This window comes from Cuculus canorus, chromosome 10 (genome assembly GCF_017976375.1).
Source record: "Cuculus canorus isolate bCucCan1 chromosome 10, bCucCan1.pri, whole genome shotgun sequence".
Classification (NCBI taxonomy): domain Eukaryota; kingdom Metazoa; phylum Chordata; class Aves; order Cuculiformes; family Cuculidae; genus Cuculus; species Cuculus canorus.
Genome location: NC_071410.1, coordinates 22,355,111 through 22,496,583, shown reverse-complemented (window position 1 = coordinate 22,496,583; position 141,473 = coordinate 22,355,111). Strand labels below are relative to the sequence as shown.

Here is a 141,473-nt window from a genome sequence, read left to right as displayed (position 1 = left end):
CAGGGACAGGATGAAGGGGAAGAACTTAGAGCTGCAAGAGGGGAGATTGAGATGAGATCTTAGGAAGAAACATTTTGCTGTGAGGGTGGAGAGGCCCTGGCCCAGGTTGCCCAGAACAGTGGTGGCTGCCCCATCCCTGGAGGGGTTGAAGGCCAGGTTGGATGGGGCTTTGATCCCCTTGAACTGGAACAAAGTCCCCATGGCAGGGACTTTGAGGTCCCTTCCAGCTGAAACCATTCCTTAATTCTGTGATTCTACAATGGGATCATTTGTATTGACCCCCCAAAATAGGCTGCTTGAAACCCAGGGTGGGGGGATGTGGCTGGGCCCTGAAACTGCTTAGTGAAGACTTGTGAGCTGTCAGCATGTGGCCCACATGTGTCCTTACTCCTCCCCTCTCTCTCGGTGCTGCAGTGGTGGCTAGGAGCTCTCCAGAGGAGACCGTGACTAGCAGCTTTGCCTCCTTCATCCACGCAGTTCGACCCGAACATTTGTCTAAGATAGTTCGTCACAGAAGCAAAAGGATGATCCTCGACAGCATCGGGGTTGGCCTCATGGGCAGCACAACGCATGTATTCGATCTCGCTCTGCAGTACTGCCGGGTAGGAACAGCCCCATCGTGCGGTGTAGTTATGTGGTCCTCACCTTGACACCACCATAACCAAGGCCTTGTCTGATGGCTGGTGTGGGACATCTGCCTCACACTAGTGTGTCTGGCATCACACTATCACTGTTTCACTCAGGGTCCTCATCTGAATGTCCCTCCCTCTCACAGGAGCTGTACTCTTCAGTCGCTGTGAGCTCTGTCTATGGCAAGCCAGGTATAAAGCTCTCACCAACACTGGCTGCTTTCACCAATGGAGTTGCGGTAAGCCAGGCTCTTCCAGGAGAAGCTCTGCTTTGCGATGCCTTCAAAGACACTATTTAGTATCGCAGGGTGCCTGGCAGGGGTCATGGGAGCCAAAAAGTCCTGGGGTCCTCTACAGTCTTGCACGTTGCTTTTAGAGGGACCAAACAGCTCCCATGGGGTGAGAGGGTGGATGTTATTATAGATGTAGCCTCAGCAATATCAGCAAGGACCCCTACAAACCACTCAGCATCCATCCCCCCACACCAGCACATCCTTATCTTCTTTTCCAGACCCACTCCATGGACTTTGATGACACTTGGCACCCTGCTACTCACCCGTCAGGGGCTGTTCTGCCAGCCCTCCTGGCAGCTTCCCAGATGATACCTCCAAGCACCAAACCCAATGGCATGGATTTCCTGCTGGCATTTAATGTGGGCCTAGAAGTGCAAGGAAGGCTCATGCATTTCTCCACTGAAGCTCACAACATTCCCAAAAGGTAAATCTACTTTTCTTCACTGAGTTGGAAGAGGGATGGTGAGTCTGTTAATGGGCCTACGAAGGGTTTCAAAATGTCAGTTTAAGTTCAGCTGAACTCAAGATCAGGGTAAAACCCTGTTGAGATACAAAGGCCAGTTGTGCTGGGGCTGATGAAGCACCACTTATTTTCATTTGGTGACCTTGCCTCAAAAATAATCTTCTAGAGGACTACCACTGAGTCAGTGGTGTCATCATCTAAACTAAACACGATAAGGGCATAAAAGCAGGCAGTGGCCTACAGCCATGCAGGCAGGTTAATTGTAGGTACAGCACCCAGCACAATCTCTGCATGTGCCAACTGCTGTTTGCCAAGCAGTGCCCTGATATGGTCCAAGAGACAGCATCAACCAGCTGTTCCCCATGGGCATGTTAGATGAGGCTGCCTTATTTGTCTGTGGCAAGAAAGGTTGGCTTTATGGACACTAGCCATGCCACTTACCCTAAGGGCAAACTAAAAATTCCTTTCTGGAGATGCTGAACTCACTGTTTTCACCAATGAAGTTTCAAATAAATGCATGTCACAGAATCATACAATCTTGGAATGGTTTGGGTTGGAAGGGATCTCAAAGCCCATCCAGTTCTACTCCCTGCCATGGGCAGGGACACCTCCCACTGCATCAGGTTGCTCCAAGCCCCATCCAACCTGGCCTTGAACACTTCCAGGGATGGGGCAGCCACCACTGCTCTGGACAAAACATTTCTCCCTAAGATCTCACATCAATGTCTCCTCTTGCAGCTCAAAACCATTCCCCCTCGTCCTGTGTCTGCCTTCTCTGATCAAGAGTCCCTCCCTACCTTTCCTGGAGCACCTTTCAGTCCTGGAAGGTGCTCTGAGGTCTCTCCAGAGCCTTCTCTTCTCTAGACTGAAAAATCCCAGTTCTCTGAGCCTGAAAATACTCAATTTTATATGGCTGACTATTGAGTTAGGTGAATCCCACCTGCACCAGAGCCATAAGGTGTTTCCACTGACTGGCTGGGCAGTTCATTTCCAGTCCCCTTGGGAGATCCGGTAGGTGAGGTGCTTGGGTGCTCCCTTTGCCAAGCAGGCAGGGATGTTCATATCTGCAATTTCCCCTTTAGGTTCCACCCTCCCTCAGTGGTTGGTACTATGGGCAGTGCTGCGGCCACTGCAAAACTCCTGTCTCTCAGCACAGCCCAGTGTGCACACGCTTTGGGCATCGCTGCATCGCTGGCAGGGGCGCCCATGGCAAACGCCGCCACCCAAGCCAAGCCATTGCATATTGGAAATGCCACTCGCCTGGGCTTTGAAGCAGCGCTGCTGGCTGCCCGAGGGATGGAGGCTAACCCCTTAATCCTGGATGATATCCCTGGTTGCTCTGGATTCAGTGCGTTCTACAGTGTCTATCAACCCAAACCACTGTCCACACCAAGTGACCATCATGAGTTCCTCTTGGAGAAGCAGGATATTGCTTTCAAGCGCTTCCCTGCCCATCTGGGGATGCACTGGGTGGTGGATGCTGCCTTGTCTGTCAGGAACCTCTTCATCAACTATGCAGGGTCTTTCTCCCCTTCTTTGATCCGCACCATTGTGCTGAAGATACCAGTGTCAAAGTATATCAATCGGCCTTTCCCGAGCTCTGAACACCAGGCAAGGCACTCCTTCCAATTCAATGCCTGTACAGCCTTGCTGGATGGTGAAGTGGGCCTCAGCTCCTTCACAGAGAGCAGCATCCACCGGCAGGAGCTGAGGGAGCTGCTGGACAAAGTGGTGGTGGAGCATCCTGAAGATAACATAGCCAACTTTGACAAGATGTATGGAGAAGTGGCACTGCTCCTGCACAGTGGGGATGTCCTGACAGGCAAGTGTGACACTTTCTATGGGCACTGGAGGAAGCCTCTGAGCAAAGAATCACTCTTGAAGAAGTTCTGCTCCAATGCCTCTCATGTGCTTCCAGAAGAGAAAATACAAACCATCATCACCATGGTGGACAACCTGGAGGACCTCTCAGACAGTTCCCAGCTGGCCTGCAACCTGTGAGGGAACAGCAAGTGGATTTTTTTTTAATAAGGGACTTGTCTGGGTGAAAATCTTATTCCTTTCTCCACTGGTGCTTTACTATTCATTTCCAATGACAGGAAAGTCTCCCACTCCTTGAAGTCAAAGTAGGCGCTTTAATACCAAAGAGGATCACAAGGCAGGAGGTGCATCTGTGTCAGTAATCAGTACACAGACTCAATTTCAGCCCACAATCAATGCTGTCTGAGTGGCTGAAAGGCCACTACTGGTATAAAACATCTCGCATGGAAATCTATGAGGATCCTGGGTGTCACTTGGAAGCTGGTTCCCCAGAAGGAAACATGTCTAGGTGCTTTTTAAAGCTGCAAAGTTTTTGGTGCAGAACACTGAGTCTGGGAAGAATTGGAAGCTCAGCTGCAAAATGTGTGCTTTTCTTAGTGCTCTACTGGACACTCGTCGGATCGTGGTTGGCCTGATGAAAAATCTCTCGGTTACTGTGACCGGCTCTGCCTGCAAAATTCCCAGTAAAAGCTTCACATTTCTCCAGTACTTGGGAAGCGCTTGTCACTTCTCCATGTACAAGAGGTGGTTCAAGGACCCTTAAAATGTCTGTTCTGAAGGAAAGGCAATTTGTAGGTGAGGAATCCAACATCTGGTCCTACATCTCCTTCAAGGTGATCCCTGTCGATCCTAGGGCTGTGCCACATCATCCCTCTTGGCTTTGCGTAGAATAAGGTACCTATTCTGAGCTGGCTCAAACAGAGGTAGTCTCTACAGTCCATGCAGGGATGGGCACCTCTGGATGGTGACTTGGGCATATACATGCTATGATTCACATTGGGAAACTCCTGCTCCTCTCCCCTGAGAGGAGGGAAAGCTTATTGAGATTCAGTTCTCGACTCATCATTGCAGCTGGGATGAAACCAGTACTTGTGCCCCTTAGTAGCCGTTTAGTGAAAGGCTTTGTTACCTTGCATTGTTTCTGAGAAGTGAGAAGGATAACTACGCAGTATCCCTTTGTCCATCAAACAAGCACTGTGCCTGCTGATCCAAAGGATTCCTTTCCAATATGATGATGATCTAGGTACAGAACCTGTTGTAGAAGTGAGGATTGCCTTCTGAAGGGGGACCAAGATGGGACTGGACGGTCAAAAGGAATGTGGGCCTGTTCCCTTTTAGCTTGCAGGCAGAGAACTGCCTGGCCAGAGGGAATCTCTTTGCCCACCTGTTAGCCCACTCTCTCAGTCTATCTAGCATATTCACGCTGAATCTTTATGAATAAAGAACTGAAGTAAATCCATTTTCTGCATAAACATTTAATGTTGTATTATGTAGACCATCAGGTTTTCAGTTTAACCTGAACATATGAAATACAGAGGCTTTTCCAATAACTGTGGAACACAGTAGAGGATAGGACAGGGACAGCTAGAAGCCTGGCCTGCGATGAATGATTTCTCCAGAGACATATATTTACTTTAAGTCCTGGAGGCTGGTTCTCCTGTTGAGAACAAGAGCTATTAGACATCAAAGCCTGGCTGTGGTTAAAAACAATCTCTCAACAAAGAGAAGTTACCTGGCGTCTCTCCATTAAGCAACAGATTTCAAATACTTGCTAATTTTCCATGACAAGCTTCTGGTTTCCTTTCATTCAAGGCAGGTGTGAGATGACCAAACCCATCATTCCAAGTTTCACAGCCCAATGAACCAGAAACCCACAGATCCAGTGACTTCCAAGTCAGCCATTAACTCAATATTTATCAAGGAAATCAATACGTGTGACAGAACTGAGATGGGCTCTAGTGGAGGGAACAATGCATCTCGGTGGATTATCGATGATTTCAGAGTCTTAGCATTTGTCCCAACATTCCTATTTCCGTGCCTTCTACACCATGACACGGTGATGCCATGTAGCAGTAAAACTGAGCAGAAGAGGAGGGAACCAGCACCTAATGGTACTGGAATAGAGGAAAAAGAGCTTTTCAGTTGGGTTTCAGGCTGTATTTTGTTCCTGAGATCCAGAACCCCTTCCAAACCTCATTCACATCTCAGTGTCCCATCAGATGCAACCCCGACACCTTTAGGCAGACAATGTGTAAAATCAGGAAGGGAAGGCACAGGAAGTCTGGTGGGTTCAGCTTTCTGTTTACTGAGCTCTTTATCAGCTGAATCAGTAAGTGGGTTTTCCAGAAAAATCTAGGAGCTAAAGGCATACCTGAGATTTATTTCATTTGTGTATTTCATGGAATCATAGAATGGTTTGGGTTGGAAGGGACCTTACAGGTCATAAAGTTCAATCTCCCTGCCATGGGCAGGGACACCTCCCACTGGATCAGGGGCTCCAAGACCCATCCAACCTGGCCTGGAACACCTCCAGGGATGGGGCAGCCACCACTGCTCTGGGCAACCCAGGCCAGGGCCTCCCCACCCTCACAGCAAAACATTTCTTCCTAACATCTCATTTCAGTCTCCCCTCTTGCAGCTCTAAGTTCTTCCCCTTCATCCTGTCCCCATTCTCCCTGATCCAGAGCCCCTCCCTGGCTTTCCTGGAGCCCCTTTCAGCTCTGGAAGCTGCTCCAAGGTCTCCCCACAGCCTTCTCTTCTCCAGGCTGAACAACCCCAACTCTCTCAGCCTGTCCTCATAGCAGAGGTGCTCCAGCCCTCAGATAATTTTTCTCCTCCAAAAGCCTCGGACCCTGAAAACACATCCAATATCCCAGCCCAGGAAAGTGTCTAGCTTACTATTTCTGGTTTCAAAAGTGTCGTGTCCTTAACTAATTAGGACGGCCAAGCCATTGACAAGGGAAAAAAGGTCTTTAAAGTGCCAAGTTAAAATATGACATTTGAAAATTATAGAGCAGCTTGTGTGAAATTGAGGGCATCCAGCAATTAAAGTGGTCCCACCGAAGTCCCTAACTTTCCCTCAGGCTTACTAAGAAAAGAACTATTGTCTTTTTTTTCTACTGATGTTCCAAGATAAATGACATTTAAAATTATGAAAAGGAAATGATCCTCCACAAACATATTTACAGTGGCAAGTTCAGTGAATGAAAGGACACTTGCAGTGCAGAGCCCAGCAGAATCCGTGCTAGCAATCAATCAATAACTATAAACTCACATCAGAAATGAATAGGGCTCTGCTGGCACAGCACTTGGCCAGAGAGAAGTCCTGGCTGGTAGAAAGTAAAGGAAAGCTGAGGCAGAGCTGGTGGGAGCAGGCGGCCACCAGCCCTCTCCCATGGGCAGGACCCACTCATGGGCAGAACTTACCCATGGGCACTGTCCCTCTCCTGTGTGCAGGACCTACCCTTGGGCAGGATCCACCCGTGGACACTGTCCCTCTCCAGTGGACAGGAACCACATGTCGGTAGGATCCACCTATGGTCACCATCCATCTCCCTTGGGCAGGACACATCTATAGCAGGATTCAGCTGTGGGCAGGGTCCCTCTCCCATGGGCTGCACCCGAGCTTAGCAGGACCCATGTGCAGGCAGAACCCACCTATGGGCACTGTCTCTCTCCATGGGAATTGTCTGTCTCCCATGGGCACCGTCCCTCTCCCAGTGGCAGGATCCACCCATGGGCAGTGTTCCTCTCCAGTGGGCACTGTCCCAATGATGTGGGCACCATCCCTCTCTTGTGTCAGCACCCTCCCCCGTGTCAGGAACCATCCGTGGTCACTGTCCCTGTCCCATGGTCACCTTCCCTCTCCCGTGGCCACCATCTCTCTCCGTGGGCACCATCCCTCTCCTGTGGGCAGCATTCTTCTCCCATCGTCACTGCCCATTCCAAGGTCACTGCCCCTCTCCATGGTCACTGCCCCTATTCCACGGTCTCTGCCCCTCTCCCACGGTTCCTGCCCCTCTCCCATGGTCCCTGTCCCTCTCCCACAGTTCCTGTCCCCCTCCCATGTTTCTTGCCCCTCTTCCACGGTCCCTGCCCCTCTCCCATGGTTCCTGTCCCTCTCCCACTGTCCCTGCCCCTCTCCCATGTTCCCTGCCCCTCTCCCACGGTCCCTGCCCCTCTCCCATGGTCCCTGTCCCTCTCCCACAGTTCCTGTCCCCCTCCCATGTTTCTTGCCCCTCTCCCACGGTCCCTGCCCCTCTCCCATGGTTCCTGTCCCTCTCCCACGGTCCCTGCCCCTCTCCCATGGTTCCTGTCCCTCTCCCACTGTCCCTGCCCCTCTCCCATGTTCCCTGCCCCTCTCCCACGGTCCCTGCCCCTCTCCCATGGTTCCTGTCCCTCTCCATGGTCACTGCCCCTCTCCCATGGTTCCTGTCCCTCTCCCACTGTCCCTGCCCCTCTCCCATGTTCCCTGCCCCTCTCCCACGGTCCCTGCCCCTCTCCCATGGTTCCTGTCCCTCTCCATGGTCACTGCCCCTCTCCCATGGTTCCTGTCCCTCTCCCACGGTCCCTGCCCCTCTCCCATGGTTCCTGTCCCTCTCCCACGGTATCTGCCCCTCTCCCATGGTTCCTGTCCCTCTACCATGTCAGGACCCCCTCGCGGGTTCCGGGCCGGACTGGCCGCGGCCGCTCAGCACCCTGGACAGCAGCCCGCAGGGGCTCCGGCCTCCTCTCCCGGGGCTCCTCCCTGGTCCCTCCCTGAAGTTCCTCCTTAGGGTTCCTCCTCGGGGTCCTTCCTTAGTGTCTCTCCCTGGGGTCCGTCCTGGAGTCCTCCCTGCGGTGTCTCCTTGAGGTTCCTCCTGGGGTCCCTCCCTGGGATCCTTCCTTGAGATCCCTCCTTGGGGTCCTTCCCTGGTGTCTCTCCCTGGCTTCTCTCCATGGAGTCCCTCCTTAGGGTCCCTCCTTAGTGTTTCTCCCTGGGTACCCTCCCTGGTGTCTCTCCCTGGGATTTGCCCCTGGGGTCACTCCTTGGGGACCCCTCCCTTGGGCCCTGTCCCAGGGTCCCTTCACAAAGTTGAAGGTTCTGAGCTGCCTGTTCCTTTGTCTCATGACAACCTTTGCCTTTAGTTACCACAAATGGTTCAACTTGGGCTGAAAGGAGCTTTCATCCCTTACAAGAACCACCCGCTCAACCATCTGGAGCACTGGAGTTTTTAGGGCTTTCTGCAACATGGAGAATTTTGGACTTCTCAGGAAACGCCAGCAGGAAAAAAAAAATAGTACAACTCAGCGATTATTTCAGTTTTAAAGAAGATATTGACTGGAGAGGTCAGAAGAGTCCTCACTCCCTTTCCGTGTCTGTAACATTGCTACCTCAGTGTGGCCCACTGGGGAACTGCTCTCCCTGAAAACCCCCAAGTCCTTCCTTATTGTTTTATGCTTTTTATATAATTGAAGAAATGGTTGTTTTATATATATATATATATATATATATATATATGGAATTAAGGTAATAACAAAACTTAGGACAGTCCTAAAAGTAACTGAATGCCATCAGTCACGGTCACAGTGGATTCTGCTGCAGTAGACCCCACTCCAACTCTGCTGACACACTTTTCTCCTTAAAGGGATGAGCCCAGCCCCTCCTCACTCCATGCAGGCAGCTCCTTACTAGTGCTCCTGGACTGATTTTGGACACCTTTTCTGAGCAGAGGAAGGCAAGAGTGGTGGTCTTCCTCTCTCTGGTCCAGAGAGTCTCCCAAGCTCTGGACCTCTGGACACACTGAAGTGGAAGAAGGTGATTCTGTCCCAGTTCTGGAGTCCTCAGCACAGGAAGGACATGGAGCTGTTGGAGCAAGCTCAGAGGAGCCCATGGAGATGATGCGAGGGCTGGAGCACCTTCTATATGAGGACAGGCTGAGAGAGTTGGGGTTATTTAGCCTGGAGAAGAGAAGGCTGTGGGGAGATCTTAGAGCAGCTTCCAGGACTGAAAGAGGCTCGGGGAAAGCTGGGGAGGGGCTCTGGATGAGGGAGTGCAGGGTGAGGATGAGGGGGAATGGTTTTCTACTGCAAGAGGGGAGACTGAGATGAGATCTTAGGAAGAACTGTTTTACTGTGAGGGTGGGGAGGCCCTGGCCCAGGATGCCCAGAGCAGTGGTGGCTGCCCCAACCATCTGAGGTGTTCCAGGCCAGGTTGGATGGGGCTTGGAGCCCCTGATCCAGTGGGAGGTGTCCCTGCCCACAGCAGGGGTTTGGACTGGATGGGTTTGAGATGCCTTCCTAGCCGAACTATTTGATGATTCTATATTGCCATGGGAGGGCCAAGTCTGCACAGAGGCTTCTGTTCCAAAAAGGAATGACTGAGATTACCAGTCCACAGGAATGTGTCACAAATAGGGATGGAAAGGAGAAGCAACTCCAAAGTTGCATCCTTCCTCAGCAGTTGGGCTGTGCAGGCCAGGCACTTCTAGCTGGTGCAAGGGCCAAAGCAAAGCCCACTGGCTGCCTCGTTGGGAAAGGAGGACAACCGGGTTGGGCTTCAAGGAGAAGTCAATATTTTCTGCCTGATGCCAGCGTCTTCTTAGCACTTTATTTTCCTCTCATCCCTGCATGAATCTCAGTGAACTCACTGACTGTGGACACTCTCCTCCCCTCCATGCAGCCATCTAATCTCTGCTTTTTACCATCCTGGAACCCTATAATGATTCATGCAGAGCTGAGAACGAGGCATAGAGCCTCAGCAGTGCTTTGTGTGCCAGACACTGAGCCCAGTTTCCGGGCAGGAAGAGGGTTTCAATAGTCACAGCTGGATTTAAACAACTGGCTTGGTGTGAAAACCACCAGTGCCTGCCTGCTTGAGTCAATCCAAGCAGGCAGATGGAGAAGGGAATCAAGAATCTTCAGCTGTGTAGAAGTAACTATTAAGGGGAGAGGAATGACAGGTTCTTTGTGTTCAGGTCAGTGTAGAAATGAGGCACTTCAACTGCAGCAGAAAAAGGTGTGAGATGTTAGGAGAAATATCCCAACAAGAGTAGTGCAGCAGTAGCAGGGCAGGTCTTCCAACAAGGTCATGAAGTTTCCACTGATGGTGATTCATAGAAGTAGGATTCGCATCCTGGGGTGAGACCTGAGCAGGCTGCCTTGAGGAAGCTCTCACAGTCCATTCAGCCCTCATTTATGGCTGGAATTTGAGACTTTTACTACCTTTGCAAAATAACAGCTTGAAACTGACACTGGCCATCCAAAGCCTGGCTGCTGCATCCTTTCTCCTGCTGGGACACAGAGTATGGGTTGTGGTTAGGGCTGCCCTCCGCTGGCTGCAGTTCCATCTGCGTTGTACCTGGAAACCTCGATCAGATTCTCATCAGGGTCTCGGAAGTAGATGGATGTTATTGGACCCACAGCACCAGTTCTGGCCACAGGACCTTCTTCAATGGTCACCCCACAGGCCTGGGAAGATACATAAGGGCAGGGTTTTAATGCTTAAGGTAGTCTTATTAGGGGATTGTGCACTCTTCCCCCCAACCTTGAAAACATGAGCTGTCGGATGAGACAATTCTGACATTCCCCAAAATACAGACACTGAATTTTTGCTCCAACTTCATGCCTCCTTACACTGTCCTCACCATCAGATGGTCCAGCAGCTGGTCCAAGGGCACCTGTGTGATAAGGCAGATATCTGCAGAGCCGGGGATTGGGTGCCGAGCCTTGGGTTCAAACTCTTTCCCAGCTTCATGCAGGTTAAACTTCTGGTTGCCGAAATGTAAAGCTTTACGATTTCCCTGTCCCCAAAGACAAGAATCAAAATGCAGTGGGGCTTATTGGGCTGGAAACCTTCAGCATCCACTCACTTGTGTTGTTCTAAAAGTCGTGGAGACCTGGCTGTAGTTCTGCTAGCTCTGGGATCTTGCTGTAACAACCGAGGACAAGAACTGGCCACTGTGAGCTCCCATGATATCTCTGGAAATGTGGAGTATCCCACAGTGGGACCAAAGAAGAGGTGATGGGAATAGGGTGAGGAAAGATGTTTTGTCTCGGGGAGACTTCTGCAGCCTCCTAGGGAAGCTGCATCCTCAGACCCTGTGGATATGCAGGACACTGACTGGCCACCCTGAAGAACAAACTGAAACTCACTCTAGCCTTGGGATGTGAGTGCAACTGCTTTTAAGGGACCTGGTGGAGCAGAAGAGAAGGACATAAGTTTGGAAATTAAAAAGGTGCAGTATGTACATCCAAAACAGCCCAAGTGGCCTGAAGCTTGAGCAGGAGATGAGTTGGAGCTGCTCTGAAAGTGTTAATCACCTTTTCCTCTCTTTGCCAATGAAAATATCAAACCAAGAGCCTGTCAGCCATCTATAGAGGATGTATGGGCTTGAGGGTTCTCCTCCTTCAGTCCTAGAAATTGTTTTTTGAAGAACCTTTCTGTCTTTTTGTCTGTTTGACTCCTTCTGCAGCATGGTTTGGACTTTCCCTCTGACTCAGCTTGACTCTGTTGAAGATCAGAGCTTGATGGCCTGCAGCTTATGCTGGTCTTACCATCCCCACTCCAAGGATATGACCCAGAGACCTTATCACAGATCCACAAGGACCAGCAACAGGCCCAGAACTGCAGTTCCAGCTTCCCTAGACCTGAGAGGACCCCATACTTCATGTTACCTTGAAAGTCACCACCTCCATGCCCAGGACTTTGGAATAAAAGGTCACAGTGTCCTCAATACTCTTCACAGTCAACACAAGGTGGTCCAGACGCTGGATGAAACATGGGGGTAGATTCATATGCTCCTTCCAGGACATCTCAGGGCTGGGAACCAGCAAGCAAAACAACAGAAGATGAAGGTTTGGAGTGCCCAGCTGCTCAGGGAAATGGTCCAGGTAGCTGTGAATGGAGCTCAAAAATGGTTTTCTTTTGGCCTGTAGGTGGCACAAGTACAGAAGAAATAAATTCTCCTCCCTAGAAAGGCCTCAGACTTCAGCTTTCTTTCTCTGATGGGACTGATGTCAGAGCCTCTGGCTGGGGGGACTAAATGGCTGACCTCTCTGAGGGCTGGTGTCACCAAGATGCTGAGCTCCCAGTGCACAAAACCCTGTGTGCTGCAAGGATGGACCATGCGTGCGATCCTTCCCTCCACCCCTCCGGTGCCCTCCCAACCTCCTTCATGTTCAAGTGCAGACACTGATCCAGGTGGTATGAAGACAAACCAGGCCCTGGCAGTGCAGTAGGAAATGCCGAGGGAAGAACATTTCTGGGAGAAGGGGACACCGGGGCTGAAGCAGCTGCTTGCTGTCCCCATGAAAAACTGCTGCATCACTTTCTTGCAGGAACAGCAAGGAATCCCTTTTAGTGCCTATATAATGTAGCTATAAGACACAGACCATGAGGAGTGACTGTGTCCTTGACAAGCACCAAGAGGACGGGAACTCACCACCAGCATGGCTGCACTGTGGAACTCAGCCCAACAGACGAACGGTCAAGGGCTCTGGGATGGCAACGTGGTGGTTTGGCAGGGAAAATTGGATTTAGACAAATTGAGAGTGCTGTAAATATTTCAGTGACTCACTTCTCATGTTTCTGCTCCACTTCATCCCCAACTGCACCAGAGCAGGACCACTCTACATCCTTCTTTGATGACCCAGTGACCCTCTGACAATCCCTGAACCCCTGATCATCAACACCCCATCCCTGAAGATGTTGAAGGCCAGGTTGCAACCTGATCCAGTGGGAGGTGTCCCTGCCCATGGCAGGGGGAATTGGAACTGGATGGGCTTTGAGGAGGAAGGCAAGAGCTGTGGGAGTGAGCCTGGAGGATGCCACGAAGATGATCTGAGGGCTGAAGAACCTCTCTTATAAGGCCAGGCTAAGAGAGTTGGGGTTGTGCAGCCCGGAGAAGAGAAGGCTGTGGGGAGACCTCCAGGAAAGCTGGGGAGGGGCTCTGGATCAGGGAGTGCAGGGAGAGGACAGGGGAGAACATTTTTCAGCTGAAAGAGGGGAGATTGAGATGAGATCTTAGGGAGGAATGTTTTGCTGTGAGGGTGGGGAGGCCCTGGCCCAGGTTTCCCAGAGCAGGGGTGGCTGCCCCATCCCTGGAGGGGTTCAAGGCCAGGTTGGATGGGGCTTGGAGCCCCTGATCCAGTGAGAGGGGTTTGGGACTGGAAGGGCTCTTAGGTTCCTTTCAACCCAAATCATTCTGTGAGTCTCTGAATTGCCTATTAAGGAGAGATTTCAAAGCCCCACTGACACAGGAGCAAAGTCAGGATAAAACCAGGCACTGTTGCCTTGGGGCATCTGCTCACCCCAGTCAGGGGAGCCTGCTTGGAGCAGGACGCCCTCATTCCTGAGCCTGAGCTGCAGCATGGCCTGGGCTTAGGAAGCTTTCCAGGGTGCTCCCAAGTTGCAGAGCCCTCGTGTCACAGCCCGCAGCTCCCACCTCCTGCCTCTCAAAGCCCACCAATACAGCTCTCCCCTTCCACACGAGCCCTTCAGAAAACAACTGAGAGGGAATCACACTGCAAATATTGGCTGATTTACCTACAAAAGAGGATGAACACTTGAGCAAGCCGGTGCCGAGTGGTTACCTTATGGCCGACCGTCCTCTTCCTGCTGCCTGGAGTCAACCTGTGCGAGCAGCAACGTCACAGGAGAATGGTGGGGGAAGGCAGTGAGATTAGGAACAGGAGCTCTGCGCATTGCTCCCCGCAGAGGCGTACCTTGACCCAAAGGACCTGGAAGTCAGCTACACTGAGTAGCTTGAAAAATCCTAGAAAAAAAGTCTGGATATTTTATCCCCATTTCTTTCTGTTACACAGCACCTACAGCTCATCCACATTTTATGAGTCGGAGCTTTTGGTGCTCCCAGGAACAGCAAGTGTCTCCCAGGGCAATAAGGTGTCAGCGCGTTGCACGGGAGATCTTGGAGGCAAATCATAGAATCATTTTGTTGGAAAAGACCTTTGAGATCATTTTGTCCAACTGTCCCTGTCCACTACTAAACCAGATCCCTGAGTGCCTCGCCTGCCTGTCTTTTATATCCCCGTAGGGATGGGGACTCCATCACTGCCCTGGGCAGCCGTGCCAGTGCCCGAGAACCCTTTCAAGAAAGAAAATTTCCCTAATATCCCATCTGAACCTCCCCTGGCACAACTTGAGGCCATTTCCTCTTGTCCTATCACTTGTTACCTGGGAGAAGAGACCAGCACCCACCTCACTCTAACCTTCTTTCAGGTCTCCCCTCAGCCTCCTTGAGGCTAAAGAAACCCTGTTCCCCAGCCCCTTCCCTTCACTGGATGCGCTCCAGCCCCTCAATTTCTTTCCTGTACCGAGGGGCCCAAAACTGAACCCAGGATTCAAGGTGTGGCCTCAATAACGCTAAGGCCAGGGGAATGACTCCTCCCCTGTTCCTGCGGGACACACCATGGCTGATCCAAGCCAGAACACTGTTGGTCTTCTGGGCCACTGCTTACTTGTGTTCAGCCACTGTCGACCAACAGCCCCAGATCCTTTTCCAGGAGGCATCTTTTCAGCCACTTTTCCCTAAGCCTGAAGCACTGCATAGGGTTGTTTTGACCCAAGTGCAAGACCAGCACTTGGCCTTGTTGAATATTGAGGGCACCAAATGGCCTTAATAGCCCTTACCAGCCTCATCTGGGTGCTTACACCTACATCCATGGGCTCTGGAGTATATTTAAGCTCTTCTCAGGGTATTCATTCTGTACCTGAGTTTTGACGTAGAGGTGCTGATCTCCAACCAGGAGAACAATCAGGTGTACCTTTACCTGGCCTATAACCCTATTGGTCTGGTCTTCAGCTTGTAAACTTGTATCATGGTCCTTGACCCTGTGTCATCACTATTTACATGTTTGTTGTTTTTTTCAGAGAGAAGTTTATAATGGACAGCACGTTAATCCTGTGATTGTCATCACAAAATACAGAAGACATGTTTCCAACAAAAAAGTCTATTAGCAAGCTGTGATCTCAACATAGAAAATGCTTCATAAGAAAACAGAGAATTGGCAACTCCTTGACAGAGCAGCGTGGATCTTTAGAAATGAAGTGTTTGCTCCACTCTAGTTCGCAGGCAAGTAAATCCTTCCCTATCTAAAAGCAATAAAACTGTTTATGAACTTTCATCTGTTTGTACCAAAGGGCTGGCAGAGCAACAGTGCATGTTCTGATACCTGGATATAGTAACACTACACGTATCCCCGTGTTTCAGCACAAGTTCACTGTGAAATCTGAGAGCAGATAAAAAAGAAAAAGTTAACGGAGAGAAGACACCTTTCACTGTTCAACTACACTGAGAAGTGACCTGCTGAAAAGGTACAACACCAGCACTTGCTTTGGCAGAAACCTGAGGCTTGGGAAGGGGTTTCTACTAGCTGTGTAATGGTCTTTTGGAGCAGGGAAGCTGAGGTTCATGTCCAAGAACTGTTTGCCCAAGGGAGATCTAGCCTAAGACCAACAAGTTGGAGGCTCTTTAGCATTAAGTTCAGGATGGGACCCCCATATGTAAGACTTCAGCTTGGGAAGGGGTTTGAGTTTAGCTCCTTAAAGGCATAGCTGCAGACAAGGGTCCTTAGCTGCTCCCAGCAGACATCCAGAGAGTTGTCTTTATACACTGGACAGAGTGATGGAGTTGAAGTAGCTCAGCAAGTCCTCCACAGTGAAGTCCATGGCAATCCCTGATCCTGCATAACAGCGTTGGATCAGATCCTCAAACTCTTGGTACTGGCATATGAACTCCTGCTCTATAGCGTGCCACACCACCTGCAGAAAAACAGACCACCAGCTCTCTTAATCAGCGTGTGACAGCTACAACTGCTCAGCAGTCCTGAACTGCATAACATCATGGTATTGAAGCTGAGGAGGGACTCTTGATTAGGGAGCACAGGTATAGGATGAGGGGAATGGTTTTGAGCTGAAAGAGCAGAGATTGAGATGAGATCTTGGGAAGAACTGTTTTGCTGTGAGGGTGGGGAGGCTCTGGCCCAGGTTGCCCAGAGCAGTGGTGGCTGCCCCATCCCTGGAGGGGCTCACGGCCAGGTTGGATGGGGCTTGGAGCCCCTGATCCAGTGGGAGATGTCCCTGCCCATGTCAGGGGTGGTAACTGTATGGGCTTTAATGTCCCTTCCAATGCAAACCATTCTCTGATTCTATGACATCCAGATCCTGCTCCAATTACCGGCAAAAGGTTTTCCTCTGCAGAGAGATACTTGTGGATTTTTCTGTAGAGGGTCTCAAGGGCTCATTTTACTTCCTTGCCAGGGTATTTCTCAATGACTTTCCTCAGCTCTTGCTTGCTGTACGCTAGATGAAAGATGACCTCTTCTTCTTTCACCCCTTGAGCCTAAACCATTCTATGATCAGGGCTGAAAACCGACCACTTTCCTCAGTTTCCATTTCTAATTAAGTGAAAATCATAGGGGATCTGAAGTATTGGAGATTGTGTACCCTACAGGAACCCTGGACCTGGTATCCCACAGGGAATAGCCACTTCCTTCGATCTGCTGTCTACCCTCCTCTTCATACAGTCCATGTGCTGTCTTGGATATTTTCAATGCAATTTTGCTGTGAAGAAATACCCTAAATCCTCAGAATTTTCAAAGGGAAAGATGGTCTGAAGTAGATAAGCGGTTTTCAAAAAAGGAAATGGGCTCCTACATTATTTAGGCCACTTTGCATCTTCTCTTGATGTCAGTGAATTGTGCTCAAGCCAGAAGAGCTCTGTGCTGCACTAGAGAAGGCCATGTGAGGACTCCAGGGATCCCTGAGCAGTGTGCAATTCAAGCACCCTCATATGTTACTCATTTTGCTTTTGCTGTGAGCAGCGAAATTATTCTTTCCTGCACAGAGGAAGGATTTGAAGCCATTAACATAGCCAGGCTGCAGGTAGCATGAGACACCAAGCTGATATTCCAGTCAAACCTACAAGGTGTTTGACAGCAAAGACTGGAAACAAATTGAAAGTAACAAGCCCTATGAATAATTCAAGCTGATCTCATTCTGTGAGACATTTTAGGTCAGCATGAGGAGAGGAGCAGATGAGGAAGGGTCTCGGGAGTAGCCATCATCTCTGGGAGGAAGGGGGATGTCTGTTGGAGTTAGCAAAGCCAGATGCTCTTAGCTCAGTTAACGAAGTGGCCACTTGGGAAGCATGAAGCTGCGTTAGACTTATTAGTCCAGGCAGTCGTGCAAAAAGGAACAATCATATGCCAGACACAGGCACGCAATCTGGAGTGGGGGCCTGAACGGGTCCTCACAGTGCTGCGTGGAGGTCGCAGGGTACCAGCACCTGATGCTGCCAAGCCTTGTTTCTTGCTGGGGGTGCGCTGCGTGGTGAAACCCAGCAGCAAGCAGTCACGGGAGGTGTGAGAACACTAGAAATCACAGACTCATCAGGTTGGAAGAGACCTCTGAGATAGAGTCCAACCATACCTATCTGCCACTAAACCATACCCTTAAGTACCTTGTCTACCTTTCTTTTAAATACCTTTAGGAATGGGGAGTCAACCACCTCCCTGGAAACGTGACAATACACTAATATAACCCAGACTGGATATGGGAAGGGGGGATTTGAACACTAGTTAATTCCTAATTGTGGGAAGCACAGTTGCCTTTTGAGAACCAGACAAACTCAGTTTATCCTGTACTCACATTGAGAGTCTCCAGTGGCTGGCCCAGGTATTTGACGACATATTTCTCCATGTGCTCACTATACCTTTGCTTGGCTTCTCTTTTCTTGGCCTCCAGGCAGTGGATTTTCTTTTGGCACAGGAAGCAGTGAATGTGGTAAAAATTTTCCATCATGACCATATCTGCGTTCACCTTCAGATATGCTGAGGACAGACTATTGACTTAAAAGAAAGGAACAAATCAAATATGGACAGAAGACTCTGGAGGTGGCGTCAGGAGGGACATGAGATGCAGATGCAGTTAGTCTTTGGTTACCAGTGGAGAGTTTAACCAAGAGCTCAGATGAGCATCATGGAATCTTAGAATCACTAAGGTGGGAAAAGGCCTCTCAACTGATCCAATCCAACCATCAGCCCAGCCCCACCACGCCTGCTAAACCATGTCCTGAAGTGCCATGGCCACATGGTTTTTGAACCCCTCCAGGGATGGACACTCCACTACTGCCTTGGGCAGCCTCTGCCAGGGCTTCACCACCCCTCTGGTAAAGACATTCTCCCTAATCTCCAATTCGAAACTTCCCTAGCACAATGTGAGGCCATTTCCTCTTGTCCTATCATTTGTTATTTGGGAGCAGAGCCCAGCACCCACCTCACCACAATCTCCTTTCTGGGAGCTGCAGAGAGCGATGAGATCTCCCCTCAGCCTCCTTTTTCTCCAGACTAAACAGACCCAGGTCCCTCAGCTGCTTCTCTCTTCAACCACCTTGCCTTGCAGAGTGTTGAGGTCATGACATTTAGCAACTATTTACCCAAAAGGGTGCAGAGACATCCAAGCCCAGCCCTGTTCGAATCCGATTTTGACCTGGGTGCCAGAGCAGCACAGAACACGCTCAGCCTGCTGAGTGAAAGCATGGCTCACCACACTGCCAGCCACTTGCCAGCTGGTCTGGAGAGGGTGAGAGCTTGAGGAGCTCATTGTGCACGCAGAACAGAGGGGTCCTTCTCACATGTGGTAGTAAACATGTCATTAAGGTGTTTCAGTTGAACCATCTGACTTCTTCCAGTACCAGAGGGATTAACTATCTGTAAAGCAAATGCTGATCCCTGTTCATTAGCTTCATTTGCTCTCTCACCTACTTTGCGGAGAACGTGGCTGGAGCCTGGAGGGTGCTGCACCCATGGCTTTATAAGCTGCTCTTCAGTGGGTCACCCCAGTCTCATCTACACCACCTTGTGACCTGTGGTTCATGAGCTTGGAGCTGTCACTTCTGCAGCCCACCATGGCCCCTCCAGGCAGGGTCTCTCCACTGGCAAACAGTTGTGACAACTCCACTGGCACCAGCTGGGACAACACAGGGATATACTAAAAGATACCTGCCTTGCTCTCCCAACCCCTCTCTCCCTACCAATATGCCTTGCTGTTGTGGGGGGAGTTGCTCTTTGGCTGCCACTGCTCCGAAGACCTCTTATAAGATCTTATAAGATCTTATAAGGCTGTGGGGAGACCTTAGAGCAGCTTCCAGTGCTGAAAGGGTCTCCAGCAAAGCTGGGGAGAAGCTCTGGATCAGGGAGGGCAGGGACAGGAAGAGGGGGAACAGTTTAAAGCTGCAAGAGGAGAGATTGAGATGAGATCTTAGGGAGAAATGTTTTGCTGTGAGGGTGGGGAGGCCCTGGCCCGGGTTGCCCAGAGCAGTGGTGGCTGCCTCATCCCTGGAGGGGTTCAGGGCCAGGCTGGATGGGACTTGGAGCCCCTGATCCAGTGGGAGGTGTCCCTGCCCATGGCAGGGGATGGAACTGGATGGGCTTTGAGGTCCCTTCCAACCCAAACCATTCTGTAATTCTATGATTGCAGTGTTTTTACGCTGATCTTTTTTGTAAGATTTCTGCTCCATGGGATATTTTCACTTTATGACATTTGTAGAATCATAGAATCACTAGGCTGGAAAAGATCTCTTAGATCATCTAGTCCAACCACGTCTACTAAGGAAATAAAACTGGTCAAAACATAGAACTCTCCATGAAACATAACCCTTCCTTTCTGAACCACACAAAAGCATAGTCAACGTGCTGGGGAGAGGCAGAACTAGGAGGCTCTGCTTGGTCCTCTGGAGATGCCATGGTCTCTCCTCTCTTAGTGGCAGATGCTTGAAAGAATGAATAGAAGGGAAATTATCAACTACCTGCCCTCCTTCAGAGAGAAAAACTCGATATCTGGGTTTCATTCTGCTGCTTCATATTGGAGGTCTTGGCACAGGTTGCCCAGGGAAATGGTGGCTGCCCCATCCCTGGAGGGGTTCAAGGCCAGGTTGGATGGGGCTTGGAGCCTCTGATCCAGTGGCAGTTGTCCCTGTCCATGGCAGGGGTTGGAACTGGAAGGACTTTGAGGCCCCTTCCAACATAAACCATCCTATGATTCTGCGGGGTCCCGTGTTTAACAGTTAGAGACCCTGTGATTTTGCTGGACCTACCAATTAAGTTCAATTTAATTGTCTTCTGTCATTAGGAGGTCTTAAGCTTCTGCACCCCTGACACCTCTGACAGTTGCTAGAGGACGAGAGCCTAGGAGAGCTCAAATGTCCGTTAGAGGTAAGCAGCCACTCCACCATACCTTCTGAAGCTTGTATCAAGCTGGAGGGAGGACTGGTTAATGGGACTGGAGAAGACACAGTGCTCACACTTACCTCCCACACTTGCAGGGCTGCAGTGTCTCGGCCCAGCTGGAAGAACTTCTCAATGAACTGCTGCTCTGCAGTGCAAATGGGTTGCAGCTCTCTCAGCACCTGTTCCAACATCTGTTTAGAAGCCATTAGGCTTGTTAGAAAAACCTCCTAGCACGCACTGAGGACACCTGAGTAGGTGTTTATGTCCATCTGAATTGATATCTAAGACAGCTCAGCAGCGCAGAACATCTCTGCTTCTGCTCCAGGTACACAGACTAGAGAAGGGACAATGAGATGGGTTGAAGCAATGGCACAGCCCCTATGGGACATGTGAACTCTTGGAAAAACCTCAGCTCCTTACCTTGACAGTGTCACCTTTGTCCCATGTGTCCTCCTGGCCTTCTCTGTTCCTAGAGACACTCCATCGAGATTGCTGCCTGGTCCCCATCTGCTTCTCTAAGCTTACCTGAAGATCTGCACGGAATGTTGGTATGTGATTAGGTATCTCCATACCTCTTGGCCTCTACAGTTCCTTTGATAATTTTAACAGATTTAAATTATGATTTTCATGCTAGATCATATGCATGGATTGGTCTTTTCCTGTTGGATCCAGATACGGGGGGATGCAGATTTTGCTCTCATTTTCTATCTGCCTTCTCACCACCTGCCAGAAGGGCAAGGGCGAGGATTCTGCCCCCTCTACGCTGTTCTCGTGAGACCTCACCAGATGCCCTGCATTAAGTTCTGGAGTCCTCAGCACAGGAAGGACATGGAGCTGTTGGAGCGAGTCTAGAGGAGGCCACAGAGATGATCCTGTATGAGGACAGGCTGAGAGAGTTGGGGTTGTTCACCCTGGAGAAGAGAAGGCTCCAAGGAGATCTTACAGCAGTTTCCAGTCCTGAAAGGAGCTCCAGGAAAGCTGGAGAGGGGATCTTGATCAGGGATAGCAGGGACAGTTTAGAGCTGCAAGAGAGGAGATTGAGATGAGCTCTTAGGGAGAAATGTTTTGCTGTGAGGGTGGGGAGGCCCTGGCCCAGGTTGCCCAGAGCAGTGGTGGCTGCCCCATCCCTGGAGGGGTTCAAGGCCAGGTTGGATGAGGCTTGGAGCCCGTGATCCAGTGGGAGGTGTCCCTGCCCATGGCAGTGGTGTGGAACTGGATGGGCTCTGAGGTCCCTTCCAACCCAAACCATTCCATGATTCTATGATGTGGTTCTCTTTTTCATTATTGTTGTTTTGGGTTTTTTTTTGGTGGTGGGTTTTTTGGCTTTTTTTTTTTAAGTTTCCCCATCTGTGATGCTCACTCCTTTGCTATTTAATGCTTAATACCAACTTTTGAGGTCTGGGGAGGGAAAAATCCTACGTCATAAGAGCATAAATTGGCAGAAATGCCTGCAAGACTTTCAGGAACAAGGTTTGTTGCTTAGATTTGATGTTAAATCCCCATAAAGCAATATCCAGATGGGGAGGAGCTTAGCTTTTTTTTTTTCAAAAACTATTCTTTAAAAATTCCAAACATTCACCTGAAAATTAATACACTTTTCAAACATTAACAGTTTTTACCACACTGGGTGCCTGGCTTGAGCAGAAAGCGGAAAGTGTCTTTGATGTGCATTACAGAAATATTCACTGAAAGAAATCAATAGGGAAACATCTCTTTGTCTTCTAATTAATTCTAACAATTGCTATCATTCCGCTAACCCCAGAGGTGCCAGGTGAGTCACGCCAGCTCTCCACTTCTCATACCAGCAAAATATCCTCCTTCAAGCCACTACCTGTAGGGTGTTTACCTTTGGAAAGGCTTTATCACATGCCCTACATGCCGAGCCAGAGTGAGCGATGGCAGCCAGTCCTGCTCACAGCCTCAGCCTTGCATGGAGAAAATCAATAAGCTGCTTCACCATCCTCTTCCCACCCTTTTGCAATGGGTGAGGATCATTTCACTTCCTGGCAAACCCAGGAAAAAAGGTCTCCCCAGGGTGAACAGGAAAGAATTTTACGACCCTCTAAGTTTTAGTGTGGAAAACAGAATGGGAAAATGAGAAAAATCTTAATTATTGGCTTAATTACAAACAGCTTTGGGTGTTGCCTTTTAAGCTCTACCATAATGCTGCAACAAGGCAATAAATCATCAGGTGGGATATTTAGAAGTGAGCCGTTTATGAGGGCAGGGATTTAACCCTAAAAAACCTTTCTACTCATCACTGTAACAGTGAAAGAGTCACAGACACCAAGAGCGAGCCTGGGATATTTTAAAGCAGGAATGAGGGATGTTCTCAGGCAAGCATCCTTGCAGCCCAGGCTTTTATCCATGCAGCAGCTCAGTGCAAGGAGTGTGCGAAACCTGAGGAAAGGCCTTGGATGAGGTTCCCACAGAACTTCATCAAAGCCAAACCTTCCCTGCCAAAGAGCCTGCGCCAACCAATTTTGCAGAAAATATACCAGCAGTACCTCTCAAGGTCTCCAGGTGCTGGGAGAGGCCATTCCCGCTTGCAGTGCCTGCTGCTGCCAAGCTCCTTCAGCAGAAGGACATGTCCATGCACTGCCTGGCTGCTGGGGCTTCCTACCTGTTTAAGGCCTACTAGAACCATAGAATCATTGATGTTGGAAAAGACCTCTAAGGTCATCCAGTCCAACTGTCAGCTCAACCCCACCGTGCTAAACCATACCCCCAAATGCCACTGCCACACAGTTTCGGAACCCCTCCAGGGATGCAGACTCCACCACTCTCCTGGGCAGCCTCTGCCAGGGCTTCACCACTTTCAGTAAAGAACTCTTTCCTAATACCCAATCTAAACCTCCCCCGGTGCAACCTGAGAACATTTCCTCTCATAGTATCTCTTGTTTCTTGGGAGAAGTGCCCACCACCCACCTCGTTTCCCTCTCCTTTCTGGGAGCTGCAGAGAGTGATAAGGTCTGCCCTCAGCCTCCTCTTCTCCAGGCCAAACAGCCCCAGGTCCCTCAGCTGCTCCCAGAATCCCTGTTCTCTAGACCCTTCCCCAGCTCCGTTCCCTTCTCCGGATGCACTCCAGCCCCTGAAGGTCTTTCTTGCACTGAGAGCCCAAACATGAACCCAGGATTTTAGGTGCGGGCTCATCAGTGCCGAGTTAAGGGGGATGATCCCTTCCCTGCTCCTGCTGGCCACACCATGGCTAAGCCAAGTCAGGATGCTGTTGGACTTCTTGGCCGTCTGGCATTGCTCTTCCCACCCCAGTAAGCAAAGCACACTGCCAGCACACCACAGCACTGCCACAGCTCATCTCATCTCATCCTGACCGTGGGAGCAACACCAGCAAGGCAGACACATCTGGGTGATTTAGAACCGTGCTTGCAGCCATCAAGGTGTCCTTCTGTTGCTGCAAAGGGTTTCACAGACACTGAGTTTTCTCCTGGAATTTTAATTATTTCTGTTTTATGGGACTCGCATAGCACTTCAAGATAGACAAAGCAGTGGAAGAAAATCGCTCGTTTAGCATTAAATAAAAGGGGATCAGGCAGACATACTGCAACTCATGCCCTACACCACCTTTTATTTAACAAACCTGTTTCCATAAAGGACCTCTTTAACAGCCATCTCTGCCCCTGCAAAATCCCTGACAGAATCACAGAACTGTTTAGGTCAGAAGGGACCTTAAAGGCCATCCACATCCCACTGGATCAGGGGCTCCAAGCCCCAATCAAAACCTGATCCAAACCTGGCCTTGAACCCCTCCAGGGATGGGGCAGCCACCACTGCTCTGGGCAACCTGGGCCAGGGCCTCCCCACCCTCACAGCAAAATATTTCTCCCTAAGATATCATCTCAATCTTCCGTCTTTTAGTTTAAGCCATTTTAATGGCTTTTGGTGCAGACCCAGCTGTGTTCAGGAAGGAGACAAACTTGACTCCTTTTATTTCTATCTCCCAGCAGAATTAAAGTCCCTTGCTTGGTGCGCATCCACCACTTTGCAAATAGGAACCAAAGCCCCTTTATCCTATACACAATATTTGTTATTTCCTTCTGTTTAAATAAAGCAATCACCCTACTTCAGAAAATCACATCATTTTATAAACCATGGGTGGGAGTTTACTTCCCCACTGCGAATTCCCCACTCTTGCTCGCTGCCAGTACATTCCTTACCTCTTATCAGGAATTCCTGTTTTTAAGTGAGAAAGACCACACTTCCCCAGGAGAATCTGTATCCAGGCATGGAACAGCGGGCTATGTGAGGGGAATGTTATCTTTTTTAACTCTTTTGTTCCACACGATGTGGAAGGTGAGGCAAATCCCACGCCCCTCTATGCCGGGCTCATGGCAGGAGCTGTGTGGTGACCACCTCACTGTATGAGCGAGTGTGAGGAACTGATAAGAAGGTTTGCCTTGAACAACCGAAGACAGGTCACAACAATCCCATGCAATGGTCCAGGTTTGGGAAAGGGTGGCTGGAAAGCTGCACAGTGGAAAAGGACCTGGGCGGTTGGTTGACGGTGGCACTGGGAGGGCTGCGTTGGGTAAATTGCCCCAGCACTCGGTGCTGTTCCTGTTTCTTGGTGCTGTGCCCCTTCACCTTTGTGAGGTGGGAGCTGCTGCAGCTCCTGCAATGCAGAACAAAGTAATGCCAAGTGCTTCCCACCCCAAGGGATGCAGGGACGGTCAACACCCACAAAACCTGGGATGCAGAAGAAGCTTCTTCTGCTACCCCATCATGGGAAAAGCTGTCAGCACTGTCCTATTCCCACTCCCATGGAAGCTGCTTAAAACAGAAGCTCTCTCTACCCCTTCCTAAGACTCACCAGGTTCTTCATAGATCCACAGAGCAGGAAGGATTGGGGTTGTTCAGCCTGGAGAAGAGAAGGCTCCAGAGAGATCTTAGAACAGCCTCTCAGTGCTGAAAGGGGCTCCAGGAAAGCTGGGGAGGGGCTCTTGATCAGCGAGGGCAGGGAGAGGATGAGGGGGAACAGTTTTCAGCTGCAAGAGCTACCTGCAGCTCAAAGATGCTTGTAATGTGACTGATAAAACAGTTCTCAAAGTTCTGCTTGAGTGTTTCAAACATAATCAGCTGCTCAGCCACAGCCTGCAGTTTCTGGTAACCTTGAGGAAAAAAAAGAGAAGATATCATGATATGGAGCAACATGAGCATCATGGCTGTGGACCGACATCACTCAGCACACTGGAGAATTAAACAGGTCAATTAGTAAGTTCTGGGATGAATACTACCACCCAAAAGCCAACAAACGGACAAAGATTTGCTGTGGTATCAAGCAAACACAGAGAGGGAGGGAGTTTAGATTTAAAAGTAAAGCATCCATCAGTCCAACCACAGTCAAGGACAAACACTCAGTCCCTTCACAAGGATAGCACAGGGTTTCATGCCAGGGTTACATCCCTCCTCACTGGCAGGTCTCCAACAACACCCACAGTGGATACTGCTACAAAGAATTATCATTTTTCCATGCTCAAGTACAAACAATTATGTTGCTCCGAGAGTCCACAATTTCTAAACCTCTCTTAACAAGTTCCTTTCTGAGCTGTAAAGGCGTGTTGTACACAGATGGCAGATAATGGTGCTTACATCAGATATTTAGAGGAATCATATAGCAGCTTGCCATAAGTTTGTCTCAATTCCATTGTCAACTGGACCAGCCAGTGCCTGCGTTCAGATGGAGGTGCATGTAGACCTGCCTGTGGATGTCCAAGCTTGGATGTTTGTATTGGGTTTTTCTAGGAGTTGAATTGGGTTTCTCTAGGAATGAAGCCAATTTCCCCACTACTCTTCTCCGTGGATGCTCAGAGATGATGCTACATTGGCTTTCCCAGCCCTACATGACTGTGCTTCTAGGTGAAGCTGCTGAAAACTCTGAAAGCCTCAGCAACATCTCCAGGAGAAACCAATCCTGCAAACCTGTTTCCCCACTCCCAGCTCTGGTTACACTGCAGGGAAATAGTGTTTGTAGCTCAGCACTTTACATTCCAGGTAACCCTAGGCCAGTGCTGCTTCTTGGCTTCCTAAATACACACCAAATACACTAGGGCCATGGAGATGATCGGGGGGCTGGAGCACCTCCCATATGAGGGCAGGCTGAGAGAGTTGGGGTTGTTCAACCTGGAGAAGAGAAGGCTGTGGGGAGACCTTAGAGCAGCTTCCAGTACTGAAAGGGACTCCAGGAAACCTGGGAAGGGGCTCTGGATCAGGGAGGGCAGGGACAGGACGAGGGGGAATGGTTTTGAGCTGCAAGAGGGGAGATTGAGATGAGATCTCAGGGAGGAATGTTTTGCTGTGAGGGTGGGGAGGCCCTGGCCCAGGTTGCCCAGAGCAGTGGTGGCTGCCCCATCCCTGGAGGGGTTCAAGGCCAGGTTGGATGGGGCTTAAAGCCCCTGACCCAGCGGGAGGTGTCCCCTTCTGCTTCTTTTCTACTTTGTCCAGGCAGCCTGCAGAGCTGCCCAGAAAGCATGTGAGCTAATTCCTGGGAACACCCCGTCCAGCTTCAATGATTCAGGGACACCTGCAGAGGCTGGAGAGCATGGAATGGTGCTGGGTGTACAGCACAGGTTGTGAATGGGCTGGTTGTGAATGAGCCAGTGGTTTTGCTGTGTGCAACCATAAACATTTGCTGTCTACTCACCAGGCTGTATCTGGACATTCATGCAGGCAGATAAAGCCTCTGCTGCAGCAATGCAGGCTTTCACTCTGCTGGGGCTGAAAAGATCTGCCTGGCTCAAGGCATCACTGTGTTCCCTGCTGAGGTAGAGGTGGGTCTGGAAACAAAGCCAGGAAAGAAAAGGTAGAAGCACATCCAGCTCCTCATTCCTTCTCATGCTTTCTCGTCCCATCCCAAAGGGTGCTGGTGAGAAATAGCCAAGTGCTACCTTCAGTTGCCAGGCTGCGTGTGTCCCTCAAGAAGACTGCTCCACGCTCACCTAAACCAAAGGTCTGCACAGAAACAACTGCAGCAGTCCCAGTGGAAGTCCTGGCAAACCTCAGCATGACTTTCTGAAGGGCTAGAAACTCTGGGAACAGTTCTAGAACCAAACTGGTGGACAGGAGAAAGAAAAAGGTAAGGAAACTGCAGCTTGAGTTACTCGGGAATAAAAAGTCAATGCCATGGAAGTCACCGTGAGCAGTGGAAGTGAGGATTAGCTGTGCTATTTCAGCACAGTTCTTGCATTTATGGTATGATACGTTTGTAAATAATTTGCTTTCCCGTATTCCCAGAGCTCATCAAGAGCTTTCCCACTGGCTGTGCCCCTGTGCAGGTGTCTCTGTGGCTGTGAGATGCTCTAGAGAAAAGCTCCTTATTCTACTCTCGATTGTGGGAGAGGCTGATTGTGAGAGAGGCATAAAGTCCACAGCAAAAAAAGCAAATGAGGAAACAGTGGGAAGTGAGAAGAGAAGCACCAGGATCCCTGGACAAACAGCCTTTCCAGAACTAGTCTCCAGGCAGACAGAGCTTCCCTAGGATGCTTTTCCCACGGTAGATGTTTAATCTGCCTCAGGACCTGCTCTGAGTCCCCAGCAGTGAGGTTATCAGTGCTGATGGGAGCACGCTTTGACCTGGGGCGGTGTTGCAGGCTCTGGCTCTAATTGCTCATTAAGTACTGTTCTTGTGTACTCCTGGGTAATGATCACTGGCTATTGAAATGACTTTTAGCTACTAATGAGACCTGTTTTTCCATAGTAAAAAGGTATAAACTGAGAGCAACCAAGTGAAAGGAGGAGGAAAGAAAATACCCTCAGAGATAACTGCTTCCCACAAGAAACTCCCAAACCAGACAGAGGGATGCCTGGAATTTGAAGGCTCAATGCCAGGAGGATCTCAGCTATTTGGGTACAAGGGTAAAAGCACTGCTATAAGAAGATCTCAAAGCTGATAGTGAGAGGCAGACAGCACTTCCCAAGTGAAAGGTGGCAAAGCTGCATTTGGAAACTCCTTGGCCTTACAGCATTTGGAGCTCATCTTGCCCATGGAAAGAACTTTCAGGGACCCCTCTTACAGCCCTGGACTGCTGTGAGGGTACTGCACATCACATCTGCTGCTGGTCTGCCCCTAGTCCATCCCAGCTGGGTAGCCACCCTTATATTATCAAGAAAACAGAGTCCCTCATTTCTAGGGCAGAGAAGCTCTGTAGCCTTTGCAGACAGAAACAATAGACATGGCACTTCTTGACATGGTTTAGTCTATAACAGTTTTCAGAGGATTTGAGGCTCTCTGGAAGTTTTTTCTAATACATTCACCAGGCTGAAGATTGATGTCTTTGCAAATCCACATACCATGAGGAAGAGGATCTCATCCATCAGCCTTGTCTTGTTCGAAATGACGTGATGTAGCAAGGAGTTTTCCTGGTGGATATGGTCCATCTGCTGCTTCACACTTCCCAGTAATTCATCGTAGATCTGCAAGGTCTCCTCCACTCTGGCCACCTCTGCCCTTGTCGGTCACTCTGGCCCCACCTCTGGGCCTTGTCGATGGAGCTCATCAGCTGTGTCACTTGCTTCTCAGAAGAGAGAATGGATCTTAGTTGGGCCTGTGAAACAGAGAAACAGAGGGCTTCGGCTCTGTAGCAAGGACTGAACACCACCATCTCAGAGCCAAATATCCTGACCTTCACCCTCTCAAGTCAAAGCAGACTCCCTGTCATTAAAACATGCAAGAAGCTGTTATATTTGCAGCTGACCTGCATCACTACCTGCACAAGGTCAGTATTTCATTCTTGCACTTGGATAAACTCCACATCAGCAGCCATCTGCAATTCCAAAGTGCCAGGGCAAAACAAAACCCTTCCCTTAGCTACGTGTATGCTCAGAGGACCGTCATCTGCCAAGGCGAAGAGGTTACTGCAGAGTCACTGGGCAAATCCAACCACAAGCAGAATACAGTCATAGAATCACACAATGTCCTTAGTTGGAAGGGACTCACAAGGACCATCATGTCCAACTCCTGTACCTGCACAGAACAACCCCAACATTCACACCGTGGGGCTGAAGACCTTCACCAAATGATGCTGTAATATTGTCAGGTTCAGCACCATGACTGCTTCCCTGGGAGCTGTTCCAGGGCTCCACCATCCTCTGGGGAAAGAAACTTTGTAGATTTGGAGAAGACAACAAGCCCTCCTGGCTTCTGTGTCCCACTTTTCTGTCTGTGCACTAGGGAACTCCCATGTGGACATGTTAGGGAGTCTATGACCCTCAATCATCACAATTGGTGAAGTCACTTCAGGACGTGGGTGTCAATCACACAATATTTATAAAGAAAAGAAGGCCCCGGGGAGAGCTTAAAGCAGCTTCCAGTCCTGAAATGGGCTCCAGGAAAGCTGGGGAGAGACTCTTGATCAGGGAGGGCAGGGAGAGGATGAGAGGGAACGGTTTTGAGTTGAAAGAGGGGAGATTGAGGTGACATGTCAGGAAGAAATGTTTTTCTGTGAGGGTGGGGAGGCCCTGGCCCAGGTTGCCCAGAGCAGTGGTGGCTGCCCCATCCCTGGAGGTGTTCAAGGCCAGGTTGGATGGGGCTTGGACCCCTGATCCAGCGGGAGGTGTCCCTGCCATTGGCAGGTGTTGGAACTGGATGGTCTTTGAGGTCCCTTCCAACCCAAATCCTTCTATAATTCTATGATTCTACGCCAACTTTGAGGCACTGGCCATTTCTGACTGGCTCTAACCCATTTATGCAGACCATGGCCATGCCAAATGCCTGTCACAACATGTTTAATGCTGCTCAGGGCATTGTCATGCTGCCAGGGTTTTACCCAGCCAAGATGCTCTGGCAGTGGAATTAATAAATAGTTAAAACATGCATGAGACATGCACATATATGTCTCAAATGTGGAAATTAAAGGCACAATTTGCCTAGGAAGGTCTCAGGCTTTCAGTTTGATGGGTGGTATAGATGTAACAGCATGTTAATCACTGCTGACAAGCTCTGTGAGAGATTAACTGCTTCCAAATGTTAATCGTATCGTTTTTCAGGGCCTATGTACATGCAGAATACCAAAGAAAACAATCAATAGGCAAGCACGGGAGGGCAAGAGGTTATTTATCTCTTCATTAATAAAGCTTCTTAAGAAGTTTGTCTTTGCTGACATTTCAATTATCTGACGTCTTTTCCATTAAATGAAGAACAACTGAAGCATCTGTACCCTTGTGTACACCATATGCTCAGCTTTCCTGTGGGAGATGATAGGAGGAAGAGAAGCAGAGTCTTGCCCACCCAGCTCAGGTTACTGTGGCTTGGGCGTACCCTAGGCTCTGAATGAGGAATGTGTCTGGAAGTGCAGTAGATGCTGGGCATCTACATTTCCTGTGTCAGGAACTTTTTCAAGCACCTCCTGAGTTGCTATCAGGTTAAAGCTGAAATGGCAGCTCCAGCTCTAGAAGTTTTACATAGAAACATGGAATGGTTTGGGTTGGAAGGGACCTCAAAGCCCATCCAGTTCCACCCCCTGTCATGGGCAGGGACACCTCCCACTGGATCAGGGGGATCAAAGCCCCATCCAACCTGGCCTTGAACCCCTCCAGGGATGGGGCAGCCACCACTGCTCTGGGCAACCTGGGCCAGGGCCTCCCCACCCTCACAGAAAAATATTCCTACCTCAATCTCCCCTCTTGCAGCTCTAAACTGTTAAGCTCACCCTGTGCCTGCCTTCCCTGATCCAGAGCCCCTCCCCAGCTTTCCTGGAGCCCCTTTCAGCACTGGAAGGTGCTCTAAGGTCTCTCTGCAGCCTTCTCTTCTCCAGGCTGAACAACTCTCTCAACCAGTCCTCATACAGGAGGTGCTCCCAACAAGATCCTGGAGCAGCACAGAGGTGCTCCTGAAGTGTGAAAGGGACTTTGCTGCACATGCCTGGAGCAGGCAGCTCCGATCTCCCTGGCAAAGATCTCCGATCTCTCCCTGCACTCTGCTGTGAGAAATGTAATGCCATTTTGGGTATGTATCGGAGACAGGGCTGTGGGAAATGGCTTCAGATATAGGCCAATTCACAAAGGATCTGGAAAGGTCAGAGGAATTCTGTAGACAAGCCTCATATCATAGCAAACACAGCAAAGCATCTTTGGGTATAAACTGGAGAGGGGCAGATTTATTCTGGACATTAGGAAGAACTTCTTCACCATGAGAGTGGTGAGACACTAGAACAGGTTGCCCAGGAATGTTGTGGCTGCCCCATCCCTGGAGGGGTTCAAGGCCAGGTTGGATGGGCCTTGGGCAGCCTGATCCTGTGGGAAGTGTCTCTGCCCATGGCAAGGGGTTGGAACTGCATGGGCTTTAAGGTCCCTTCCAACCCTAACTACTCTATGATTCTATGATTACACGATTCTATGATCTTCATCAAAGGTTTGAGCTGCAACTAGCTTACTGCAAAGCAACATGGTGTTCCCATGAGGAGCAGGTTCAGCAGTCGGTTTCGAAGCGAGGCTTGCTAATGCACACAGATAGTCTTCTCCAGAAGCACCAACAATGCTAATGAATGTTCCTTTTGTACAGAGCCCCATCAGCCTACACAGGCACAAGGGACCCATGAGGGATCAAACAGCACCACTCCCAGGCTGCTGCTTTCCAGCCGCACACCAGGGACCCAAACCCACAACCACAGGCTCTGCCTGGACCTTCACATTTTATTAAATGTTCCTGAACTACAGCCATAAACCTCCTGCAAGCATCTCCTCACTGTGCCTAAAGATTGTCTGATTAGGGTTTAATGGAGCCACAGGGCTTTGCCTGGAGCGAAGCATCGCCAGTGACACCGGTGAGGCAGCTGCTGGCCGAAAAGGGCTCTCCGGAGAATCCCTGCCAATAAAAGTAATGGAGCTGCCAGGAGCTGCCTGTGTTTCAGCAGGTGCTGGGATCCTGCAAGTACTTGGGAATACCAATGTAAAAATCAGAGCTCACGGCCTCCTAGGTGCCCTGTCTGCACCTTCCTTCTCTCTGAAGTGAATAAGGGCTTTCTTACTGGGGGTGCAGTGCTACGTAATCCCTGGAAGAGATGGGTTAGCAGAGGGTGATTAGTATTGCAAGAGGAGGACGAGGTGTTATCAAAGGGATGTAGGGAAAAAAACATTTAAACAGATGCATGTGCCAGTCTAACTCACTGGGATTAATAACCCTTAATATCACAGATTAAAGCTTAGAAATAGAAACAGCTCATTAATTAATTTGTATTAGCAATAAGTGACAGTTATTCATTAGAAGGCATTAAAATAATGTATTCCACAGTCCCTTTCATCTCAAAGAACTTAATAGAGATTTATTAGTTGCTCTCCTAGGGTATTTTACAGCTGCAAAACAGTTGCAAAGTACCTGTACGACTTGCCGAGAGCAAGCAGGAGCAGACCTCAGGAGTTTGGTCTTCTAGATTAACTACTAAACTTCCAAGTGTGACAAGTCATATATAAACACAAATACAGAAAACACTGGAGCTAAAGGAGTTTGGAATTAGGGTTTATGGTTTATTGTCTGTTTTAGGACATTCCCTCTGGCTTATTTTTTCCCCTTTGTTCTTCTGTTGCCTCCCCATAAAATCTTCAGGCCAGATAATGGTAATTGTGCGTAAGATAAATGCTCGAAGATGCTGTCTCGTTATTTTGCTCTAGCACTCAAAGAAACAATTCATCCTCTGCAGAAATGCAGTAAAATACAGCAACTCTAATAAAGTAAATAAAGTTAATAAAGCTCACTAGTCTGAAAATGATGTTTGCCTTCTCCATTGGCCCTTTCTACTACAGTTTATGTTTTACTTTTCATCTCCTTCCAGCTCTATTTGATTTTCCCCTCTTTTCTTTCTCCCTAGCTACTGCTTTTCCTTCTGCAGGAATTATTGCTGGCCTTCTCCTTTTCTTCCAGGCAGCCTGGTAACAAATGTGCTTCTGCTCGAGTTTAAAAAGCCACCAAACTGAAATGACAGAAGCTTTTGACATATTTGTGATAGCTCTCAGGGCAACATGGCCTGTTCCCACTGCTTCTGCACATCTTGCTCGTAATGGTCATGCTGGACCAGGTGAACCATGCGCTGCAGACTTGGTTGTGGATTTGGCAGGAGCCTGAGGAGCTCTCGGTACCCAGAGGCATCTGCCAGGCTAAAGCTCCTCAGGACACATAGACTTGGGCCATCAGGGAGGAGAAGACATGCAGCGTGGGCATAGTCACGGTTTTGACCCTGGGAAAGCCCTGTAAGTAATTTCCAGATGTGATTAAGAATACGGGATTGTTCACAATCCCTGCTGGTCACTGACCTGGCTGAAGGCGCAGATTGTAGACCTAGCAGAAAGGGTCAGAAGCAACCCCCTCTTTCTTCTTTACTGGTGATCACAGAAAAGATGGTCCTGATTCCCACTGTGTGGGACACAGAGACCTTCTCCGCAATGCAAAAGAGATCCTGAAGCTCCCCAGTCCTGTCTCCTTCAGGGAGCCCCAGAGCACCCACTCCAATTCATTTTGCCCCACAGACCCTTATGTATCACTGTGCTGCCCCTAGGAATCATCATCCCTCACAGCTATATGTCCAGGTGCACCTGGGTTCTGTATCCTTCCCTGTGGCTGGGTCTGTGCCACTATTTTGTATTACAGCTTTGCAAAACTGACAGTGGGCTGGTTCTGTGCCGAGTTGGCAGAGCTGGTCCAGCACAGCTCTCAGAGAGACACCACTCGAACCAAGGTCTGAGGTTGTTAAGAGCAGCAGAGGCAGCCATTCGGTGCCTGACTGCCAGGCTGCAGTCACTTCTTTGTCCTCTCCAAGGAGCGGGCAGCCCCAGTAAAGATCACGGTGGCACAAGCACTGACCCTTGGGAGGGGAGCAGTGGTGTCCTCCTGACTGACACATGTGATGCCTTTTGAGCTGAAATAGAACAACACCGAGATATCTACAGGAAAGCTGGGGATGGGCTTTTGATCAGGGAGTGCAGGGATAGGATGAGGGAATGGTTTTGAGCTGCAAGAGAGATGAGAACTCAGGGAGAAATGTTTTGCTGTGAGGGTGGGGAGGCCCTGGCCCAGGTTGCCCAGAGCAGTGGTGGCTGCCCCATCCCTGGAGGGGTTCAAGGCCAGGTTGGATGGGGCTTGGAGCCCCTGATCCAGTGGGAGGGGTCCCTGCCCACAACAGGGGGTGGAACTGGGTGAGCTTTAAGGTCCCTTCCAACCCAAACCCTTCCACGATTCTATGACTTTCTCTCAGATCAAGTGCTTGCAGCAAGCTAAAGATCTGCCAAGATGCAGAGACTCAGTCCGGTGCCCCTACATGCCAGGCACCTTCTTTTCAGTTGAGTAACAACACTTGGCCCGTTTACCTCATCCAGCACATGGAGATCATTACTCAGCTGCTCTGCAAAGGCCACACAGTTGTTCACAAGGGGCTCATACTCCTCCATCAGCTTCAACTCATCCTCAGCTTCCTTTGATGTCATTTCCTGGTAGGCACTGAGCTCCTCCTGACTCTCAGTCTCTGCTGTTCTCTTCTTGTCTTCTTGGAGCCTTTGTCACTCTGCGTGGCCAGGAGATGTGGAGATGGCCTAAACCTTCTATCTATATCAATTTATTGTCCCTGCTAATATTAGCCCAGGGATTCCATGTGACATGAGTATGGTGGTCTCAGTTTGCTGGTCAGTTAGAATAAGATCACAGCATGGAGAAACGATGGATGTGCATAAAGGGTCAGCTTTGTAAGAGAGGCAAACCTGACATTTGAAATGTAATTTGAGCTCTAGTTGTATTTTCACTCACTCACCCCTCTGGGATTGTGTGCTGGGGCCTGCTGGTACGTTTGTTATACAAAGCTGAGACAGTTTTCAGAGATGAACAGGCTCCTTCCAATCAAATATACCGATAGTCATGTGTTGTAGAATAAAACACATTTTTATATCCACATATAGATGTTTTTCTTGATATACTGCTGTGGAACATTACAATGCAGGCAGCCAGCCTCCCCCTGGCTTGACGTTAACAACACTTTACTGCTCACCCTCCTCAACCCAGAACGCAGATAGCACCTCTGGGCAGAAGACAAGCTGTTTGTCTGTTTCTCTTCCCAGCCTAGCACTGTGTCGCCGTGGCCAGGGTCAGTGGATAAATCCAATGTCTGTGCCTCCAGACACACAAAACACGGATCCTCCTGCTTCTCTCTCACTGGTACCCACCTCAGCCTTTCCCATCAGCCACATTCACCACTTGAGATTTATTCACCTCCTGTTCCTAAAGCAATGTTAGCGATGATGCAAAAAACCCAAATGACTCTGAGTGTGACAAGGAAATGAATTACCTCCTGCTGCACAGGAGAGGACATTCACAAATGTGACAGAGCTGTCGAGGAATCGGTGGTTCAGCTTCCACAAGCATCTGATGAGGGTATTCTTCTCATCAAAGCTGCCAGCAGTCCACTTGTAAACCTTATCGAACTTCTGATCAAAATCCAGGCTTGCCTAGATGTCAACAGTTAAATATAACATTGGTGAGATGCTGCTTGTCACACCACAGATGATCAACACAGAATTGCAGCACATTTTAAAATGACAGGCACTAGATGTTTTGAAAATACCTTGTGCTGGGAGGAAAAACCCGTCTTGGTTGAAAGAGGTTGGGACATACACCTCTACACTGCAGTTTCAAGCTTTAGAGGTTTTGGTGGCCCTGGGAATCGTAGAATCATTTAGGTTGGAAAAGACCCTTAAGACCATTGAGTCCAACATCTAACCTAACACTGCCAACTCCGCCACTAAACTATGCCCCAAAGATTACATCCACACATCTTTTGAATACCTCTAGGGATGGGACTCTATGCCAATCAGCCCTTTCAGTAAAGAACTTTTCCTAACATCCGATCTAAATCTCCCCTGGTGCAACTTGAGGCCATTTCCTTTCATCCCATCGCTTGCTACTTGGAAGAAGAGCCCAGCACCCACCTTGCTCCAACCTCCTTTCCAGGAGCTGCAGGGAGTGTTGAGGTCTCTCCTCAGCCTCCTCTCCTCCAGGCTAAACAGCTCCAGGTCCCCTCAGCTGTTCCCAGAAACCCTGAGCTCCAGCCCCCTTCCCAGCTCTGTTCCCTTCTCTGGACGCACTCCAGCCCCTCAATGTCTTTCTTATAGTGAGGGGCCCAAAAGTGAGCCCAGGATTTGAGATGCAGCCTCGCCAGCACCGAGTCCAGGGGACAATGACTGGAAACAGCACAGGACTTAGAGGAGAGCACTCCATCTTCACCAACAGCTCAACCCCCTCAAGCAGGGTGATTATCCTGACACCTCTCTGAGTCCATCTAGCAAAAAGCCAGACTGGACATGCTGTGAAGGTGACTCCAGGGACACCAGTGCTACCAGCCATCTCGTGCTGATGACGAGATTGGTTTTGGTGGAGCTGCACAGGTATAGTCAGACTCAGATCTAAAGAAGGGCTGAAATGTGCTCTTGCCCCCAACATCTGCACAACATCTGATGTGATGGACAACAACTGTAACCCACCCAGGATAACTGCTGTCAGAAGTTCGATTTGAAATCTTCCAATCAATGAGTTCCCTGACAAGCTCTGTATTGCCAAGATAACAGCAGGCGATTCCTCTAGTCAGCATATGCCTTCGTGTTTCTTTCCTGCAGGTACAGAAAAGAAACTCTGCTGCTGCTGTCCCAGAGTAACTGGTTGGGATTTGAGAGGTAGGGTTATGGCACTTGGCAAATAATCACAGGTGTGACAAAAGCACTGAAAATAAAAGGATGTATAGCGATGCTGACCCCAGAAGTTGACACTAGGACACCCACAGCAGGTCAGACCAAGCAATCAACCAGTCCCAACGTCCTGATCCAGCAAGCTGGCTTCTTTTCAGATTATATAAATCCCTCACCTTTTACTGTAGATTTTTGGGAGTGAATGCTGGTGAATTTTGACAGTGTCCAGTGGCAGGTGCCTGGGAGGAAGAGCCTTCAAAGGACAAGCCCAGGGTTATATTGCCTTCAGGATTCCCTGCCAAACTCTGGCAGCCCATGATCTGGCAGCTTGCTAAGCCAGAGGTTGTATCCACAGCACTGTGTTTAACAGCCCTTGAAGGACCTGCTGTCCCCGATTTCCTCTAATGTTTTTTTGAACTTATTAATGGTGTTGGCATCTACAGCATCCTGTGGCAATAAGCTCTGCAATGTAATGATGTGCTGAATGAGAAAGCTTAAATCCACAAGAGTTAAGCTTTCAAGGTAAGCCCAGCACTCACTCTGCCTCCCACTGCAGAAATTCCCCTCTGCAATCCTTGTCCAACCTGAAATCCCAAACGTCTCTTCATTTAAGGGTAAAGAGAAAAATTGCAATCTGCTTCCACAAGCTCCATCCTGGAATCCCCCTGAGCTGCACTGTGGTATCAAGCATTCTTCAACTGGCATCTCCCAGGAGCCCCATTTCCTGGCAGGGAAGGTCACCTGGAGCATGGACTGGAAAAAACTGTGTATCCAGAACAGCACTCTCGGCCAGGTGAGGGAGGGGATTGTCCCGCTCTGCTCTGCACTGGGTCAGCCCCACCTGGAGCACTGGGGGCAGTTCTGGGCAACACAGAATAAAAAGGATCTAAAGGCGCTGCAGAGTATCCAGAGGAGGGCATGGAGTTGGAAAAGGGTTTAGAGAAGAAGAGTGTGAGGAGCAGCTGAAAGCATTTGGTCTGTTCAGCCTGGAGAAGAGGAGACTGAGAGGAGACCTCGTTGTGCTCTGCAGCTTCCTCACCAGGGGAGGAGGAGGAGCAGGCGCTGAGCTCTTCTCTCTGTCCACCAAAGACAGGACCTGAGGGAATGGCAGGAAGATGTGCCAGGGGAGGGTTAGGTTGGACACAAGGTTCTTCATGCAGAGGGTGGTGGATCCCTGGAACAGCTTCCAGGGAAGCAGTCATGGCATCAAGCCTGACAACATTTCAGAAGCGTTTGGCCAAGGCCCTCAGCTCCATGGTGTATATGTTGAAGTTGTCCTGTGCAGGGACAGGAGTTGGACACAGTGGTCCTTCTGGGTCCCTTCCAGCTCAGGACAGTCTATGGAAACTCACTCTTGGCATTTCCCCATGTTGTTTTCATCTGTATAAGTGTCAAAATCTCGACATCTATCCACGCCCAAAGGATGTAGTTTCATGGAGGTGGAACTCCAGGCACAGGAGATTTGGTGTTTGCCATTAAGCAGTGTGTAAGTGGAGAGAATAACTGGTTACTGAACTGGGAACATCCCACAGGAAGAAAGTCCTTCCTGCACCATCTCATTAGCTCTGTGGCACAGCCTGATCTCATCTTCTGGAGAACTTAGAAGCTGCACTTATATTATTGGTACTAATCATTGTAACAGATGCAGAGTTTATGGGGATTGATGCTGCCTTACAACGCAGTTAAGAGTTGCTTTCTAAACACCTTGCAGCAATACATCACATCCTCACATTGCTCTGCAGGCTCAGTAGCAGCCCCTGCAACGGCGCAGAGCAGTGGTGTCCGAGGGAGGAATTTACAACGCGCGTGGTTTATAGCATGTCTTATGAGGAGCTATTAAAGCAGGGAGGCATCCGTTAATCGCTTCATAAATATTAATACTGTTTTGGTCAAGGCAGCTGTAGTTTTAAGCACCAATGGACTTGCAGTGTCAGTACTTCGCTGGTGCCAAGGAACAGAGGGCTTCCCAGTGCACCAGAGCAGACCTGACGACCAAGCCCTTGCTGTGTGTACTGAATATTGATTCGCTGGCTTTGGTCTGGCTGCAGTAGGTGCTATCTGCTAAGCGGCAGTTTCATTTCCATGTATTTGTCAAGCCATGCAACAGGAGGGACCATGACGCCTTGAGCAGTGGGCTGCACTGGGAAGCTGACCTTATGCAGGGGTCTCTGTGGTGGGACCCTGACAGATGTCAACATGTCCTGGTTGCAGCCTACTGCTTCAGCTTCTCCTCTGCCTGGGGACCCCGTGCAGTACCTTCAGCTGGGGAGTAGATCCCGTTTTAGAAAAGATATGGACAATTCTGGCTGCCTGCGTTCAAGAAAAAAATGAATTCAGCCTGGAAGAGGCAAGGAAGAGGACTCTAAGGCCTGCAGAAGGGAAGAGAGAAATCAATACTTCAGGTTGGATGGGGCTTTGAGCACCCTGATCCAGTGGGATGTGTCCCTGCCCATGGCAGGAGGTTGGAACTAGATGGGCTTTGAAGTCCCTTTCAACCCAAACCACCCATGATTCTGTAGTGCATAAGAGGAGACTGAGAGGTCAGCCTGCTAGGTTGCCAGAAGGAAGGTTCACAGGAGAGGTGACTGCAATCTGAAAATATATCTGCAAAGGAGAAGAGCTGTCTAACCTAAGGGACAGCCACAGCACAAGCACAAACAGGGATGATGTGGACACCAAGACAGGCTGGAATTCATAAGGAGGCTTTGGGACAACCGGGTTCTTTATTGTCCTCCCAGTAAGAGAGGGTCCAAAACCACTTTAAGATGAAGTATGATCAGTTCACCTCACTGGGATGGCAAATGAGGAGGAAAGGACTGACAATCCTGGGGGCATCTGCTAAGCCTAACTCCTCAGGAGCGTAAGCAGTTCAGAAGGCTCGGTGGAGCCAGGTTTATCTGCTAGATGGAAGCTCAGGCAAGATGAAAGCACCTATTTCCTTCTGTCCAGGAAAATGTAAGACAATGAGTCATGAGTCCGGTTCTACTCAGAGGATCAAGATGCCCTGCAAACCTGCAATTGTGATTTTCCTTTCAGATATGCTGTGCAGATGTACTTTATTTGTCCTGGATGTAGAAGTGGAAAGCTGTTCTTTTGCTCAATTATTTCTATGCTTGTGAAAATACAGGCACCTTGCCAAAGCCTCTGGACCACTCACATTAATAAAAAAAATAATTATAACAACTTTAACGACACTCTGCCAGCCCCAGCAGCAGAAAGGGAATATCTTGTCCATGCTTTCTTTCCCAAAAACCCTTAATGTCCCCTTCAAAGTGCAGACTCACAGCTGACTTCGTCTCTCTATAATCCTTCTTTCAGTAAATGCCTCCATTTAATCCTTAAATACCCTATGCAAATGTCTGTCAAGAAGCTTTGTCAACATGGAGCGACAGATGGGCCTGACAACCAAGTTCTGCAAATGCTGGAGATCTGACAAGAGCAGCGCTTCGCAGCCCAACTCTCCAGCCTCTGAGGGCTGCTGCAAAAAGCTTCAGGAGGTCCTCGGCCTGAGGAAGACGGAGAGCTTGCCCACTGATTTCCATGGAAGCTGTGTCTGTGTCACCCACTCACTGCTGACTCTGGTCAGCCTGACATATCCCAACTTAGAGAGGGATGATTCAGGAGGAAGAAAATTGTTCTAGCCCCAACATCCTGGGCACAAACATCAACCTGGAAGGCATGAGGGGAACAAGAAGTGCAAAAGCACTGTTGTAAGTTGGAGGAACCACCTGAGGAGTGATGCCCGGTCATCATACTCTAGGAAACAGCTCTGAGGGAAGGCAGAGGGCTTTTAAATTTTTTAAATGGTAGTTGTTTCCTCAAAATTAGCATTATTCAGGCTGGTTCAGTCCTATATTAGACATCACACACACCCCTTGCCGCTCTGCCTGCCTCTTTCCTGGCAGCCAAGAGGGCAACCGTGTCCTGGGTGCATCCAGCACAGCATCGCCAGCTGGGCAAGGGAGGGGATTGTCCCACTCTGCTCTGCACTGGGGTGGCCCCACCTGGAGCACTGGGGGCAGTTCTGGGCAACACAGGATGAAAAGGATCTAAAGCTGCTAGAGAACATCCAGAGGAGGGCACGGATTTCGGGAAGGGCTTAGAGAGGAAGACTGTGTGGAGCAGTTGAAGGCACTTGGACTGTTCACCCTGGAGAAGAGGAGACTGAGGGGAGACCTCATCGCACTCTGCAGATTCCTCAGCAGCAGAGGAGGAGGAGCAGGCGCTGAGCTCTTCTCGCTGGCCACCAATAAGAGGATTGGAGGGAATGGCAGGAAGGGTTAGGTTGGACATGAGGGCAAAGTTTTTTGTGCAGAGGCTGGTGGAGTCCTGGAACAGCTCCTCAGGGAAGCAGTCACAGTGCCAAGCCTGATCAGTATTCCAGTGCCCTCAGCCCCATGGTGTGAATGTTGGGGTTGTCCCGTGCAGGGACAGGAGCTGGACTGAATGATCCTTGTGGGTCCCCTCCAACTCAGGGTGTTCAATGATTCTATGATCTAAACATATGGGCTGAGCTCCAGGGGACCTGAATCCCCCTATGGATCCTGGCCTGCGTCTCTCTAGCTTCATATTTGTATCTGTCCCCTATGATCAGTTCTGCTTTTTGCCATGGAAGGAAAACCAGTCCTACCTGATTGAGAGTCTTGCTGTCTACCAGCTTCAGCTCTGCTAATGGCCACCTGTAGGCTACCTTGTACTGCTCTCCACGGTCTACCTTGACCTTCACCAGAAACGGCTGCACTGGCCTGAAGGTGTCCACTGAGGATGAGTGACAAGAAAAGAAAAACACACCACGTCATATTATTGTTAGTTTGGTACACAATAATTCAGTCTGAGTGGACAGGTAAAGGGGGACATACAGACACTGATTCTGCATTGTGGCTGTATGGAGAGATGCTACAGGATATCAGCTGACTTTTCTCTTTGCTGAGTATTTACCCCTGCTCTCTGGGGTCTAATCAAGAGTTATTTGGAGACAATGGAGGCATTCCCAATAATTCCAATGAGTTTTAAACCAGGCCCTTGCATTCTACACAAGGCACAAATAATTCATCAGGATCCAAATGTGACCAGAAAAGAGCACCTTAGTGCAGGAAGGTGCATGACAGTGCCATATGGCTGCCCTACAAGCGTCCAAAACCACTGCATTGTCTGACTGATGCCCAAACCAAGATATCCCATCACAGAATCACAGTTAAACATTGGAATAATCTCCCCAGGGAAGTGGTGGATTCCTCTACACTGGACACCTTTAAGGGTCAGCTTACACAGTTCTGGGGGCATCTCATTTAGGTTCTGTATTACCTAAAATGTTGGACCGGGTGATCCCTGAGATCCCTTCCAACCTGTCATTCTGTGATTCATGTATTTTAGACATTGAGTGGCTACATCATCTCTTTGAGATATTCTTCCAACTCTCCATTCACTACAGGGGGAGTTGAAGCACATCCAGGTCAAACATCATAGAATAGTTTGGGTTGGAAGGGACCTTAGAGATTATCTAGTTCCAACCCCCCTGCCATGGGCAGGGTCACCTCCCACAGGATCAGGCTGCCCAAGGCCCATCCAACCTGGCCTTGAACACCTCCAGGGAAGAGGCAGCCACAGTTTACCTGGGCAACCTGTGCCTCTCCACTCTCATCATGAAGAAATTCCTCCTTATGTCTAGTCTAAATCTGCCCCTCTCCAGTTTATACCCGTTGCCCTATGTCTTATCACTACAAGTCTTTGTGAACAGTCCCGCTCAGATTTCTCGTAACCCCTTCCAGGTACTGGAAGGTCGCTCCTCAGAGCTGAACAACCCCGACTCTCTCAGCCTGTCCTCATATGGGAGGTGCTCCAGCCCTCAGATCATCTTTGTAGCCTCCTCTGGATCCAGTCCAATAGCTCCATCTCCTTCTTATGTTGAGGATTCCAAAACTGGACACAGTATTCCAGATGAGGTCTCACAAGAGAGGAATAGAGGGTCAGAATCCCCTCCCTCGCTGGCCACGCTGCTTTTGATGCAGCCCAGGACACAGTTGGCCTTCTGGGCTGCAAGTGCACGTTGCCAGCTATAGAATCATAGAATCACCAGGTTCGAAAGGTCATCGAGTCCAACCATTCCTAACACTCCCTAAACCATCCCCCTCAGCACTTCATCCACCTGTCCCTTATACACCTCCAGGGAAGGCGACTCCACCCCCTCCCTGGGCACCTCATGTCGAGCTTCTCATCAACAAGCACCCTCAAGTCCTCCTCTGCAGGGCTGCTCTCAATCACATCATCCTCGGTCCTGTATTGAATAGCTATCAGAAATTAATCACATCATAGGTGACTACACGGTCTTGAAGCTAGGTAGTCTCTCCCCTGCAACTTTGTCAAAAAAATCTGTGCTAACAGCTTCTCAGGAGTGATGGAGCAACTAGAAAAGCATAGACCAAAGGAGACAGAATATTTCCTGAATTACTTATAGAATCACAGAACAGTTTGTGCTGGAAGGGACCTTAAAGCCCATCTAGTTTCATGCACTGCCATGGGCAGAGACACTTCCCACTGGATCAGGGGCTCCAAGCCCCATCCAACGTGGCCTTGAACCCCTCCTGGGATGGGGCAGCCACCACTGCTCTGGGCAACCTGGGCCAGGGCCTCCCCACCCTCAGCAAAACATTTCTCCCTAAGGTCTCATCTCAATCTCCCCTCTTGCAGCTGAAAAAAAATTCCCTTTTGTGCTCTCCCTGCACTCCCTGGAACCAGTTGCTCCTTTCAATCCGAGTCAAATAGCTACACCCTCTTGAAATGCCTGGGTACTGTTAACACTTCCACTAAAACTATCGAGAAGCAGAATAGAATCATAGAATCACCAGGTTGGAAGGGACCCACTGGGTCATCGAATCCAACCATTCCTAACACTCCCTAAACCATTCCCCTCAGCACCTCATCCACCCATCCCTTAAACACCTCCAGGGAAGGTGACTCCACCCCCTCCCTGGGCAGCTGTTCCAGTGCCCGATGACCCTTTCCGTGAAGAATTTTTTTCTGATATCCAGCCTGTACCTCCCCTGTCAGAGCTTCAGGCCATTTCCCCTTGTCCTGTCCCCTGTCCCTTGGCAGAAGAGCCCAGCTCCCTCCTCTCCACAACCTCCTTTCAGGCAGTTGTAGAGAGCAATAAGGTCTCCCCTCAGCCTCCTCTTCTCCAGGCTAAACAACCCCAGCTCTCTCAGCCGCTCCTCGTAAGACTTGTTCTCCAGCCTCCTCACCAGCTTCGTTGCTCTTCTCTGGACACGCTCCAGAGCCTCAACATCCTTCTTGTGGTGAGGGGTCCAGAACTGAACACAGTACTCAAGGTGCGATGAGTGAATGAGGCTGTAATACTGTGTCACGCTAGAATGGGTTGGTTGTTGCTAACCTCTAATAACAGACCTGATGCAAATGGTATCAAAACTAATGTCACACTGGTGGAGGGAGCAGCTCTGCAGACCCCAGCTCTCTCAACCTGAGTCAAGAGGGAACTTATGATTCTGTTGCCAATTCTTGACATCCTATACTGACTTGGCACAACTCCTCTGCTTGGATTAAGATTTTCTTGCTTTAATCTTAAAATCCAGCATTCCAAGTAGTGGTCATATCTTATTTTCCAGATTAGGAAAAGAGCAATCAGAAACTGATTGCTGGTCACTCTGACCAAAGCTGCAAAAAACCTCTCAGGGTTTCTTGCTCAACCTGTCTCCCAGCCCTGGGATTCTCACCTATGACACAGAGAACACACATCTTCTTCCTATTCTGTGTCTTCCAGACACAAATGGTTTCCAGCAGCCTCTTTTTCTGTGGAGCAAACACATCTCTTTCCCATGAGCTCCAAAGAGAAGCCATGCCCATACCCCAACACAACAGCCCGTGGTAGCTGTGTGTGCCTCCCCCTGATGCTCACGGTCACTTCAGGCTGCGCAGCACCTCCTGTAGAATAAAAACAGGATGGAAAGATGATCTACACACCAGCTTATGATACAGAAGTGAAATAGATTCCTGTCACACTGATTTTGTATCTGCTGTCTTGCAGACAGCATGAGTCTTAAGTAATAGTTATATGCTTGAGGCCACAAGAGGCTGTTACAATCAAATTCCTGCTCAGTGCAAGCAGGACACACCAGTGCATCCAGACTGAGAAGGCCATAATAAAATTTCTCTTATCACTTAAAAAAACCCATACTTTTTAATTCCAGCTCAGCATAGGTGTGCTCACAGCCAAGTAAGCCATCCGTATCCTCAGCTGCATCCCAATCAGTGGGACCAGGCGCGTGACGGAGCGGATTCTGCCCCTCTGCTCTTCTCTGGTGAGACCGCACCTGGAGCCCTGCATCCAGTTCTGGATTCCTTAGCGCAGGAAGGAGATGGACCTGTTGGAGGGAGTCCAGAGGAGGCCTTGGAGATGATCTGAGAGCTGGAACACCTCCTGTTCGAGGACAGGCTGACAGAGTTGGGAAGACACAACTCACTGAACCTGGGGGGATGCTGGAGCCTTGCAGGAGAAAAAGCAGAGCCCTGGCTGTGGAGGGGGCTCGGTGAGGCTCACAGGGCTGTGGTATGGGCATGGAGGGGAAGGCAGGCATCTTGCTAAGCCATCTGCCTTGCGGTACATATTGTGCTGTGTCTCCCACACCAAGACCATGTGAAGCTGGAAATGCACAGCCTCTGTGACCTCCTTAGCCACATCCTGCCACCACAGCCTGCACCCACCTCACTGTGCCCTTGTGCTTCCCAAATCTCTCTTCCATTGCCCTGGGCTGTGCTCTGCTAAGCAGCTCTTGGTACTGTGGACCTCCAGCTGCTTCTTCTTCCTCCTCAGCTGACAACTGTGGGATTTCTCACTCCCCCTTCAGTCCCCTAAAAAACTTGGGTTTGGAGAAATAGCAGGGGGAGAGAGGCCTCAGACCACCACTTCTTCCCCCTCCTTTTCTGTCTCCAGTTGCCTTCCTATGGGCCCCCCTCTGGTCTCCTGCAGCCATGCAGAACAAGGCAGATGTTTCCCCAAACCAGCTTGCTTGCCTCCCCGAGCCCTCTGCCTTGGTCCCTGGCACTGGAAACCCACCAGCAGCAGAGGGAAAGGACCCTGTGCAGAGCATAAAAGCACTTGCAGGTTTCACACACTTGCTAACTCATTAGCAAATCAATATTAAGCACCAGCAGCTCCTAAGCTCCCAAGGAGACCCCTGCTCTCCTGGCTTCCCTGGCTCCAAGCTAATGGGCCAATTAACCACAATGGAGAACACAGAGGGAGTGGGAATCTCAGATGTGGTTGCAGCTGCTGAGGCTGACCCTCTCCTGCAGACCGCAGTGTTTGTATCCCCTGTCTTTGTGCTGCGAGCAAGCACTTCATGGAAATATCTATGTGTGCTCACGCCTGAGTTGTCCAGCCAGCTGAATATGTGCAGTTTTTTAGTTTCATAGTCTAAGAAGAAACAAACCCCAACTTCTCCTCCCCCTCACCTTGCTTACGTAGCTGAACGCGCTTCACTGCCCAAGGATGAGGATGACATGCATGACTGAAAGTCGTGGAAGGACATCACAGAGTCCAGCTTTAAACCATCACAGAATCTCACAATACTTTGCAAAAGGAACATAACCAAAGTGCAGTATGAAAGCAACCTATTCATGACCATCTCTCCTGGCTGCCTCCTTAAAAGCAATGCTCAAAGTAAAACATGGTCTCAGACAGAGGTGCTGCAGGAGAGCCCTACCTCCAAGACAATCCTGCAGAGAGCAAGGGAGATGGACGACTGTAGCCTCTTGAAAGCTCGGCTCACTGCCAGGCTGCAACAGGATGACAGTTCAAGATATTGAAATGCACTAATTCAGGTCAACCCAACACAGGAAGAAAAGGGTTTGTTTAAATCATCTTGGCAGAACATTGGATCACAAAATGGTTTGGGTTGGAAGGGACCTCAAAGCCCATCCAATTCCACCCCCTGCCATGGGCAGGGACACCTCCCACTGCATCAGGGGCTCCAAGCCCCATCCAACCTGGCCTTGAACCCCTCCAGGGATGGGGCAGCCACCACTGCTCTGGGCAACTTGGGCCAGGGCCTCCCCACCCTCACAGCAAAACATTTCTTACTAAGATCTCATCTCAATCTCCCCTCTTTCAGCTCAGAACTGTTCCCCTCATCCTGTCCCTGCCCTCCCTGATCAAAAGCCCTCTCCCCAGCTTTCCTGGAGCCCCTTTCAGGACTGGAAGCTGCTCTAAGGTCTCTCTGCAGCCTTCTCTTCTCCAGGCTGAACACCCCCCACTCTCTCAGCCTGTCCTCATATGGGAGGTGCTCCAGCCCTCAAATCACCTGCATTTTTAAATCCAAAATATTTTCGACAGAAAGATTTCACACAGATTCCTGGTCAGGCCTAGGACTCATGAAGATGTATTTCCAGTGCAAGACAAACCCAGCATCACCAGGGAGGAGATGGTTATAGATAGAAGACAAGCAGAGTAGACCTAAGGAGGAATTTCTTCACAATGAGAGTGGTGAGGCGCTGGAAGAAATTGTCCAGGGAAGCTGTGGCTGCCCCATCCCTGGAGGGTTTCAAGGCCAGGTTGGATGGGCCTTGGGCAGCCTGATCCAGTGGGAATTGTCCCTGCCCATGGCAGGGGGGTTGGAACTAGGTGATCTTTTAGGTCCCTTCCAATCAAAACTATTCTATGATTCTATGCCCTGTATGTCATGTACAAGCACTGAGGGACAAACAGTAGTTACCTTACAGCCTTTGATGGTGGTGGTGAGGGAACAAGCAAGGTGGCTACAACTACAAGATTGCATTCAATGCAAATATTTTAGTAAGAAATGGGGATAAATGAAAATACAGACTGTAGGAAAGTAATATTTAGAACATGCACTTTGAATGTTTTCCAAGAGAAGTTCATTGTTACTGAAATTTACTGGTTGCTCTGCAATGAACTGAAGGGCATTAAACCTTCAGCAGCTCCCTCCCCATTGCGATGGGGCTTTCATCTCTGCCACATGGCTAACCAGCTTGAAATCATGCCCACAATTATTTAAACCTTTTCTAGTATGGCTGTGGCTGAAAGAAAAAGGTGAATTTTGCTCCTTATATGATTCTGCCACCATAGAATCTCTATGAATGCAACCCCTTGCTGAGTTATCTTGGTTTCCTCCTCCTTGACAGCTTTTCAGTCTCTCTAATGGCATTCACCTCTGGAGGCAGGCGGGATGGCAGGCCGGAGACCTGATCATCTGCACTGCTATTACTTTCAAACTCCCTAATTTGTTTCTAATAGCACTTGAGCAACAGCTACAGGAAAATGATTGAAAGCCAAAGTAATAGAGGGCTCACTGCTCCCAGATAAGTTAATGCAGAAAGCACAATATTTTCCATGGATGTAATTGCAAAGCTGTCTCTAGCAGAGCCGTTGAACCCTCCTGGTTTCTACAGACAACCTGTAAGGTTTGAAGATCTCAGTGAAACCATCCTGAAAGTTTCACAAGGCTGCACATCCCCTGTCCTGACAGCAAGGAAGAGAGCATTAGCGAAAGGAAGAGCATTCAAAGACTTTACCAGCCATGTTTTGCTGGACAGGATTGCGGGATTTCAGTCACAAGAAGCCTTAGAACTGGCGAGAGTTTGCTGGTAAAATGAAAGCTTAAAGAGAAAAAACAGGAAGCCTGAAGAACCTGATTGAGGCCCACGAGCCACCAGCTTGAGGTCAGGGCAGGAAATCCCTTGTGCAAATACTGCAGAGAGCAGCTGCAGCAGAGAGTGAGCGTTAGAGCAGCTGGAGGTGAGGTGGGGGTTGAGTAAAAACGAGTCTGACAGGAGACCTCATCTCTTCTCTCTGGCCACCAATGGCAGGACTTGAGGGAATGGCAGGAAGATGTGCCAGAGGAGGTTTAGGGTGGACATCCAAGGGGTTTGGACTAGGTGATCTTTAAGGTCCCTTCCAACCCAAACTATTCTATGATTCTATGATTCTATGATATGAGGGAAAGGTTCTTCACCCAGAGAGTGGAAACACAGCTGAGTAAAGTTGTACCCACATGCCTGCTCTGTTTGATACCCTGGAAAACCAATTTGTTTAATTTGCGAGCTTCAAGGACATTATGTGCGCTCTGGAGGGTAAATTAGATGGGGCAAGCATAGAAGAGAGAGAAACACAATTGCACCTCACAGCAGGACTGCATTAACACAGTATCATTTACTGCAAGACAGTAAAGATGCTGTGCCAGGGCTTCCATTCATGACTTCATATTTCCATAAACTCAGTCTTCTTAACCTCTTCTGGCTCACAGAGCGGATTTTCTTCCCTTCCAGGTGACTGTGCAAGCCTTCATTATCATTCATGGGCATTACAGCAGCAGAAGAGGGAAAAATGTCTCCCTTGCACGCACACAGTTGAGAACAACTTGTCCAGACGCCAGCTTAGCAAATGAGCCCCAAGTCTACTGAGAGCATGGAGGGGCTTTTAAGACCATCCTGCCCTGCTGAAAGAAAAACTCAGGAATCCAGCTGGAAAGCAGGAGTTAGCATAGGTTTCCTGGGTTTTCTCAGCGGTCTTGAGAGCTCGCAGAAAGCTCATCTGTAGCAATGCAGAATTGGGAACCAGCACCCAAAAACTCGTTCCCCTGGATTACTTCCCTTGGGGCTCAAGGATGGGTTAGACACTGAGGAATGGGAATCACAGCTTTGCTGTAGGCAGAGGGTATGTGGAGCCTTCTGAAGGCTGGGGAAGCAAACCAACCAAATCAACCTTGAAAAAGCAGATTGTTGCTGCTGGAACGCGTTCCGCTGCCCACATCTGCAAACAGGATGAAGCAGCTCTAAGTGATGCAAATGACCAATTAATCTTAATTGCTGCACACTCATAATCCTAACAAATTATGTACAAAAATACAGGGGTGTTTTTAACAATTTTCATGTAAAGAGAAACTAGGAAATTACAAGTAAAAATTAAAAGGGAAATAGAAGTATGGGAATCATAGAACAGTTCAGGTTGGAAGGAACCTCAAAGCCTATCTGGGGTTACCTCCCACTGGATCAGGGGCTCCAAGCCCCATCCAACCTGGCCTTGAACCCCTCCAGGGATGGGGCAGCCACCACTGCTCTGGGCAACCTGGGCCAGGGCCTCCCCACCCTCACAGCAAAACATTTCTCCCTAAGATCTCACCTCGATCTCCCCTCTTGCAGTTCAAAATTGTTCTCCCTTGTCCTGTACTCATTGATCAGGAGCCCCTCTCCAGCATTCCTAAAACCCCTTTCAGGACTGGAAGCTGCTCTAAGGTCTCCCCACAGCCTTCTCTTCTCCAGGCTGAACAACCCCAACTCTTTCAGCCTGTCCTCGCAGGACATCATCTTTCTTCTTTCCAGGGAAAGCAGTTGGAAGTGTGGTGTGCTACCACATGATCTTTGATGCTATGATGTGAGCTTACTTATGATATAGAGGAAAGATGAGAGCTGAACAAACAATTTTCTTAATGACTTCCCCTTTCCTTTCCTCTCCTCTGGACCAAGCCATAAACATTTCAAGAGATTCACATCCTCAGTTTCTTTGATAAGCCTTCTGCAGTTGCAGATGATCAGCAGGGTAACGATGCTCCTGACTCCAATCAGTGTTTGAGAACATTGTGAATGTGCTGCAGGCCATGTCTGGCTGAGGTTCTCCAAGGTATAAGATGTCAACAGAAAGTATGGAACAAAAAAATTGTCAAAGCTTCTGTCTAATCACATACATGGGCTAGGAGGAACTAAGTTCACAGAGGTAGCTGCAGAGCTGGACTTCCTTAGCTTTGCAGTGGTCTGTTTTGTAGGCTAAGTAGCTGTCTTGGTTCTCTGAAGATTCAGAAATGAGAGGGAGAAGATAGAAGGAACAATTTAACTAAAGGGTCTCCTGCAAGAGTATGATGCTTCAACACCCCTGGCTCCCATCACTTAGCCAGGAGGGACCTACCCTGCTTCACAAGGAGGGTGAACTTTGAACCTTAATGTGTCCGGAACCTCGCAAATGAATTTGAAAATTTCCCATTGCTTCCTTGTGCCATGAAGCTGCAAGCTGTGGAGGATGGGGGGAGAACGGGGGTGGAGGGGTGTGTACACAGTTTTCAGGTCTATGGACAAGACTTAGTACATGACAAGGCTACAGGAAGACCTTAGAGCAGCTACCAGTACTGAAAAAGGCTCCAGGAAAGATAAGGAGGGGCTCTTGATCAGGGGATGCAGGGGTGGGACAAGAAGGAAATGGTATTCAGCTGAATGTGGGAAGATTGAGATGAGATCTGAGGGAGAAATGTTTCGCTGTGAGGGTGGGGAGGCCCTGGCCCAGGTTGCCCAGAGCAGTGGTGGCTGCTCCATCCCTGGAGGGGTTCCAGGCCAGGTTGGATGGGGCTTTGAGCCCCTAATCCAGTGGGAGGTGTCCCTGCCCATGGCAGGGGGTGAGACTGGATGGGCTTTGAGGTCCTTTACAACCCAAATCATTCCATGATTTGATAATCTCCATGGCATGAGATGAGCCATTTGACACTTACGTCCTTGCCTTCACTCCTGACCTGCTGGGCCGTGGTGACTACATTGCACAGACAGACATACCCACGTCTATCCATCTACTTAGCAAGACAGTGTTATTTAAACGCGAAGTAGTATGATTAATAAAACATAATGCCTTGTTTCTCCCTGCTGTTTTCACTTCCTGTGCTCTCTTCTCACATTTTTGCTGGGCAGATGGGTTTCTTACATGCCCTAGATAACTCATTGAGTTTCATCTTCATTGCTCTTTCCACCCGCCTGCTCCTCTTTCAATTTTTCATGAAGACTCTTTCTTGCTCTGCTAACGTGCCCTTAATCTCCCTGGTAAATCAAGGTGGCTGTTTGTCTTTAGCTCTCTATTTACTTTCCTGAGCATGAAGATAAATGTAGGCATGGTGCTGGAGCCAGATCAACAAGAGAGCTGATTTCTTCCCTCTTCTCTCCCCATTCACAGTTGTGCACAGCTGGCAATAGGCTGTGTTTGAGATCTAAGTATGCTCCCTCTTCATTTTCTGGTGTGAAACTGGTAAAACAAATACAGAGAAATGACTTCTCCCAGACTCTTCTCTATCCACAATGCAAAAAGCTCTGAGATATAAAGTTAATCCAAGAGCCCAAACTGGGATCCGTGCGAAGGCTCCCACTAACTGCATCAGATGTTCTCAGATTTACAAACTCTGTAATATTTCTGTGCCTTTCTGCTGATGTCTCCAGACACTCAATTAGGACCAGGACTGTAAAGAGGTCCACATTCATAGGGGCTTCCTTGCAGACCTCAACACACTGCTGAGTAATAGTCTGCAGCCTGCTAGAAATAGGAAATCAGGTCATAAACTATCTTCCCTCTCAATCCAGCACTTGGAGAGACGTGACTGTGTCTTCCTTTCATTGTGCCCCAGTTCCCTGAGGTGATGGCTGCAAGTACCAGTGTCTGAGTGGGATATGGGTGTCCTGATCCAAAATAACAGGGGTCTGCCTTGACAGTTCCTCTGCCCAAGGCTGACCCTGCAAGTATGCCGTGTGCCAGGTGCCGCTTTTAGAGTCATAGAAGCACAGGATGGTTTGGGTTGGAAGGGTCATTAAAACCACCCAATTCCATCCCCATGCCATGGGCAGGGACACCTCCCACTGTATCAGGGGCTCCAAGCCCCATCCGACCTGGCCTGGAACCCCTCCAGGGATGGGGCAGCCACCACTGCTCTGGACAGCCTGGGCCAGGGCCTCCCCACCCTCACAGCAAAACATTTCTTCCCAAGATCTCATCTCAATCTGCCCTCCTGCAGCTCAAAACCATTCCCCTCTTCCTATCCCTGCCCTCCCTTATCAAGACTCCCTCCCCAGCTTTCCTGGAGCCCCTTTCAGGACGGGAAGCTGCTCTAAGGTCTCCCTGCAGCTTTCTCTTCTCCAGGGTGAACAACCCCAACCCTCTCAGCCTGTCCTCGTACAGGAGCTGCTCCAGCCCCCGGATCATCTCCATGGCCTCCTCTGGATCTGTCGTCTTTACCACAGAAGAATTACATGTGGGGTTCAACGAGAAAAACCCACCAAGCCTACGTTTCTGGCTGTGTTCAGAGCAGTTTCATAAGTCTGGAAATGATAGAGCAGCATAATCAAGATTTATGAAAGAAAGACTGTATTTTAAGAGAGGCCATTTCTGCCATTCTATGTCCCATAAAATCTCTAGAATTTATTTGTTGGTCAATGTATCAGCAACAGTCAGCACTGCAGCTTGGGAACAGAAGTCCAGTCTGCAAAGAAAGAGGTAAAGCATTAAAAGACACAAAGCAACATCTTTTTAGGCCATATAGAATTGCCCTGGGGAACTCGCTGCCTCAGGATTCAAGTTGGATAAATGGCTCCACAGTTTACAAAAACTGTGTACAGTAAAATAATGCAGGAGGGCTGGAATCTGTGGCCACGTCCAGGCACAGCAGACTCTTCTCTGGAAGACAACATCAACATTTCTACTGGTTTAGCACAGGATAACAGAACACCATGGTGATTGTACATCATCCAGAATCCCGTCCAACCCAAGCTATTCTATGATTCTATGATTTGCTGCTGATGGAGAAAATAAATTAGGCCAAGGGAGATGCTTATTTGGTACAGGGAGGAGCGGGGAAGTATTTTGCACCATGTTATAGATTCATAGAATGGTTTGAGTTGGAAGGGACCTTAAAGATCATCTAATTCCAATGCCCCTGCCATGGATGGGGACACCTCCACTGGATCAGCGTGCTGCTATTCTTTAATGGCAAATTCTTATCGGACAATTTTTGATTCCTCTAGGTTTCTTACTTTGCAGGCAGAAAGGAAACACAAAGTGATGTGGGGAAGCTGCATTTGGGACATTCTACCCTGGAGGCGATGTGGTCAGTCCCCTGCCCTGACCCCATCCCAGATGCTCAGGGAGGCTCTCTCAGCCTCAGAACCACCCCAGGATGTTCTGATCTGGTCTCTATCACTGTTTCACATCTCAAGGAGAGCAGAGGCACAGGAGAGCTGAGGGACTCACCTAGGGCAGCGTGGGAGACTTATTTTTCAAGCACTCCTTTTGCACAGTAGCTGCACTAAAATGTAACATCTACTTTAAAAGTAGTTAATGGGAAAAATGAGTTTCATTCCTTGCTATTTACATGAAATATTCATCATTTCTTCTGTGGAGTTTTTCTTCTGCTCATTAAGCCGGCATTACGGTTTGACAGGAGTGGTTGCCGTTTGCTGACAGTAGGTCTGTGCAATGCCGAAGGGCAATAAACTGTCACTCTTCTGTGTGCTGGCCCCTCTGTCCTTGCTTTCTAAATCCAGTTGCTGCCACTGGCATTGCTGTGGGTCAGATGCAATGCCAAGCCTTTATTGGCAACAACGGACGAGCTTTATGAGAGAAGAGGTAATGAAGGGTAAAGGGTGAGAGGAGGGGGGAGGGTCCTGTGGCTCAGGTGGTTGGCTTCAGTCCATTTTCTGAGGCAGCTGGGAGGTTCCAAGAAATGGAAATACTGAGTCACAGACACTAAAACTTCTTTTTGTTGGAGCAGCACTTTTGAGACACATCTCCTTCGTGAAGTAACAAGTGATAGGACAAGAGGAAATGGCCTCAAGTTGCACCAGGGCAGGTTTAGATTAGATATCAGGGAAAAACGTCTTTACCAAAAGAGTGGTGAAGCCCTGGCAGAGACTGTCCAGGGCTGTGGGGGAGTCTCCATCCCTGGAGAGGTTCAAAAATCCTGTAGATGTGGTACTTCAGGACATGGTTTACTAGGAACAGTGGTGTCATGTTGATGTATGGACTGGGTGATCTTAGAGGTATTTTCCAACCTTAATAATTCTAAGACTCTGTGATTGTCACTGCCCGTGTGACCATGGGGAAACCACTCGCTTGTCTATGACCTGGATCTCTATTTGTAGGATGAGGACAGTGGCTGTCCATTTAGGTTGTAGCCACTCCATAGCAGAGATTAATGCTTAATGAGGGAGTTGAGGATGGCTTTGAGACAGGGAGAAGACAAGGAGGCAGAACATGGGTATGTATGGCGTTAGATCACTGCAAAAGGATGATGGAAGGTAAAGCCATACATTCCAGCCAGATGTGTTGCAGAACATAATTATCTTTATAATTCTTAATAGAATAGAGTAGCGTAGAGTAGAGTAGAGTAGAGTAGAGCAGAGCAGAGCAGAGTAGGAATAGAATAGGAATAGAATACAATTTGGTTCTTGATAATAGCTATAATTCTTTATAATATGTATAATTATTTACATTCCTGCCTACTATTTTCTGTCCATTCAGCATTTTTTCATGCTTCCTTAACCCCAGTTTTGTGGCCTCAACATCTTTGCTTCTGGCCCAGCGCCTGATGTGTTTCTCTGGAGGGAGATGCAATCGAGCATGTTTTGCTTCGTACTCCCTTAAATACTGAGAATGCCAACTTGCTTCTGCCTGAATGACACTTTTGATGCTCAGAAGGAGGGAAGTAATAAGATAAATGAGAGGTTCAACATCAGCTGGCAATGTGGCGCTCGGCAGCCCAGAAACCAGCCGTGTCCTGGGCTGCATCCGAAGAGTGGGGCCAGCAGGGAGGGAGGGGATTCTGCCCCTCTGCTCCTCTCTGGTGAGAACCCACCTGAAGCCTTGTGTCCAGTTCTGGAGTCCTCATCACAGGAAGGACATGGAGTTGTTGGAGTGAGTCCAGAGGAGGCCATGGAGATGATGCGAGGGCTGGAGCACCTCCCATATGAGGACAGGCTGAGAGAGTTGGGGTTGTTCAACCTGGAGAAAAGAAGACTCCAAGGAGATCTTATTGTGACCTTTCAATACTTAGAGTAGGCTGATAAGAAAGATGGGAAAAAGCTTTTTAGCAGGGTCTGTAGCAATAGGACAAGGGATAATGGTTTTAAACTAAAAAAGGAGATATTTAGACTAGATATTAGGAAGAAAAGTTTTGCTGTGTGGGTGGGGAGGCCCTGGCCCAGGTTGCCCAGAGAGGTGGTAGGTATTCCATCCCAGGAAAATATTCAAGGTCAGGTTGGATGGGGCTTTGAGAGCACTTGATCCAGCGGAAGACGTACCTGCTCCTGCAGGGGAGATGGAACTGGATGGGTTTCATGTCCCTTGAAATGGCAATGATTCAGTGATATTATCATTCTACAAAATAGGCAAAATATTACTTGCAGCCAAAGGTTTGGAGTGGACATGTTGGAAGATGAATGAGAGATGTTGTTCGCTTTGGTGTACATCTTCTGCATCCTCTCTCACCTGTCTTGCAGGCTGCCTGTGGGATGAGTGAGAAGCTGCTTGAGCTGTAAATGATCATAGAATCAGAATTGTTTGGGTTGGAAGGGGCCTTAAAGATCATCTAGTTCCAACTCCCATGTGATAAGCAGGGACATGTCCCACTAGATCAGGGTGACCAAAGACCCATCCAACCTGGTCTTGAACAGTTCCAGGGATGGAGCAGCCATGGCTTCCCTGGGCAACCTGGGCCTCACCACTCTCATCGTGAAAAAATTTCCTCCTTATGTCCAGTCTAAATCCACCCCTCTCCAGTTTATACCCACTGCCCCTCGTCCTATCACCATAAGCCTTTGCGAACAGTCCCTCCCCAGATTTCTTGTAGCCCCTTCAGGTACTGGAAGGTCACTATGAGGTCTCCTCGGAGCCTTCTCTTCTCCAGGCTGAACAACCCCAACTCTCTCAGCCTGTCCTCATATGGAACGTGCTTCAGCAATTGGATCATCTTTGTAGCCTCCTCTGGACCTGTTCCAACAGTTCCATCTCCTTCTTATGTTGAGGATTCCAGAACTGGACACAATACTCCAGGTGAGGTCTCACAAGAGAGGAATAGAGGGGCAGAATCCCCTCCCTCACCCTGCTGGCCACGCTGCTTTTGATGCAGCTCAGGACATGGTTGGTTTCTGGGCTGTGAGCACTCATTGCCGGTTCATGTCGAGCTTCTCATCGACCAGCACCCCAAGTCCTTCTCCTCGGGGCTGCTCTCAATCGCATCATCCCCCATTCTGTATTGAAACTGGGGATTGCCCTGCCCCAGGTGTAGGACGTTGCACTTGGCCTTGTTGAACCTCATGTTGAAGCCGTGTTGAACCCCATGTTCTTGTTTGCAAGGGCAAAAGAGGTTGCTGACATGTGTTTCCCAAACATTTGGGCATTTTTTTCATGGAAAGTGTTAAACATTGCCATTATATTAGCAGATTTTTCCAGCACTGCCTGTGTATGGGGGTTGCCTAGCATTGCCATGGCACCATTCCTGGTAATAATTTCAGCTAAACACATGGCAGGGCTGACAGCTGAGCACCTCGAGCAGCTGATGTGAGGGCAAAGTCTGAGTCACCTATTCTAGTGGTAGTGTGGCAATAGCTGTCACTGGGCTCTCTATGGAAACACAATGGCAAGCAGTCAAGAGATGCCAGGAACAAACGCTTTCATGTTTGCAGTGGATCACTTTGGGTTTTTTCCAGTTCTAGTTAAATCCACTCATAAAACAGCTCTTGAGTGGCATTTTGCTAATATTTGGATGAGAAAAGGGAGAATTAAAACAACTATTGGACTTGGAGTAGGTGAGACTCTATGTTCTTTCCCACCTCTGGTACCCAGGCTTGCTGAGGGGATTTGTGCTCTGGGAAACAAGGCATTTAGATTCATCCATTGAAGCATGCTATGATGTTTCAAGGTGGAAACCACCTTTGGGACAGGGCTGTGGCCCTCACATTCACCTTTGCTCTCTGCTTGTGCCAGTGTGGGAGGGCAGGAGAGCAACCGCATCCCTTCCATGGTTCAGCTCCACAGTGGAGGGAAGCTGGTGATTTAATCACATCCTGGCTCTCTTCAGAGCTCTGTCAGTGGTGAAATGCACATGTGGTGGATTCCTGGGAGGCAGCACATCTCACTCTGATGGCAGAGCATGCAATACATGGGTTGATGGATGAAACATATGCTGTCAGTTGGACTTGGGAATGTCCTGTGAGTGAGTGATTTTAACCCCCGTGTCACTCCTTGATGTGTTTCAGTAGGCACTTCAGAGATGATAAACACTCTGAAAGGAAGTGGTGAATGAAATGTCCTCACCATGCCCAGATCCCCTGCTCTGCCCACTCCCAGATCCCAAAACCATAGGCTGCTTAAAGGCAAAATGCTGCAAAACGAGAAGCTGATCCCGGGCAATACAGTTACCCTCAAGCCTGGCTCCAAAGCCTGGGGAGCACAGAGCAGGGCTTAACTTCTCTTAAAGATCATCCAGTAATTCAGCATGTTCAGCTAGGTATTAAGATTTCTTTTTCTGATAGATTGTACAGATAATCATATTGATTAGATTAAATTAATCAAGGGGGGGAGGGGGGGAGGGGAGAGAGAGAGAGATTTGCCACACAGGCTAGGCAGGGGATGCAAGAATTCTGTCTTAACATCAGGTGGGAACCACTCAGGACCTGGCCCAATTTAACTCAGCTGGTTTTGTTCCCCACCACTGTGTATAGGCTGGTATGACTGCTAGAGCTGGAACCAGTCCTCTGTTATCATGGCATCATGGAATGGTTAGAGTCAGAAGGGACCTTAAAGCCCATCCAGTTTGATTGCATATAGTGATGAAGTCTCCTCTCAGCCTCCTCTTCTCCAGGCTTAAAAGCCCAGGTCCCTCAGCCACCTCTCATAACCCTTGTTCTCCAGCCCCTTCCACAGCTCCGTTCCCTTCTTCTGACACACTCTGGTGTCTCAGCATCTTTCTTGTAGTGACGGGCCCAAAGAGATGGGGAAAGCTAAGTAGGTTCGGATTAGACATCTGACAGCCAAACTGAACTTGGAAGAATCATAGAATCACAGAATTGTTTGGGTTGGACATAACCTTAAACATCATCCAGTTTCAATCCACTGCCATAGGCAGGGACACCTCCCACCAGACCAGAGTGATCAAAGCCCCTTCCAACCTGGCCTTGAACCCCTCCAGGGATGGGGCAGTCACCACTGCTCCGGGAAACCTGGGCCAGGACCTCACCACTCTCATGGTGAAGAAATTCTTCCTTATGTATAGCCTAAATCTGCCCCTCTCCAGTTTATACCCATTGTCCCTCATCCTATCACTACAAGCCTTTGTAAACAGCCCCTGCTCAGCTCCCGTGTGGGCCCCCTTCAGGTACTTCCATCCCTGGAGGTATTTAAAAGATGGATAGACGAGGTGCTCAGGGACATGGTTTAGTGGTAGATAGGAATGGTTGGACTCGATGATCCAAGAGGTCTTTTCCAACCTGGTGATTCTATGAGTCGAAGTTGCACCAAGGGAGGTTTAGATTGGATATTAGGGAAAACTCCTTCACTGAAAGGGTTCTCGGGCACTGGAACACCTGCCCAAGGCAGTGGTGGAGTCACCATCCCCGAGGGGTGTTAAAAGATGGGTAGACAAGGTGCTCAGGGATGTGGTTTAGTAGTGACAGGTACAGATGGACTCGATGATCTCAAAGGTCCTTGAAATCAGACTGTTGCTTTCCAAAAGTGATCCATGGCTCCCAACAGCTGGCGAAGTCACACTGATGCTCTTGTGCCTCAGTCTCTCCATCTGCAAAACACAGGCAGGAAATCCCCTCTGCATTGCCAGGATGGCTCAAATTGAGTCCCCTGAGGTTTCTAACACACCTTGAGTTCTCACTTCTGCTAGCCCATGGCTAGTAGGTCACAGAATCCCAGTCCTGATTTGTCTCTGACCTGCTTTGACTGTGGTAAATCAGGCAAGTCGCTCTCCCTCTCTGCGTTTCAGGCTACTTGTGAACGGGCAGAAGGGACAAGACCTGTCTAGGATGATGATGGCATGAAAAGAAGCGGAAAGAACGCACGCACCCTTTTAGGCTGGAGATGAGAAGGGTCTCACTGTGATCTCTTTTAGTAAGAGTCAAAGCAATAATAATCCTGGCCACTTCCTAGGTAGAATTTGATACATGCAGGAGATAGTTTGTATGGTAAGGCTGGTGTGATAGCACAGGTTGGGACTAGGTGGCCTTGGAGGACTCTTCCAGTCTTCATTTCTGGCAGATTTACAACACTGCATTGCTGCTGGCATGTGAGAGATGGTGTTTCTAGCAGAGACTGGAGCTTGAGTTTGCTAAGGAGATTTATTGCTAGTTTCCAAGGAGCTGGAGCATGCAGACAAGTGTTTTCAGGCACTCTCATGCATACCTCAGAAACAGCTTGGTCCTGTTTCAGGAGTCAGGAGAGTTTGAGCCATTTCCTTTGCACCTCATAGTGAAAGCAAGCTTTCTGGTATGCTGAAAATGCTCCTCTTGCCCTTTTCTGATTTGCAGGTGTCCTCATACTACATTGAGCACACAGAATTGGCTTTGCATCTTCAGCATTACTATAGTACTAGAACTTATCTGAGATGGCAGATGTGGAAATGTCTGAGGTCAAAAGCCCTCCTGTTAGCAGGAGATTGTGGGGACGGCAGAGAGAAGAGCTTGCTTTAGGGTACCCTAGGTAAATCCGTACTGCTGTGACTTGCTCAGCGTGCAGGGCCAGCAGGCTTCTTTGATGGTCCAGAGAGCTCCAAGACCTCACTGTCATCAAGAGTAACACTGGATTGATGCCAGATCCAAGGTTTCAGGAGGCAGATGGGCTGGCATCTCTTGTTTTGCCCCATGTTTCTGCACCCTGATTCTGTCTCAACCACAAGCTGGGGTGCACTGAGCAGTCTACCAGTCAGAAATGCTGGCTTTAAAACAAGCGTGTACTGAAGCAGGTCTTCCTATCCCCCTCTGCTTGCACCAGCGCAGTCCTCAGGCTGGCTGCTCTGCCAGACAGATGGCATCTTTCCACCCAGGGCACCATCTTGGCAAAGCCCAAGGAATACAGACCATTTGCAACGAAGCTGACAGAAGGTTCCTCCTACAGTCCTGCCTGCCAACTACCTCTGTTAGGCTTGAGGTCCTCTTCTTCTTATCACATTTCTGTGTTGTATGGTCATAGAATCACAGAATCATAGAATTTCTAGATTGGAAAAGACCTCTGAGATCATCAAGTCCAACAATATCTGTCCACTATGATGCAAGCTTGGGTTTTACTGGACATCACTGGTATATTTTTACATGTATGAAAATCTAAGTTTACATGCAAAATTTTATAGCCTGGGTTGTTTGCAGCTTGCTGTCTAAATGATCTGCATCCTAGAAACACAGTGGCAGGATGCTTGCTTATGCAGAGAGCACCCAAGTACCCATATGGGTATGACCTTGTATTAAGGCAAAGGCCGTGGTAGCTGCTTCAGCAAAAGGCCAAACCGGCTGAGTTATCAGCTTCTACTGAGGGCAGAATCTGGTCTGGACATGATAGGATGAGGGGGAACAGTATTAAACTGAAAGAGGGAAGATTGAGATGAGATCTCAGGGAGAAATGTTTTGCTATGAGGCCCTGGCCCAGGTTGCCCAGAGCAGTGGTGGCTGCCCCATCCCTGGAGGGATTCCAGGCCAGGTTGGATGGGGCTTGGAGCCCCTGATCCAGTGGGAGGTGTCCCTGCCCATGGCAGGGGGTGGGACTGGATGGCCTTTGAGGTCCCTGCCAGCCCAAACCATTCTATCATTCTGTGATTCTATGATTCACTGGCAGTTGAATAGTCCTCCAGAGTGACGACAGGGAGTGCAAGGCAGATAAACATTGGGAATCCTTAATGTGCCCACATTCCACTTGCTCAGAGGTGCTCTGCTGCCTTTCAGAAGATGCTTCTTCAGTGACCATGCTGTTCCTAACCCCTTTTCCCCTTCCCTCTGAAGACATGGTGAAACATTTCTAACCTGCTCCAGCATCCTTTCCCATGGGGCTTTGCTTTGACAGTGCTTACCTGAAATGCATCAGCATTTATGGTCTTATGCCATAGGTTTCATTTACCAGCTTGAAAAAGGTCATGAAGAAAAGGGCTGCCGAGACATCTCTGCTTTGGGGATGAGCAATTTCAAAGTGCCAGCTAGTTCCTGACTCCACATGGTGAAAATGAGACCAGTGGATCCACTTATTTTGTTACTGTAAGCCAGCAGCACCGTGGCAGCCAAGAGGGACAATGGTGTCCTGGCGTGCATCCAGCACGGCAGCATCAGCTGGGCAAGGGGAGGGATTGTCCTACTCTGCTCCGCACTGGAGTGGCCCCACCTTGAGCACTGGGAGCAGTTCTGGGCGCCACAGGATAAAGAGGATCTAACAGTCCTGGAGAGTGTCCAGAGGAGGGCACAGAGTTGGGGAAGGGTTTAGAGAGGAAGAGTGTGAGGAGTAGCTGAAGGCACTTGGACTGTTCAGCCTGGAGAAGAGGAGACTGAGGGGAGACCTCATCGCACTCTGCAGATTCCTCAGCAGGAGGAGGAGAAGGCACTGAGCTCTTCTCTCTGTCCACCACTAACAGGATCAGAGGGAATGGCAGGAAGGCGGGTCAGGGAAGGGTGAGGTTGGACTGAGGACAAAGGTTCTTGTGCAGAGGGTGGTGGAGCCCTGGAACAGCTCCCAGGGAAGCAGTCATGGCGCTGAGGTTGACAATATTGCAGAAGTGTTTGGAAAATGACCTCGAACCCACAGTGTGAGTGTTGGGGTTGTCCTGTGCAGGGACAGGGGTTGGACTGGATGGTCCTTGTGGGTCCCTTCCAACTCGGGACAGTCTGTCATTCTATGCTTCTATGAAATATTGTGCAGGATGGGAAACAGATCTACAATACAGAATTTCCATCATCCCTGAAGCCAGCAGTGATGATGCCAGTTTCAACACTGTCCAAGAGGATCCTAGAAAATGGTCCTGTAGAGATGACACAGAACTGAAACCTTCCTCCCCAGCAACTCCCATAGCCTGAGAGGAATTTGCAGCCTAGACCTTGTCTTGCTATTGATTTCTAACTGCACTTCGCTGCAAAGACATCTAAGCTTTCATAATGAAAAGCCAATTAAAATGCACCATTAAGCACAGCCTTTTTCCTTCCGTGTCCAAACCGATCTGTCACAGGAAGAACAGAACAATTGTAGTGCAAGTTGGCAGATGTTGCTAAAAATGGGATAGATAAGATGGATAAGTAAATTATTGAAACGCCTGCCTAAAGTCCTCAAACGAGACCACACAGCCATGCTCAGATGTATGTGGCGGCTTACCCTCTCCAACCAAGAACTGCAGAACCACCTGAGGCTCCTTCCCAAGCAGAAGACATTAACCATTTTTTATACAGCTGGCAGTGGCTGAAGCTTCCATACTGCTCAGACCTCAGCAGGGAGAGGAGAGGGGTGTTTACAGGCAGAGCCATATATGGATCTTCCCTTTTATTTGACTTCGTGCGTGCATGTGGTCTGTGCCTACCAGCAAAACTATGCGGCTCCTGGAAAAGGAAGGTGAAGGAAGAGAGCCGACGATAGGTCTCAGTGATGCCATTGGGGGTTGTTGCTGATTTAGGGGCACCTAGAAGCCTACTCAGGATCAACGACTCAGAGGAGACCCTTCACTGTTCTCACCGATGCTTGAAACACCCTTGGAAGGATTTTAATTAGCACATATAGCCTTAAAGCAACTTTTCAGTCCTGGAAGGGGCTCCGGGAAAGCTGGGGAGGGGCTCTTGAACAGGGAGGGCAGGGACAGGATGAGGGGAAAGGGTTTTCCGCCTGAAAAAGGGAGATTGAGATGGGATCTTGGGGAGAAATGTTCCCAGTGAGGGTGGAGAAGCCCTGGCCCAGGTTGTCCAGAGCAGTGGTGGCTGCCCCATCCCTGGAGGTGTTGAAGGCCACAGTGGATGGGGCTTTGATCACCCTGATCCAGTGGGAGGAGTCCCTGCCCATGGCAGGGTTTGGAACTGGATGGGCTTAGAGGTCCTTTCCAACCCAAACTGTTCTCCTGTTCTATGACATGGAAAGGGAAAAGCAAGAGGAAGGCTGAAAGAAACAGAGGAAGAAAAGAGGAGAAATGCAGATGAGGAAGAGGGAGACAAACAGAGCTGGAAGTACCAAGGAAGAACAGAGACGCTGTTAAGGGCAATTTTCACACTGACTGATGGTGATACAGCCAGAATACCCCAAATGTATCAATAATAATGTAATACCCTCAAGGGTCTGGCACTCTGGGCTTCTGCTGCCTTTTTAGGACCAGCTTCGCTTTGTTGAAGGATGAAAGATTACTGCATTTAGTCCTCATTTATGAATTGCACCAGTTTCAGAATGAAATTTGAAACTCTGTGTACTGGACCTTTCTGACGTACATGAAATATGGGAGTTTTCCTCTAATAAATATTCCTCCCTCTGCACACATTTCTCCTTGTTATCTTGATAAGGAACTGATCAAGGAGATGTAGAAGCATTGGTTCTCTGTGACAAAACCCTTGCAAAGTGATGTATCACAAGATCATCATCAGAGCAAGGTGTGTAAGTGATTTATTATTTTTTACTCTTTTTTAACTGAGAAAAAAATTCAGGCAACGGAAAAATGTGTGTCTTATTTTCAGTTTATAGTCCTTTCAACCCTTCAAAAAAACGTATCTAACAACCTTTCAAATAGTTTTGGAGCAGCATAATGGGGCTTTTAGCGATGCTCATAGTGACTGGAGAGCAAGCAGGGACCCCCAGTCTGTGGATAAGAAGGTCAAGGCACAAAAAGGTCAAGTGAGTTGTGTCTAAGCACAGGAAAGACGAAAAGCTGGAAAGAGCAGCTAGGAAGCTATGCCAGCACCTTCCTTGCAATAACCAGACCACATTCTGTGCAATAACAGAGCAGACACAAACAAACACACATTAAGCCCATTCTTTCCGCATCTTGGGACACGGATGAATCATATTCTGCTGTTGCAGTTGATAAAAGACTTCAGAGGACAGAAAGGGACCCAAATTCTTACTTCATTCTTTTTTGGAAGAACTTGTAAAGGCTGGTTTATAAAAATTCTTGGCAACTTCTTCTGAGTTTCCAGACCCCCTCATCGTTTCCACTGTGCTGAACATCTTCCCCTTCTTTGGAGATCATGCTTCAAGTTGCCTCAAGATGTGGCAGCAGTGGCCTGGATGCTTTCCATTTCAGCTCATGAAAATATTTGCACCAATTTGGGTCTCAGTGATGTGGAGGACGAAACACTAAAGCAGCACAGTGTGTTAGACGGGGAGATCTCTTTGAGGCAGCAGTGTTCAACGAGGCAAGTTAGTGTAAGAATTGCAGAGGGTGTTGCTCAGGTGATGGTGGACAGGGATGTACAGGCAGAATGGATCAAATCCATCTCAGTGTGAAGGGTCTGGAGCCCAGGGGTTCAGGCTGAGAGACCTGGGGCTGTTTAGCGTGGAGAAGAGGAGGCTGAGGGGAGACCTTATCACTCTCTGCAGCTCCTGGAAAGGAGGCTGGAGCGAGGTGGGTGCTGGGCTCATCTTCCAAGTAACAAGTGCTAGGATGAGAGGAAATGGCCTCAAGTTGCACCAGGGAAGATTTAGATTGAATATTAGGAAACATTTCTTCACTGACAGAGTGGAGAAGTCCTGGCAGAGGCTGCCCAGGGCAGTAGTAGAGTCTTCAACCCCAGAGCGATTCACAAACCATGTGGCCATGGCACTTGGGACATGGTTTACTAGGAAGAGGTGTGTTGGAATGGTGGCTGGACTGGATGAGCTTAGAGGTCTTTCCCAGCCTTATCGATTCTATGATTCTATAGAAGAGGAAAGTGCCACCTAATATTCATCGTTCCAGCCCAAAGAGAGGCCTGCAACTGAACTTGCTCTTACAGGATGTAGTGGCACAGACATGGGATAAATACACACCTTGGAAATAAAATCAATACCCACATTTCCTACCTGCCTGAAACCCTGCATGGAGCAGCTGGAGCAAATGACTTTTCCTCCACAGCTTCCCAAGACCTCAGCACCAACATCCTCTGTGCTGTCCTCCTCTCATCGTGCCCATCCTGGGCTCCTACCTTGACTCTCACAGCATGATGTTGCACAGCCTCCAAGATAATTCCACTGATCCCAAAATAAGGTCCCCACTCCTTCAGCCTTGCAGATGTCACTTCAGGCAACGATGCTGCCTTGCCAAGGGCACTGGGCAGAGCATTTTCTGTGGAGAGTTTCTCAGGGCAGCCTTGCTTTTGTTGCTTCCCAAACACATTATCAAATTCAGGTTATTTTTAGGTTCATTCCCCAAGGAAAATAATTAATCTGATGGCAGTGCAAGCGCATATGTGTGCTGTGTGAGAAACAGTATGCCTTGGTGTCTGCCCTCCCCCTTATATTCTGAGTTCTTTGGCCATTTTCAGCTCACTTTGATAGAGACCTCACTGTAAGGTCCCAAAGATATCACTTTCTGACAGAGCTGGGGAAAATAGTGGGCTGACAAAGAAGAAACTTCATGTGAGTACTTCCACGGTGTAAAATCTAATATACTCACCAGACTGACTCTCTCCACATTTCCCTTCGTGCATGTTCAAAGCCTTTGCCCTAGTTGCGCCCAAGCTGAGAGGGAAACACAAGCCACGGGGGCTCCTTCAAACAAAACCTACAGCCCCCATTCCTTGCGGCTTGGGGAACACTGAGTGGGCAACCCTTCCCACTAGGAACACCAGGGTGTTTTATGGAGTTACAGTGCACAGCGGATGTTTTAATGCAAAGCACAGCTGCTCCCACACAGCCTGCCTGTTATTTGCATCTGGCTGCTTACATTTGTGTGTGTCCAAAAGCCTTTGTAACAGGGCTTCTTATTCCATATCTGCCTGTGCTGACATCAGATAAGGTTTTATAAGACTGCCACCAGGATTTCAACTGGGGAGAAGCAGAGAAACTGGTACAGAGAGTTTTTTCCGTGTCCTTTGCTTCTCTGCAAGTCCCTAGTGGGCAAGGATGCGTGAGTGGGAGGATGGTCTGAAGTGCTGAGCCATTAACTTTGAATATGGTTGGGGTCGCAGCATCTTCTGGAGATGGACAGTTGTAGCCCAACAGAGTTGGAACTTCACCGAGAGGTTTTCCATGAACCTGCAGTCACGGCAACACATAGGATTTCATCCTGACCCAACCCTACCAACCAAACTGGCTCATGGTGATTAAATTTGCCCACAGGACATTTTCAAAGAGGATTCCTCAGCTCCTGGTTGATTAAAGCAATCTCCATCCATTGGTCCACCAATCCATCCATCCATCCACTCATCCATCCATCCATCCATGCAGGCCAGAATTTTGGTTAGATCCAATATCCAGCTGTAATCATTATATATTACAGGCTGGTGAGGAAGAATTTGGCTCTCCAGGTTCTCAACATCTTTTTCTCTTGAGTTCCAGCACAATGAAACAAAATTGAGGTAAAAAAAAGAGCTGTGCTGTTAAAATCTTTCCCTATTTCTCCTTTTTTTTTTCCTTTGTATTTTTTATTTTGGGCATTTCTTGTTGTTCATTTCTATAATCTCAACCACTTTATTCCACTTCTAACTTTCCCCATCTATAAATATGTTCCAAAACATGGTGTAAAAGTTATTGTTCTAATATGTGAAAAGTTAACATTTGCATGCCCGATCCACATCAATAATCATATAGAATCATAGAGTGGTTTGGGTGGAAGGACCTCAAATGCCCATCCGTCCCACCCCCTGCCATGGGCAGGGACACCTCCCACTGGATCAGGGGCTCCAAGCCCCATCCAACCTGGCCTTGAACACCTCCAGGGATGGGGCAGCCACCACCTCCCTGGGCAACCTGGGCCAGGGCCTCCCCACCCTCACAGCAAAACATTCCTCCCTGAGATCTCATCTCAATCTCCCCTCTTGCAGCTCAAAACTGTTCCCCCGGTCCTATCACTGCCCTCCCTGGTCCAGAGCCCCTCCCCAGCTTTCCTGGAGCCCCTTTCAGCACTGGAAGCTGCTCTAAGGTCTCCCCACAGCCTTCTCTTCTACAGGGTGAACAACCCCAACTCTCTCAGCCTGTGCTGAAATGGGATGGGAGATGATGTCCCATTCATGGAGGTGTTCAAGGCCTGGCTGGATGGGGCTTGGAGTAACCTGATCCAGTGGGAGGATGGAACTGAATGGGCTTTAAGATCCCTTCTGACTAAAACCATTCCTTGATTCTATGATCCTGTACTGGCGGAGGAGTGAGCGGGGCCAGAACCCCCTGGCCTTGCCTGGCCCAGGCACGGAGCTTCCTGCTGGTGGGGGGGGATGAGGATGGAAGGGATGGGGATGCAGGTGTGGAGAGGGGATACACACAGTGATGGGTGGGATGCAAGGATAGAGGGAATGGAATTGCAGAGACAGTGTGGGGGTGGGGGAGGTGGAGAAGAATGAAGGGATGGAGGGGAGAGATACAAGGGTAGAGGGGGGAGGACGCAGGGATGGAGGGGAGGGGAATGCAGGGATTCAGGGGGATGCAGGGATAGAGGGGATGGGAGTGCAGTGATGGAGGGGATGGTTGTGCAGCGATGGAGGGTGAGGGGATGCAGGGATGAAGGGGAGGGGGATGCAGGGATTGGGGGGATGCAGGGATGAACAGGATGGGAATGCAGGGATAGTGGGGAGCGTCTAGGGATGGAGGGGAGGGATGCTGGGATAGAGGGGAGAGGATGCAGGGATGGAGAGGATGGGGGTGCAGGGAAAGTAGGGGGGATGTCCTGGGAGGAAGGGAAGGGACGCAAGGGTGGAGTTGAGGATGCAGGGGTGGAGGTGGGAGGGATGCAGGGATGGGGGGGGGGCATGCGGGGATGGAGAGGATGGGCATGCAGGAATTGGAGGGGATGCAGGGATAGAGGGGAGGGCTGCAGGGATGGAGGGGATGGGCATGCAGGAATTGGGGGGATGCAGGAATTGAGGGGATGGGGGTGCAGGGATGGAGGGAGGAGGGGTATGCGGAGATAGAGAGGGGAGGATGCAGGATGGAGGAGGGGGACGGAGCTGGCAGCGGGGGAGGCGGGGAGGGAGGGAGGCGGTCCCGGGGCCGGCAGGGGATGGCTCTCACCGCCTCTCCGGCGATAAAACGGCGGGGCCAGAGCTGGGAAAGCGGAACGGAGTGGCGAGAGCCATCGGGAAGGAGCGGAGCCGAGCCGAGCCGAGCCGAGCCGAGCCGAGCCGAGCCGAGCCGAGCCGAGCCGAGCCGCGCTGCAGAGGTAACGGGGCTGATGGTCCCAGCCCAGCGGCACCGGGAGGATGCGGGGCCCCATCCCCGTCCCCCTCGTCCCTGTGTCCTGCCTCTCTGCCCGGGTTGCAGCCTGCCCGGGGCACCCGGCGGAGCTCCTCAGCCTCCACCACCCGTGACAAAGGGAGCTGGCTCTTGCCAGAAGAGCTCCAGCCTGGGCACCTCACCAGCAAAAGGCGCTAAAAGCTACTGCAGGAGAGGATCTGGGAGCCTGGGAGCCAGGAGGAACACGCTGATCCCCTTTCTGATCTTGACTCCTTGCCCCAAACCATCTTAATCCTCCTCCCCCCAAAAAAACCCATGAGCTGGAAGGATGCTGTGGCTCTGAGGTGCGGGCTGAGCTCTCCCCACCACTCAAAATGCCCCACGGAGTTTTACCTTTGCCCTTTAGCTTCTCTGAAATTTGGGTTCAGATCCTTTTGTGCCGCTCCTGTGAAGCTGTACGGCAGGACACAAGGATGGGGAGAGATTTCTTGATGTTTTCTGGTCCCCGGGTGGGTGCAGGCAGCTCTTGTCAACTTCAAAGCGGTCCCAGGGCTGCACTAGCATCACAGAGTGGAGTGGGAAGAGCTTGAGGACAACCCTGCCAGGCAGTTAGGGGCGATGCAGGGCACACTTCTCTCCGTGATCTCCCAGATCCCTGCAGGAAGCACAGCCTGACCAGGCTGGATTAGGAGTCTGCTGAGCCAGGTTTATGTAAGTGCTGATTTGTGGTGTCAAGAGATGCCCAGGGATCAGTTTGCCTTTGGAAAAAGTATAAATACCTGGCGTCTGGCCCAAGGCTGTCCCAGTAGTCTGGTATTTGTCTTGGCCCCAACCCCCTGGAGACATTCTGCCATCTCTCACCTGCTCTCAACTTGGCCTTGAGTCTTGAAGTACTTTCGAGGAGCAAGGATGGATCAGGAGTGCCAAAAGCCACTGTCACACTGTCCTGTATAGTGATATCTAGCATTGCTTTTCTGACAGACCTGTGGGTGCTCCTTGTGTGGGACCATAAACTCCCCTCCGTCTCAGCAATTTGGCAGGAGATGCTGCTGTAATGCGGTCCTCCCTTGGCACGCTCAGCAGCTCCTCCTGACTGGCAGGATGCTGGGCCAGGCGGGTCACCAGTCCCACCCAGGGTGTGACAGTCCTGGCTTTCCTGTTGTTAACATCAGTGCAGCATCACTTTGCCTTCCTCAGCAAAGATGCTGAGCCCCATTACCAGGATCTGACTGTCAGGAGGGCTTTAGGTGAAGACAGTGTGTTCAGAACACAAGTAATGCTCTTCTCTTCTTCTAGGAAGAGGAAGGCAGTGTTAGCTAATGCTGCCTATTCCAAGATCGGGGATTAGGGAAGAGAGCTGACCTCTAGACTCCTGGAGAGCCAGGAGCCTGATCCTGCACTCCTTGCTGACTCAAAGCAAGTGCAATCTGGCTTGGGATCAGTGGGATGATGAGCTGCGTTTGCTGGCAGGCTTAACATTGGCGCGTTGCTGATTTTTGTTGCAGGTGGGAAGGCAGTGGTAACTCACAATGGCCCTGGCAGACAACACGGGCTGTGCCAAACCCAATGAAGACTTCCCTTTCCCTGAGATCATTGAACTCAATGTGGGTGGACAAGTCTACATCACCCGCCACCCCACCCTGGTCAGCGTGCCTGGCTCGCTTCTCTGGGAGATGTTCACCCAGAAGAATGTCCACTCTCTGGCTCGCGACAGCAAGGGACGATTCTTCGTGGATCGGGATGGCTTCCTCTTCCGCTACATCTTGGATTACATGAGGGACCAGCAGCTGGTGCTGCCCGACCACTTCCCAGAGAGGAACCGCCTGCAGCGAGAGGCTGAATACTTCATGCTGCCGGAGCTTGTGAAGATGCTGGCCCCTAAGCTCAGCAAGCAGAACTCGCTGGGAGATGACCCATGCCAAAGCGACCCAGAGGAGCTCTCCCCCAACACGGATGCCACCCGCAACCTGACCTCTGCCAGTGCCATGCTTCCCAGCGCCGTGACTGGTGGCCCTGGGGGTTCTGTCACCACTGGTGTGGGTGCCACCGGCACCGATGTCCGCAGGGCAGGTTTCATCACCATTGGCTACCGGGGCTCCTACACTCTGGGCAGGGACAGCCAGACGGATGCCAAGTTCCGCAGGGTGGCTCGGATCATGGTCTGTGGCAAGACATCGCTAGCCAAGGAGGTCTTTGGAGATACCTTGAATGAGAGCAGGGACCCAGACAGGCCCCCGGAGAGGTACACATCCAGGTACTACCTCAAATTCACCTTCCTGGAGCAAGCCTTTGATAAACTGGCCGATGCTGGCTTCCACATGGTGGCTTGCAATTCCACAGGCACCTGTGCCTTCGCCCATGACCAGACAGATGACAGGATCTGGACCTCTTACACCGAATATGTTTTCTATCGTGAGTGACACCAAAACAAACCCCCCACAAACCAAACACCAACTCTCCCTTTCCTCTCCTGTGATGGCTGTTGCCTAGAAGGTAGACATCCAACCCCTGAATCCCAGCGTCTCCCTTTGCCTCCTTTTGAGTTCATTCTTGCATTTTGTTCCCCATGTTGAACCTGTTCGACTCTTCCTTGTAGCAGCTGCTGACCACCAACATTCTTCCCTCTCTCCGACTTCTGCAGTAGCCGCTTATAGCTCCCAACCCTCCCTGGATGTGTGGACTTGGACACTATCGTGCACATGTTTCGTGTTGGAGGGGTGGGGTACACTGTGTTCTGGGCTGGGATTCCCGCAGCTGGATGAGCTTGTCCTTGTTGGGCACTGAACTTGGCTCTCATGCCCTGTACGCTTTGCAGCTCCCCGGGAACACGCTGCATACTCTGTATTTGATCTGTCAAAGGGTTTAAGTGAGAAAACATTCATTTAAGGACATGGAGAAAAGCAGCGAGCGGAGAGGAGGGTGGGAGGGTTGGAGTGGGGGTTGAAAGATGAAGCCTCCCAGCACAGGTATATTGCCATTAGCCCATGTAAGCAGCTTAGCGTTTAGACTGCCAGTGCCTGGGAAGGTTGGATAAAGACTCGCCCTGTGTTTGCAGTTCTGATTTGAGCATCGCTGTTGCTACAGGATGCCTTGGGGTCTTTCCGGGGGGGGGTGGGAGGGGGCAGATAGACAGATGCTCTGTTTATGCATACGTGGTGAGAGGTGGGGAGGGAGGGAGTGGGGAAGGCTTTACATGCTGTAGCGTGTGAAATGCTTATACATCCCTCAAAGTAGCTGGAGGTCTGTCAGAAAAAAAGTCCCTTCATCTTTCCTTTGGGTATGATAGCGGTAGTGGCTTCAGAGGGATGGGGCTGGGTTGCTCCAGTGAGCAGCAGTTGGGCTGAGCAACAGCCACAGCTTCATAGATTAAAGGGAGTCTTTGCCCAACAGGAAAATCTTTGCCATTTTGGCAACATCTTGTGAAGGTCTCTCCAATCACAGCGCTCCGTGGCCTGGTTTGGGGCCTGGGGATGGCTGCTGCTGCTTTACCATGCCTGGGCGATGTGTAATAAAGGAACCAAACCGACTGGCCTCCATCTCTGTGCGTTGAGGTGCAAAGGCGGTAGCGTTGGTTGTGTGCTCTGTACACCCAGAGATGTTGCTGGCGCAGGGCAACGGCACTGGCACATGGGCAGTGAGTGAGGTGCTTTAGCATATGGCCTCAAACAAAGAGGAGAAGGAAGGAGGACAAACTTCCTGGAGCCCTCTTGCCTTGCTCTGACCCCCTCCTCCTCTTTGAACCGTCACTCCTGACACTGCTAGGCTGAATTACGAAACAGCAGAGCCCTGCAGGGACGCTGTTGCAAGCAGTAGGGTCCAGCATTACTCCTCCTGTCTGCAGACCAGCCCTGGATGGTGCATTCATCCTCTTCACTCAAGCAGGTCCTTGTGAGCGCTGGCACAAGCCTGCAGATCTCAGTGCCAGCAGGAGCAGTCACAGGTGGCCCTGCTACCCTGGTGTTCCCAACCACTGCCTGCACGGATTCACAGAACCGTGGGGGTTGGAAGGGTCCTCTGGAGCTCAACCAGTCCAAGCCCTGCTACAGCAGGGTCACCTCCAGCAGTTGCGCTGGAGTGCATCCAGGCAGGTTTGGATCTCTCTGGAGAAGGAGCCCTCCATGGGCGTTGGTTCCAGTGCTTTGTCACCTGTACAGGAAAGGGGTTTTTCCTCATGTTCAGGTGGACCTTCCCAAGCTCCAGTTTGTGCCCGATATCCCTTGTCCAATCACTAGGCACCACTGAACACAGTCTGGCCTCATCCTTTTGACACCTTCCCTTAAATATTTAGGGTCTTATGATATCTTTAAAGATCTTATGTTCCCCTCTCAGTCTTTTCTTTTCCAATCTGAACAGACCCAGGTCTCTCAGCCTTTCCTCCTAAAAGAGGTTCTGTAGTCCCCTCCATATCTCTGTGGCCTCCACTGGGCTCTCTCCAGTCATTCCTTTTCTTGCCAGAGCTGGGGAGCCCAGAACTGGACATGGGACTCCAGATGGGGCCACTTTAGGGCAGAACAGAGGAGAAGGGGAACGCTCCTCGCCCTGCTGGCTGCACTTTTCTCCATGCACCCCAGGACACCATTGGCCTTCTTGGCTACAAAAGCACATTGCTCATGGGCAACTTGTTGACCACCTGCACCCTCTCTGTTTCTCTACAAGGTCTTGGCTCCCTTACCCCCACCATCTATCCCTGGTCCTTCATCTCTGGCTGCTCCTCAACCAGCCGCTGGGAAGCTCTTGGTGCAGGGAGCTGGAAGATCGCCTCACTGGCTAGATGTCAGTCAAAGGGACATTTCTCTCTGGGGTTCACTGGGAGGAAGGTTTGCAGCTGGTTTCTGAAGCGGTAGGAGGACTGCAGGCTTCTAGCACGCAGGGCAAGCACAAACTTTAGAGCGAGGCAGACCCTCTCTCCTGAACAAGGGGAAGGCGAAAATGGTATTTTTATGAGCATGTTCCTCATTGCGAAAGCATTTTGGAGAGGAAATGACAACCAGCTTTAAATAAAGGAAAATGAACTTGAGCTCTGTGTGGAGAAAGAGAGAGGCTGAAGGAAAAGATTAAAACCTTTAAATAAAGGGCAGGGGATGCGCACTCAATGTTTGCTTGTGGTTTTCCTTAACTAAATATTTTTCTAATCATTATTATTTAGGAATGATTGGAAAAAGAAAGTGCTGCCTTGTGAGAAGTGTTGGTGGTTTGAAGTTTGCTTTTCCCCTCTGGAAAACTGATCCCTCGTGAGGAAAGATTTTTCTGAGGGAGAGACCAGAATGGCAAAGTCAACGTTTAGGTGGTTTTCATCTTCCAGATTATGTGATCCAGGCTGCTAAATACGCTGAGTGAAATACGATCAGAGCATAGGAATTTGCCTCTAAATCGTATTAGAGTCTGATGGTTTTCCTGAATCTATCTTCTATCTTAACAAAAATACAACAAATTTGGAGTGTTTTTCTTTTCTTTGCATATATACAGTACTAGAAAGAGTGTCCTTCAACCGCTGCCCACAGCTGGGAGGAGAACATGGTTGCTTTAATCCTTAGGAGAGACAATTTGCAGAGAAACAATGTCATAAAAAAAGATCTATTTGAGGTTCTCATGGTCTGAATAACCATGGCTGAGGAGGAGACTGAGGGGAGACCTCATCATGCTCTCCAGCTTCCTCACACAGGGAGGAGGAGGAACAGGCACTGAGCTCTTCTCTGTGGGTGTCAATGACAGGACCAGAGGGAAGATATGCCAGGGGAGGTTTAGGTTGGCCTTGAAGACAAGTTTCTTCCCCCAGAGGTTGGTGGAGCCCTGGAACAGCTCCCAGGGAAGCAGTCATGACACTGTGCCTAAAAATATTGCAGAAGCACTTGGCCAAGACCCTCAGCTCCACGATGTGGATGTTGGGGTTGTCCTGTGCAGGGACAGGAGTTGGATTCAATGACCTTTGTGGGTCCCTTCCAACTCAGGACATGCTATGGTTATATGGCAGGGAACTGCTGAAGTGAGTTGGGAAGTTCTCCCAGTTTCCAGGGCTTCAAGGAGACAGTGCAGAAGGCGCTTTCCTGATGTCATTTGTTTTGCTGGCTTCTCCTGGGAACATGCCTGCATTTCTGTGTATTTCCAGATCTTGAGCTGCCTGCTGGACTAAGGCGATCTGTCTCTTGGTTGAGCTTGTTCAAAACACCTAGACCTTCTCAGCTGTCCTTGAGCTTATGATCCCCTCTGAGCATTTCCCACCATTCAGGAAGTCCATTCTGACTCAAGAGAAAAATTGTCTTCTCCAGTTTCCATCCTTCCTGGCTGTTGGACCTGAAGGTAGGGTTTTTTTCTTCCCAAGGAGGTGACATGACCTTGCTCTTCAGACACTGATTTCTGCCAGTGCACAACAGGATATCATCGATTCCCCCCAGCCAGCACTGAGGCACAGCGCCATGTCCTGCCAGGGGCACTGGCAGCAGCCTGTTCCTCTTTAGGAAGTGGAGAACCTCCATGTGCATGACAGATCCGGGGCTGGTGAAAGGAGCCAGCTGCCCCTAGGTCGGCCACAGACAGTTTTGCTCTGGTGTAGGAGGGCTGGCACCTCCGAGGAAAGGCCTGTGGGCTTGCAGACCACAGCACACATCCGTAGTGAGAATGGGCTACATGTGTGTGAACAGATTTGTCGTGTTGTCTGCATAAGCCCAGGGCCTCGAAAGATCCTTGTGTTTATTTTAATCTGACCTACACTAAACAATCATCAGCTTTGCTGAAGGAAGTCCTGTCATGAATGAGAGGCGGGGACTGTGTCTAAAATAGAGCTGGTCCATCCCAAGATCCCAGGCCACCTACCACCTTGGCCTTGAGGATGGTTTCTAGGATAGCGCAAGAAGCCCACAACCTCCCAAGGGTGTTTCCGTGTGGCAGCAAGTCCCCAGTTGAAGAGCAGACCACTATGGGGGAGAGCGTCATTTGGGAAGGCATCCGGCCTCACTGCAAAGCTCAGCAGCTGCTGAGGTCACTAGAAATCATGGAATGATTTCATAGAGATGGTTTAAGCTTTCAAAGCTTGTTTTCCCTCTGAGGGGCAATTTAAGTCACCCTTTCATTTAGAAATCCCAAGAAAACCATCCATCCCAAAATAATATCCCTCGTTCAAATGAGAGACAACATGAAGTCTGTGCTTTCCCACGTGAGCACCCTGCCCACAAATTGCTGGTTACTCGCTTGGTGTCTCATTCTGCACAGAAGCTGCAGGAACTGAGCTTTCCCCATAAGGAAAAGCCAAATCCCATCTGTCTCCATCAGACACTTCTGCCACACTGAGAGAACATCTGAAAACATTTGATCCCCTAGGTCTGTGTTTAGACTCTCTCCCAGGGGACCCTCTTTTGGTGGGAGAAAAGTCCTGCCCTGCCCAGAAGCTGAGCTCTCCCCTTCTGGCCAGCAGCCAGGAGACAATAAGGATGGAGCAGATCAATACTGGAGGACTGGGAAGACAATAAGCAGGATTCTTTGGGGTCCAGAAGATTAGAGAGGCTAGAGAGGAGATGCAAAAACCTTGTCCCCATCCTAGATATTCCATCCTGCCATGCGAGACCTGAGAGGCCCAGGCGGCTCAGCACACCACAAAGATTGCAGAGTTGGAATAGTACAGAGCTTACTGATCAAGAAGCTAAAAAGGGTAGAAGCAGAAGTAGCTGGAGGCTGTAACCAACCTCTTCTCACCTGAAAAAATAAGCACTAAAAAACTACCTTCAACAGGATAGGTATTTGCCATGGAGAAAAACTGTTGAAGAGACGAGGATTCCCCAATTCTTGGTGCAGAAACTGACTTTGGAATGCTTTCTGTAGGAAGGGATTTAACAAAACAAAGCTTTTAGGCTCAGTTTAGCAGCTGACACCAGTTTGCTGCAGCGTGCAGGAGTTGAGACTATGTGCGGAGCATTACTGTGCTCTGGCCAGCCACAGAGAGACCTCTGAGCCTTCTTCCTGGGGCCACAGGAGAAGCAGGAGAGGAAATGCAGTCAATGTTTGTATTTCCTGGAAGATGGTTTGGGTTTGAGTAAGCCGCTCTGGCTGCTGGGCAGAGAACTGCAAGAGCACTTTGCCAAATGAATCTTGTTCAACCTGTGCTGACAGCTTGTTCTGAGCTAAAGCAGGTTAGACTCCGTGACTTTGTGATATGCAAGCAGTTTTCTTAAAAGGCTTTTGCAGTTAAAGAAGTTTTGCTTAGTTTTTGTCAGAAGAGACCTTAAAGCTCACCCAGTTCCACCCCCGTGCCATGGGCAGGGACACCTCCTACTGGATCAAGAGGCTCAAATCCCTATCCAAGCTAGCCTTGAACACCTCCAGGGATGAAGCAGCAACCTGTGCAATCATATTTGAGTCTACAGCACAAGCCCCGTGTCCCAGATGTCTGTTCCCTTTGCCTCTTTACCCTTCTCCAGGCTAGATCCACTGTGATGCAGAGACTACTTTATCAACAGTATCCTTAAAGCAACCCTAACGGGCACAATTTGTTCCCAACACCCCAGGGCAGCAGGAGAAATCTACCATCAGAAATACATATTCTTCCTGTTCACAGACTACCCCAATGCATAGAAAACTTTACCTGGCCCCACGGTTTCCTAGCCTCAGGAAATTGGATGATGTGGTTCAGCAGGAGGCAGAGGAGCATGTAGCAATTACAGAGGTTAAACACATCCCTTTAGTGCATAGCGTCAAGCTCCATCCTCTCTTGCAATTCTAATCAGGGACACAAAAAGCCTCTCCTGCCAGCAGCATGAAGAAAAGCATTTGTACGGAAAACACAAACCACCCAGCTGGTGTTACTGGAGAAGCTGTACAAGCCTTATTAATTTGGGAGCTCTGGCAAAGGCTGATCAGGGCTAGCAGGCAGAGGTGTTCTGAAGTTCTTGATTGTTGGAGCAAGTAAAATGGAACCTGGCCTTGTCATGTTCCCCTCCCATCCCACCTCTGAAGAATGGCAGGGAAGAGGAGCGCGTTGGATCCTCTTTCACTATACGCGAGGTCCTTGGCATGTTCTCCCCAGCTGATGCCACAGCTGAGTCCAGGCCATTCATACCTGATGGGAGAAACCATACCAAAACCATTATGGGAAGAGGATAAAGATTGGCACAGCCTGCCCAGGCCACAGCAGCTAGGTTCAGTCCTCTGTCCAGGGCCTTCTCGAGAGCTTGACACCTCAGTGCCCACAGCAGGGACTGTGGCTGGGAAGAACAGCCACCCCCCCATCCCCCCTTCAAGCATGCAGAAGGGTGCTGTAGATTTTGAAACCATTTCACAACGGGAAGCCAAGTTTCAGATGCACCTTGGGATGCACCTCCTCCATCTCCCAGCCTTTGGTGAGTCCAGTTTCTAAGCAGCTGATCCCTTTCCAAAAGTGCAGGTCCCTCCCAAGTTGAGGAAGCTGCCCTCAATGCCTAAATGGTTTTAGCTCAATTTCTTAAGGATAAAGGTTTGTGCAACCTCACACAGTGTGTTCCCTTTTCTTAAAGAACCTGAATCTGTGGGCTGGTTTCACTCCAACTTGGCAGTGTTTCAACCATTAGGAGACTGCCAGTCTCATGAAAATACATATGGAGTATAGCAGACCTCCTCAAGTCCCTATCTCCCTGCCCAGAGAATGAGCTCAGCCTTAAAGAAGCAAAACCACAGAAGCAAACAGGCTTTGTGGGCTCCCTGCCCTCTGCGAGCTTCACAGGCAAGCAGCCTGCTGAGCCCACGCAGGAGCTGGCAAGCACTGAAGTCCACCAGAGTCAGGTTTGTGTTTAATTTACAGGTCTCCTGTGGAGGCAGGCGAGGTTCTGAGCAGAGCTGGAAGATCAAGGATGCTCAGATGTTCAAGACTTATGCTTTGAGCCTGTAGAGCGTCCGTTGCACCTCTGCCTTCCGTGGCAGCTTGCCTGTATGAGCTCTTCCTTCATCCCAGCATAGTTTGACCAAGACGTGTGGTCAAATAGCCCCCAAGATTAAAGAGGTAAAGGGCAATTGCTAGAGCTTGGTGAGGCATCTGAGCCAGAGAAACACATTGCAGCAGTTTGCAGACATGAACACACTGTATTATTAAGAGAGGACAACCAGGCAGAGACCTGCAAAAGCGCTGCTTCATAGAATCATGGAATGGGTTGTGTCAGCGCACAAGGTCAGCTTTACCTTAAAGCCCATCCCGTTCCACCCCCCTGCTGTGGGCAGGGACATCTCCCACTGGATTAGAGGGCTCAGCCACAAAACTACAGCAAGCCTTTGCCTTTCTGGAGGGAGACAGTGGTACCTTTGACAGAAGGAAAAGTCCCTACTGGGGGTGGAGTAAAATTACTGAGACAAATGACTGGCTTTCTAAAACCAAGGGTTTTTCTTTATTTAAGGAAAGGGAACATAAATTCCAGAGTAAAGCTCAATGGGAGGGCATGGTATTTGTGACCAGCCTTGGGGATTTCTGCAATTCCCATTGCTGCAGAGCCATCCCTAACAGTCAGCTCCAGGGCACACAGACGCAGAATGACCACTCAGCCCAGCCAGGAGGGCCACCAGAGCCTGGGAGCAGGGGTGACCCTCCAGCCAGGGCTTTCACAGGGGCCCTCATAGACCGTGCTCCACTTGGTGCTCCCAGCAGAGTGGGACGTAAAGGAGGGATGAGCAGGAGCACCTCTGGGAGATTCCAGCTGAAGACAAGAGAACATTGCCATATAAAGAAGCAATAACAACGACTGACTTGAGGCTTTGCTCTTTCCCCTCGGCGCTCCCCAGCTGCAGCTCCTGGCTACAGCCCAGGGCAGGACAGTGTGGGGCTCAGTGCGGGGGGTGGCCGATGCCCCAAGCCCTGCTGTGCCTCTCTTTCAGCCCCAGCATTTTATAATTTCTCCATCCTCACTCAAAACCAGGGCTGGGCACGTGACACGGATCGGTTTTGCGTGCTGCAAGTCTGGTTATATCCTTTCAGGGCAGGAGGAACATCCTTTTCCCTGGGAAGAGATGCCTGCCAGCACTAGCAGGGACCACCACCCCCTTCCCCTTACTGATGCCATGACTGGGCACTGAGGGCAAGGCAACCAACACCTCTCCAAAAGGGCCCTCACAGCTTACTTGGCCCTCCATCTGCACAGCCTGTACCCTCGTTTCCCCTGCTCCCAGGGTCCCTGGAGGAAGGTGGCTACACCTGCACAGCTCTCCCTGAGAGGCAGGGACAAGACAGAGGTGGCACTGCCACGATTCTCTTTCTCTGCCAGCATCCCAGAGACTCCCTAAGGGGAGAAAAGTGCCTGGGTGCAGCTCAGCCTCCTGCAGGGAAGCGCTTGCTGCTTTCTCGCATCTGCAAGGAAAACGCTGCCGCTGTGCCCCAACTCCGGACAACTCTGCGCTGGGACAAAGGTGGAATCCTGCCCCACTGACCCCAGAGTGCATGCACACGTGGTAGAGCCAGAGCCCTGCCCACCTTTGGGCCATGTTCAGGGACCTCCGCTTGTGTGGCTGCCTCCAACCTCCTGGCTTGGCTGGAAGTGGTGGTTTCATGAGAAGTTCAGCTTTCAGGTGTGATTGGGTTTTAGTTTGGGGCCTTAGAGAGGGCTTAGAACCAAAAACCGAATGAAGCTGCAAATGTTTAAGGCTCAAAGATAAAAAAAAAAAATCAAAGGAAACTGTTAAGAAAAATTTCTCAAGTTTTTCTTAACCTGGGCTTGTGCTTCGGGTTGGCCAGACAATGTTCATCAGCACCAGATTAGAAGATAGTTGTAGCCAGAGAAGCTGAAGGCTTTCATGGCCCAAAGAAACAGGACCTAATGAACACAAAGCCAGGCTTCTGACAGCTCTTCAGCGATCCATTGGGTGTATTGCAGAAGATAAAGCAACAGCAGCATTGGAAAGAGCAAGGATTCCCTTTGCACATCCCTGTGCAGCCAGGTGGGTCTGAGCATTGCTGGATACACCAGGTTCTCCTTCTCCTGTGACTTAGGGACCCTGCTGAGGTGGCAGTGGTCCCCTTCCAGTGCTGGAAGAGTCAGCAGCATGGTGAGTGCCAGAGTCTCATCCTGACATGGAACAGGGATGGACCCAGGCCCCAGGTTCCTCCCTGCCCTGCTTTGCTGCAGCCTCACCTTGCTTCAGTTTCCCCATCCTGCAGCAGAAGGCAAACCAGTCCTTTCTTGGTCTTTGGTTCTGCAAACCCAAGCTCTCCTGAGGACAATGAAATGGATATCCCAGCACTCCCCTCACTCTGAGCCATCACAAAATGCCTCGTCCAGTGCAACAACCTGTTGGAACTGGATGATCCCTTCCAACCTGCACCCCACAGAGCTCTCTCTCTCTTTGCTTTTATTAGGTTCATTCATTCCAAGTTCAGCCTTAGTAGTGTAGGAAGGAGCTGAGTTGCTTTTGATGATAAGGATGATGACATGAATCTGTTAGAGTAAGTCCAGTGGAGGTCACAGAAAAGATCTGACAGCTGGAGAACCTCCTCCAGCTGTAGAAAGGGTTAAGGGAGGGGACTCTGCTCCTCTGTTCCACTCTGGTGAGACCCCACCTGGAGCCCTGAGTTCAGCTCTGGAGTCCTCAGCACAGGAAGGACATGGAACTGTTGGAGTGAGTTCAGAGGAGGCCACAGAGATGATCCGAGGGCTGGAGAACCTCCCGTACCAGGACAGGCTGAGAGAGTTGGGGTTGTGGGGAGACCAGAGAGCAGCTTCTCGTCCCGAAAGGGGCTCCCAGGCCGGGGAGAGGCTCTGCATCAGGGAGTGCAGGGATAGGACAAGGGGAACGGTTTTCAGCTGCAAAAGGGGAGGTTGAGATAAGATCTTAGGAAGAAATGTTTTTCTGTGAGGGTGGGGAGGCCCTGGCCCAGGTTGCCCAGAGCAGTGGTGGCTGCCCCATCCCTGGAGGGATTCAAGGCCAGGTTGGATGGGGCTTGGAGCCCCTGATCCAGTGGGAGGTGTCCTTGCCCATGGGTTTTAAAATCCCTTCCAAACCAAACTATTCCATGATTCCATGACAACGCAGGGCACAGCCTGCCCATATCTGCTCTCCACTTAGGCACCTGAAGCCAACAAATGAAAAGAGAGGACACTTCACCCCTGTAAGCCAGCTTGGTTTAAAACAGCTTACAGCCCCTGCAGTATAAATAAGAAACCCACCAAGCTGTGCTGCTTTGCCCCAGCTGGGGTCGCTTCCTCAGAGTGGAGGCTTTTGACCAAAAAAAAAAAAAAGAATAATGCACTAATCCTCCCCCTCTACAGTAGAACAACAGATTACAGCTCGTTCAGTGAAGTCCCACTCGCCATGCAATTATACCCTGCCTATATCTATTATTCCCATTATGCCCCAGACTTCTGTTTCATGGACTATTTTAATCAACTCAAAGGATTAAATGTCATTAAGGACCCAGAGGGATGGTCTTTTCCAGCTGCAAGCAGGCAGTGCAGGGATGCTGAGGATGGACACGTGCACGCAGCTGGGTCCTGGAGGGAAGAGGAGTGGGGGGAACAGGGCAGCAGGGAACAGGGACACCCTCAGCCCCACGGTGTGAACATTGGGGTTGTCCTGTGCAGGGACAGGAGACGGACCCAATGCACCTTGTGGGTCCCTGCCAACACAGGGCATGAATCTATAATTCTAGGGCTTTCCCCTGCATCAGAAACAGTGTGACCAGCAGGTCCAGGGAGGTTATTCTGCCTCTGTACTCAGCACCAGTGAGGCCGCACCTTAAATCTTGTGTTCAATTCTGGGCCTCTTTCTCCAAGAGGCTGTGGAGCGTGTCCAGAGAAGAGCAACGAAGCTGGTGAGGGGGCTGGAGAACAAGTCTTAGGAGGAGCGGCTGAGAGAGCTGGGGTTGTTTAGCCTGGAGAAGAGGAGGCTGAGGGGAGACTTTATCATTGCCTACAGCTGCCTGAAAGGAGGTTGCGGAGTGCTGGGTGTTGGTCTCTTCTCCCAAATGACTGGGAACAGGACGAGGGGGAATCACCTCAAGCTGCATCAGGGGAGGGTCAGATTGGACATTAGGAAAAAATTTTTCACTGAAACGGTCATCAGGCACTGGAACAGCTTCCCAGGGTACTGGTGGAGTCACCATCCCTAGAAGGGTAGAAAAGATGGGTAGATGAGGTACTTAAGGATGTTTTTGCTTTCACTTAAGGTGAAAGCAGCAGCATGGTAGGTGGAGCCCATAGTTAACAGAGAAAAAAGTAAGAGAGAAGTAAACAGGAAACTGTTTTGCAATCCTCTCTCCTCACCAATGCTTCCCTCTGCTTGGCTAAGCTCCACAGCCGCTGCCTGTCCCAAAGGCTCCCCAGGGATGGGGTGTCTCCACTGGCTGCCTCATGTCACACAGGATCTGGTTTGCATCTGCTGTTCATGCATTGTGGCAGCAAGTCTGGCACCCTAAAAAGCAGGGCTGCACCTCGATGCACTGCAGAGAGGAAGCCAGCTTGCTCCCTGCTGTTTCACAGGGAGGAGGATCTTCCCATGCAATCCAAGTGCTTCTGCACAGTGACTTTGGAGCAGGCAGAGAGACAGAGCTGCCCTTGCATTTGTAACTTCTTTTTTTTTTTCCTGTCAAACTTGCATTTTTTAAATTCTCATATAACGCAGCTGGTGGAAACATCTGATTTGCCTTCAGTCACTTCAACAGAGCAACTCCAAACTTGAAGAAATGAGGGTGCACCCAATGTTTCCTGATAGGTGTTCCCAAAAAAATATTGTTCTTTGCTTCCCTGGAGAAGATTTAACAAAAAACAGCAGGAGGACAAAAAAATCACCAAGATGCCCCACACTGCAGCCTTTTAACAACCAGTTTGCTCCAGGGGAACTGAGGCCCCCAGTCCTAGCTTGGAAGGATTCCCAGTCTTCTAGAAGTCACGATGCAAAACGGGCCAGTAAAGTGCTTCTCAGCAAGCTGGAAAGCTGAATGCACCTCGAGCTCATCAGGGTTACGATAAGGGCTTATTTCTTCATGCCAAATGGCTTCATGTTCATGTCCCTCCCACCCCTCCTCAGTTTAGTGGCATTGTTAACTCCACCTTCTAGCAAACCATGCTTTTGCAGGCTCTGGAAAGCAGAGGTTTCCTTGTGACGACCTCTATTTGTATTTGCCAGGAGTGGTGAGGCTGTGGAAGCAGAGACCTTCACCATAGGCAGTTCTCCTCTCTCCCTCCCTCTGCAGGAGCTGAGGTCATCCATTACTGTCATGTCAATGAGAGGCAAACCAACCCATCTCCCAGCAAGCAGAGGGCTGGCAGGAGCTGGAAAACCTTCCCTTGTATTCAGCTTTATTGGAAGACAACTCAACGGTGGTGGTTCCTCCTCAGGGAGCACAGTTTTATGGCTGGGCATCCTCCCCTCCCCACACCAGGATCTACCACTGCCTATGAGGGTTGACCTGCACCTCCCCTGCTCTTTCTGGCCATGCTCCCCACAGTCACTGAATCTTCTGCTATGAAGCTTCTTCAGGAGTTCCCAGAAGGGAACCTGGAGTAAAGGAGGCTGAGGGAAGACCTTATTGCTCATTGCAACTACCTGAAAGGAGCTTGAAGTGTAGTGGGTGCTGATCTCTTCTCCCAAGTAACAAGTGATAGGATGAGAGGTTTAGATTGGATAGCTGGGAAAATGTCTTTACCAAAAGAGTGGTGAAGCACTGGCAGAGGCTGCCTAGGGCAGTGGTGGAGTCACCAACCCTGGAGAGGTTCAAAAACTATGAAGAAGTGGCACCTGCGGACATGGTTTAGCAGGCATGGTGGGGTTGGGCTGGTGTTTGGACTGGATGAGCTGAGAGGGCTTTTCCCACCTTCATAGTTTTATGATTCTATGATTCCATAAGGCTCCTTTGGCACATAAGCACATTGAATTTCTAACTAACATCTGCTATCCTGTTTCACGGGTTAATCAGTCAGTTGTGGAGTCCAGAAACCCCAGCCCCGACCCTCTGTAACTCTTGCTGGAAGCAAAGCTATAACAAGGCTTCTGGTGACTTAAGGAAACAGGAGGAGGTGCAGGAATACTGGACATCTCCATGAACTGAAAAGTTTTTAAGTACTTACCATCAGCTCTTGCTATGATTCTCCTTTCCCTTCCCTTCCCTTCCCTTCCCTTCCCTTCCCTTCCCTTCCCTTCCTCTTCCCTTCCCTTCCCTTCCCTTCCCTTCCCTTCCCTTCCCTTCCCTTCCCTTCCCTTCCCTTCCCTTCCCTTCCCTTCCCTTCCCTTCCCTTCCCTTCCCTTCCCTTCCCTTCCCTTCCCTTTTTGTTTCCAGTCACCAAGAAGGGGCTCCAGATTTCCTAGAAGAAAGATGTGTGGCTCCCCAGCCCACCTAGAGCGGAAGAGGCTTCCCCATGGGCTCATGGCTGAGATTAGAGCAATCTCCCAGCTAGCAGTGGTCACTGTGACCTTCTGTGCAGATGTATGTCCCACCAATGATAAGATCAGCAGCTCCGTGTACTCTCAGATAATTATAAAGATCTTGGATGGGAAACTTGGAGGGGGCTCAGAACAGCTGCAGTGTAACACGTGCTCAGACTGAGCTCTGGACCTGCTATGCCAAAGCATGGATCACCTCCTTGGAAGTCAGAGGATGGTCTGCAGAGGTGGGAAAGCAGCAGAAGACAGCATCCCTCAGGAGATCAGTCACCCCCTTCTCAATACACCAATGCTCCAGCAGGAAGGGGACTATCGCTGTAAGGCCAGCATCAGTAGGGAGGCTGGTTACAGGTGAGGTTGCAGCTTCAAAGCAGACCCATTGCCACACTTGCCTGGAGCTGGCAGTTCATATAATCAGAGGCTGAACTGCTCTAACGTCAGCACCTTCAAGCTGGATATGAAAGCCTGAGCCAGTTGTCTCCAGCACCATTGTTGCTGGTAGTGGTTGCCCAGCAAGAGAAGCAAGCAGTGCTAGAGGGTCAGAAGCCTGTTTGGAGATGACACCTAGACATCTAACACAGGGGCATCAGAGGTGCAGGTGTCTCTCCACAGGCTCCCAAAGGACTCTGGTTTTGGCTTCTGTACCATCAGCTGGACCTGGTTGTGCCAGGGAAGACACTTATGTTGGATATTAGGAAAAGGGTCTTCCCTCAGAGGGTGGTAGAGCCCTGGAACAGCTCCCAGGGAAGCAGTCATTGCGCCCTGCCTGACAATATTCCAGAAGCATTTGGCCATGGTGTGAATGTCGGGGTTGTCCTGCGCAGGGGCAGGAGTTGGACTCGATGGTCCTCATGGGTCCCTTCCAAATCAGGACACTCTGTGATTCTATGACACAACAGAAAAGTGACCTGGTGTTGCAAGAGGGTCGTTAAGCAAGCACATGCTCCATGCACCAAACCAAGAGCTCTCTCATGGGAGGCCTGATTACACATGATAAAATAATGGCGTGCTACCTGTGTGCAAGGTTTCCTGCTTGATAGTAATAAATGGTCCTTCTGGTAGAAAAACTGATTGGGAAATTTGAGTTAATGACCCGATGGATGCCTTTGTCAGCTGCTGAATGAGACAAAGCAGGGAGCAGAGCTGTGATGCTTCGTGCATACGGTTGTTGAACGACTGTGTCAAACAGTGAGGTCTCCTCTTCCTGCCTTAGCACCTGGAGGAGGCAATTATTTACTTTAGAAGCTGTTTCTTACAAGGCTGAGCCATTAGCAATTACTCACTGCACATTACTAGAGAGGCTCCACAGTTGACCTCCCTGCATTTTTGGCAGGCAGGGCTGGCATCCACCAGTTGTATCCTCAGGTCTGTGGCTGATGTAGCACATCCAGTCACAGCCAGCAATGACAATTTTAAGCTGAAAGAGGGGTGATTGAGGTGAAATTTGAAGAAGAAATGTTTTGCTGTGAGGGTGGGGAGGCCCTGGCCCAGGTTGCCCAGAGCAGTGGTGGCTGCCCCATCCCTGGGAGGGTTCCAGGCCAGGTTGGATGGGGCTTTGATCCCCCTGATCCAGTGGGTGGTGGCCCTGCCCATGGCAGGGATTGGAATTGGATGGGCTTTAAGGACCCTTCCAACCTAAGCCATTCCGTGATTCTGTGATTCCATGTGTTTTAAAGGAAATTTCCAAAAATAGGTGAATTGCAGGGCCCTGGGGTGCAGCTAGGGAGGGACTGCAGAGGGAAGGATTGATGCTCACCAAGACTGAGGCTTGGAGCAAGAGGAGGCTGAGCTGTGGGAAGCTAAGGAAAGGGTAAAACACAACCTCTTGTTGCCCTAAATCAGCTCCCAGGGCTCTGTGGATCTTCAGAACACGGACCAGCTTTAACCCTCTGAAGATGCCTGCCGTGCTGGAGGGTCCCGTCCTGCACAGAGCATGCCCTCATCACAGAGAGTCACAATACACAGCTTCCTGAGCACAGCCATGAGGAGTACTCAGAGGTGCTGGTGGATAAGAAGCTCAACATGAACAAGCTTTGAGCCTCCTGATCCAGTGGGAGGTGTCCCTACCCATGGCAGGGGTTGGAACTGGATGGGCTTTGAGGTCCCTTCCAACCCAAACCATTCTGTGATTCTGTGACCTGCACTATTGCTCCCCACCACTAACCCCCAGCCTTTGGGTAGAGGGAGGAGGTGGGAATTCTATTCATTTGCAATTGCATTTGTGCTCCATATCTGGAACAACTCAGCACCACCTGCAAAACAGCCTCTTTTCCACTCACCCTGTGCGTAATTTTTCCAAAGCCGACCCTGTTGGGGGTAGGACGTGGCCTGGAGCCCAGCCCAGCCCTGCATCTGCACAAACAGCACTCGGGGACGTAGTTATTTGTCAGTAGGTTTGAAGAGGCTCAGCCGTTCTCTAAAATAACATCCCTACCCTGTGTTTTAACCTTTTGGAAAACACGGCCTCAGCCCTTTCCAGGCAGCAACGAAGAAATTGCAGGATTGAGGATTTTTCTGTGGCTCGGGGGAGTTTCTTTTCTCTCAGGCTGCATTTTCCAGGCCAGCACTTCCTGAGAAAGTCACTTGTCTGGGAGCTTTCAGCCTTAGCTCAGCCCTTGGTAGTCTGGAGAGCCTCCGTCAGAGGGTGAGCCACTTGTGAATCAAGTTTGTGAGGCTCATCACCGCTGAGGAGGATGCAGGAACCTCACACCCAGCTGAACGTGAGCCTTGCTGGAGGGGGAGCAAACTTTTAAAATACAACAGGGACAAACAAAACCAATAAATCCCCTAGAATAAATGATTTTAGATTTGAGACTAGGCCTGCAGCTCTAATCTCTCTCTGTCTGGGGGTGGTAGGAATGCTTTTGAGCTGAGGTCTGGGCAGGTAGGCTTGGGGGACCAGATTAAAGCCATTCCCCCACATCCTATCACTCCGTGCCCTTGTAATAAGCACCCCCCCATTCCCACCCCCCACCCCCCAGCTTTCCTGGAGCCCCTTCAGGTACTGGAAGCTTATCTAAGGTCTTCCCACAGCCTTCTCTTCTCCAGACTGAACAACCCACCTCTCTCAGCCTAAGAGAGCATTTCAGCCAAGGAACCTGAGCATTGAGCTGGGAACCTTCTGAGGTCAAAGAGGACATGCAACAAATAGCTGACTAAAGACCCAAAGCGGTACACACAATGACAAAATGTCCTGGATCGGAAGGAACCCACAAGGATTATCAAGTCCAGCTCCTGCCCCTGCACAGGACAACCCCAACATGCACCTCATGGGGCTGAGGGCAATACCATAAGTTGATAGCATGAATCATAGAACCCAATGAGAACCCATGAATCATGAACCGAAAATTGTGCCCCCAGCTCTGCAGCCTTTTACACAAACATCCCTGATTTCTCAGTTTTCACCTCTTCACCCTGGCAATCTCTCTGCTGTTGTGAGGGTGCCTGCCCGGAATAGTCCCTGCTAGAGCTAACTGGGCTGGGCAAGCAGCAAGAAGTTCCCACAGTGGGACAGGACAACTCATTGATCTTCTACTAAGCACGATTTTGGAGCTGAGGAACATTAAGAAGGATATGGAGCTGTTGGAATGGGTCCAGAGGAGGGCTGCAAAGATGATTGGAGGGCTCGAGCACCTCCCGTACCAGGACAGGCTGAGAGAGTTGGGCCTGTTCACCCTAGGGAGGAGAAGGCTCAGAGGAGATTTTATAGCGACCTTCCAGTACCTGAAGGGGCTACAGGAAAGCTGGAGAGGGGCTATTCATAAAGGCTTGTGGGGATAGGACCAGGGGGAATGGGTACAAACTGAAGAGGGGCAGATTTATACTGGACATTAGGAAGAATTTCTTCACCATGAGAGTGGTGAGACAGTGGAACAGGTTGCCCCATCCCTGGAGGTGTTCAAGGCTAGGTTGGATGGGCCTTGGGCAACCCGATTTAGTGGGATGTCCCTGCCCGTGGCAGGGGGGGTAGAACTGGATGATCTTTAAGGTCTCTTCCAACCCTAACTATTATATGATTCTATGATTCTATGGTTGCTTAGATGAGTTCAGTGGAATATAAGGCTCAACCAGCTCTTAAATTGTTCTTGGAGCACTTAATACCAGTTCACTACCAGAGCAGGCAAACACAGAGGGCACTGCAGCAGCCTCTCTGCAGTGCAGCTGGAGTCAATATTTTCATTAACAGCTCTGCTGATGGAAGAGACAGCACCTGTGTACGGGTGGCTCTGAGCTGGGAGGGTTTGCCAGCACTGAAGGGCACAAGTTCAAAAGGATGGGGGCCTTTGCAGAAAGATGCGTGTCAGATAATGATCGTGGGAGACATGGGGTATGTGGTTGTTCACAGCCTGATGCTGCAACTGGAACGCCGTGCGTGCTTTTGGTTCATGGGTTAAGAAAGATGTTGATGAACTAGAGGAAATTCAGAGGAGAGGTGCAAAGAATAAAAAGAAGCATGACCAGCAGGTGGAGGGAGGTGATTCTCCTCCTCTACTCTGCTCTTGTGAGACCCTACCTAGAGCCCTGCATTCAGTTCTGGAGTCCTCAGCACAGGAAGGACATGGATCTGCTGGAATGGGTCCAGAGGAGGCCATGAAAGGGCTGGAGAACATCTGCTATGAGAACAGGCTGAGAGAGTTGGGGTTGTTCAGCCTGGAGAAGAAAAGGCTGTGGGGAGACCTTAGAGCAGCTTCCAGTGCTGAAAGGGGCTCCAGGGAAGCTGGGGAGGGGCTCTTGATCAGGGAGGGCAGGGATAGGATGAAGGAGAATGACTTTGAATTGGAAAGGCAAAGATTTAGATTAGATATTAGGAAGAAATTGTTCATAATGAGGGTGGGGACGCTCTGGCCCAGGTTGCCCAGAGCAGTGGTGGCTGCCCAATGCCTGGAGATGTTCAAGGCCAGGTTGGATGGGGCTTTGATCCCCCTGATCCAGTGGGCGGTGGCTCTGCCCATGGCAGGGATCTGAACTGGATAGGCTTTAAAGTCCCTTCCAACTCAAACCGTTCCATGATTCTATAATATGATGAAGCTCAGTAATCACGGTTTGTTAGGAAATATTAAATAACTGGAGTTTTTTAATATGGAAAGTAAAAGATGTGAAAACAGCCCATCATCAGACAAAGCTTAATTATTAAACGGATGATGTAAAGTCACTGGAGGAAGGATGAGACTAGAAACCCGTGGAGAGATGGGCTGGACGTCCTGCAATGCTTCCTGTCAGCCACAGGAGTAACGTGCAGCACCAATCAGGCAGGTCGCTGGAGAAGGACCACTGTGTCCTTCCTGGATGACTTAAGGTTAGACAAACATCCACCACAGGTGATTCCCCTAGGATCATGCGTCTATGAGCTGAGAAAGGGAGGATTAATATGTCCATTTGCTCTCACTGTCTGCGTTAGCCCCTGAAGTTATCGACTGTAAAAGCAGGGGTGAGATCTTTGTGCCCCAAGGTCAGAAACATCACCAATACTTTAACAAGTGATGCCACTCAATCCAGCCAAAGCCTAGAATAAATATCCTTCCATGCATAAGCCCTGAGAGACAAGGAACAATAGGTCCAGCAGTTTAAAGCCAAGGCTTTCTCAGCAGCCCCAGCACTGGTGGGTGAACACAAGGCTGGTCTTTGCCTGCACCCACCACCCTGCTGGATTAGACCACCCTGGGGCCCTGCGGGTGTGACCAATGGGAGGATGCTGCTCTCACTTCCTTATCTCTCAGCCTTATCTGAGATTTTGCTGGTTTACATTATCTTGTCTGCCAGTGCCTACCTGCACAATCCCCTGCTGCTGCTGTCTTGGAGGTCTTCTCATTAGCCCACATCTCTGCCCACAGACCTATCTGAACAGGCATCTTTTTTGGCTTCCTGCGGGAAATGTGCTGGCGGGGGGGCATGTGCCGGCACCTACATTTAAACACCTTGCTATATAATAAACAGAGGGCAGAGGACTCTCACAGGCAACTGAAAGCACTCAAATGAGGCTCTCGGTGCATACCAATGAACTCAGGCAACTCAGGAGTTTATGGAGTTGCCTCTGCTCGTTACTTCTCCATGGAGTGACAGATTGTCACAGCTTTCCAGCCTCCAAGACCCTCAGCCTGATCTGCAAGTGCTGAACTGTATGTGACTGTGGTGGTGTCCTCTCTACTGAACATCTTAGACAAGATGAAATGGCCTCAAGGGAGGTTCAGATTGGACATTAGGGAAAATTCCATTACCAAAAGAGTGGTGAAGCCCTGGCAGAGGCTGCCCAGGGCAGTTGGGGAGTCTCCATCCCTGAGGAGTGCAAAAACCATGTGGCCGTGTCACTTTGGGACAGGGTTTAGCAGGCACAGTGGGGTTGGGCTGATGGTTGGACTGGGTGAGCTTAGAGGGCTTTTCCAATCTCAGTGATTCTGTCTTCTGCAACCCCATTGCCAGCCACTGAGCCACTGTGGAATGCAGTGGGAAAGAGCAGTAAAGGAGGAGTCCCACTTCTGAGCTACCTTCTCCTTCATATCCTCACAAAATACTGTTGGTTTTCTCCACTTAGACCCTTATTTCCGAGGAGAAGCCATGGCTCACACTAGGGCCACCAAAATCAGGCCATCTGAAGGTACCCCACTATGGCCAGCAGTATCTTTTTGACCTTCACCTGCCACAAGACTGAAATCAGCCTTGATGTGAGTTTTAGCAGGGAAGAGACAGTAACAGGGTTGGCTTCCTTGCTTGTGTCTTCTCCTGGCCATCCCGCATGTGTTTCCCAGGTTGGCTTTTCCCTGGGTGCAGGACAGTGCCTGCCCTCCCCTACCTGAAGAGCTGGCAAGGCGATGTAATCCAGCAAAGCTGTGGTTTATGTTTCATGCCATTTTAACATCTGATCTGAAACAAAATCCAGGGCTTTTTTTTTTCCCCTCTGAAGACTAGAATAAAATAAAATGAAAAAATCAAGCCATTATTTAAATAATCAGTGGATGGGAACTCAGTGACACTGATTTAAAGCGCTTTAGTTCCAACCTTAAAGCCTGGTGGGCTGCCATTTTCTGATTAATTCTTCCACAAATTACAAGGGTAAAAACCATCCCAGCCTTGATCCCACTCCTGCTAAAGACACGGTGCAGAGATTGAGCCTCTGAGGATGAGCAGAGGAGGAGAAACTGGATGCCATGGTTGTGTCGGCACTAGAGACCTTCCACCCATCGCCTGCCCTTCTCTTCTCCAGACATCTCCCCCTGGGGCTGTGTGGCCATCGTCTAATTATCACTCTTTTCTCAGAAACATGAACTCAGCGTTGGACCAATTCCGTAATCAAATCAGCCCTGAATGATGTTAAAGGAAAAAGCTTTCTAATAATGAATAAACCAATAGGGATTAGGTGCCCTGGCCCATATAGAAATGATACATGGGCAGACTGAAAATGCAAACTATTACATTAGAGAACAAGAGCAGGAGATGGTTTATCAGGCAGTAGCAGGCAGGGTGCGGATCTGGCTCCGTGTCCTGCCTTTGACAGTGCCTGGCAGAGGGATTTCAGATCAAGGTGGAAGAAATCTTCTCTCTAGTTCTCTTCTTCACTCTGGGAGAAATTCTCTTTACCCTCAGCTCGTCGGCAATGTCCAGTTCCCTGCAACACTGTCGTCTGTGTCTCTTATCATGTGAAATCTTATCTAAGTTGATTTTGGAAGGCTGACTTCCTTAAAGGGAGCTTTCCATAAAAAGCCCATGTTTTTATGATGATGGCAATGCTCCCATCAGCTTTCCCCATATTTCTCCCCCCTTTAGCCTGGACTATCCTGATCCCACCCTCTTCATTGGAAAACTCCCTGGATTCCTTTCACAGTGTTACTGAACAGCTTTGGGCAGATTTTGATCCTGTCTGGCCGAATGAGAAGGACTAAACTTAGAGCACAACTTTATTGCATAAAGGGAATTTTTATGCTCACCTTATCAAAGAATGCAGGGATAGGATGAGAGGAAACAGATTTCAGCTGAAAGAGGGGAGACTGAGATGGGATCTTAGGGAAAAATGTTTTGCTGTGAGGGTGGGGAGGCCCTGGCCCAGGTTGCCCAGAGCAGTGGTGGCTGCCCCATCTCTGGAGGGGTTCAAGGCCAGGTTGGATGGGGCTTGGAGCCCCTGATCCAGTGGGAGGTGTCCCTGCCCATGACAGGGGGTGGGACTGGATGGGCTTTGAGGTCCCTTCTGACCAAACCATGCTGTTATTCCCTGGTTCTGTTTTCTGTCATTTCCTACCCTCCTGCCCAAAGCAGTTAACTGCTCCATCTTGGACTGTTGAGTCAGCATCTCTTCCTCTGCTCATCATTACACTGGGATCTCATCTCTGTTTTCTCTCTCCTGAGTCATTCAGACTGATTTTAAATCCATCAAGGTGGATGCAAAGTTCAAGTGGCATTTTCTGATGCACATTGCTTTTCCCAGGTTACCATTTCATTGAGCCTGCTGACAGGCTCCTCATTACCTCCCCTACCCCAGGTCCCTTCCAGCCTCAGCCAGATGATGTTATTTCTATTCCCTGAAAAATCTTTCCACTTAACTGTTCGCCCTTTACCCCTTGCATCATAATGAAAGTCTTTCATCCTAAGATGGACTCTCGGGGATGTCCTATTATTGGATTATTTATATGTTGAGAATGAACTCTTGATTCCATTTCTCCTTTTCTCTGTCTTAATAAGCTTTTAATCCACTGTGGATGTTAGACTATCCCCCTTTGGCTATTGAGTTTCCTTAAAAGCCTCTTTGATGGCTTTTATCAAAAAGCACTCAGGAAAATGTATTAACTGCTCTCCATTATTCCCTATTTTATTGAATTAATATGAGATGAAAGGATTTCTTTTCTCTGTGTATTAGAATCACATGGGCAGGTTTTAATTCTGCCTTTAATTATTATTAAATGTGAGACATTTGTGCTCACAGCCCAGAAACCAATCATGTCCAGGGCTGCATCCCAAGCAGTGGGACCAGCAGGGAGGGAGCAGATTCTGCCCCTCTGCTCTGGTGAGACCCCACCTGGAGCCCTGTGTCCAGTGCTCGAGTCCTCAGCACAGGAAGGATATGGAGCTGTTGGAGCGAGTCCAGAGGAGGCCATGGAGATGATCCAAGGGCTGGAGCACCTCCTGTCCGAGGACAGACTGAGAGAGTTGGGGTTGTTCAGCCTGGAGAAGAGAAGGCTGTGGGGAGACCTTAGAGCAGCTTCCAGCATTGAAAGGGGCTCCAGGAAAGCTGAGGAGGGGCTCTGGATCAGGGAGGGCAGGGATAGGATGAGGGGAATGGTTTTGAGCTGAAAGAGGGGAGACTTAGGTGAGATCTTAGGGAGAAATGTTCTGCTGTGAGGGTGGGGAGGCCCTGGCCCAGGTTTCCCAGAGCAGTGGTGGCTGCCCCATCCCTGGAGGGGTTCCAGGCCAGGTTGGATGGGGCTTGGAGCCCCTGATCCAGTGGGAGGTGTCCCTGCCCATGGCAGGAGGTGGGACTGGATGGGCTTTGAGGTCCCTTCCAGCTCAAACTGTTCCATGATTCTATGATTCATTCCATAACTATTTCAATATCTTTGCCACACACAGATGCAGTTATAATTCCTTAATATATTTGTAACCATGCTCAGGTGAAACATTTATTTGCTGTAAACTACAGGTTTAGGATTAATTAACAGTAGCTGCAAATTCATCAAAAGTACAGGAAATCACGCTGAAAACCCCTTTTATTGCATGTGAATAATGTGTTTCCTCAGCAGATTTAAAAGAAGGATTCTAATTTCCTCTTTTCAAACAATATTTCAATATTAAGTGTAATTTCAACCTGCTTCTCTGCATTGTATTAATGGGTTTCTAAGGAAAATCTCTTTTCAATAGAAACCGGCTAAAATCAGAGAGAGAGCTGTCTTGGGTCAGCCCACTATTTTTCCGCAACAAAATGAAATGAATTAATAAACGAATTGGGGCTGTCCTCCAGCCCTTCCTCTCCTCCCCTGCAGGTAGAAAACAGGTCATTTATACCTTTGGACAACTTAGGCTTTCAGGGTTGAGTAGGGACATTGTTGTTGTGATTCTCAGTCTTGTGATACCTTCAAGAGTACCAAGGGAGACCGTCAAACCCAAGGGGACTCAACTGCTTGCCTCAGAAGTTTTCCCCATCTTAGCAGAGTGGTTGTGCCAGCCCATTCCTTTGTCCCTGTACCTACAGCGCATAGAATCATGGAATCATAAAATGGTTTGGGTTGGAAGGGACCTCAAAGTCCATCCAGTTCCACCCTGTGCCATGGGCAGGGACACCTCCCACTGGATCAGGGGCTCCAAGCCCCATCCAACCTGGCCTTGAATACCTCCAGGGATGGGGCAGCCACCACTGCTCTGGGCAACCTGGGCCAGGGCCTACCCCACCCTCTCAGCAAAATATTTCTTTCTAAGAATTTAATCTAAATCTCCCACCTTCCAATTTACAGCCATTCCCCCTCATCCTCTCCCTGGCCCTCCCTGATCCAGAGCCCCTCCCCAGCTTTCCTGGAGCCCCTTTCAATGCTGGAAGCTGCTCTAAGGTCTCCCCACAGACTTCTCTTCTCCAGGCTGAAACAGAACCCCAACTCTCCTCAGCCTGTCCTCAGACCAGGAGGTGCTCCAGCCCTTGGATCATCTCCATGGCCTCCTCTGGACTAACTCAAACAGCTCCTTCCTGTCCTGAGGACACCAGCACTGGACACAGGGCTCCAGGTGGGGTCTCACCAGAGCAGAGCAGAGGGGCAAAAAATCCCCTCTCTCACCCTGCTCTTTCCCACCACTTATGATGCAGCCCAGGACAGATCTTTGAAACAAATCTGCCCTTCAGAAAAAATGCTGCTTCCTGCTAGTGAGAGGGCCTCTTTTTACCTAAAATAGTGAGGTGGGTTTGAGTTGGTCAACCTTTGTCCTGAATTAAGGGGACATGTCAGCTTACTTTCTACTTCAAAAGGTGGGAAATGCCTTGAACAGATACAGCGGGGCACCTGTCAGAGATGTTTCGAATGAAGGCCATGTGTCATGAACTTTAATACCTGACTGGGTTCATGCTGCTCCTCCAAGAGAAATGTCCTGGAAATGATTTTTCATGAGATGGGACTGCAGGGCTCTTTTTCTTTCCTTTGTATCCCTTCCACATGCATGTGCCTGTGTAAGGAGTAGACACCTGAAAGCCATCATGGTGGAGCAAATAGCAAGACTCACACCTTCTTCTCTGTTTCTAGGTCCTGTTGTGCGAGGCCAACTCTCCAGCCAGCTGTCCAGGCACTGCAGCCTTCCAGGTAAAAGCACCACAAGGGATGTCCCAGGGCAATCCTGCGTAAGAGAGGGTGATGGGAAAGATGGGAATTTAGGCTTGTCTGGGCAATAGAATTTCAGATTCAGTAGTGGCTTCGTGCTAATCGTGATTCCCAGATGGCCCACTGCTTGATCTCACTGAACATGTGAGCTTCCTTGGGGATTTCAGGCCTTTTACCTCACTCATAGGATATTGTCCAAGCTGTTGGGTTTGTTGGGCAAATGGGGCTGGAGGGAGGGCAGAGTGGAGCTGAGCCAACACATTTCAGGGCTTTCCTTGAAGTCTTCTCGAATCCTGGGTTTTAATCTCTTCAAAAGGTGATCAGAGCTGGGTTAGAAGGAAAGGAGGCACGAAGGACAGATGGCCACATCTCATGCAGTCTTTAACATTTGAGCAGGGATGTTTAATTAAGATGTTTCTGGTGATCATCTAGCATGTGTGGAGATGCTGGCAAACAGAGGGGATTGAAATGCCTCTGTATCTCACTTGAAAGCACAGCCTCCCCCTTGTTCAGCCTCGGCTTGGCTCCCAGGGGCAGAGGGCATGTTCTGCACGTTCCTCAGCTTTTGGAAAGGCCGTAGTCCAGACCATAAATAGTCATTGTCCAAAGACTTATTGCTCAAGAAAAAATGAGATGGAAAGAATAAAACGGCGCTGCAAATGGAAGGAAGGCTTCCCAGGGTTGGATTAGACTTTGGTAGATTTTCTCAAGTGATATCTTGGCCTCAAACTCTCTTTGAGGAGTGAAAGAAAAAGCAGGAAAACAGGTGAAGTGGGAGGAAGATTGTGAAGACTGTAAGTTTTGTTTCTTTTTGTGGGGTGAGTTGAGTTTAGTTCTCTGTGAATTGCTCTGTGAAAAGCAAGTCCAGAGAAGGCCACGGAGATGATGTGAAAGCTGAAGCGACCTCCTGTACAAGGATAGCTGAGAGAGTTGGGGTTGTTTAGCCTGGAGAAGAGATGGCTGTGGGGAGACCAGAGAGCAGCTTCCAAGTGCTGAAAGGGGCTCCAGGAAAGCTGGGGAGGGGGCTCTTGATCAGGGAATGCATGGATAGGATGAGGGGAATGTTTTGAGCTGAAAGAGGGGAGACTGAGGTGAGATCTTAGGGAGAGAAAATATTTTTTCTGTGAGGGTGGGGAGGCCCTGGCCCAGGTTTCCCAGAGCAGTGGTGGCTGCCCACTCCCTGGAGGGGTTCAAGGCCAGGTTGGGGACGGGGGCTTGGAGCCCCTGATCCAGTGGGAAGTGTCCCTGCCCTTGGCAAGGGGTGGGATTGGGTGGGGCTTTAAGGTTCCTTCCAAACCCAAACCATTCTATGATTCTCTGCTCTCCCTGCAATGCCATAGATTAGCCTGAACTTATCCTGAAATGGGTCTAGTTTTGCTCAAATTTAGAAGGAAATCATACATTCAAAGCAGTTTACATCATGTCAAAATGCCTTTGGGAATTTTTTTATCACTGAGTAAAGGGAAGGTTTAACAGCTCAAGAGTCATGCTGGCATGGATTTAGATTTTCACATCTTCCTTTACAGAGAAGGATGAGACTCCTTATTTTTTTTTTTTTCCAAGCCTGGTCCAATCTAGCTTCCCAGTCCCAAAAAATCCTTGCAAAATGGAAAACTCCAGCCGTTGCCCAGCTGTAATTTTAAACAAAACGGGGATTAATGGAGTTCTTCCGGAGAGAATAGTGGAGTGGAGAACAGACTCCTCTGCCAGCTCACAGGGAGAGGCATCAGGGGTTATTTTTTTCCCCTTTGCTGAGACATCAGGAGGGATGGGAGAGAGTGGTCTTCCTCTGTCCTTCTGCTCTCAGGCTGCACCAAGACCCTGAAGGATTACTCAAATCCTGGAGAACCACAGAGGGGGTGCTGAAGATGAGCAAACTGCTAGAAAGATCCTACAGGAGGTGCAAAGGGCCCTTGCAAGGAAAAAAACCCCCACCCTCAGCTGGGTGGCACGCTGTTTCTCTTCCTCCCTCCAATCCTATTAGTATTAGAGGAGGGGTGATAGAGCTATAAGAGGAAAGCCCATCTCTTAGCAGCAAGTGCTGACAGCTTGCCTTTTAAAATCTTTAATTAGCATTGGCTTGGCACAGCCACTCTCATCTGCTGCATGACAGCATGGGGGAAGCAGAAAGTCCAGTGGCTGAAGGGTCTGCTGGATCATAAAAGTCACAGAAATTATTTGGTTGGAAAAAGACCTTGAGGTCCATTGAGTCCAACCATACCTGTCCACTACTGAAACCATATTCCTGAGGACCTTGTCTGCCCACTTTTTGACACCTCCAGGGATGGGGACTCAACACCTCCCTGGGCAGCCTTTCCACTGCCTGAGAATCCCTTTCGGGAAGAAAGTTTCCCTGATATTCAATCTAAAACCTCCTCTGGGCACTTAAGGCCATTTCCTCTCATCCCATCACTTGTTCCTTGGGAGAAGAGACCAGCACCCACCTCTCTCCAACCTTCTTTCCAGGTGCTACAGGTAGTGATAAGGTCTCCCATCAGCCTCCTTTTCTCTAGGCTAAATGGTGTTTTGGATGGGTGTTTGGAAGGTACCTGAGGAAACTCAGCCATTAAAACGCAGTGGTGGAGCCTCACATTGCAGTTCTTACTCCACCAAAAAACTCTTTTGTCCTCTGCTCACGTGCCAGGACCTCAAATTCAAGACCATGTTCCCTTGTACCCATCTAGCTGTGATGGCTGCTGCTACCTGCGATTGAGGTCATCTGCACCCAGAAGAGAGAAGGGACAGGTCTGCTACAAAGGACATCAGTCACCACAACTTCTGGGTGGCTCAGATTTCCCCTCCAGCTGTCAGCTGGAGACTGTAGATGGTGCCTCTGCTTAACTGGGTGCAAAAATAGCTACTCTGGGACATCAATTAGAAAACCTTTATAGACATGCTGGACAGACCCCGACCACAAAGACCTCACCAAAGTCTCTAGGGTGGATTATTGCTATGGGAAAGTGGGAAGGCCATATTTACAGCTTAGGAAAGAGTCAGGAAATTGACTCCCAGAAACCACAATTAATGACGATGTCAATAGCCATGGACCGTGCTGAGATTCTGCTGCCCTCTCCTGGATGCAGCATTCTGGCCCATGAGTGCTGAGTGGTGGAGGTTGAGCATGGCCAGGTTGTCCGCAAGGCAGGCCCAGGACAACCACAAGCCATAGAGAGCTGCTCAGCTGTTGATCTTTTGGAGGCTGGGGCACCTACTTTCACCCCTTGCTTCCCATGGAAAGATGGAGTATGTTTTGGTTGTACTCCAAATCCAAATTAGGACCCAAGGGAATGGCAGGAAGATGTTCCAGGGGAGGGTTAGGTTGAACATGAGGAGAAGGTTCTTCCCCCAGAGGGTGGTGGAGCCCTGGAACAGCTCCCAGGGAAGCAGTCACAGTGCCGAGCCTGACAATATTGCAGCAGCATTTGTCCAAGGCCCTCAGCCCCACGGTGTGAATGTTGGGGGTTGTCCTGTGCAGGGACAGGAGTTGGACTTAATGGTCGTTGTGGGTCCCTTCCAACTCAGGACATTCTATGATTCAATGATTTTATGATTCAAATCAGGATGACTTTGGCCAAACACTTCTCCCTCTGCAAGAGCAGAGGCGGCTGCACTGCAGGACAGCTCAAATCTTAGTTTAAGATAAACCCTTTGGTATTTCCTCACTATTTGCTAATTCAGTGTAAATGAAGAAATATCTTGAAAGCCAGTGATATAAAGATTTAAGAACAAAGCAGAAGAAGAGCTTCAAAGAAGTAGGAAGAATAGTAGCATGTGGTGGGATGCCGTGGGAGGTGGTTACAGGCGCTGCCCAAAGCTGAAATAGCACCTTGAGGAGGGGCTTGGGGGACACTGAGAGGGATCACAACAGATGCTGTCCAGATCAGTCCCCACCCTGGGCAGCCACTGTGGCACTCTGAGAGGTGCTTTAGACTATGTGAGCAACCAGATGTGGAGTGTGACCACCACGCACCACCCTGACCTCTTCTTGTGCCCCTGTGCTTCACTTGCCTTCTAAGATGTTCTTGATTTTTTTAGGTAACTCCTGGCTTAGCCTGCCTATTCCCCAACCTTCAGAAGCAGAGCACAGTCCAAAAAAAACCCATGTCTTCTTCTGAGCCCATCCTGGACCTCAAGACTGACGTGGCAGAAGCACTTCCAGGTAGAAAGCATGCCAGTTTGCTGTCTCAGTTTTGGTGTCCCTCTCACACCAACTGCACCCATGCACTGGTCATCTTGATGGATCATTCACTTAACAACAGCCACTTCATAGGGATGCATGTTCCTGCCAACTCACATCATGGTTTCTTCTCCCTGTTCTTGCTGTATCCAATTCCTTCACTGTCTCTTCTGGAGGAACTGTGACTAGGTCTGCACTTTTCATCAGCGTCAGGAAGGGTAGGATGTTGGGCCTGAGGCTTCCTGTATGCAGGCTTTCACAGGTTTCTGCTTTCCACTCCCCTGTGCAACCTGGGTGCTCTGGTGACCCATGACCCACTGGAGGGTGGCAGGGCATCTCCTAGCCCAGGTAGTGTGAGGTCCTCCTGTCATGGGCTCCAATGCTGGCAAGGTGGGCCCTCCAAGTCACCTCTCTCCCCAGATGGACCCGTAACCATTGCATACTCTCCGTGTACTTAAATAAGACACAGCCAACACCAGGGCACTGTAGGCTCTCCCACACTCAACAAATTTCCCATGCTGAACTGGTTCCTGAGGCAGGTTCCCACTGTGCGTGCCGTGCAGAGTGCAGATGTAAACGCTGAATCACATCTCCTAGGGTTGCAAGCATTCAGCCTTTCCCAAAACAGTGATGGCAAGTGAAGATTAATCTCCCATTCACACACGAGCACCCTTGACCTCCTCCTGAAGAACTACAAAACAGCCTCTGCTGTTTCCAGACACTGGAGGAAGGCAAAATACCTGTTTGTTGGAAGTTTCCAGGTGCAAATCCCTGCTGCTTTGCTGAATTCACTTGCCTTTCATTTGCTCGTTAAAAGTGAAGCAGAAAGCCAACTGGTAGGTATTAATTTCTGATGCTTGTAACCACATAAGTCTTAACATCCTTTCATGATGTTACTGCCAATGACTAGGAGAGCTGAAGAATCTCTTTTCTCCCCAAAATATCAATACCAAACAATTTTTGTTTTTCTTCTTTTTTTTTTTTTTTTGGCACAATGTATTTTCCAAAGTTGTGGATGCAGGCAGAATGCTGTCATCACACCTCGGGGACATGATCTTCTGTGGCTGGTGACAAATCCTGCTTGGACAGAAATGGTAGGACTGAGAAGAGTATAAATCCTCAAAGTTTAGCAGTGACTGATAGCAGCAAATGGACCCTTCTTTTAAATACGTGCTGAAGCATCTTTGGAGTTGCTATGGGAAGGTTAAGAAAGAGAGGGAGGCTGAGGGGACACCTCATCACTCCCTGCCACTCCTGGAAAGGAGGCTGGGGCAAGGTGGGTGCTGGGCTCTTCTCCTAAGTAACAAGTGATGGGATGAAAGGAAATAGCCTCAAATTGCACATGGGGAGGTTTAGGTTGGATAGTAGGGAAAATTCCATTACCGAAAGAGTGGTGAAGTACTGGCAGGGGCTGCCCAGGGCAATGGTGGAGTTGCCATCCCTGAAGGGGTTCAAAAAACATATAGCCATGGCACCTGGGGACATGGGTTAGTAGGCACAGTGTGGTTGGTCTGACAGTTGAACTGGATGATGTTAGAGATCTTTTCCAACCTTAATGATTCCGTGTGTCTATTTCAGCCGTGAAAGAAACCTGGCACTTCTCTAAGGCCACCAGGATGAGTGGTCATAACTGATGCGATAACTCACACTGCAACATCCATTTGGGGTGTAGCGCTGGTTGGCCTCAGGTCACATTTCCAAGACTACTCCATGCCCTTGGAAAAACTTCTGCCTTCATCCAGCTTGAAGGGCTCAGTGCAGAGGTGGCTGCTCACTAGTTGCTGTTGTGCCCTGTGGCCTCTGAGCTGAGAGAGCAGCTCAAGCTCACCAGGAGCTGCTCCTCTTGTCAGAGTAGCACCTCTTGCAAAGCATTTGCCATGCACACTGTTCATAGAATCATAGCACCAACCATCAGCTTATCAAACCATGTCCCAAAGTGCCACCACTGCCCTGGGCATCCTCTGACAGTGCTTCACCACCCTGGCAGTAGAGACATTTTTCCTGATATTCAATCTAAACCTCTCCTGATACAACTTGAGGCCATTTCCTCTCGTCCTATCCCTTATTACCTGGGAGAAGAAACCGACACCCACCTTGCTTTGTCCTCCTTTCCGGGAGCTGCAAAGAACAATGAGATCTCCCCTCAACCTCCTCTTCTCCAGTCTAAACAGCCGAGGACCCTCAACCACGAAAGAAAACCCTTGTTCCCCTTTGCCAGCTCCATTCCCTTCTCCGGACGCACTCCAGCCCCTCAATGTCTTTTTTGACATTGAGGAATGGATTAGCTGTTATGGCAACACTGGCAGGACCTGGCAGTGCCAGGACCAGGACAAACAAACAGCCTTTGGTTGTTTGGCCCCCTGACATTGAGGGGCCCAGAACTGAACTCAGGATTCAAGGCCTCACTGAGTCCAGGGGGATGAACCCTTCCCTACTCCTACTGGAATAATAATAATTATTATTATTGACTAATTCCTGTTAAGAAATAGGCAGGTCTTACCCAAATCAATCGGACTGATCAGAAGTGTCTAGTGAAAGCTGCTTTTGCTTCCCAGGGCGTTGAAATGCCTGCCCTGGGCCAGTTGTTTGACTGATGCAAATCACCATGGCTCTATTGGCTTCAGTTACAGCGGCTTACAACATCAGATGGTCTGGCTCTGCACAGTCACTGGAATTTGATCTCACACGTCTGAATTCATTCAGCTTTGCCAGAACAAAATGTCTTATAGCTCCTGACCCTGCCATAAAGCTGGAGTCAATGCCCTCAAAAAGCATGATGAAATGAAGTAATCATGAAAGTCTTGGCTCAGTAAAACTGCTGTCTAACTTGTAGGTATTCACCACCCCTCAGCTGGCGCTATTGTAGCAGGCATTCCACACATTTCACAGCTGCTCCAAAGCAACTCCTCTAGCAGATTGCACGCGTATGCTGTTCTCAGAAAGGACTCAGAAAGACATTGAGGGGCTGGAGCACGTCCAGAGAAGGGGAACAAAGTTGGTGAAGAGTCTGGAGAACAAGACTTAAGAGGATCAGCTGAGGGACCTGGGGCTGACTTGTCAGGAGGAGAGGGGGCTGAGAGGAGACCTCATTGCTCCCTGCGGCTCCCGGAAAGGAGGTTGTGGTGGGGTGTATTCTGGTCTCTTCTCCCAATTAACAAATGACAGGACAACAGGAAATGGCCTCAAGTTGTGCAAGGGAAGGTTTAGTTTGGATATTAGGAAAAATTTCTTTACTGAAAGAGTGATGGAGCCCTGGCAGAGGCTGCCCAGTGCAGTGGTGGAATCTCCATCCCTGGAGGGGTTCAAAAAACATGCAGAAGGGACATGGTTTAGCAGGCATGATAGGGTTTGTGTTGATGGTTGGACTTGATGATCTTCGAGGTCTTTTCCAACTGTAATCATTCTATGATTCTACAACTTTGCAAGGACCTGGAACATCCCAGCATCTGGGGAAAGCAAAACTACTACCCACCAGCACCAGAGAAGGCAGCAGGGCTGCTTGTTCCCCCACCTTCCCCAGGAGTGCCAGAACTGAGGCAGATTAGTGCAGATGGAAAATTAACCAGAATCACAGAATTGTTTAGCTTGGAAAAGGCCTTAAGATCATCACATAGAACCATAAATGCTTCTTTTAAATCCCTGCAGGGACTGGGACTCCAATACTTGCCTGGGCATCCTCTGCCAGTGCTTGACAACCCTTTCCATGAAGGGAATATTCCCTATAGGCCAGTCTAAAACCTCCTTTCGCAGCAACCTGAGGCTGTTTCCTCTTATCCATCACTTTTACTTGGTAGAAAGACCAGTGACATGATTGCTTGGACAAAATTTCCACTGCTCATGAATAGCAAGGAAGGACTATTTGGACTGTACTGATTGACACCCAAGCAGGAAACCTGGCCTAAAACTGCAGCAGCGTCATCCCCTTCTGAAATAAGAACAAAAAAAGATATGTTGGGGAAACACAAAATGATTCCTCAGGGCTGGATCCAAATTGCAGCAGGAAGCTGGTGATTAATCAAAAGAGTCAAAGAGTCAAGAGCATCCCCAGGCTTCAGGCAGTCTCCAGCCCTCTCCAGCCCTTGTGCCGTGTCAGCTCCTGCAGCTGTGGGAAGAAGAGGAAAGAAGGACAAGTTAGAGATTAAAAACCATCATGGGATAACTCAGAAGAGCAATTAACCTGCTGATGGATATCATATCAGTGTGCTCTGAGGGGTTTGGAGTGGCGAGTGCTGATTTAGATCAAGCAGGGGCATCTGGCCTTGAATTAACTGCAGAAACACCCCCTGTATGTGTTTGTTCCACCTCCAAACAGCCCCTGGGTGCTGTAGAGTCATGTATAATACAAAAGGTGGTTTGAATAGGGTATCCATCTGTCATTTGTGACAGCCACACTGATTTCAATGCAAAAAAATTACACAGCGTTGTGGGAACTACACCGCATTTATAGGGTGCCACCTGCAGAGGCACATTTGGAAACTGTCTGCATTGCTCCCCTGCACATGTTATTAGGATGGAGGCATTTCCACACTGCACCCACATTCCTGCAGAGTGTGTATATTCACAACCCTTCAGCAAATATTTATTTGCTCAAAGCTGTGACCTTACCCACAGAAGGTCAAAAAGAGTGAGGTTTGGTGAGTCCATCTCCATCAATCATATACTTGCCCAGCTGTTCTTAAATGCCTTATCACAGAATCATAGAACAGTTTGGGTCCAGAAGGGACTTCGCTCATCCAGTTCCATCCCTGTCATGGGCAGGGAGACCTCCCACTGGATCAGGGGCTCCAAAGCCCCATCCAACCTGGCCCTGAACACCTCCAGGGATGGGGCAGCCACCACTGCTCTGGTGACCTGGGCCAGGGCCTCCACACAGAGGACCTGGGAGGCTTGGGGAGTGGAACTACCTAGCCACAAAGGTGTGCTGCAGGGCACCAAAGCCTGCACAGCACCAACACCAGCAGATAAGCACTGACAGAGATTCTCTCCACCTTTGAGAGCTGGACCTCCCTCCAGTCAGCCTCAAAACAAACTTGAAATCCCTGATTCCTGAACCCACCTCATCTCCTCCTGACAGCAAAGGACAACCTGAATGGACAGAGAAAATATCTCGGTTATTAGGCTGCAAGGTTGGGTTTTTCAAAGAGATCCACCTTGCTGTTTAGATTTGTTCTCTGCTTCTTGCTGAGATGTTGCTAGAAAGCTGGAATTATTTCTAAAAAGAGCAGCAAGGAGAGTCAAGCAAGAGATTTTCCTGCCAACCCATGCAATGAGTTTTGGGCTGAAGCCACTCTCTGCACCTGCACATCAGACATAACCAGCCCAGGTCATGCTTTCTGCTGAGCATGGTACCTTCTGCCGGGGTATTCAGGCCTCCCTGGAGAGCCAGATCCGTGCTAACAGTCATCACTGGAGCTGCAGAGCAGGGCCTGAGTCCTAGCAAAGCAGCACAGCGGCAACAACTGCAGGGGGAAGCCCCAAGTGCTACTGGTCCAGCTGGATTACGCTATTAAAAAAAAGGCTTTTTAGAATAGGCAAAGCAAAAACGTGCCTGTGCTGAGATATATATATATATTGCTCCACTGGGCATAAATAGGTCCTTGGGACTTAGCAGGGAAGTTTAAAACCAAAGGCTGTTTGTTTGTCCTGGTCCTGGCACTGCCAGGTCCTGCCAGTGTTGCCATAACAGCTAATCCATTCCCAATACTCACCAGTGCTGCAGGACGGAGCATCAGCGTTCTCTGGGCACAACTGATGTAACTGAGGCTCTTGGGAACATGAAAGCTGCCGGTTGCAGGCAGATTGGGGTCGAGACATTTATTTATCCAGAGCCACTGTCTTTATTTGATAAAATAAAGGGGGATTAGAGCGACCAGGAGAGCAGACACCAGTTTTCAGGCTCAGCTTGACTTTTCAATAAGACAATTATGGCAATGAATATGGGGAGGGATCTTGGAGAACAAGTTCTTACGAGGGCACAGCTGAGGATCTGGGGCTGTTTAGCCTGGAGAAAGAGGAGGGCTGAGGGGAGACCTCATCGCTCTCATGCAGCTCCCAGAAAGGAGGTTGGAGCGAGGTGGGTGCTGGGGCTCTTCTCCAGGTACAAGGGATAGGAAGAGAAAGGAATGGCCTCAAGATTGCACCAGAGGAGGTTTAGGGTTGGATATTAGGGAAACTTTCTTTACTGACAGAGTGGCAAAACACTGTCAGAGTCTGCCCAGGGCTGTGGTGGGGTCTCCGGACCTGGAAGGGTTCAAAAACTGTGTAACCATTACACTTTGGGATGTGGTTTAGCAGGCACAGTGGGGTTGGGCTGACAGCTGGGCTGGATAAGCCGAGAGGTCTTTTCCAACCTTAACAATACTATGATTCTATAAATTCAGGCAGAGGCAAGACCAGAGACTGATGATGTCTAAGAGCTTGCACAGAAGTGGCTACTTTGCATGCGAAATAGATAAGTTGTGGATACACCTTCTGCACCCTTGTGACCCCCAGCCTGTCCTGGTCCCCACCAGCAACCATTCACTCAGGCAGACACAAGGCGGGTGCTTCCAGGGGGGAGTTGCTCACACATATAAAATCCACAACTGTCTCCATCACCACCAACTGTCTGGACACAGTCTGGAGCTCCCCACCGCTATCAGCTTTTCAATTAAATGTTCATGAGAAAACATTTTGGATGAAAGAGTAAAATCTGTGTTTTATGAATGCACTTGGTAAGGCAAGCAAAACTTTGCTGAAGTTACAGTTTGAGGATCCACGTATACAAACTGTAAATGCTCTTCCAGCTCTCCTTTGGGAAACTTTTCTCATCTTTGTGCCACAATACCCTAGGGTTTAAAGTAAACTTGAAGGAATTTAATCAGCTTGTAAAGGAAGTGAGACTTTCCTGCTTGACCCAAGCGATGTGTTGCTTCTTTCTGTATTTAAAAAAGTGAAGAGGAAAAGAGCAGTTGAAATGAAACCAGGGATAGCAACAGTATGGATATGCACAAAGGTCTGTTCCTACCCATGGTGGGGGCTTTCTCTCTGATCCCCAGGGAAGTGGTGGCTGCCACATCCTGGAGATGTTCAATGGCCAGGCTGGATAGGACTCTGAGGCAACCAGATCCAGTGGAGGTGTCCCCATCTTTGGTAGGGGGGGGAACTGGAGAGGAAAAAGCCATGTTTGAGGTCAACACAGTCTAAGGTGAAAGATCTCCCATTTGGGCTGGGGATCCACCCCAGGACTGAACCACTACATGTACATGGACAAGTCAAGACCGTGCGTCCAACCCCCTTCAGCTGGAAGCATGAGTAGAGAGAAGTAAAAACCCAACAGTGTGAGCCTGAGCCCTGGGCTCCTGGCACACGGCAAATCCATCTCCCCATCAAGAACTCTGGAAAAATAAAATACTATCCAGAAAAGCAGTGAGGGGTTGGGACATTGTGTGCTTCCCCCTGCAATGCACCAGCTCACTGCTAATTGCACACAGCAGGACTTCTATCAGCACTGTGGGGCTGTGTCGGAAGCGTCACCTCCTCACTTTAAATGATGCTCTAAAGCAGACAAAAGGGTCACATAGGCAGTGAAATCTAAGAAAAATAAAAAGCTATGAGACAACCAGTCCGTTTAACAGACCTCTTTTCCCAGTTCAGTAGCCAGGAGATGCACTCAGAGAGCTGTGAGGATCCCCCTAGGAGCAATGTTCTCGTATTGCCAGGCACAGGCTTCCCCCAGAGGCTTTCACCAACAAGACACATAAATGTAAGGAAAGCTTAGCCCAGGGAAAAATGAAGTTATTTGTCCACAGCTGCAGAGAAGATCAGTGGAAAGGAAACACCCTGGAAGACTTGGACTGCCTCAGAGTCCAGGGCAGTCAGGTTTGGTCCAGGTCAGAGTCTGGCCAAAGCCATCCCCACATTCTTTAAATTACTTGCACGCAGAAAGAAAATACCTGTTCCTCCTAACAGCACAGCACAGCCTTTTAACTGGGCTCAGAAGGACTCCAGTCTCGTAGGCAGGAGTCACGGTTTATCCCTGGCCCAGCCCAATTCGACAGCTAAAACCATGCAGTCAAGCTCCCAGTTCCTTTCCTTCCACCCCTAGGGAAAGAAGATAGAAAAATAAGAGGAAAAGACTTGCGTGTTGCAGACCAAAAACTAGAACACTTCATTGAAATAAGAAGAGAGAGAGAAGGAGAAGAGAGACAGGGAAAGAAATAGATAAAACAGATACAAATATATGAAATTTCACCCCCACCCCTTGACGACAGCATCAACAGCGATACTGCAGATCAGGAGTGGGGAAGCGTCTGGGCTAGGAGGGAGCTGGGTTCAGGAACTGGATTCAGGAACACACGGATCCAGGATCAGGGCAAACAGAGAAATGAGGTCTGTATTGGCTGCTGGCCATCAACGAAGAGAGCAAGACCCTCACAACTGCTCAGTTTTATCCCAAAGGTGATGCACATGGGGTGGAATCCTCTGTTGTCAGGTTGGGGTCACCTCTCCTGTCTCGCCTCCTCATCCTCCCCCCCTGCAGGTGCTGCCCTTCTCCACCCCTTTCCTCCCGGCTCTCCCACCCCAGGATGACCTTGATTTTCCTGTAGGAATAAGTGAAAGCCAAGGTCTCTTTGCATCCCTGTGCCCCGAGTTACCCCTTCTAGAGAGAAACAGCATCTGAAACACATGCAGTTCCCTTTCAGAGATGAAGGATACTCACATGAGGCTGAGCTGGAGTGAGAAACATGATTCTGCTTCAAGTTCAAACCAGAACAGTTCCCCACCCTGTGCTCCCTGGTCTGAGGAACTGGAAACCATGACAAATCTCTGGCAAAGGTTTTCATCCCTCTTCCCAGAGTCCATCGAGCTCTCCATCTGCTCTCCGGGGTATGTATTTTTGTCTGAGAGGTCCTTAAGCAAAGTCGATGCTACCCCTGGTGTGCCTGATGGGCTGAGCCAGTTTTGGCATCCCTGGGGTACGGAGCTGGGGCTGATGTTCCCCCACTGCTTATCGCAAGTAAAGCCATTTGGGCCTTTCTAGAGAGAAACACTGTCTGAAAAACATGCAGGTAACTTTCAGAAAGTGAATTTACTTGGACAAGACTGAGCTGAAGTGAGATAACCGATTCTACTTCAGCTCAAATCAGAACAACAGGGTTAAGCGCAGATCCCTCGACCTAAGCATTTTGTACCAGTTGTGGGATATCAACTGGTGATCAGTGTAGAAGAATGACCAATGAAACATCCACCTCTCGGCATCTGCCTGATGCTGGATCCTGCACATTCCAGCATGGAACTGACTTTCCTCAGAAAACTTCTGCAGATCCACATGACTTTGGGCTCCCTTCCAGTCCTTTGCTGCTTGGGAACACATGTACCCAGGCAGGTGAAATTGTGGGCTGTGATGCTTGGCCAGAAGGAATCACGTGTTTCAGCACCGTATGGGGAGGAAACAAACACCTGCTGAGGTCTGCATTTCTCAATGAGTGCAAGATCGTTGCTACAGCTGTTAGAGTGAAAACCAATGAGAACAGGCTGAGCTAACATGCCCTCGGTGGATGAGACAGAGCAAAGCTAAGTAAATTGTTATGGGCAATTAATGAATTTCCAAAGATAAATCATTAAATCTGACAAGCTCCTTTATGCAAAGTCCCCTGACTACCCAGAGATGGCCTACACTACCTCATCATACCTCAATTAGCAGAATTACACCGCTGGTATGTGCAAAACATCTGGACCAAGCTGTGTGCTGACAAAAGCGACTGCACTGGAAAGACAGAGGAATGGACTGAAGATTACATTATCAGCAGTTTAAAAGCAAAGAAAGAATGCGTTAGCAAGCCTGTACTCTAGCGAGGTCTTTTTCAGTGTAGGTCTACGCTGTTGTGTTGCTCTTCCCAAGCTCAGCAGCTGATCATGCATTTCAGGCAGTCTCAGATCCAATGGGAACATAGCAAGAGCAGAGATGTTTCAAGTGGCATTTCCAGGGCTCTGTGTTGGAGCCAGTTGTCTTTAATATCTTTATCAATGATATGGATGAAAGGAATTGAGTGCACCTTAGTAAGTTTGCAGATGACATTAAGACTGGGCAGAAGTGTTGATCTGCTTGAGAGTAGGAAGGCTCTGCAGAGGGATCTGAACAGGCTGGATAAATGGGCTGCAACCAATGGGATGAAGTTCAACAAGGGCAAGTGTCGGGTCCTGTACTTAGGCCACAACAACCCTGTGCAGCTCCAGGCTTGGGGAAAAGCAGCTGGAAAGCTGCCTGGTGGAAAAGGTCCTAGGGATGCTGGTTGACAACAGCTGAACATGAGCCAGGAGTGGCCCAGGTGGTCAAGAAGGCCCACAGCATCCTGGCTTGTCTCAGCCATGGGGTGGCCAGCAGGAGCAGGGAAGGGATCGTCCCCCTGGACTCACCACTGGTGAGGCCACCTCAAATTCTGGGTTCATTTTTCAGCCCCTCAGTGCAGGAAAGACCTGGAGGGTCTGAAGTGTGTCCAGAGAAGGGAATGGAGCTGGGGAAGGGTCTGGAGAACAGGGGTTGGAGCGGCTGAGGGACCTGGGGCTGTTTAGTCTGGAGAAGAGGAGGCTGAAGGGAGACCTTATTGTTCCCTGCAGCACCTGGAAAGGAGGTTGGAGCAAGGTGGGTGCTGGTTCTTCTCCCAAGTAGCAAGTGGTAGGACAAGAGGAAATGGCCTCAAGTTGCTCCAGGGGAGGTTTAGATGGGATATTGGGATAGATTCCTTTACTGAAGGGGTTCTCGGGCACTGGCAGAGGCTGCTCAGGGCCGTGGTGGAGTTTCCATCCCTGGAGACATTTAAAAGATGGGCAGATGAGGTGCTTAGGGATCTGATTTAGTAGTGGACAGGTACAGTTGGACTTGATCTCAAGGGTCTTCTCCAACCAAATGATTCTATGATTCTAACAGTGTGGAGATTGCAGGTTTGTAGCCTGGCAGCAACCCTCACCAAACTATGGAAAGGAAATCAGCATGTTCTGGTATGGAGAATGTGTAGGCGCAGTGCCCGGGAGACTGGGGTTTTGTTCTCAGCCTGGTGACCTTAACAAGTTGTTTCACTTCTCTGTGCTTCAGATGGCAATAATGGGGTGTAAAATTGCTATACCAAGCTAGCTACAGCCACTGGATGGTGTAGGAGCTAAGACGCTAGAGAAGAACTGATGAGATTTGAATTCAGTCTCCAGATAAGCCACAGGCTTCTGGTATGTATTCGGGCACATCAGCTTATGCTCCCTGTGCCTCAGCTCCCCAATTCACAAACCCCATCGTGAAGTCACAGATAAGATGATTAAAACAGCATAAGAACTTAGAGACTTTATTCCATCACTCAAAGAATTTGGGATGAAGATACATCCCTGTAACTTCCTGGTGAGATTTGCCAAAGCAAATCCAGCCTTCAAGGTTTCTGCTCAGTGACAGATGACATTTCAGCTTTCCACCACCAGTAATTTCAGTGCTGGAGCTGTTCAAGTAAATGTTAAAATGAAAAAGGAACAGGAAGAAAGAGAGGAAAAAACCCAAACTCTGTCCTTGCAAAAAGTTTTAAAGGAAAAAGAAAATCCACCTTGACATTTTATAATTCCATGGGGGGCAAAGTGTGATGAGGAAATTGAAATAGAAATATTTTATATCCTGCTTTCTGGCTTTGTGAGCAGATGTGCTTAAAAATAATCCCAATGGGTCAGGAATTCAGTCATTTTAGAGTCATTTTTAGATCCATACTTTCGATCACGACTCAAATTCTAGCAAGTACAAACCTCTAAGCCCATCCAGTTCCACCCCCTGCCATGGGCAGGGACACCTCCCACTGGATCAGGGGCTCCAAGCCCCATCCAACCTGGCCTGGAACCCCTCCAGGGATGGGGCAGCCACCACTGCTCTGGGCAACCTGGGCCAGGGCCTCCCCACCCTCACAGCAAAACATTTCTTCCTCAGATCTCAATCTCCCCTCTTTCAGCTGAAAATCATTCCCCCTTGTGGTCTCCCTGCATTCCCGATTCAAGAGCCCCTTCCCAGGTTTCCTGGAGCCCCTTTCAGCACTGGAAGCTGCTCTAAGGTCTCCCCACAGCCTTCTCTTCTCCAGGCTGAACAACCCCAACTCTCTCAGCCTGTCCTCGGACAGGAGGTGCTCTGGCGCTTGGATCATCTCTGTGGCCCTAATGTGCTGCTCTTCACAAACCTGAGGAGGGGAGCAGGAAGGCTCTGCAGTTTCCATTAACTTTTCTCCCTGGCTGAATTTCTCCCGCAGCCGGTAATTGAAGCAGAATGCTATTTCCTGTGCACAGTCACTTCTTGTTTTCCACTGTTGTTAACAAATAAAAGCACGTGTAAGCCCTGCCTGCAGTCTGTGGGAGGCTGCGTGATTTCTTCTTCTATGTCAGCCCTCCCTGCATCTCAGGTTAGCGGTTCAGACTGTTCCTGTGTTCAGCATCCCTCAGCACCAATGCAGACCAAACCGCACACCACAGGAAGCCCATAAGCTTTCCAAGACCACTAGAGCCTGTGTGGGTTTGGCCTCAGGGCTCAGCCAACCCAAGACTTGGGGAAGAGCTCACCAAGGTGGTGGCTTGGCTTTGCCGTCTCAGCCAGACATGTCACAGGGACCCAGGTGTAACTGCCCCATGCCCAACTGAGCCGAGCCACCCTCACCCTCTGTGTGGTTGCACCCCGGCTTTGCTCGAGATGCAGCCTGTTTTCAGGAGCTGTGCAAGCTCCTGCTCCTCACACAGCTCTCTGCTTTCCTTCCCCAGCTCACAGTGACCCAGATGAGCCAAACGAAAGCCACAAGATGAGGCAGGACCCAGCCAGTCCCAGCATGGGTGATGACTTTGAAACCTCTGACACAAACGGCCACGGTGAGCCCAGCCCAGCTTCAAATGCAGACAACACACTCCCAGGCAGAGACTCCCAGCTGGAGGTGAGAGATCCCAGCCCCACCAACTCCTTGCCATGGCCAGAAGCCCCGGGGGAGTGCCCAGTCCGCCCCAACACCCTGGACATCTCCAAGTCCCTGAAGAAACTGGAGGAGGTGAAGCAGATGGGGCAGAGGCGAAACAGTGACCACACAGCAGCGAAGGAGAATGGGGTGGAGGTCAGCCCTGCAGCAGCTGTGGTGGTGAGTGAGGAGAGGCGGGCACTGCAATCTGAGCTGGGGAAGTGCATTGAGGACTTCCGTAAGATCAAGATCCCTGTTGTCTTTCCCAATAAGAAGCGGCAGTGGCAGAGTGAGCTACTGAAGAAATACAAGCTGTGAGAGAAGACTTTGTCCCCCACACCAGAGAAGGATGTCCCCTGGTATGTTGTGTGTCTCCACAGATATCCTCTGCGTAGCAGGTGGCAGAGGCTGTCCGTGATCCCAAAATGAGGAGGATAGGTTGCACATTAAGCTCATCCAGCAGTTAAAAGTGTTACAAGCCTGTACCTATGGCAAGATGCTCCTTACCATGTCCATCAAGAGCAATGGCCGATATCCTAAGTGGCATGAGCACAGATGTAAGGGCACAGGGAAAGGAAGGAAGTGCAGGGTGAATGTTCAGGGCCAGAGCTACCATCCAGCAGGAGTTCCCACATTTATGAGAATGATTTTCCTGGCATTTCAAATAATAAAACATAGTTGGAGTCAAAACCCATCATTGTCCTCAAAACCCATCTCTAATGTTACAACGTGACAGAGCTTTAAAGTTCCATACCTGGAGGTGTTCAAGATCAGGTTGAATGAGGCTTTGAGCAAACTGATTCAGTGGAAGGTGTCCCTGCCCACGGCAGGGGTGTTGGAATTGGATGGGTTTTAAGGTCCCTTCCAGCCCAAACCAGAATTGGTCATGAAATATAACCAACAATTAGATATTTGACCTTATAAACACTGTTCCAGATATCATCCAGGTTGTTCAGTTCCTCTCCTGTGAGCCCTGCTATGCCATGAGCAAAATCTGCTGGATCCAGAGACATCTTGGCAACTTTTCTTCTTGAGTCTTTTCCAAACAAAGAAATGTATGGGGTTTCTTTTCCATAAAATTCTTTTCCAGCAGTGACATCAAATGCTACTCCCTTCAGAGCCAGGTCACTGGCCAATACCCATGGCAAGGTGCTCCTTACAATGTTCATTGAGAGTGATGGGCGATATCCTAAGAGGCATGAGAATAGGTATAGGGGCATAGCAAAAGGAAGGAGGTGCAGTGTGAATGCTCAGGGCCAGAGCTACCATCCAGCAGAAGTTCCCACACTGATGAGAATGATTTTACTGGCATTTTAAATAATAAAACATAGTTGGTGTCAAAAGTTCATCACAATCTCCTCGTCTCTTTGATGTAGCTGTTCAAAACTATGTAAGTGGTTTAGACATTCAGTTCTCTTGATGTTAAAAGAAGCCGTACATCTGACTGCCTGCATTCTTGCCAAACCTCCTCCGTCCAGAATGTTTGCAACTGTATTCAGCAGAACATTATTTTCAGGAGAGTTCATGATACTTTGCAGCTGTTTTCCTTTTGTTACACAAACGCTCGAACACAGCTTAACCTTTCATTTCACTTGAACACTGCCCAACGTTGTGTTTGGGGCTCCAGCCAGAAATGCGCTGGTGAGAGGGAAGGTGCTGCCCCAGGAATCCATGGCTGAGCCGACCATCATTGGCCCCACAACCAAGGAGCCCCATCTGAAAGGAGAAAGGGAGCAGCTCAGGTGTGTTGTGCTCCTCCATAGGATGGGTGACCTTCTGGGTGAGCGCCTGTGGGTCAGGAAACTAAGAGTGAGTGGGAGAGTGACTTTGGGGTGGTGGCATGTTACAGACCACCCTGTCAGGGTAAGGAATGGCCCAAAGTCTTTAAATAAGATTGAGAGTGGCCCTGAAGAGAAGGACTTAGGGTACTGGGGGATGAGAAGCTCAACGTGAGCTGGCAACATGCGCTCACAGCCCAGAAACCAACTGTGTCTGAGGCTGCATCCCAAGCAGTGGGACCAGCAGGGAGGGAGGGGATTCTGCCCCTCTGCTCTGCTCTGGTGAGACCCCATCTGGAGCCCTGCATCCAGTTCTGGAGTCCTCAGCACAGGAAGGACACGGAGCTGTTGGAGCAAGTCTAGAGGAGGCCACGGAGATGATCCAAGGGCTGGAGCACCTCCTGTACGAGGACAGGATGAGAGAGTTGGGGTTATTCAGCCTGGAGAAGAGAAGGCTGTGGAGAGACCTTAGAGCAGCTTCCAGTGCTGAAAGGGGCTCCAGGAAAGCTGGGGAGGAGCTCTTGATCAGGGAGGGCAGGGACAGGATGAGCATAACAGTTTTCAGCTGCAAGAGGGTTGATTGAGATGAGATCTTAGGGAGAAGTGTTTTGCTGTGAGGGTGGGGAGGCCCTGGCCCAGACTGCCCAGAGCAGTGGTGGCTGCCCCATCCCTGGAGGGGTTCAAGGTCAGGTTGGATGGGGCTTGGAGCCCCTGATCCAGTGGGAGGTGTCCCTGCCCATGGCAGGGGGTGGAACTGGATGGGCTTTGAGGTCCCTTCCAACCCAAACCATTTTGTGATTCTGTGCAAAACTCAAGGAAGCGTCTGAGTGCAAACTCTGTTCTCATGGGAGACTTCAACCTCCTTGATACCTGCTGGAAGGACAACACATCAGGATACAAATGGGCCCAAAGATTTGTGGTGATTTCCATGAATAACTGCACGATAGGGGTGCTGGATGAGCCAAGCGGGTGATGCACAGCGGGTGATGCGGGTGATGGAGAAGACTTGGTTGGGGCTGTGATAGTGGCAGCTTTGGTCCCAGCAACCATAAATAATGCTTTTCAGAGTCCTGGGAGAACCAAGGAAGGTGAGTAGCAGAGTACGGACCTTGGCTGACTCAATCTGTGACCACACACACCAGTCTGTTCCCTGTTACCTTTGGGAGTCCCATGATACAACCCCACCCCACCCTGCACCCCACCACTTGCCTTGTCCCTCATCAGGTCACAGAATCCCATTGCTCTGCTGACAGTAACTTCCTTCACCCCCAGCTCCTGGCCACGGTTCCTGAGGCGAATCAGGGGAATCCCTGCACGTCACAGAGAAACTGCCTTGTGCTCTGACTGTGATCTTGAAGCAGCTACTCAGGTGGCAAATAAGGGTTTTTTTCAGATTAAATGAAAATGAATGAAACAAAAACCTCACAGAAGTCTTGCCAGAAGCGCAAAACTGCTTGGCCCCTCAGAGAGGGAAGGTCACATCCACATTCACATCCACGTTCTTTTTCCTCTTATATACAGCTACACTAAGAAAGTGTTTACAAGAACATGGAGAGCTGGAGCAGCATGAGATAAGCCGGGGCAGAACTGGAAGCCAGCAAAAGGCTCCATAAAGGCAGGGAGTCCACATCATGCCCCACTCATGACCTTCAGTTTCCAGGAGACAGACAGACACAGAGCTTGGAAGAGCCAAAGTGTCATGAGAGGGGGCTGAGCCAGAGGCCATCAGATCTGGAGCCTGTCTACAGCTGCACTAGAGGCACTTCAGTAGAGAGAGAGCTGCAGAAGACATTGCTGGTGCTAAAACCAGCTGCCAAGCATCTCTGCAGCTGAGCTGGGGATTGAAGGTAGCCCCACCTCAGTCTGCTTTCCCCAGGATTTGTACTCTAGGGATCATAACTTCTCTCACCCAAAGACACCCTGAAGCCAGGCTCTTCCGTATGCTTTGATCAGCCTCCAGCTACAAGAAGTGCCAGCCCTGCTCCAAAACCTTGGTGGCAGAGGCAGACTGACGTTTGGGAAGGAAGAGGAGGCTTACTTCTGGCAGAAAGCCTTGGAGGTCCTTCTACATCCTTCCTGGTGCTCTTTGATGACACCCGTCATGCCTGCAGGTTGCTCCTCTGATTGCTAATGTAAGGCAGTGAAAGAATTTACCCATCTTAGAGTCAACCAGTTCTGCAGACACACGAAAGACAAATTAACTGCTCTTAGACTGGGTGCCAGCCAACATTTGGAGATGAGCTGGGGAGTGGTTTGTCAGGCTGCAGCACACCAGCAATGGCAATGAGGAGCCACCTGCACTGCTACAGCTGCTGACAGGGAAAGGTTGTGTCCTCAGCCCTGAGGTGGGATTTGCCTTTCAGGGGAATTGGGTTTTTTAAGAATTTTGGGACCTCCAGTGGTGACCAGGTACCGACCTGGGAGTTCTCTGCTTCCTGCACAAAGTGAGATGGGATGTCTGGAGAGCTCCTTCCCAAAGATGAAGCATGGGATAAAATCCAGCCTGGCATAAGGATGCTCATTGGGGTGAACAGTGAGTCACAGCAGAAGGAGCTGCTTCCAAACCATTTTGTTCTCTGTGCTTTCGAAAGTCACACCTGGAGCGTTTTCGCCCCTAGTTAAGCATCTCCAGAGATCAGTCATTGCCCAGGGTATTGTGTAAGCGAGTAGTCCAGGGCTTTCAGCCTCTGTTTTATATAACACTCTCTGTTTTTAACTTAAACTTCAATTAATTAGAAACGGGAACATACTGAAGCTGTAATTAGACTTTACATTTTCATGTTAACTTCCATCCCAAAGATCTCAGGAAGCTGTATGAACCCCATCATGTCCATCCTGTACATCAACACCAGGAAAAAACAGGGTTCTTCTGCAAAGATAGACAATTGATGTGGAGTTCTGAGGGATCAGACAGGTACATCTCTCACACATTGGCATTGATACACAGAGGTACTCAGAAACACCCGTGTTCCTGACACACTCAGAATAACAAAGAAATTGTTAATATGGATGGTTCATAGAATCACAGAATCATGGAATGGTTTGGGTTGGAAAGAACATTAAAGCCCACCCAGTTCCACCCCCTGCCATAGGCAGGGACACCTCCCACTGGATCAGGGGCTCCAAGCCCCATCCAACCTGGCCTGGAACCCTTCCAGGGATGGGGCAGCCACCACTCTGGGCAACCTGGGCCAGGGCCTCCCCACCCTCACAGAAAAACACTTCTGCCTGAGATCTCATCTCAGTCTCTGTTCTTGCAGCTCAAAACCATTGCCCTCGCCCTGCTCCTGCCCTCCCTTATCAAGAGCCCCTCTCCGCCTTTCCTGGAGCCTCTTCCAGCACTGGAAGCTGCTCTAAGGTCTTCGTGGAACCTTCTATTCTCCAGGCCGAACAACCCTAACTCTCTCAGACTGTCCTCGTACGGGACATGCTCCAGCTCTCACGTCATCTTCTCCAACAGCTCCATGTCCTTCCTGTGCTGAGGACTCCAGGACTGGATGCAGGGCTCCAGGTGGGGTCTCACCAGAGTGAAGCAGAGGGGCAGAATCCACGGTTGGTTTCTGGGCTGCAAGCACGCATTGCCAGCTCAGGTTGAGCTTTGCATTGACCATTCATCAGAGGACATTCACTCTAATGAATGTCCTCCTTAGAGAAGGACATTCAACAAATCAATCTCTGCAGGGTTGCTCTCTATCCGTGAGTGGTTCCTAGACTATAACTTCACCATGGAAATTTCCTTGACCTTCCTCCACACAGGAGTTTTCTTTCATCCTGGTCCTGTTGCATAAGACCACTGGGAAAAAGGTCATCAATGTGCTGTTTAGCTCAGCATCCTCACCCATTCCCTGGGAAAGCTGCCCCTGATGTGCACTTTGATCTGTCACAATTTAAGTCTGCCCTAGGGATGGAGGTGCCAGCAAGCAAGAGCTTTCTGTATTTTCTATATCGTGCTAATTCTATCCAAGCAAAACTGAACTATGAGAAGAGAAGGAATTAGGAAGGAAAAATTGGTTATATGGGAACACCGGCAAATAACAAACATTCAAGGCATTCAACGAGCCAGTGTAAAGTGTAAGGAACAGTTAATTACTAAAAGCATCATTATGTTCTTGGCCTAAACAATTAGATCCTGCAAGCAAATTCCTTCAGAGAAGACACAAGGCAATCAAACAATGAAAGGCCAGTTATATGCCCCCTCCCCAGCCTTTTAACTGTTTTGCAGTTCTCAGCTGGAAGTGTGATCTTGGAGCAAAAAAAAAGCTGAGGGCTTTTTGGGGAAAATCTATTACAAGCTGCCAGGAACAAAAGCACTGCAGTCTTTGCTGATGTCTCATGTCACATCTCATTGAATAACATTGAAGGAGAGTCCATGCAGGCACTGGGCACTCCAGCCCAGGTTTGATCCTCTCTGTGGCCCCAAGAATGGACCAAGCTGGGCACAAATTAGAATCACAGAATGTTTTGGGTTGGAAGGGACCCTGAAGCCCATCCAGTTCCAAATCCCCTGCCACAGGCAGGGCCACCTCCCACCAGATCAGGGGGGCTAATTAATGGGAAGACACCTCTACACACTGGCTGCCCTGAGCTGTGGTCAAACTCCTAGTTATTCCATCCATTATGTGCTGGAAAGGCAGAAGCTTGAGCCCCAAAACAACATCAGAAATGCTTCAATGTGGATTTCTCAGTTAAGGGTCGGTGGTAAATAAGGAAGATATAGGTGCCTATAGCAGCACCACTTCAATTACTGTGCATTATTATTCTTTCCTAGCCTGTAATACCTTTTTCTCCTGGGTCTGGTGGGATTAGGAATGAAAAGCATAAGATAACACTGGCCACACAAATATCCTTGCCAAGATGTGCTTTTTGCATTTGTGTGGCAGGGGGAGGAGAGCCTCCTGCATCATTAATGCCTGCTGCTCAGCTGCTGGGAAAGCTCAGCTGTGTTCATGGTGGTGCAGGAGGAAACCTGGAGCATATCTGCTTGGAAGGGGTCGCATTGAGCTGTTTTTCTTCACCACAGCCAAGAGGGCTTCAGTGCCCAGAGATCATTCTCCCATTCTGCCTAGAAATAAACTCATTCCCAGAGGAGGAGATCAAAGCTAAGCAGCATGGGTTAGAAAGGATGGCTAGGGAAACCAGGAATACCAGGAATTCAATATGAGCTGGCAATGAGCGAATGTAGCACAGCGACCAACCACGTCCTGGGCTGCATCCCAAGCAGTGGGACCAGCAGGGAGGGAGGGGATTCTGCCCCTCTGCTCTGCTCTGGTGAGACCCACATGGAGCCCTGCACCCAGCTCTGGAGTCCTCAGCACAGGAAGGACATGGAGCTGTTGGAGTGAGTCCAGAGGAGGTCACGGAGATGATCCAAGGGCTGGAGCACCTCCTGTACAAGGACAGGCTGAGAGAGTTGGGGTTGTTCAGCCTGGAGAAGAGAAGGCTGCGGGGAGACCTTAGAGCAGCTTCCAGTGCTGAAAGGGGCTCCAGGAAAGCTGGGGAGGGGCTCTGGATCAGGGAGTGCAGGGGGAAGATGAGGGGGGATGGTTTTCAGCTGCAAGAGGGGAGATTGAGATGATATCTTGGGAAGAAATGTTTTTCTGTGAGGGTGGGGAGGCCCTGGCCCAGGTTGCCCAGAGCAGTGGTGGCTGCCCCATCCCTGGAGGTGTTCAAGGCCAGGTTGGATGGGGCTTTGATCACCCTGATCCAGTGGGAGGTGTCCCTGCCCATGGCAGGGGGTGGAACTGGATGGGCTTTAATGTCCTTTCAAACCCAAACCACTCTGGGATTCTATAAATAGTACTGACAGATGTGGTTATCTCCCTTTTTGGAAGGTCCTCTGCTCTCTAGTAGCAGCAGGAGTCCCCACATCAGGCTGGCCCCTCATAGAGGCATCAGAGGAATTCAAACCATCTGAATCCTGTCAGAGTTGCCTGAAATATTTATAGCCATCACACACAAGGCTCACTCACATCACAGCGAGTTTCTAGCCAGCCATGAACAGCTGGTAAAGTGACTCACTCCTGTTTATCCTTCAATATTTGTCCTTCTTTATTCAAAATGGTGCTCTGTTCTGTTTGATTTGGGGAATTCATTGTCGTTTATCTTCATGTCCCAGGAAATTCGTATTTTTATTGGGTACTCCTCCAAAGTCAATAGGACACAAGGCCCATTTATTCCAGATTAGAATCACTCCCTGATCCAGAGCCCCTCCAGAGGGGCTTCAGGTGGGGTCTCACCAGAGTGGAGCAGAGGGGCAGAATCCCCTCCCTTGTTGTGCTGGTCCCACTGCTTGGGATGCAACCCAGAATAAAGATCCTTTGGTCGCTGACATCAGTCCAAGCAAATCCAAGTTTACTCACACTGGAGGCAGAGCCTGACTATCCCTGAGCAGAGCCCTGGGCACAGGGTCGAGAAACGAGGTCTTGTTTCTGATATTGACCTTCTGTGTGATGCTGGAAACATCAGGTTCTCACTGTTAGTGCAGTTCTCCTCCTTGCCAGCAATTGCACATCACTGTTTGCTCCCAGCTGAAAGCATGTCAGTGGGTGCCCAACTGCTGCAAGGTCACACTATTTCTTCTCGCCTGCAGCCATGAGCGCTCACCCTGTCTTGGTGACGCTGCAGGAGAATTGGAGATGACTGGGACACAACGTTGTCTCCTGCCAAGGGAATAAACATCTCAGCTTCTCCTCTATTTATTTTCCATAAATGCCTCAGCTTCGCTTGAGCAGCAGGAAGCCGTTAATTACTCAGTGACACTGTTCCACAAGCATCCCTCAACTGAATGTCATTATCCTGTAATTAATTAAATACCAATTAATTACCAGGACATGTCACAAATAGCATCAGCTACTTGAGACAGAATAATTTAACAACTGGTGAGCATGACCCAAATAATAGCTATTGGGAATTGTCCAGCAAAGAAGACAACAACGATCTTAGCACCGTGTCCCTCGAGGCAGGTTGGCAAAATCCTCCTTTCAGGCTGAAATCCCTCCAGGAAAGCCAGAGGGGATTTTGCTTTTCAAGCAGGCAGGCGCAGCCTCAGCTGATTTTCTCTGGCACTACCTATGGATTCAGAGACGCTCCAAAATGTTCCAGTAACTCATGCCTCCTGCCGCTGATTCCGAGTCAAAGGAATTGAGATATCTTCTAGGCACACAACGGTGAAATAAGTGGTTGTCACATTTGGTTGCATAGTATTTGTACTGAGCAAAATTTTTATATGCAGGAAAATGGAAAATTTTGACATTTCTTCCCAATCTGGAGCAAACAGTAATATTATTTTTTTTTTTCCCATGCAGGAGAAACATTTAATTTGCAGCAGTAGCCTTGTAGGATGTGTTTCTGCACACAGCAGCCCAGGGAGCATTCCCTGAGCACAGGAACAAAAGGTATGGGTTATTGCTGTCTCCATCAAGTTTATGCTTATTGGCCCAAGCCACGCTGGGCAGGAGGAGCTCTGAGCCTTGAGCTCAGCCACCGACTTTGCTGTCTCAGGCCAAGACACCCCCAGCCTGCATGGGATGGGTTCTCTGCTCCCTGTAGCAGCCCTGGTTTTATAGCAGGAGATATGTCCAGTGCAATGAAGCCTGCTTCTCTGCTGCTTTCTTGGCCATGCAGGGACCAGACCTCCCTGGTGCTGGAAGACAAGCAGCCCTCACGGCATTCGCCCCAAGGCCATTGCAGATTTACAACCCCTCAGCTCATGGCAGTGATGGGTCAAAGCCTGGGAGACAGGACAGGAGAGGACCCCAAGGTCTCACAGCTCTTGGCTGAAAGGAAAGGCAAATCCAGGCACATGCAGCCTCTCCCATCCCCAGCGCTCTGGGTAGTGGGACATTCCTGCCCACACAGCCACGGAGGGGTTAAAGCCTTACACAGCTCTGAATCCTCTGCCAGCCAGGCAGAGATAACAGCTTCCCTCCGCTGAGCACTTAATGGCCCTAAGGGAGGATTGTAAATGGATTATATTTTTATTTTAAACCAGCAGTAAAGCCAGGAGCAGATCCAGAGGGGGAAACAAAGGCATGTACATGGATGCAATGGCAGAATAAGTAACTTTCAAAGAAACCCCCCTGTATGAATATCTGACTCTAAAGGTCAACATTAGACACCTTGATATAGGACCCAAGGGGGTGGCAGGAAGATGGGCCACGAGAGGGTTAGGTTGGACATTAGAAAAAGGTTTTTCCCCCAGAGGGTGGTGCCCCCAGGGAAGCAGTCACGGCACCGAGACTGGCAATGATCTACAAGCCTTTGGCCAAAGTCCTCAGCCCCACGATGTGAATGTTGGTGTTGTCCTGTGCAGGGACAGGAGTTGGACTCGATGGTTCTTGTGGGTCCCTTCCAATTCAGAACAGTCTGTGATTCTATGACCTTTAATCTGACTCAAGTGCCTGTGTTCTCCTGTGCTGTTATCTTGCAAGGATATCTTCATTGCTTATGAACTCACTCTGCCACTTCCTTCAGGCATCAGAAAGCTCCTGCTGCCAGCAGGAAAGTCAACCCATATCAGTACAAGACTGGGGATGGATCTTAGGGAGAGCTATTTCTAGTTTCCAAGGTTCTATTCACCTCAGACACTTCCTTGAGATGCCTTTCCTGGGCAGGGTGCCATCAGCCCCAGGCAGCGGTGGCCTCCTAGCTTTGGGAATGGAATTGAGCTGCATGACCAACTTGCTTGCAGGTGATGGAGAGATTCACAAGTAAGGATCAGGTTCAATTTAGGATGGCAGTCTTGGGAATGCCCTTCAGGAAATGTTACAGTCAGCTACCTGGCTTTACGATAGCACTGCAGAGCTTTCCAGGCTGTCTCAGAAATTCAGGCATTTCTTCAACCCTTTTTCCCAGCAATCACACCTGAGAGTTTTCTCAGGCTTCCCAATAGACCTCACACACCCTGAATATGTAATAAATGGTATTTATTACGAGGATGCAGAGCTAAACAGCACATCAATGACCTCCTGTCTATTCCAGTAGTCTGAGGGTATAAACAAACAGTATGTAAATACCCACGGAGACTGGTAAAACACAAGCTGCCAAGACCAGCCAGGGAACGATGATGGGCAAGTGTGGTTGCATTCACTTGTATGGCTGTGCCATAAGTGAATTCATGCCAGCAGCTTCCCAGATCTTTTTCCCACTCCAAAGAGTCAGGAATCATGGATGCCCCATCCCTGGAGGTGTTCCAGGCCAGGTTGGATGGGGCTTGGAGCCCCTGATCCAGTGGGAGGTGTCCCTGCCCATGGCAGGGAGTGGAACTGGATGGGCTTTGAGGTCCCTTCCAACCAAAACCGTTCTGTGATTCTATAAAGAAACTTGAAACTGCTTATTTTCATTTCAAAAACAGACTCTGATCAAAACAGCTCATTGTGCAGCCAGCAAAGAGAAATGAGGCCTGCTTTGGTTTAACGCATGCAGTGATTCAATTGATATAATGATCCTCATGTTCTACTAAATGAGTGTTACAGCCTGAGTTATGTCAAATAAACTTGGGTTTCCCTCTGCTGCAATTAATACGGTGTATGTCTATTTGCCAGGCATGCGGAGGTTAAAATTGGGTTCAATGAACTTCCTGCAAACTGTAAATCAGTCAGAGAAGAATCTTGTACTAAAAGGAACAGACCAGATTTGACCCACTGGTGGGTGATGTGGGCAGGCAAAGAGGCTGCTGAATCCGTAAGAGAGTCTTCAGGAGGGCTGAAAGAGTTCTGGTTGTTCAGCCTGGAGAAGGCTCTGAGGAGAGCAGCTTCCGGTCCTGAAAGGGGCTCCAGGAAAGCTGGGGAGGAGCTCTTGATCAGGGAGTGCAGGGAGAGGACGAGGAGGAATGGTTTTATGCTGAAAGAGGGGAGATTGAAATGAGATCTTAGGGAGGAATGTTTTTCTGTGAGGGTGGGGAGGCCCTGGCCCAGGTTGCCCAGAGCAGTGGTGACTGCCCCATCCCTGGAGGTGTTCAAGGCCAGGTTGGATGGGGCTTGGAGCCCCTGATCCAGTGGGAGGTGTCCCTGATCCAGTGGAGGTGTCCCTGCCCATGGCAGAGGTGGGCTTTAAGATCCCTTCCAACCCAAACCATTCTGCTGCGAGGCAGAAGAGCTCAGTGGAGATCCTGGTTTGTCAAAGCGGGCCAAGGAGGTGAAAACAGAACAGAAGTTTCTTTCCCTTCCCTTGTGAGAAGTTTCCCTCGGGTTTGATGCCAGCTGTGGGCTCCTTGCATGCAGGAGGGGGAAGCACCGGTAGGAACAAGACGCACAACACTGCAGGCAGCCTGCCTTCAGGAAGGATGGATGGGTCTCATAAGTAGAGAGGAAAAAGAGATATTATCTTCTGCTTGGAAGAGACTAAATCACTTAGTTTCTATTATATTAACACCCTGGAAACCCAATGGGACTTTGACTACATAAGGAAAACTTACTATAGCCTATAATTAACCATCATTAGTTACAGGCAGCGCAGAGCCTAAACACTGCAGGGAAATTAAGCCATGTTTTTAATGCTTTTTCCAAGCTCTCTTATTAGAGATAAACAGCTTAGATCTCCCAGGACTCGCCTCACCAGACCAAGGCCAATACTTTTATCTGTTTCTATGGAGAGCTGGCGACAGAGATTTTAGCAAGGCCTGTTGTGACAGGACAAGGGAGATTGAGTTTAAACTAAGGGAAGGGAGATTTAGGATAGAAGGAAGATGTTTTTGATAATGAGGGTGGTGAGGCACTGGCCCAGGTTGCTCAGGGAGGCAGAGGAGACCCCATTCCTTGAAACATTCAAGGTCCAGTGGGATGGGACTCGGAGCAACCTGATCTGGTTAAAGATGCCCCTGCTCCTGCAGGAGGTTGGATTGGATGACCCTTCCATCCCAAAGCATTCCATGGTTCTATGGTTTTGTTGTCACCTCTAATTCCTGCTATTCTCTGATCTAACCATTTCCCCATCAAACAAGCATCACCAGAGCGTGATGCACTGGTGCATTGTGGAGGCACTGCTGGTGCTCAGGCTTGGAGCATCATCCCAAAGCTTCCCCTGAGGACATTGGTTATGCCGGGTCCTCAGGATTCCCCTTCCTATCTCTGCAGGTGAAAGAGCCTTGGGCCCTGCAGACACATTGCAGAGGAACAACGAAGATCCTGGCTCCTAGTTAAGTCTCATTATTTTAGTCATTAATGCTCTGTAATTTCACAGTGTTTATATATTACCCCCAGGAAAGGGGAAAAAAAAGCAAATTACAATGAGAAGGTGCAGTGGGACGTACTCACTGTTTAACACGCAGGAACAGCCACATGCTGCAGCTCCTGTGTAATTAAATGCAACTGGCTCAGTGGATGAGAAAGCATTTATTGAGCAGCTCTTTGGTCCTCAGAAAAACCTGCCAAGAGCTTTTCAGCAAGAATTTTTCATTGGAGAGGCAGGAAGGCACGGAAAATTAAAACATCTTGCAGAAACCCACTGAGAAGGATGAGAATCCAAGACAGTCTTCTGACATTCCTGCTCTGGATCTGCTAAACATGGCTTCCAACACACAACATCAAATCAATTTCTTTGGACCTTATTGTTCCACTCACTTTACTTGAAGTTTTATGTTGCAGTTAACCGCGAAGTTTCATATATTTTGGTATGTACACACAATGAACACATGGCTTAATGCACCATTAAGACAAACATATGGTAATACCTAACCCAGCTGATTGGCAGGTTTTGTCAAGCTTCACTCCTCATGGAGTGAAGTGTCTTCACCTTACTGAAACAAGTTTGTGTAATCGAAAGGAAACAAGCTAGGGTTTTTGAGCTGATGAGAACACCTCTTATTCTCTTTTAATCCAGCAAATTCTGCCTCTATCATAGAATGGTTTGGGTTGGAAGGGACCTCAAAGCCCATCCAGTCCCACCCCCTGCCATGGGCAGGGACATTCCCCACTGGATCAGGGGCTCCAAGCCCCATCCAACCTGGCCTTGAACCCCTCCAGGGATGGGACAGCCACCACTGCAACCTGGGCCAGTGCCTCCCCACCCTCACAGAAAAACATTTCTTCCTAAGACCTCATTCTGTCTCCCCTCTTTCAGTTCAAAACCATTCCCCCTCGTCCTCTTCCTGCCCTCCCTGATCCAGAGCCCCTCCCCAGCCTTTCTGGAGCCCCTTTCAGCACTGGAAGCTGCTCTCTGGTCTCCCCACAGCCTTCTCTTCTCCAGGCTGAACAACCCCAACTCTCTCAGCCTGTCTTTGTAGACCAAGTGCTCCACCCCTTGCATCATCTCCATGGCCTCCTCTGGACTTGCTCCAACAGCTCCATGTCCTTCCTGTGCTCAGGACTCCAGAACTGGATGAAGGGCTTCAGGTGGGGTCTCACCAGAGTGGAGCAGAGGAGCAGAATCCCCTCCCTCACCCTGCTGGTCCCACTGCTTGGGATGCATCCCAGCATGCTGTTGGCTTTTCACTTATCGTTTTTCTTCTGAGAACCTCAGAGCAAGTCAATGGATCACAGTCAGGGGCAAAATGTGACCATAAGAGGGGAGCATAAAGCCCCAGGCAGAGGGTGGATGAGAACAGTACTGGGAGAGGGAGCTGTGTCTCTAAGTTGCATAGGGCCACCTCAGCAGGTCCCTGTTACTCTGCTCTGCAGAGAAGGGAAGACCTTGTCATTGGGATACTACAAACAGACCCCTAAGTAGAAAGGAGATTTTGCTCCCATAAGTCCTGCAGTGGGTGTTTTTTTATGAAACCATCTGTGATGGAAAGGTACTGTTGTGGCATGCGTGAGTATGGTGTCCCTGAAAGACAGTCACCTCATTGTAACACTTGTGGTGGGGTCATCTTACCTTCCTTGGAGAAGGCAACTGGAAGAAGCCTACTTTCCAGAGAGGGACACAGGCATTCAAGCAAACATCTAGACCTAAAACAGCATTTCATTTTCAATCTCTTTTGTGCTGGTCCCAAACAAAATTAGTCTTGACTTCCCAGCTTGTCTGTGATTTTCTCAGCTTAAAGTAATTTCCTCTTACAACCTTGCAGATTGGGCAGAAACCCCTATAAAGACATTTCAATGTTTTGGGAGAGCTCTTGTCACCAGAGGAAAATTACCAAGTATTGCTGAGAGCCCTTCTCCACCGCAGCCCCGCCTGTGCACATCTGCTTTTTATGTGCCTTGAACTCTGCACCCGTAATACCTGCCAGCAGGATTGTGCCTGGCTTTTATAGAAACCTTCATCCACATGTGAGAATTATGCAGTAAAATTTAGCTATAAATCTTTCTCTGGGATGCTTGGAGAGTTCCTGCACTGCTGCCAGCCTTGGCTTTACGCTGTTGTATCCCCCCCTCCCTGCTGGTTGTGATGGTCTGGATGCAGACCCCAGGTTTCCTGCCTGTAATTTCATCTTTGCAGCTGCCGATGATTAAAACTGAGGAGGAGTCTGGCAGCTCCATGACTACCTTTTCCGCCCAAGTCCTCAGCCTGGTTTCCTCTTCCTCCCAGTTCTGCTCCTTACAGTTGTTCCCTCTCCATGATTGCATGAGGATCTGCCTGCCCAGGGACAAAGTCTACTTCTGCCTCTGCTTGGCTTCATCTTCCTGTTGCTTTGCTCTGGATGTCTCACACTGCTGCTGGCATAAAGGTACCTGGGGAGATCAGAAAATCCACCAGCAGAGCAAAGGAGACATCAGGTCCTTCAGGAAGGTCAGAAGATGTTCTAGGTGAGCTGGCAGAGGGGTAGGAGTGTTTGCCATTCCCAGGCAGAGCTGCTGGAGAAGATCATCAGGAGCTCATCAGCACCAGACCTGCTCCCCCAGGAAGCTTCTCACCATGCCCAGCTTCTGTGCACCAAAATGACTGGCAGGGTCATGGTTGGTGGTCCAGGTTGTGCTGTTGTAAAATGGGAGCAAAGTCCAAGGTGAAATCAGGAGTGTCTGGAAAGTGTTTGAAGTTTCCTTGGTGGAAAGCATTAGACACAAGCCATCAGCGCCACCCACACACCAGTGTTTCTAAACCACCACTCTGACGCCAAGGCACGAGAGACTGTCAACAGCAACGAAGTCATTCAAGGCAAGACACACTGGAGGGGAGGGATGCCATCCAGAGGGACCTGGACAGGCTGGGGAGGTGGGTCTGTGAGAACCTCATGAGGTTCAACAAGTCTAAGGGCAAGGTCCTACACCTGGGTCGGGGCAATCCCAAGCACAAACGCAGGCTGGGGGATGACAGTATTGGGAACAGCGCTGAGGAGAAGGACTTGGGGTGCTGGGGGATGAAAAGCTCAGTATGTGCCAGCAATGTGTACTCACAGCCCAGAAACCAACTGTGTCCTGGGCTGCATCCAAAGCACTGGGACCAGCACTGTGATAAGAGAAACCCTGATTGTGCCAGGGAGATAGCTGGGAGCCAGAAGCCCTGAGTCTGCTTTCAGCTCTCTGGTGTGAAGATGCAATGGCAAAAGGACAGAGCAGATGGTGGAAGCAGGAACAAAAGAGAGGCCCCACAGTGAAAGCTTTGGATAGACAGGAAAAAGACACTGATGAGGTTCTGTGAAAGAAGGGAGGTGCTCTCCTGCAGGGGTGACCAAGACAGAGACAAAAGCAGATCAAGTTGGGGTCAAACTTGATCTTCAGGAAGACCAACGTGGACCATCTCTGCAGATGCAATCACAGACTCCCACTGATTGCAAACAGGCGAGGGGATACCTGTAGAGGAGAGGTCTCTGCTGTGGGGGTCCAGGGACATGGGGCAGCAATGGGGCAGTCCAAACTATAACACCAGCCAGGGCAGTGGAACCAGTGCACAGCAAGTGTTTGGGCTGAAACAGCCAAGGTTCTCACCACCAAGAGTTCTTGGGCAAAATCATAATGTGGAAGAGGCACAATGCACTGCCAGGCGAGGGGGATGTTCTGTCCAGCTGGAAACTTCATCAGGAGAGATGCAATTCACACACTTAAACTATCCTTATCGTGTCCAGAGAAAGGCAATGAGGCTGGGGAAGGGTCTGGAGCACAAGTCTTATGAGAAGCGGCTGAGGGACCTGGGGCTGTTTAGCCTGGAGTAAAGAGGGCTGAGAGGAGACCTCATCACTCTCTGCAGCTCCTGGAAAGGAGGTTGGAGCGAGGTGGGTGCTGGGCTCTCCTCCCAAGTAACAAGGGATAGGACGAGAGGAAATGGCCTCAAGTTGTACTAGGGGAGGTTTAGATTGAATATCAGGGAAAATGTCCTTACTGCCAGAGTGGTGAAGGCCTGGCAGAGGCTGCCCAGGGCAGTGGGGTGTCGACATCCCTGGAGGGGTTCAAGAAGCATTTGGCCGTAGCACTTGACGACATGGTTTAGCAGGCACGGTGGGGTTGCACTGACGGCTGGACTGGATGAGCTTAGAGGTCTTTTCCAGTCTTAATGATTCCATGATTCTGTAACTCAGTCTGTAGGTGCCCTTCAACAATGCTCACACAGAGCATGTTAACATCAGTGTAATTAATCTTTACAAACCACATGAGGGAAATCATTCACTGTAAATATTATTGATCTCTTTAAAGTGTGTTGGGAACCACTCAGGTCTGTAATGCCGAGAGCAGCAGAAGGACCTGCACAAGACACTGAGGGATACTAGGGCTCCAAAAGGCAGGAGTGTCCTCCGCAGTGGGGAGGCACGAGATGATGTGAGAGTCTTATTTATGAGACTATGAATAGGAACATGGGGAGCAAATAGCTGAGGAGAGAGATCAGGTTATTTCCCCTATGGAAAAGGCTACAGGGGTATGAGCTGGAGTGAATGAAGCCATTCAACTCAGGAAAGCATCAAGCAAGCAGCATCAGAAGCCCACACCGATCACGGCACATTCGCCTGCCTGTCCCTGTCATGCCCTTCTTGTGGGCAGCAGAGCAACCATGGGTCAGGAACATCACCTCCTCTCCTTTCAATTTCACCAGTATCTGCAAAGAGCAGGGCAAAAGGGAATGACAGAATGATGCAGGAGAGAGAATTTCCTGCATGTCTGCACGTTTTCAATTTGGGACATGGTTTAGCAGGCACAGTGGGGTTGGTCTGACGGTTGGACTGGATGAGCTGAGAGGGCTTTTCCAACATTATTGATTCTATGATTCTAAACAGCCCCTGGTCTGCCCCTTGTTGGCACCCCATGGTGCTCCAGCAGCAGCCCAGCACACAGCCCTGGTGACAACACTTCTGAGACGGGTATGATGGAGTGCACAAGACATCTGGGAGCAAGGGACCTGACTCTTATCACATAGCAGCCAGAGGTAAGGCTTCTGTGCTCCCCTGGGGCTCTCAGCATTTCAGGCAGGATTTAACTCTTACTGCATGTGAGCAAGCAAGCAAATCCCAGGCAATGCCCAGCACAGCACTGCACCACAAAATAATACAGAGCTAGAAGCCCAGTGCAATGCTTGGAAAACTGATAAGAAGCATTAAAACCAAAAAATATACTGAAAAAAAACAACGCTGTTGTTGGGGCCATGTCTGTCAGAGGCGCCTGCTGCTCTCTTTTCATGTTTCCACCAGCTCCCTGGAGACTTCAGGAGGAAGAAGTTTGCTGGCAAACAAGACCCAAGCATTCACAAACCAGAAGTGTCTTGTTTCTATAGTATTTCTTCTGACCGTGGAGGAATGCCTATGAAACCAAAACCTCTGGAAAAGGCAGCTCTCAGGAAATGATGTTGATATTATGGGTTTGAACTTGAGGATTCATGCTAATCGATGCCCTGCTGAGCAGTCGCAGCGTGGAGCACGGGGCGATGGAAGATCGCTTCTTTCTGGCCTTTCCAATACTGAACACAACCCATGGGCAAAAGGAAACAGAGGCGTAGATGGCTTTGAGCAAACGTCTGCCTAAATAAAGATCTCAGCCCCAAATAAAGAGGATAGATGTCACTAAAGGCAATGGCATCCTACTTTAGCTAGGGAGCAGCAGGGAAAAACAGGAAAAGAGAAGAGCAGTGCAGCTCATCCCCTGGTTCATACATGCAAACAGAAGCAGAAAGTTTTCTCACTTAGCAGCAACAAGTAACAAGGGACAGAAGGAGAGGAAACGGCTTCAGGTTGTGCTAGAGGAGGTTTAGACTGGATATTAGGGGAAAATTCTTCACTGACAGAGTGGTGAAGCCCTGGCAGAGGCTGCCCAGGGCAGTAGAGGCATCTCCACCCCTGGAGAGGTTCAAAAACTGTGTGACTGTGGCATTTCAGGACAGGGTTTAGCAGGCACGGTGGGGCTGGGCTGATGGTTGGATTGGGTGAGCTGAGAGGGCTTTTCCAATCTTAATGATACTATGATTCTAATGCAATAGGATCCATAAGACTCAGACAAATTCTCTCACTCCACCCTCTAGCCAAGCTTCACAGGAAATACACGGTTGGTGCTGGTGGAGATGGAAGCAGGTCTGGAAGCAGGGCAAAGTACAGGGTCAGATTCTCAGATGGGCTGGGGATTTCCAGAGCTGCATTTTTAAGGATGTAACTTCAAATACTCAGATGTGTTTGATTTACAGAAAATATAGAGACCCTGTTTTCTGGTGAACAAAAACCAAGGCCTGTGTGAGGATAAAAGCTCTTGTGCGTCCTCCAGATGCTGCTGTGCCCGGGCTGAGGACAGCATTTGGACCCTCAAGAAACCAGTGCACTCGCTAAGATGCAAATCCTTCCAACTTTCACCACGAGGTCTCCATGGGAGCTGCAATGGGTCCTGGTGTGTTAAACACGTGGGTTCTTATGCTGACCCAGGACAGCATGCTGGCGCTTGGGCACGCTCACCTTAGACTCTCTGCTCCCCAGGAACAAAGCCACCAGCATCCAGGGAGTAAAAACCAAACGGCTGATGCTTTGCAGTCTGAGCTTCCTAAATAGCGTATGAAGAAGAGAGATGCTTTCATAGCACATTTCTTTTGTACATTTAATATAAATAGCACTGGCATCCTTCTCCACTCCCTCCTACTCAGCATGGATGGGAATTGATGCCAGAGGTAAAGGCATTGTGCATAGTCAGGATAAAACCAGCCAGAGTCCTTTGTCATCTGGTCCTGGCCAAACTTATGCTTTCTCCTATAAGTCTGGTCTGAGTAGCAACTGAGGTGGGCAACACCAGCTTACTCCAGAGGCCCTCAGAAACCTCATCTACGACCTCTTCTGCCGCTCATCACACCTACAGCACGATCAGCTCCTGTGCAGTGTCATAGAATCGTGGAACCATATAGTACTTTGGGTTGGAAGGGACCTCAAAGCCCATCCGGTGTCACCCCCTGCCATGGGCAGGGACATCTCCTACTGGATCAGGGGGATCAAAGCCCCATCCAACCTGGCCTTGAGCCCCTCCAGGGATGGAGCAGCCACAGCTTTTCTCAACAACCTGGGCCGGGGCCTTCCCACCCCCACAGCAAAACATTTCATCCTAAAATCTCATTTCAATCTCCTCTCTTACAGCTGAAAGCCATCCTCCTTTGTCCTAATCCTGCACTCCCTGGGTCACCTCTGGCCACGGTATTGCTGTTGCGCCCTGTGCCAGAGATGTGTGAATTTCAGTGACATTTTTTGGAAAAATCTATTTCTGGACAGGACAAGCAGTTATTGCCAAATAAAAATAAGACTTTAGGAGTCTTTGAGACAACATATTGGAAAATCAAGCATTGATTGTGTGATGGGACCCCACCTGGAGCCCTGAGTTCAGTTCTGGAGTCCTCAGCACAGGAAGGACATGGAGCTTTTGAGCAGCTGTTGGAGTGAGTCCAGAGGAGGACACAAAGATGATCCGAGGGCTGGAGAACCTCCCATATGAGGACAGGCTGAGAGAGTAGAGGTTGTTCAGCCTGGAGAAGAGGAGGGAGAATTTAGAGCAGCTTCCAGTCCTGACAGAGGCTCCAGGAAAGCTGGGGAGGGACTTTTTACAAGTCCATGGAATGACAGGAAATGGTTTTCAGCTGCAAAGCAGAGATTGAGATGAGATCTTGGGAATAAATATTTTGCTGTGAGGGTGGGGAGGCCCCGGCCCAGGTTGCCCAGAGCAGTGGTGGCTGCCCCATCCCTGGAGGGGTTCAAGGCCAGGTTGGATGGGGCTTTGATCACCCTGATCCAGTGGGAGGTGTCCCTGCCCATGGCAGGGGTTGGAACTGGATGGGCTTTGAGGACTCTTCCAACCCAAACCATTCTGTGATTCTATGAACAGAAGGACCAGAGGCACAACTGCGAGGGCTCTTCAGTCCTCCTAGAAGATGGGACAAGTGGAGGGAGCGAGGTTATTCCTTCCTGCTGCTGCATGTCAAGCTGTCACCTTGGATTTCATGCTTGCAAAAGCGTGAGACCAACAGCTCCCAGTAGCGGACAAGGACAAGCACTGCCAATCCCTATGCTGCTGCAGAGGAGGAGCTTCTTCTCTGTGGTCACCAGAGAGGACAGAAGGGTGGCTGTCACATGGGCATCCCTCACCATCTGCTCTATCTTATTCTGGAGACTGGTCCAAGTACAACAGCAACAGCCAAAGGATGGGAAGAAAATGGATGCTCGCCATGCCTCTCTACAACGAGTGTGTGAATACCTCTGCCATCTCTAAGGAGCATCTCTGAGCATGTGTGAATGAATAATGTTCAAAGAAGCAGCCTGTAAACTCTGCCTTTTATTAATAAATACTAGCACTGAAGTGCCATTGATCCCACACCATGTAGCAAGCTGTACCTGCCTCCCAGGCTGCGAAGCAACCCCCACAGTCATGCCGTAGGCAAAATTCCCATTTGAGTCGTCAAGACTGAGGCTCTGGGCTTTGCTCATGAATAACTCAGCTCTCCCCAGTCTGTGCCAGAAACCTTTTATTCTAGCCCCTGCCTTCACTGGTATTTGTGTCAGCCACAGATGGAAATACCAGGAGCAGAAAGAAGTCTCGCTCAGGCTCTGCTGGAGACGTTTGCTGGGATGAACCAGCTCTGAGATCTGAGCCTATAGCACAGCATTCAGTACTGAAAGGGGCTCCAGGAAAGCTGGGGAGGGGCTCTTCATCAGGGAGGGCAGGGATAGGATGAGGAGAAATGGCTTTCAGCCGAAAGAGGGGAGATTGAGATCTGAGGAAGAAATGTTTTGCTGTGAGGGTGGGGAGGCCCTGGCCCAGGTTGCCCAGAGCAGTGGTGGCTGCCCCATCCCTGGAGTTGGATGGGGCTTGGAGCCCCTGATCCAGTGGGAGGTGTCCCTGCCCATGGCAGGGGGTGGAACTGGATGGGCTTTGAGGTTCTGTCTGACCAAAATGGTTCTATAATTCTATTATATTTATCAACCTCGCTATGTCAGGGGCCTCTTCTCTACTAATAGGTAAGGGTTGGCCTCTTATGGACTTTCTGGACTCTTATCTCTCAGACGAAGGATATTATGTGCAGGTAACTACAGAAAGCATTTCATGCTCTCCACTGCTCTCCTCTCACAGCCATTGCTAAGCTAAGGGAGGAACCAAAGACTTCAGAGTCCTTGCCAAATCCCTCGAGCTCTTTTCAGCAACCAGGACATATCAACCAATTAATGAATATAGACAGGCTTTATGAAAAATGCATGATAAGTATGCATTCCATCTCAGAAAAGGAAAAGAGTCTCTTTCAAGCCTGGAAATGCATGAGGACTTTGAGGAAGGGACCTGAATTTCACCTGTATGATCTTGTAGATATGGAGAAATTATTCTGCCCATCCAGTGAAGAACTAGAGTGCTCTTTGCCACAGGTGGCTCACACAGTCAAGAAGTAAAAATACAGAGTGTTGCCTTGGTGACATCTCCAATGTCAGGGGCACATCTGAGTCTTTCTGTAGCAAACGTGATGGTGGGAAAGGCAGAGTCACTTCCATTCAAGAATGTTGTCACGCTCTTGACATCTTAGAATCAAAATTGTTTGGTTGGAAAAGACCTTTGAGATCACCGAGTCCAACCTTACCTGTCACTACTAAGCCAGATCAGTGATCACCTTGTTTATCCATCTTTTAAACATATCCAGGGATGGGGACTCGACCACTTCTGTGGGCAGCCTCTTCCAAACCTTGACAGCCTTTTCAGTGAAAAAAGTTTTCTTAATATCCATTCTAAACCTCCCCTGGTGCAACTTGATGCCATTTCCTCTTGTTCTATCACTTCTTACTTGGGAGAACAGACCAACAGCCACCTCACCACAACTTCTTTTCTGGGAGCTGCAGAGAGCAATGAGGTCTCCCCTCAGCCTCCTCTTCTCCAGACTAAACACCCCCAGGACCCTCAGCTGCTCCTCATGAGACTCATGCTCCAGACCTGTCACCAGCTTTGTTGCCCTTCTCTGGACACATTCCAACACCTCAATGTCCTTCTAGTGTCTCTTCTGGAGACAGAGCCTCTGCCCTTAAGGGGAGGGATCCCTGGACTTGAGCCTGGACTCTACCTAGAGACCAACAACAAGTGGATCACTTAAAAGGTCTGTTCTGGGACCTGTCCTCTTTAATGCCTTTAAAGACCTGGAGGGGATGGATTAGTTGCTCAAGGTTTGCAGATGACACCAAACAGGGGGAAGCAGTTGATATGCTTAAGGGCAGCAGTGACTGAACAGCTCAATCTATTCCTTTCTGGTGAAGTTCCTGAGCCCTGGAAAGTAAAAGACTCAGGAAAACCTATTCTGCAGCCACACACAGTAAAATAAAAACCTGTGTTTGCCCTGAGATTTGTGCAAGGAGGCAGCTTTCCCTTTTTTCTGATTGTCTAGAAAGGATCAGAACGCTGAGTTTCTGTGACGGCAGTGCTGGTGGGAGGGGGTGTTGTCATGGATCTGCTGAAGAGCGGCACATGCTGGGGAGATGGCGCATCCAGGGCTGCAGACCTCACACAGAGTTCCTCTATTATATGCTTGTCAATGGCTTATTGCTTCATCGACCAAGCTGGTGACCGGGTGTGAATCACAAAGCCAAGCAAGCAGGGACAAATCAATGCACTGTAATTCCTCTCTTCCTGTCTCTCTGGAGAGCAGTAGCAAAGTTGTGCAACCGGTATTTATGCTGACGGCAAGGGAAGTAAGAGAAAGGGACTCTTGCACACTTGGAGATCTCTGGCCGAAGGTCTGTTGTGTCTCCACATCGCAGCTACTGCACTGCTTGACTATAAACACTGTGTAACCCCTAGAGAATTTCATGCTACTGAGCTTGGTCTTGATGGCTTAAAACTTTAAGGCTAACCCTGAGCAGCTTATTCCATGCAGCTTTTTTAGGTATTCCCACAGTTGATATCAAACTACAACCAACACGAGGTGGTGGCTGACTGCAGCTTACATGGCACAGGTGAAAGTGATGATCTACAATGGAAAAGCAGCAGAGCTAATGCATATCCATTGCCAGCCTAAGCTGTAGGGGTGACTTTTTCAGACTTTGGATGAAATTGTCTCCATGTTTCCTGTCTTTGTGAGAGTTGAGTTTCATTGAGATCCTTCTGTTGGAGTCTGCTTCATTTTTTGGCTCTGTGTTATTTACTCTAAAAACTGGAGCAGGTCTATAGCAGAAGAGATAAGGCAGGGAAGGGATTGTGCCCCTATATTCACCACTGGTGAGGCTGCAACCGAAATCCTGGGTTCAGTTTTGGGCCCCTCAGTGCAAGAAAGATATTGAGGGGCTGAAGCATGCCCAGAGGAGAGTAATACAGTTGGGGAAGGGGCTGCAGCCCAGAGGTCCTGAGAGCAGCTGAAGGTCCTGGTGCTGTTTAGCCTGAAGAGGAGGCTGAGGGGAGACCTCGTTGCTCTCTGCAGCTCCTGGAAAGGACGTCGGAGCGAGGTGGGTGCTGGGCTCTTCTCCCATATAACAAGTGATAAGACAAGAGAAAATGGACTCAAGTTGTGCCAGGGGAGGTTTAGATTGGATATCAGGGAAACATTCTTCACCAAAAGGGCTGTCAAGCACTGGCAGAGGCTGCCCAGGACAGTGGTGGAGTCTCCATCCCTGGAAGAGTTAAAAAATCATGTAGATCTGCCAGTTCAGGACATGGTCTAGTAGGCACAGTGATGTGGGGCCAGCAGCTGGACTGGATGAGCTGAGAGTTTTTTTCCAACCTTAATGATTAGACAATTCTGAAATAATTTCTATCAGTTGGTGCAGTCTTGAAGCCCAGAATAGGGAATTCATTACTTTACTGTCACAAATTCAACACTACTGACCCAAAACCTGCAATACTACTACTTACATCCCAAGATATATGTGGTCAGTGGAGGTGCCTTCCTTTCAGCCTCTGTCAGACACTCAACACAGAATGATCTGACACAATCTTGGCTGACAACATCATCTTCCTGCATGACGTTCATGGTGCTTTGGCTGCCTGACTTGCACAGTGATGTGGATTTGGATATTTCTCTTTGCTCAGGTGATGGGAGGGTTCCTGCTGGCAGCCCCACCACTGCTGGGTCTGGTCTTAGGTCAGGAAGCACCATCTCAGAAGTGCTACTTCCCTTCGACAGCACTAAGGGGTGCTCATACACCCTCTGCAGCTTCAGCTGAATTTCAAATTGCTCTGGAAGGAGAGGGTTTTTCCAAGAAGCTTTTATGCCATGTCATTATTTTATACTTTCATGCTGTGAAAGGGGATAGGGTTTCACCCCTGATCTGAAGCTGAACATAGGATTCTGTCTCAAGAGGAACTGGCTGCTTAGGAAATACAACTCCCAGCTGACATTTTCTTCCATCCACTCATCCCTCACAGTCTTCAAGGTGGATTATGTTAAATTCCAGGCTGATACAGATTCGAGTACTGAAAGGGGCTCCAGGAAAGCTGGGGAGGTGCTCTTCATCAGGGAGGGCAGGAATAGGACGAGGAGAAATGTTTTCCAGTACTGAAAGAGGGGAGATTGAGATGAGATCTTAGGGAAAAATGTTTTTCTGTGAGGGTGGAGAGGCCCTGGCCCAGGTTGCCCAGAGCAGTGGTGGCTGCCCCATCCCTGGAGGGGTTCAAAGCCAGGTTGGATGGGGCTTGGATCACCCTGATGCAGTGGGAGGTGTCCCTGCCCATGGCAGGGGCGTGGGACTGGATGGGCTCTAAGTTCTCTTCAAACCCAAACCATTCCGTGATTCTGGCAGAAGTTGAAGGGAACTTTATGCAATGAGGCCTCTGGGAGCTCTTCATGTGAGTCAAGAAGCCTGCTCTGTGCCTGCATGAGCATTGAAAGGGCCACCACCGAAGTGCAGAGTAACCTTTGCAGATGCTGATTGTGTTTATAATTCACTAGGGCTGCAAAAATCACGGTTTTCACATATGGCAGAGAGGCACAGCTGAGACAGGGAAGCGCACTGCGTGCACTGAGCCTCTGCCTTGCTGCTGGCATCCCTGCGTGTGCTTTCAGGCCATGTCCTGGAAGTCACAGGCACAGCACCCTGGTGTAAACCATCTCCCTGGCTGCTGGAGTGAGGTACAAAATCAAAAGGCCTTTTTAATTAAATGTAATTTTAATACATCCAGCTTACCACCTCCACAAAAGCAGATGTCCTGTGACGTAACTCTTGGTACTCCATGGACATGCAGGTTTAAATGTGCGTGGCTGGGGTTTGGCTTCGAAATTCCAGTCATACTCTGCTCAGTTCTGGACCCCTCACCACAAGAAGGATGTTGAGGCTCTGGAGTGTGTCCAGAGAAGAGCAACGAAGCTGGTGAGGGGCTGGAGAACAAGTCTTACGAGGAGCGGCTGAGAGAGCTGGGGTTGTTTAGCCTGGAGAAGAGGAGGCTGAGGGGAGACCTTATTGCTCTCTACAACTACCTGAAAGGAGGTTGTGGAGAGGAGGGAGCTGGGCTCTTCTCCCAAGTGACAGGGGACAGGACAAGGGGGAATGGCCTGAAGATTCACCAGGGGAGGTTCAGGCTGGACATCAGGAAAAAATTTTCCACAGAAAGGGTCGTCGGGCACTGGAACAGCTGCCCAGGGAGGAGGTGGAGTCACCTTCCCTGGAGGTACTTAAAAGACGGGTAGACAAGGTGCTCAGGGATATGGTTTAGTGCTTGATAGGAATGGTTGGACTCGATGATCCTAGAGGTCTTTTCTAAGTGATTCTGTGATTCTGTGAGGCACTGGCACAGGTTGCCCAGGGACATTGTGGCTGCCCCATCCTTGGAGATGTTCAAGGCCAGGTTGGATGGACCTTGGGCAACCTGATCTAGTGGGATGTCCCCACCCATGGCAGGGGGATTGGAACTAGATGATCTTTAAGGTTCTTTCCAACCTGAACTATTCTATGATTCTATTATTCAATTTAAGTGGGAAGTGTTGAATGTCTATGCTGAGTGAACATGGTTATGGGTGATGGGACCAGCCTAGGGTCCAGAGCTGGGGATGCTCTGAAGAAATTCACATTAGGGTGGGGGTGAAAGAGGAAAAATCAGGCTGAGCAGCGCCCTGTCTCCCAAGAGCCTTCTCTTCTCCAGGCTGAACAACCTTAACTCTCTCAGCCTGTCCTCAGATGCAGGGTGCTCTAGCCCTTGAATCATCTTCATGGCCCTAAAATGAAGTGGGGAGATGAGAAGCCATCATGGTCCTGCCTTTGTGATGCCACATCCAGTCTCATGTGGATAATGCCAAGATGATTGTCCTTGTGGCTTCCCAGGAACATATCTTCTACGTTATCCTTCTAGTCAAAGCAGTCATCAGACACCAGGAATGGAGTCATATAATTGTTTAGTTGGAAAAGACTTTTGAGATTAAGTCCAACCAAATAATGTGTGTGTGGAGGGAGAGGGACCTCTTGCAAGGCTTTCCTGCCTGTCAATGCCTCAGAGATTGCTCCGCATGAGCTGTTAAGCAAAGTTGTGTCAAGGTGCTCTGCCTTCCTCGGGCGTTGCCCAAGAGGATGGAGAGTGTTAATGCAGCTGTAGAAAACTCACGTTCTTGT

The 141,473-nt window shown here is 49.6% G+C and overlaps 4 protein-coding genes and 1 pseudogene across 7 annotated transcripts in view; 3 read left to right on the top strand and 2 right to left on the bottom strand.

Moving 5' to 3' along the window:
- Positions 1 to 4,614, top strand: part of LOC104066237 (cis-aconitate decarboxylase) — an 8,242-nt gene extending 3,628 nt beyond the window's left edge. The window contains exons 3-6 of the mRNA XM_009568816.2: positions 415 to 602; positions 776 to 868; positions 1,141 to 1,346; positions 2,468 to 4,614. Coding sequence (XP_009567111.1) covers positions 415 to 602; positions 776 to 868; positions 1,141 to 1,346; positions 2,468 to 3,386 — 1,406 coding nt within the window. The 3' untranslated portion in view covers positions 3,387 to 4,614. The remainder of the gene's footprint in view (positions 1 to 414; positions 603 to 775; positions 869 to 1,140; positions 1,347 to 2,467) is intronic.
- Positions 4,615 to 8,877: 4,263 nt separating this feature from the next.
- GLOD5 (glyoxalase domain containing 5) lies at positions 8,878 to 13,389 on the bottom strand. The gene is made up of 3 exons (XM_054075732.1): positions 11,862 to 13,389; positions 10,832 to 10,987; positions 8,878 to 10,655 (listed from the first exon to the last, which is right to left on the bottom strand). Exons 1-3 carry the CDS (start codon positions 11,997 to 11,999, stop codon positions 10,503 to 10,505), a joined length of 447 nt encoding a protein of 148 aa, XP_053931707.1. The 5' UTR covers positions 12,000 to 13,389; the 3' UTR covers positions 8,878 to 10,502.
- A 1,698-nt stretch (positions 13,390 to 15,087) lies between these two features.
- Positions 15,088 to 45,066, bottom strand: LOC104066248 (exocyst complex component 1-like; annotated as a pseudogene).
- A 24,006-nt stretch (positions 45,067 to 69,072) lies between these two features.
- On the top strand, positions 69,073 to 100,888 carry LOC104066239 (BTB/POZ domain-containing protein KCTD12). Of its 3 annotated transcripts, XR_008451470.1 has the most exons (5): positions 69,073 to 69,157; positions 70,677 to 71,425; positions 71,512 to 71,583; positions 96,693 to 96,749; positions 100,803 to 100,888. XR_008451470.1 is itself a non-coding variant. In XM_054075654.1 (3 exons), the coding sequence occupies exons 2-3, from the start codon at positions 70,701 to 70,703 to the stop codon at positions 71,531 to 71,533; spliced, it is 747 nt and encodes a 248-aa protein (XP_053931629.1). In that variant the 5' UTR covers positions 69,073 to 69,157; positions 70,677 to 70,700; the 3' UTR covers positions 71,534 to 72,261. The 3 variants fall into 3 exon arrangements, 2 of the variants coding, with proteins under 2 accessions (XP_053931629.1, XP_053931628.1); XM_054075654.1 differs by lacking the exons at positions 96,693 to 96,749; positions 100,803 to 100,888 and having other exon boundaries at positions 71,512 to 72,261; XM_054075653.1 differs by lacking the exons at positions 96,693 to 96,749; positions 100,803 to 100,888 and having other exon boundaries at positions 70,677 to 72,261.
- Positions 100,889 to 101,987: 1,099 nt separating this feature from the next.
- Positions 101,988 to 115,202, top strand: LOC128853155 (BTB/POZ domain-containing protein KCTD16-like). 2 transcript variants are annotated; one of them, XM_054075655.1, is made up of 2 exons: positions 101,988 to 102,038; positions 113,695 to 115,202. In XM_054075655.1, the coding sequence occupies exon 2, from the start codon at positions 113,733 to 113,735 to the stop codon at positions 114,195 to 114,197; it is 465 nt and encodes a 154-aa protein (XP_053931630.1). In that variant the 5' UTR covers positions 101,988 to 102,038; positions 113,695 to 113,732; the 3' UTR covers positions 114,198 to 115,202. The 2 variants fall into 2 exon arrangements, with proteins under 2 accessions (XP_053931630.1, XP_053931631.1); XM_054075656.1 differs by lacking the exon at positions 101,988 to 102,038 and adding an exon at positions 112,023 to 112,146.
- The last annotated feature ends 26,271 nt before the right edge of the window (positions 115,203 to 141,473 follow it).

Coding starts and splice junctions, on each gene's coding strand:
- GLOD5 (XM_054075732.1), bottom strand. CDS start 11,999: ATGTCCTGGAAGGAGCATATGAATCTACCCCCATGTTTCATCCAGCGT. Junction 10,988..11,861: donor TGGAGGTGGTGACTTTCAAG/GTAACATGAAGT, acceptor CTTTGGGGACAG/GGAAATCGTAAAGCTTTACA. Junction 10,656..10,831: donor AGCTGCTGGACCATCTGATG/GTGAGGACAGTG, acceptor GTATCTTCCCAG/GCCTGTGGGGTGACCATTGA.
- LOC104066239 (XM_054075653.1), top strand. CDS start 70,701: ATGGCCCTGGCAGACAACACGGGCTGTGCCAAACCCAATGAAGACTTC.
- LOC128853155 (XM_054075655.1), top strand. CDS start 113,733: ATGAGGCAGGACCCAGCCAGTCCCAGCATGGGTGATGACTTTGAAACC.